At 41.2% G+C, this 121,896-nt stretch overlaps 1 protein-coding gene across 2 annotated transcripts; it reads left to right on the forward strand.

Annotated features, from left to right (window-relative positions):
* Nucleotides 1-8,731: 8,731 nt before the first annotated feature.
* Nucleotides 8,732-119,203, forward strand: LOC121442250 (serine/threonine-protein kinase 32A). 2 transcript variants are annotated; one of them, XM_041643723.1, is made up of 13 exons: nt 8,732-8,854; nt 12,705-12,851; nt 44,315-44,370; nt 45,127-45,278; nt 66,582-66,755; nt 91,850-91,887; nt 99,845-99,934; nt 109,434-109,531; nt 112,821-112,937; nt 114,335-114,460; nt 115,871-115,999; nt 116,845-116,909; nt 117,633-119,203. In XM_041643723.1, exons 2-13 carry the CDS (start codon nt 12,800-12,802, stop codon nt 117,727-117,729), a joined length of 1,194 nt encoding a protein of 397 aa, XP_041499657.1. In that variant the 5' UTR covers nt 8,732-8,854; nt 12,705-12,799; the 3' UTR covers nt 117,730-119,203. The 2 variants fall into 2 exon arrangements, with proteins under 2 accessions (XP_041499657.1, XP_041499658.1); XM_041643724.1 differs by lacking the exon at nt 112,821-112,937.
* Nucleotides 119,204-121,896: the final 2,693 nt, after the last annotated feature.

A 121,896-nucleotide genomic window follows, 5' to 3' on the forward strand; every position in this document is an offset into this window, starting at 1 on the left:
CCTGAAATTTTCTTGACATATGTCATAGAGAACTTGTGTCATGGTGATCTGAACAGGGAAAGACTCTTCCTTGAAAAGCTACCTTTTGGAGTATGACAAATGCATGGAAATTGCTTTGGTAATTCAGTTTCTGGGCACTCTATTAAGGTTCTTCAAAGACGCTCTTTGTAAAATGCTCAATCTCCACTACTATCCCTTGGCTATTATAGCCACTATTGCATAAAAACCTCCAACCTCTATAAAAAGCAAACTGTGAAGAGCGCTTGTCATCCTAAAATAAAGACGAAATATGTCTGAAGTGATTTCACGAACGTGCAACACAGAAATAGGTCTCACCGAACAGTTGAGAACAAATGCCTCAAGACTAGACCTAATATTCAGAAGATCCTACTCTGGGATGCAAAAAATAAATTCTCCTTTCTCCATTCTTCCACAGCTCAGTATTGTGGTTTGTTAAAATATGAGTCCCTCTCATGCCCATGAATATACAAACTGACAGATTACAAAGAAGTTTTAGGGACTGGTGAGACTGCTTAGATTGTTCCAAAAGTCTGGGAAAGAGGAAGGAGAGATCTAACCCCACAAGGTTATGCTCTGACTTCCAGATGTGTATATGCACACACACACTTTTCAGAACTTAAGCTTAGCAAAAAATCAAGCAAGCAAACAAATAAATAAACAAAAAAAAACTAGTTCTCTTAGGACCACAGCATTCTTTCTTGAATGTATATTCTTAATTCATTGACACTAAGATATTTCACAATTTTTTTGCCTGCCTGGTGTTCTCAATTATTCTATTCTTGCTGTCCATAAACTTTTTATAAACCTTTGAATGTAGAAATCCTTACAACTCTTGGTGAAAATTTCTCTAATTATAACTTAGGTAGGACAGACTAAGAAATGATTTTTGTCTAGGAAGGGAAAATTATTATTAGGGGAAGAATGTCCTTATAATTTCATTAACATAGAAACAAGTTTCCAGAGGGGAGAGACATATACATTAACACAATATAACTTAATATTTAACCTAAGGACACAAAATATACATTAATATATTCTCCTACTTTGATCTTTGCTGCTGAGATAAATACTGTAGCCAAAGGCTAGTTTGGGGAGGAAAGGATTTATTTAATCTTAGATTTCTGGGTCACACTTTGTCACTGAAGGAACTCGGGACAGGAACTCATGAGATCAAGGCGTGCCTGGCCTTATCTCAAAGTGTCCCATGACAAAAAAAAAAAAAATAGAAACAAACAAACAAACAAAATCCCCCAAATTAAACCGTTGCATGTTATTGGAAGGATATTTGACAGACACATCAATGAGCAGTAGAGGCAACAGAGACTGGGTCACAGAAGAAGGGCATCTAGTATGTACCTGAAAGTCAGTAAAAGCTAGTTTTGCAGAGGTGAGAGGTAATGATTTCTATCTCCTACCTTTGAAAGACATCACAAGGATGTCATATTGGAGTTTGTATTTTTTGTTACTAAAGGGTATTTGTAGGATTAAACTGTACCACACATATGTATGCATGTGCTATGCAGAGAAGAGGCCTACAATATAATGTGAATATCATTGGCTTTGCCACAAACCAGACCTCAGAGTTTGGGAAACTTCCCTTAGTCATTTTTTTTTTTCGATTTTTTATTATGAGAGCAGTTGAAGCCACCACAGTGCTCACAGGCCTCAAGTGCAGGTTCCTGAAAACTTTTTACGAACCAATAAGACCCTCTGCCTACGCAATAATCCAAATCAGACCAAATCAAACTGAATTAGAGAAAGCCCAGGTTTAATGGATGCCAGCACTCCCAGGTGGCCTTCCAGCCCCTCAGGGATGGAGACAGGAAGGAAGACTGGAAAACACCAGAGAGAGGAAAGGAAGACTGGGAAGATCACGTGTTCGTTCTGGGGGGGGGGTAGCCTATGGGAGTGGTCTTGAGCCTCTCTGGGGAGGAGGATCACCATTTGGCGGGCTTTCTTGGAGGTGGAGTCTGGATTGTGGCAACTCCCAAGGGAGGGGACTTGGGGTGTAATTTTCTACTCAAACATTCCAGACTCTTTGACTATGTGGATTCCAGGGGCTGGGGTGGAGCCTTAACCCAAACAGTCACATTGGCTCTTTCACATTGCCTTTGAGGTTCATTCTGTGTGGCGAGCCAGTATCTTCCTTAACCAGCATTCTCTGAACGCACAGGTTTGCTCCAGCCCACAGCTGTGTCCACACTGTTCCCTCTGGCTGGCCCCCTTGTTCTTTATTCCCTTTGTATAACTAGCTAGTACTTACTTTAGGAGCACACATGGAAAGTCTGTAACCACTTTGCTGACACCTCCAGACTACCCTGGATATTTCAGCGGTGTACTCTCAGAGCTCCCCAAATTCTAGGAAGGCCTGGTCACCCTGTATTGTGACAGTCTGTTTCAGTGCCCAGCAAATTCCTTTCCTAGGACAAGATTCTGTAGCATTCAATGTGGTCTCCTGGCACGGACCTTTGAAAGCAGAGAAGCCAGCTGAGTAGGTGGTGAGATGAACCCTCTTCCATTGGTCACACAGAAGAGGCATTAGCTGTATAATGATCCACTTCCTGGATACCTGGGTGGCACAAGGCATATCTTTAAATGCTTTTTGTACGCTGTCATATTTAATCATCTCGACACCGCTCAGTTAAAGAGCTTCACTGTATGCACATAGTTCAGTTCCAGAAGCAAAAGCCCTCAGAGTCTAAATCAGAGAGTCTCAATGTGGTTCATGACCCCTCGGGGTCCAGCGACCCTTTCACAGGGGTCGCCTAAGACCACCCTGTATGTCGGATATTTACATTATGACTCATAACAGTGGCGACATTCCAGCTATGAAGTTGCAGTGAGAATCAATTTTACGGTTGGGGGTCACCAAGGCATGAAGAACTGTATTAACGGGTCACAGCTTTAGGAAGGTTGAGAACCGCTAGTCTAAATATCTGCACCCCACATGCAGCTTTTCAATACTACATTTATACATATATAAAAAATGATCCACAGACCTCCATTAACTGCACAAACTTTCCTTTACTATTTTCAGGCAGCTGTCAGGAAGTATTCCCATACTATGTTTACCTTTTGTTTAAGGCACCAGAATAAAACGCCCCCTTTTCTTCCTAAGTGTGTTTCCCTCAGTCTCTTTCAGGGAAGTGTTGTGTCTGACTCCCAGCTGAGCAGTAACAGACAGCCTGCCGTGAGTTATGGGCTCAGTAGAGCCCGTCCCGAAGAACAGAAGTTGCTTTATCTGTCTTCCTTTCTACAGCTCCCAGTGAGGAGCCCTCCTAACTGTGCAGGAATGATCAGTATAGACTCCTGGGCAACTAAACAGATATTGAGGGAGTTGCAGGATCTGTAAAAGGTATTTGAAAACTGTAAAGTTCAGTCGGTCGGTGAAATTGGAAAACAAATGGGAGAATCTCTTCCAGGGCAATGAATGAAACAAAAGAAAGGTATAGGAGACCTTTACGTGCCGTATCTCAGGGTGGCCAGATCGTGGGAGTGGGCAAAGCCGGTGATAGTCAATAAACACAGGGGTGCAGTCAGCAAATATCGGAGAACTGAGTAAATCAAAGCATAGACTGTGCTAAAACCTGCTGATTACTGGGGAGAGCTGGAATGTTGTTATGAGAACACACCATTGAAACAGCTGGGTATGATTTACATATCAAAATAAGAAAAACAAAGCTTTGTCTTAAACAAAGAGGACAGAGTGGCCTCCCTGACACTGAATTGCCAGTTTCTGCTAACACATCTAGAAGCCTCTAGTGATATCTGTTTAAAAATTCAGTGTTTTCACACCATCTTTCTTTCCTCAAGGTGTTCCTCTCATCCCTCTTGCACACCACACGCTGTGCCTCCAATCGCACTAAATTTTTTTATTATTTTTTCCCCAATATTACACCCTTGTCTCCATTCTCCAGACTTGGAGGCAACTTCTACCTAAACCACAAAACCCTCCAGGTGAGCTGCAGTGTTTGCTAGTCTTTGCTTCCTTCATACCTTTCCCTATAGAGGGCTGTTTCCTTCCTGTGGTTACTGCTTTGAGGTACAGTATGGCTTTATTGTCTTTCCTTCCAGGACAAACACGTATTTTACGCTACATCTCCTGTAGGCTAACTGCCAGATTCAATGCTGCATACACAGGAGAGACAGGCAAGGCAGGGGTTGTTCTTGCCCCCACTCCATTACACCCAATCAGGGAATGAAGCAAAGTAGTCACGAAACAAAATCATCGTTACAGCAGCTCCTGGTGAGCAATGGCCAGAGAAATCCGGGAGGGTGGTGGAAAATGAAGGCAGGACCAAGAGAGAACTGTAAAGAAGGAGTTGAAGGATAGCATCTCCAGGCGGAAAAAAATGTGAGCTGAGAACCCGATGTGACAGCTAAGTGGAAAGAAATCCAGAAGCATGTCTATAAAGAACTATCCCAAGTCCTGTGGGAAAGCCAGACTCAGAACAGCCTGCAGAGAGGCGATTTGGCCTGACTCGAGTTAGTTGAACAGAGTGGCAGGGGCACGTGGTTTATGACAATGACTCCTAGGGTAATGGAGTGATTTGAATGAGATTGGCCCCCAGAGACTCACATATCTGCATGCATTATCCCTAGCTGGTAACCTGTTTGGGAAAGATTAGGAGGTGTGGCCTTGTTGGAGGCAGTGTCACTGGGAGTGGGCTTGGAGGTTTTAAAAGTCCACACCAAGCCCAGTCTTCTCTCTCTCTCTCTCTCTCTCTCTCTCTCTCTCTCTCTCTCTCTCCCCATGTGTCTGCAGACTGATGTAGCTCTCAGCTACTTCCCCACCACATCATGTGTGCTGCTGTGCTCCCCACCATGATCATAACAGGCTAATCTGAAACTATAAGCAAGTCTCCAATTAAATGCTTTCTTTTATAAGACTTGCCTTGGTCATGGTGCCTCTTCACAGCAATAGAACAGTAACTAAGACGGGCAAAGAATGCCATTTTGTTTTACCTGCAGTGGTGCCAGACTATTTCAAGACAAGAGGTACATGGTTTAAGTCCAAGCTGTTAAAACATGTATAAACCACGACTTCCTTTGGCTGTCTGTGCCTCAAGGCTTCCCTGGCTACTTCATTCTGCTCTCCACTGGGGGGCTCCAGAGATCGACATATGCATATAACCCAGCTAGGCAAGTACCCGGGCTATGGCAGGCTGCCCTTTCCTCACAGAGATGTGTGCAGCAAACAGGCAAGAAGTACGAACGGTAGATAATATGAACAACTAAATAAAAAAGAGAATAAAATGCAATTATATTGTTGTAACAACTCTGTTCCTGATAGACAGGATACGGTCTTAAATTATTTGTTATCTTTGAAACTTCCATACATGTTTACAATGAAATATGATCATATCACTCCCCCCTCCCCAGCACACCTCTTCCAAACTGATAGTCAACTAAGTCCAGTTAGTGCTGATCATATGTATAAAGGTGTGGGCCATCTGCTGAGCACGAGAACCCTACCATTCATACTCTCAAGAAGAACAGTTCTCCTTCTTCCTGCAACTACCCTCATCCTCGGCATGGGGTGAGGCCTAGAGATCGGCTATCCCATTAATTCTGGTCTGGAGGCTGGTTTGGTGTTGCGTAGGCCTTGTGCAGGGAACCACAGTTGCTGTGAATTCATGAGTTCAATACCATGTCACGCACAGAAGAAAGCATTTCACAGCTCTCCTTCCCATCTTCCAGCTCTTCCAGTCTTTGTACTTCCTCTTCCTTTATGATCGCCGAGTCTTGGCAGCATGGGGAGAGCACTGAGATGTTCCATTTAGTGCTTCCGGTCTCCCGTCCTCAGAAGCGTGGATAGTTATGCATTAGACATTGACTGCTATTTACTGCAAAACAAAACAAAACACAACAAAACAAAACAAAAAATGCTTCTCAGACCAAGGCTGAGAGAAGTCCCAGCCTATTCGTATAAGCATGAATATTTGAAAGCAATTTCACAACATGACTACTGAGCAAAGTAACAATAGCAAGTTCTCCTACACCATGGACTTTTGACAAGGATTGCAGGAGCAGCTATGGAATTCCCTCTGTGGAGCAGACCTCAGATCCAATCAGAAAATCATTATCCTTTAACACTTGCACCACTATTGCATGGCAGGGCAGGTGGATATTGCAGCGTGTAGTCTTATACTGGGTAAGATCACTGATGTCTTCCATCCCCAGCAACCTGCATAGCATTTACCAGCATGATAAAAGCTAGCCAACAGGGAAGAAACTCTTGCCTGGCAGTTTGAGATTGATTTCTCTATGTCTTCGATGATAGGCTCTTATCAAGGAGCTAGGTGAATAACCAAGGGCAATGACAAGAACGTGGGTTGTTTTGGAGACTTCTAGGGCCTCCCTGAGCAGTAACTTAGATGAAGGTATCCCGTGCCTTGCATTAACATCTTCATTTAATGACTCATGTGTCATGAACAATATACCTTTTAAAAAATAAAACTTCTTGTACGCCAAGCTTATAAGGGGCAGGTGTACTTGACTGGATTGTAGCTTTGTTTTAAGCAAAAGTGACTGACGCTGTAGGGGGATGGCAGGGCTGAGAAGGATGGGGATGGCCTACTAGCTTGTTAATTGAAACGGTAATCTTTTACCATTTTTATTAGATTTTTAAATTTTTATTTATGTGGTTTTCCTCCTGCATGTATTTATGTGTATTCACGTGCATGCTTGGTATCCATGGAAGTCAGAAGAGGGCATCAGATCCCCAGAGACTACAGGAACAGATGGTTCCGAGCTACCATGTGGGTGCTGGGAATTAAATCTGGGTCATCTGCAAGAGACAAGAGTGCTCTCAACCACCGAGCAGCCTCCCTAGCCCTGAGATGGAAAGTTTAGCAGCTGCTAATCTGAGTGTGTGCTCTGCTGGCCAGGGTAAAATAGGCACTTTATTCAGTCCTCCCCTGACTAGAGATGTCATTACTGATACTGAAACACTGAAGCTTGGGGGCTTTAAGTGAAACAGCCAGTAAGTACCACAGGGATGGCAGTCTGGTCTTTTGGCTGGAAGGCTGCCTGATTCTACATCTCTCCAATTCAACCAGAGAGGTTTCTGGGGATTTTGATCTTGTCTCAGTCCACTTTCTTGCTGTATTAACTTCTTGAATGATAAAACAGAACTCATTATGTCTTGGAAGATTAGGAAGGCAAGGTAAATTTTTATTGCTTGTCCAATTCCTTGATAATCAGTTTTAGAAACATGGTTAAAACTGATTTTAAAAACTTAGTAAAACAGACTGTGTCTGTGACTGAAATGTCTGCAGAATTCTACTCATGGATCTATCTAGCTGTGTTTCCACGAGAGTGAAAACGCAACCACACCGGGCTTCTCAGGGTGGTCTGTGGTGTCTGAAATTGTTGAAGTACAGAACGGAATATTTCCGGATGAAACTTGCAGCTCTTGAACCACTTCCTTAGCCTTTCTCAGGTAAACATGAATTGTTCTTCCCGAGTCTTTTAAAACTTAGAGGCGCCTTTGTCTTACCCGCGTTTTCCTTTTGCCTTGGGTATCCAAAAGGAAACCCCTTAAAGCCTTTGGAGGACTTTGCAGCCAAACTGGGGTGCACAAGGGAGGGATCGGGGTGGGGAGAGCTTGATTCTCTGCTACTTTTGTTTCTACATCTTTGTGTTTCTCTCTTCTTATGAAATACCTTTTTGGACAGGCATTGGTCGCTACAAATTAAATATTTAACGTGGAGTTGGACATACATAGCGGAAGTTTTAATCCCAATATGTGTTTTTTTTTTCCAGTTTCTCTTTACGGATCTGACCATTCGACAGCATTTATCTGTCATATCCTATATGACAGGAATACCTGAAGATAGCTAGAATTTGTAGCCACTCCCAAACTAGATCCCCCCACTGTTCATTTGTCCCTGCCCGGCAGCTGTCCCGCTGTCACATCGGTCATTTCTGAAGCAGCTACTGTATCAGGAAGGAATAGTGTGACCCTGGTCGTGGAGGGAAATGGTAAGTTACTTCCACTGTGATTATGACTGCCAAGGGAAGTAGAAGGAACTGCCATGGAAGACGACCTGATGGCTCTCTCTTGATCACCTACCTCTCAACTTTTGGGAGTCCCCATTCTTACTTCCACCGGCAGGTGAGTGTGCAGAAATGGAGGAAAAGTTGGGGGACAGGAGAGTTTGCCCACCGACAGTTCTGCTACAGTGGACAATCATTCTCTGTCTTGTGCCTTAATTACCGCAGCAATAAAATGGGGCAATTCATGGACAATCCAAATCTAGTACTTGTCACCCTCACACCCACCACCCCATAGTGCTGCCCGGAGGAGGATGGGGAGACGGGAGTGCTGTTCACGGACCACGTTAGGGAGAGTCCCTGCCCGGGTCTGAGTAGTAGAGGAGTGCTCAGCAAGCGGCAGCTACGGAGCCAGCAACCCGGACTCCAGCCACGCCCTCCTGCTTTCCAACTCTCCCTCCCGGGGCGCTCGTCCGGCCCCCTGCAGACGACGCACAGTCCCCAGGCGACTGGCGCTGGTCCAGGCGACTGGCAGTCCGCTCCAGGGGAGGGCGCCGTCTGTGGACGCCCCTGGCGGGCTGCTTGGCATTTTCTCTTCTCCCGGGACCCGCCCCTTGCTGGGGAGCTCCGCGGCTGCGCTGGGTCCCCTTGGCAGCCGCAGGTGCCTGGAGCCCAGCACGCAGCCTTGCCTGGCTGCTCCCGCAGCCGCGTCCTGTTAGGCAGGTGTCTTCCGTCCCCACTGCTCTTGACCTGCGGAGTGTGGTCTGCCCCAGCTCCTCGAATGGAAGCATCATCCTGAAGTGAGTGGAAGGGCTGGAGGAAGGACGCGGAGTGGGTGAGTAGAGACTGCACGTACAGAATCGCCCTGAGTGAAGAAGGGCACTGGTGGGAAGCTGGGAAGTTCAAGGGGATGGGGAAGAGAAAGAACACAAAGGCAATCAGTTGGTCAGCGTGGTTGGCACAACCAGATGGAGGATAGCACCCACCCTAACTATTGCCCTCATCTGCTCCTCCAGCTTTGCACCACCTCTGCCCCCAAAGACTTCAAGAAATAGTCTCTGGGTTGAAATGAGTTTCAGAAAAAGCTAGCATTGCTTTCCGTGCTAGTAGGTCCCTTGCCCCATCCAAAGCTGACGCAGAGTTTGAACATCTTCACAGAGAAAGTAAACTGTGCTGTATTCACGCTGTGAATTGCTAGGCGGCACTTAAAAAGCCTAAGTCAGAGTTGTAAAGATGTATGTCCTCGTGCTTAGATCTCAGAAATAGGACGGCTAATGAGCCCAGCAAGGTGCAAGGTGAGCCCTCTTTCCTGGTGAGGATCAGGGGGCTTCTCTGAAAACACTTCTCCCTGTTAAAGGTGCGGAGGTGTGTGCAGACCACTGAGCTGCTTTGGGGAGGTGGAAAAGGCACTCTACTTACCTGCAACTTTCAATACCTAAAAATTATGACATGAGGTTGAAAATGCAAATGGTTATTAATAGAGAATATTGCTAACTTGAACGTCCCTGTTTCTTGTGTTTCTAAATATTTTCATGTTTTTCAAATGCAAATAAAAATAATTATGACTGTGCACACATTGTGATAATGAAATCTACACGGTGCCGTCGGATGTTGCAACATTCTTGCATCACACCTGGTGGTCTCCAGTTCTAAGAGTCTCTAGGGAGACAGAACTGCTCAGAGAAGCCTCCTGACTCCTTTAGGTCTGCAAGCCGCACTTGAAAGGCTGGTATTGAACATGAGGCTACATTTAATAATGTGGTAATTATGGGCTCTGTAGAGTGTGAAGTCTCATCCATTCCTGCAAGACAAATCCGCCTTCTTGCCTGTCTGCTTAGGGTTCCCTTTCCTCACATGGCTGCGGCTCTCCACGCTTAGCTGACTCTGGGGACTCAGAACAGGAGGTCAGGGAGGGTAGAGGTTTTATGGGAAAGAGTCTTAACATTTCTCCTGTTCTCTATTCAACAGAGTGGAAACAATGAGTCACCATTTTCCTGCCAGAGAAAGGCCCGTTTCTTTCTAGTTATGAGAGAAACTTATCTAATTTGGTTATCCGCTTGGGGGAGAAAAAGTTAAAGACAATTTTCAGGCAATTCTGTGTGGTAGCTACTATGGGGGAAGATGCTAGACCATCATCGAGGACTGCTTAGCTGGCCCCTTGTAAGCATCCACTGCCATGCCTCCCTTCACATGGCCCTTTCTCCCAGTGAAACGGATGTCTGTACGGCAGATTAAATTGCACCCCGGAGTGGAAGTCTGAGATGTGGGAAAACATGGTAATGTTTCCACCTCTGCCTCCCTGTGATTTGTCAAAGTGCAAGGTCAATGCTTGGTGCATCTTACGCAGCAGAGAGAAGGGTTACTTGAGAGAAACATAGGTGTGAAGAATACACGCATGGTAGGGCAGTTATGTGCCGTGAAAGCGTGCATTCAGACTTTTACCAGATACAAAATGAATGAAGTCTGACTCTGCAGGGTTAACAATCACTGTTCCTTAAAATGCATAGGATCCATTCTCTTTTTCTAATGTTGTTGGTAGTAGAGTCATTGCTATTCACCCCCCCCCCCCCGCCCCGAACTCTATGCAATATTAAAGGACAAAAAGTGCTCCATTCTGCTTCTTAACTTTCTATCAAAGGCAATGGGCATCCTACTTTTTCTTCGTTCACTATTCTCATGTTTAAAAGCCTTGTTTCTGGACTGACAGCAGTTCTTTCTATCTTCCTGGATCTCAGTTATCCCACTGAGCCTGCTGCAGCCACCAGCCACCTGCCCCAAGCCTCTCCCCAGTCCTAGCTCATTTAATTGGTCACTTCCTAATTGCTGACTCTTTCTTTGCTCTACAGTTAATGATTCTTTTTAAAGACCATAAGGCATTTTGCCAGCAGTTGGCATTTAGTTGGAAAAGGAGCAATTCCTTAATGGGTCTTCCTTCCAAACGAAGTCCTGACTTACATATTCCTAATGAGAAAATGAGCTTTTCTTATATACTTGGGAACTCCCCAAGTTCTCTTAAAAAATAACTTATTCATAAACCAGTCTATCTTGGATACTCTCTCTAATTCTGCATCTAACCTGCATTTACTTCGTGCATAAAAATATTCCAAGGGGGAAAAGTAACAAAACAAAACAAAAGGTCAACAAGTGTCAACACCTGAAAAAAATGATAAATGCTAAGGAAATAATGTGCCTGTCAAAATAATAGAGACAGCCATTTCTTCTTTTTGTATTTTATGTGCCAGGTACTTTGTTAATTACTGCACTTCTATTGCTTTTCTATCTATATCTATAAATCATATTTGTCCCGAGCATGATTTTTTTTTTTTGAGCTGTAGAGCTGAGCTGAATTTTAAAATCTTCTTTTATAAATTCTGGCACTTCACCCTGTTTCAGAAGTTCTAAAGGTCCGTGGCTAGTGTTTCCATACACAAAAATGTCTTCGTCTGACCTCAAGTACATTTTTAAGATTAAGCCAGTACCACCATTGTCCTCATAATGCCTGAATGTCCTGTACCTGGTCTGGTTTGGTCTTTTGTGTGAGCTTCCTGGCACTTAAAGGCACTTGAGCTTGTGACTCCTGGAGGAGGCACTGTTATGCCCCCATTTTTGTGGCCAGAGGCTAAGTAACTGTTTCAAGGCCATGATCATGCAATTCTTAGAACTGGAACCCAGACAATGCCTCTGTTTAATAGGTTCCAGGATAGTAAGAGTCTTTACATTTGTATTTTTAAAGGAATCAATGTACAGTTTAAAGGAAATTTTATCTTAGCTATATAATTTAATCTGTATTTTAGAATGATCAATAATTGCTGAATATGCTATTATAAAAGTACTTTGTTTACTGTGTTAAATATGTATCTATATTTATGTACTTAGTACATAAAAATATGTAGAAGAGCCAGGGCTAGTGATGAACATCTGTGCTCTCTTAACTATTGAGGGCTGAATGGAAGCTGAAGGCCAGCCTAAGCTACGTAAGAGAATATGCCCCCAAGCAAGCAAAATTTATAAATGTCACATAATGTGTTTATTCATATGATACAACATAGGAGTCATATAATATGAATACACAACATATATATATATATATATGCCATATATTTACAAGGAGTTAAATGTAAGTGGATCACATTTAACTCTCCTTTTGGGTAAAGACCATTATCATCTCCAAGTTCAGAAGGAAAAATGTTTGGAGGATACCATCTACTAGCTAGTAACATCCAATCCATTGTGGTGCCTTCCAGGGCAAGGGGAAACATAAGACAACTTCATGTTTAAGGGGAAGATTTTAGGGTTGTTCTTGGTCACAAAGCAAAACTGAAAATGTGAAGTTAGCCTATTTTCTTTAAAATACAGAAGGTCACTAAGATTAATTTTATTTTATAGTCACTTAACTGGCCTTACATTAATTTTTTTCTTAATATCTGGGAAATATTTTGCTTTTTCCCTATGTTGTAAGCACAGATTGACTTTTGATGGCACTGTGCAGTGTGACCTCTCCTGTTGTCCCATGCATTGTCATTTCTATTGTAATTTTTAAGGACAAAAAAAATTTCTGCTACAGTAATACAAGTTAATGTTTTTGTTACAATATATCACAAACTATAATATAAAGGATACTATTTCTTTTCCTTCCTTCCTTTCTTTCTTTCTTTCTTTCTTTCTTTCTTTCTTTCTTTTTGTAGAAACAAGCTAACTTTCCAGGACCTGCACTGTACAAGAATGAGTATTTCTTCCAGCATTCTATAACTAGAGTATCCAGGTCAGTGCAGACTTGATCATGGGAGCCAACACTTCAAGCAAAGCACCAGTGTTTGATGAAAATGAGGACGGTAAGAAGTATGTCATACTGGCATGTAGAAATGGAATTTTATGAAATTCAAATATAAGCATATAGTTTCACAATTAAGTATAAGCAGGGTATCTAAGGACAGAGGGAGAATGGATAGAAGGTTGATGCTCAAGGATCTTGCTAATATCTAGAATACATTGTTTACTTTCTATGAAGCCTTTGGCAACTGCCTTAGTCACTGCTATATAGTGTCTTCCCTGCTAAAAAGAGAGCTGTGACCCATGGTAGATATTTAGATGATTTGCATGTTTCCTTTACTGTTCCTTTGGCAATTGGAGTTTTTATCGCTGTTGCAAGTTTGTTGTGGAATATTAGTTGAAGATGTGTTACATTTGCTTATGCTGTGGAAAATTTGTTTGATGGTCCAAAGATGTGTTGCATTCTTTTATGTTGCATTTGTTTAACTCTGTGAAGCTGTGCTGTTTTGCGTGCCTAAAATACTAGATTGGTCTAATAAAGATCTGAACAGCCAATAGCTAGGAAGGAGAGGGATTTGTGGGGTTGCCAGGCAAAGAGAATAATTAGAAGGAGAAAGAAAGAAAGAAAAAGGGAGAATGAGAAAAGGAGAAGAGGATGCCAGGGGCTACCACCCAGTCAAACAGTCAGAAATGGAATAAGAAGGAAAGAAAAGATATATAGAAATAGAAAAGGGTAAAACCCTAGAGGAAAAATTTAAATTAATTAATTTAAATTTATTAAATCTATTAAATTTATTAAAAAAAATTTAAATTAATTAAATCCTAGAGGATAATTTAAATTAAGAAAAGCTGGCTAGAAATAAGACAAGCTAAGTCTGGGCATTTATAAGAAAGAATAAGTCTCCATGTATTTATTTTGGAGTGGGATGGTGGTTCCCCAAAGAGCAAAGAGAAAAATAAAAACCAACTGCACTAGTTTTCTATAAAATTTCATGTGCATGATGATTGTTCCCCATAACATTATAGAACCAAGTTTGAAAATGTAAATCCCTTTTGACTTTCTGACTTCAAGCGTCTGTTTCCCAGACATTTTGTGGTGAGTTTTCACAGTGAGAACAACCAGTTTCATTGAGGAAGAGGGGAACTTTAAAGGAAAGGGTTAACTAGTCAAGAAGTACAAGCGTCAGTCCTTCTCCATCCGTTGCCAGCAGCAGCCACTGAGATGGGGCCTGGGTCTTGCTGTGTCTTATTTCCTTCCCATGACGGAAGGTTGAGTAGCCTTATTGGAATGTACCTGTTTGTTGCGTTCTTAGACAAAGGAGGTGTTTGGTCCCAAGTAATAAGTTGTTCAGGCTTCCAAGAGGGAGAGTCTAGTATCACTTCTATGGAATTTTGCTAATTGCACCAGAAAGGGTAAGAATGAACTAGAATTCAGGATGTCTGCAACCTGGTCTACTATCAGCTAGCTGTGGCGATCAAGAGATGTGTCTACTCTTCCAGCTCCAGTCATCACTTCGTAGAGTGAAGGGGTAGAACAGAATCTCAATAGTCCTTTCCAGCTCGGAACCTATGCTTTGCTGGATCACACTGCTACCTCTGGATCATCCAGGAAGTTCATTGTGTTAGACTGTGAGTTTGATCTTTCAAACAGAAGGTAGCAGTGGGTCATGCACAATGGACATGCATTTCCTTCTTTCGCTGCCCTCGACACACAAGGCTAGAGCACTGGTTCTGAGTGCCTGGCTTTTCCTGTGTGTCCCATCACAAGACTAGTACCCATCCCCTCATGCCTCTTGATGGTCCATCTATATCCAATCTCCAGCTGTTGAGAAAGAGAACAATCAGAAGATGTATTCATTCCTCTGTGGATTTGATATGGTCTATCACTTTGATTCACAGGCACATACTTACTTCTAAGATAAGTTCAAAAGGCAGTTTATTGTTCTTGCTCCAAAATGTTTGCTATGGCTGAGGGGCATGTTCTGGTATTAATTGTTGGATGCAAACACTTAAATACAAAATATTCGATGGGTCTACATACCTTGTTTCAATATCAAGCTTTTCACTATCAACATAGGAATAGCATCTGTCTCTAGAAAACATTCTCCAGAAACAAAAAGAATTGCTTAACTGTAAAGACCTTAAGGTCTTCATTGCTATTTTTGGCATCTTCCTTTGTTTCATCAAGTAGTTTAAGGAAGGTTCTAGAGACAAGCAATGTTACATGACTTTCCCATCTCTGAAATGCAAAGCCAGATAGACTTGTTCTTAATGTGATTCACTATGCTTCCCATGGACTGAGACCAATGTTTGCAAGAGGAAGGTCTTCATAGTAAGCAAAGTGAGTAAATGGGCATCAGCTTCATACTTAGGTTGCTGAGGCTGGTACATCATCTGAAGGTAGGGTATTGTGATGCTGCAAAAGCACTGTCCTTCTTTCTCATTGGGTGCCAGAGACAGCTATATATCCAATGGTTTGGAACACGTTATAACTCTTTAAACTATTCTTAAACCAAAATAATGAAGTTAGAGAGAGTTACTCTTAAAAACCAGGTAGGTCTTGACATCCCTAGTTTGCTCCCTTTTTGCTATCTTGTTCAGAACCCAATGGGAGAATCTACAACAACCTCCTTAAGGGGAAAATCTGAAATAAACAGAGCATTCGCCTATGTTTCCCAGAGGGGTTAGGCTCCCAGTTCGTTTATGTAAGCTGCTACCAGTAAAAGGCAAGGTCATTTATTTCAGTCATTCTCAACTTGGGGGTCGCAACTCCTTTGGAGTGGAACAGCTCTTTCACAGGGGTTGCCCTAAGACCATCCTGCATATCAGCTATTTACAATATGATTCATAACAGTAGCAAAATTATAGTTATGAAATAGCAATGAAAATAATTTTATGGCTGGCAATCACCACAACATGAAGAACTGTATTAAAGGGTTGCAGCAATAAGAAGGTTGGGAACCACTGCTCTACTGTGAGCTTGTCACATTGTTAGATGCAGAGACTTGAGAAGGAAAGGAGCCTGGCCTTTGTTCTTTCTCTTGAAACCTGTAATATAAAGACAGAAGGCAAACATTTATCAAGGACACAAACCTGAAAAGTTCTGCAAGGAAAAAACTCCCTCTGTGTGATCTTGGGAAAAGTATGGCAGTGGTAGCTGGTGCTAGAAGCAGCTAGCTAGACAAAGGCCCCAGAAAAATAGTTCAGGCACAGGAAAAAGCAACTCCAAAGCTTAGATAACAGCAATGTTGGAAACGCACACTTACCTGCTGTAGTGATATTTCATTTGTATGTTAATAAATAAAGCTTGCCCGAAGATCAGAGGGTAAAACAGTCCCACTGGTCACCCTTACAGACCAGGCAGTGGTAACACAGACTTTTAGTCCCAGTAGCCACACTAGTTTGCCTTTGATCCCAATAATGCACACAATTCATCCCAGAACTAGAGAGGATTATAATACAGGAGGAGACAGCTCACAGACACAGTCTCATTCTGAGATTCCTGGAGGCAGGATCACCATTTTAGACTGAAGAAGAGGTAAGAGCCAGTGGCTGGCTGTTTTGCTTTTCTGACCTTCAGGTTGAACCCCAACATCTGTCTTTTTGGCTTTTATTATTCATGCCACATCTGCATCATAACAGTCTTTACTGTGTATGAGTTTGTCCAAGAGATCTCACTTGTTTTCCATATCAATTTATCTCTTGATGTGATAGTTTAAATGTAATTGCCCCCATAAGCTCATAGAGAGTGGTACTGTTAAGAGGTGTGGCCTTCTTGGAGGACGTGCGTGCGTCACTATGGAGGTGGGCTTTGAGGTATATATGCTAAAGCCACACCCAGTGAGACAGACCACTTCCTGCTGCCTGTGCAAGGTGCAGAACTCTCAGCTTCCTTTCCAGGACCATGTCTGCCTGCACATTGCTAAGTTCCACCATGATGATGATGGACTAGACTGAACCTCTGAACTGTAAGCCACCCCAGTTAAATGTTTTCTTTTGTAAGAGTTGCCGTGGTCATGGTCATGGTGTCTCTTCACAGCAGTGGGAGACTATGGGAGACTAAGATACTTTATAAGAACATTAATTGTGAGGAAGAAAGGTGTGCCATTGTGATGACGTTACTTTGTATGTGTGATATTCACGTGTGTGCAGGTATTCGTGTGTAAAGGGCAAAAGTTGGCACTGGTTGAGTGTCTCAATCTCATCTCTACTTTATGTATTTGAGACAGGGTCTCTTGCTGAACTTGAAGCTTCTGCTAGCCTGGCCAGCCAGCAAGCCTGCATTTTCCCATCCCCAAACCCATTCCAGGAGTATAGCCTTGTTAGACTTTTACTTGGTCCTGGGGATCTGAACTTCAGCGTTTAACTTTTGTATCAAGCATTTTACCCACTGAGCTACCTCTGTGGCCTCTTTCTGCTTTTTAACTCAATAACTCCTATGAGGTTCATTTGGTCCTATGTGCAGTTGTGGACTGAGCACAAACTAAAGTTGCATTGGATTGCTGTCAATCTTCTGTACTTCTGGAAAGTAGCAACAATTTCCAATCAAAGAACATTAATATCTATGTCATTTTTATATCTGTATATTTGTATAGATAATCAAAGCGGGCCAGAATTTAGAGCTCTAAAATGAGCCAATTTAATTACTTTAAAAAATACTGCAGAGAAGAATTCTTTAATGTGATGAAAAAAGTATTTAATATTCCCTTTAAGTGATTTCATAGTCCCAGCATATAGAGTTGAGAAGAACATTTTAATAGTTTCTCAGACAATGTTTTAAGGGTTATTTATCATAGAAAATGGTTTTGTTCCCTTTGAAGATAATTAAATAAGATGGACGGTTACTAGAAGTCCCTTAAGGTGAGCTCTCCTCGTTAGAATTCAGTCTGCCACTAGCATTTTGTGGTGGTTCACCTGATGTCTAATCCTGAAGGTGTCATTCTGCTCTTTACTCAGGTTGACATTTGATGAAGGAGGTGGGAGGTTTGCTAGTGAAAAGAATGATCTTAAATGCTTGATATACATCCTTGGGTAACTGTGCAGATTAAGTAAAATAATGCAAGTAAAACAGTAAGATGTTTTGCATAAACTAACCACCCAATTAATGATAATTATTAGTAGTATTCACTAGAGCCAGAGTTTCTTAGCGTGAGTTCTTAGAAGTACTTCAGCTTCTTGAAACAAATAGATTAAATGTGACTCAGCAGATGCGACAGTCAATATGGCCTACTGGTGACAGTATTAATTTAACTTGGTTGACAGAATGCAGGATTTTATAGATTCTGAGCAGATCTAAATAAGACAAGTTACTGGAGGCACAAAATTATGATCTCTCATTTGGCTTGTTTTTTTTATCTTCCTGAGATATTTTCTTTTTTCCTTTCCTTTTCTCTCTTTTTTTAAACCAAAGTGACTATTAAAGTAACTTAATTTGATCAGCAGACACTTGTCCCCCACACCTCGTGACTATATACATATGCTGAGAAAAAATTATTAATGTAGAAAAATATGGTATTTACAAAGAAAATTAATGCGAATGATCTTTGTTTTTATGTTCATTTTGCTGTTTTTAAATTTACCTTCATTCTTCTGAGTGCAAGGCTTTAGTTTGGTTCTCTTGGTTGTGGTGGAATTGTTTGATTTTTTTTCTTCAATCAATATTTAAAGTTGTATATGATTCAACAAGAGGGGTGTGTCCTGCCATGGTCATGGGTAGTGATGTGTCCCCAGCATACACAGAGAACACAGAGGTGAAAAGTTGCTTTAGTTAAGCCAAGAGACTGCCGCCATCTGCAGCTAAGCTAAGAAAATTGGCCTTAGGTTAAAAAGTTTCTCCAAAGAGCTCATCAGTGCCCGGAGTTTGCAGAGAGAGCTCAATTATTGCATTCTTCTTTGGCCTTGGTGAAAACCCAATGTTCTTTCATTTGGCAACCCTCGTCTCCTAGGATATGTGGCCCTTTCCAGTTTCCAACATCTTCTGCAGTGACAGGGGCAATGGGGGTTCTTCAAAATGTTGGGCCAAGAGAACTGGCCACAGATTTGCAATCCAAAAGGAATGGGAGGGTTACTGAACAGATTCCAGCTAGGAAGGACTTGAGAAAGAGCTGGTATTTAAACACCCAAGTACTGCATATTTTTGTCCAAGACCGCAGGTCAACGAATTCCTGATTTTCTCCCATAGCCTGGAGTAGAGCACGATTACGTATGTTACACTTTTTGCTTTAGATTGGCGTGACCACAAGAGTGAAAGGAAATGCCCACCCCGGAGCATGGGCTTACTTAAATACTTAGGTCTAAGATTCATTCGGTCAATTGCTTTGTCATAAATACCTCAGGTCCAACTGCTCATGAAAGCATGTTTCATTTGGAAGTGCTTTATTTCTCCACAAAAAAAAAAAGGTGTTGGGACATTAAAGGGGCAACAAACTAGAAAGCCAGGAAAACAGACCTCCAGGTTTGAGCTAGCACTCCATGGAGTATGGCAGACAATCAATTAGAAAGACATTCAAGAGAATTTATTCCTGTTCGGGAAGGTTGCACCTTGTCTATATTGATCTACAATCTTACTAGTATGAAAAAGGTTCAGAAATGACTTACAACATTAAAATCTCAGTCTTCTTGACATTGTTGATATATTTCAAAAATTGAATCATTACTTTTATGTAAACTTTTAAATATTCTGTTGTCCAAAATATTTGTGGGTTACAGTTTAGTAAACAGATGTGTGGGTGTCTTGAAAACATCCTTTCTTGCTATTTCCCTTTCTGGCTGAATAGGAGCGGATTTTATGTGAAATATTCCTAATACAATTTGTAGAAGCATAATAGGATTTTTATATTACATATGAAGAGTGATTATTATTTCCCAAATTCTCTTCGTAAGTTCTTTATTGCAGTGTGATTCATGTTTATTGAGGTTAATGAGGAAAACACAGGATAGCTTAGTTTAATTCTAGGATGTTGGATGTATCTGTTTGAAGTAACAGCTGGATTTATTTAATTCTAATGTGCTTTTTTATGACTATATTATTATAAAAAATATTTTATGAACAAATGGAAGTGAAGTAGCTGCTGCTGATAGCCCTTTTGATCCTATTCTAAACTAGATTTTTTAGAAAAATATTTTCATCTTATTACTTTAATTAAAGATTTAGGACAAAAGCTTTTGCTCCAGGAATTCTAAAATACTATCCCAGACATGGTCCTAAGATATTAACCAAAGAGATGACTGCCTATGCAAACTAGAGAGAGATGTAACCATGGTGAGTCAAGAAAAGGAACATATAACCAGGTCCAGTGACTCCAAGTTTGTCTTTGGAGTCCTGATATAAGCTCTAGATGTAAGAAGGAAAAGGATTGGGTTGAGGGTACTGGAGGTATGCATAATTTAATAGTGTTAGTTAATAAGCCTGCTTGATCTTGAGAAGGGTGGTCAGAGAAGTTGCTAAATGTATTACTACTTGAGAGGAGCAGTCTGGTCCCCATGAAGTGATTAATGTAGCACAATTAATAAAAACCCAGAGAGAGATATTGGAGTTCAACTTGAAGGTCAGAAAAGCAAAATAGTCAGCAAAACAGACTCTACCTTAGTCCAAAATGGCGATCCTGGCTTCAGGAATCTCAGAAGGAGGCTGTGTCTGAGAGTTGTCTCTTCCCATTTTATATTCCTCTCTAGGGCTGGGGTTAAAGGTGTGTAAGGCTGGGATTGAAGGTATGCACTGCCAGGTTTCTATAGAAAACTAGTGTGGCTACTGGGGTTAAGGGTGTGTGTCACCACTGCCTGGTCTGTAAGGCTGACCAGTGGGGCTGTTTTACTCTCTGATCTTCAGGCAAGCTTTATTTATTAAAATACAAATAAAATGGCACTACAGCATCTGCTCCAGGTTGCAACCTGTCCGTCATAGTTACTTCCCCTGTCTTGTCAGGCTTACCATTGCTTGAGGGTGCATACAGTCCCCAATTACAATGCTGTTTATCAATCATTTATCAATATTTGGAAGCAGTTTCACAACATGACTACTGAGAAAAATAATAATAGCAAGTTCTAGCCTAGGGCTTAGGATCTCCCACACCACGGACTTTTGACAAGGATTGCAGTACCAGGCATGGAATCCCCTCCTGTGGAGCAGAACTCAAATCCATATGTGGTTTCTGGAATCAACACCAAACCAGAGAGAGGCAGGGTGTGTTGGTTAGGCTTAGTGACCACTTCCCTCCATCAGAGCTCTGTTGGTGAGAACACAACCTGTAAGCCTGCGCCTGTATGTAGATGTGTTCATGAGAACGTCTGTGAAGGCCTTCCCGAAAAGCCAAGTCTTGCTGTTTGGCTTACACATGTACTGTTAACTATAATGACAAATATTTGCCTTCAACTCACAGATTACGTAGTGATCTCAACTGTGTGGAGCCACACAACCATCTGTGAAAGTTACATGTGGAAACATAAGCAGTAAGAAGCTCAGATGAAATACTGTACTTATGAGCAGTGATAGTGAATGCAACATAGGTAGCACATAAAGACTGGCAAGCCCAGGATTATGGATTTGGAATTTAACTGCCCCACTCAGGCTTTCTTTTTCCTTCTCAACCTCTTTTTGTCTCCTTCTTGGAGGCATATGTACAGTAAACTAAATAAAATTAAGCTTATTTCATATTTGAAGAGCCCTTATCTTTGTGATTTTACAGACGGTAGAATTTGATTTTCCAAATAGTTTCAGTTTTTTATCAGATAATGTTCTTTGATTTTTTTCCAGTCATTTTAAATGCAAAATGCAAGATGGTTAGTTCATGAATGTATGAAAATAGATGGCAGGCTAAATTTTGTCCAGTGACTATACTGTGTAAGTTTTTGCTCTCCAGTAACTTGTAGATATTTGGTATATATCCTGGGGACCTTTCTGCTATCAACAACTAAATCCTCTGGATTTAAGAGATGGGGCAAAGCAGCCAGAATTTGTTCTTTCATGACAATTGGTCAGCCTTTACTAATGCTCATATACTTCACCCCTGAGAACTAGTGTATTACTTTGAACAATAATCTAGTGTTTGTAAAGATAATATGTACAAATTGGGAAAATGATTAGATACAGGCATAGATAGATAGATAGATAGATAGATAGATAGATAGATAGATGATACACACATACACAGAGTTTGGTAAATCTACTATCTGGATTCAAGTAAATAATTACAACCTGTCTTGCATTTGAAACATGACTAAGGCAGAATTTGCTTCCCAGCAGTGATATGGATTCAGCTGAATATCATCCATCAGTGGAGATATTAATCTTTCATTTTGCTTCACTGACCTACTTTGTGGTTTCCTCCAGAGTGTCAACGTACTTACTTCTTCTGATTTCCAAATAAATTTATGAATTTGGGCCTGGGCATCAAGATGTGAAAAAGTGTCCTTTGCTTTGTCTTGGCACCAGCGATTGGTCACAGCAAATCCCGGACTTCCTGGGGCCCCATGTCTCATAAAGGAAGTGCTGACAGCGCACAGAGTGGCCATCATTCCCCCTGGAGGCCGTGTCTCTGGAGAAATTCCACCATGTTTTTAAAGGTCTTGCCAGACTCTTACTGCCTTAACCATTTGTTGCCACTTTAGTCTGGGATGGTGCTGGATTGATGGTGATGTACTAAAGTCAGTTTTCTCTAGTGGATCAAAGGAATAGCCTTGGGAACCTCCCTTTTCCTATAACCAGTATCAAGCTGTCAGAGAGCCATGGTTCCCAAACACTTTCATGGATGAATGCCAAACTGATTAGACTTTTGTTTGTCTGTGATAAAATGAGGAAATTAGGATAAGGTAATACATTTCTCACCAAGCTAAACTGTTGTTTGATGTTTTACTCTTTTGGCTTTTTGAGGGGCTCATCATCCAGCTCTCAAATAAATCATACACAGAAGCTTATATTCTCAGTTATGAATGCCCAGCCTTAGCTTGGCTTGTTTATTGCCTGCTTTTCTTAATTTAAACTATCCCAACTACCTTATGCCTCTGGGCTTTTTCCTTCTCTTTCTTCTTTATGTCTTATTTTCACTCTTGCTCTGTGGCTGGTTGGGTGGCATTCTTTTCTTCTAGTTCCTTTGCTCCTTCCTTTTTCTTGTTTCTTCCTTTGTTTATGCTCTCTGCCTGCCAGCCCCGCCTGTCCTTGCTCCTGCCTCACTATTGGCCATTCAGCTCTTTATTAGGACCATCAGATGTTTTAGACAGGCAAAGTAACACAGCTTCACAGAGTTAACCAAATGCAACACAAACAAAAGTAACACACCTTAAACCATATCCCCCAATACTAAACCTATTAGAATTTTAACCCTGTTTAGGTCTGTGTTGTTGTGTTTGTAGTATTTGAAGATTGTAAAAATTGAAATTATTTTTCATTGTGAAAACTTAGGTAAGCAATTTGCTTCAGGCTTGTTTTCTCAATTGTAAAAGGAAACAGATAATAAATAGTATCTTCCTCATTTAGGTTTTTTTTTTATATAGTGTAAAGTGTTTGACTAGTGTCAGGTACATAATAATAAATGTTACTCATTTTCACTGTACATTTTAGCATTATAGTTTTCAGTGTCTTTACTTGGTAAATAAAAAATAAGTCACTCATTGTTGGATTTCCTTTTGTCCCTTAGGCTTTTGGGAAAGAGAAGGAAGAGAAAAGGATGTTTTCTCTGATATATGAAATTCAAAGTTACATCAGAAATTTTATGTTTAACTGTTATGGATTCACTTAAGGAACTGAGTTGGAGATAATATAAAACGATCTATCTTTATTAGGACAATTAACATTTCCTAAGTGTATCACAAGAGTGCCTAGACAGATATGATGACTGGAGATGGAGTTTAGAGAATTTTGGAAAGCTTAAAAAACCCTGATTGCATAAAAGAATTAGAAATTAATAGTGTTTCGAATGTGGAGTAAGAGGTAAAGGACAAAAAGAAGGAACCCTGGGTCTTTGCTTAAGACAAGTGGGTATTAGGAGACCGGGATATATACAGGCAGACACAAGAGTTGCTTCAAACCTGGTATTGTCAATTGTACTGGTTACTTTTTAATCAACCTGACACAAACTAGAGTCACCTGTGAAGAGGGAACTTCCATGAAGGTATTGCTTCCATCCATTTGGTTTTATAAGCCAGCCTGTAGGGCCATTTTCCTGGTTAGTGATTGACACTGAAAAGCATAATCACTGTAGGTGGTGCCTCCTTGGGCAAGTGGTCCTGGGTTGTATAAGAAAGCAGTCTGGAAAAGCTGTGGAAAGCAAGCTGGGGAACAGAGCCCCTACAGTTCTCTTTCTATTTCTGCCTTGACTCCTGTCCTGACTTCCCTTTATTATTGACAACTACCAGGAAATCTAAGATGAAATAAACCCTTTCCTCCCAAGCTGGTTTTAGTCCTTGTCTTTCCACAGTGATCCGAAGCAATCTAGAAGATTAGAAATGAGTGCCTAGTGGTGAGTGCAAAGTCTTGGCCAGAAAGAGAGGTGCAGGGTTTTATCCTTCCAGACTGATGAGTCTTCCTTTCAGGAAGGGAGGGATAGAAAGAAGGAAGTTAGCATTCACCCCAAATTGAGGAGTCAGGTGGAGGAGAACAATCCACCTAAGGAAAGAGATGTAGCAGGCAGATCAGAATGAACAAGGCTTGTCTTAAAATTTAAGAATGAAAATCTTCAGAGAAAGAGGGAGAAGTCGTCTATGAGGTATGCTCCTGTGTGGAGGAACAGGTGGACATATCTATAGGCAAGGAAACAAGGAGAAATCTGGTGCTATTGACAAGAGCATGCCAGTAGGATTGTTCAAACATGAGACGACAGATGGTTAGGGGTGAGTAGGAGGAAGGAAATGGATACAACAAATATGCATGACTTCTTGAAGAGGTCTGACCTATAAGTAAGCAGAGGATGAGACAACAGTCAAAGCTGAGTATAGTGATGGATAGAGAAATCTTTCTAGAGGAATACTAGAGTGTACGAATGCTGATGGGAGTGAACCTATACAAAGGGAAGGAAGACCTAAGTCAGACTGGGTACCAAGGCTGGTTTCAGCAGTGTGGGATCTTGGCAGTCAGTCATGCATGGTGTGGTCAGGCACTCAAGAGAGACAGAGAGAGAGAGAGAGAGAGAGAGAGAGAGAGAGAGAGAGAGAATAAGAGAGAGAGAGAATAAGAGAAGTTGAATGGACTGATGGATGATGGATCTTTCCTGGGAATGGATGTGCACGGACTCAAACTCAATTGTGTGTGAGAGCCACCATGACATCCCTAGATAGGATACAGCAATGGCTCACCACTCCAAGATAGCCATTTTGGAGTGGTGATACAGGATAGGTTCCTGTATCCTGTATTCTCTGCCAGCCCTGGTTTTAACATCCAGATACCAAGGAGAATTTAGAGGAGAAACAAAAAAATCTGTTAGAAATAAGGAGCATTCTTACTGGTAACAACAGTCAATGATAATAATGTATTTCATCATCAGACCAGCCTGCAATTTCAACATGCAGGGTCTGGACTGAGGCAGAGAAAGATTAAACTAGAAATCAGATGGCTACAGCCTATCCTGAGCCCTCATATAAGACGAACCCAGTTATTTCAGCTCCAGATACATCAGCCCAGGATGCATAGTCAGAGAGCGGTGACAAAATCAGATGGACTGACTTGGGGGATCCTCTTGAACTCACTGATGCCTGCTCACAATGAACGGTGGGTAGTCTCATTTCTGAGTGGCATTCATCTTTGGTTCCGCAGTAAGTCACAGTCATGCTTCATAAACTGGACTGTTGCAGGTTGGAGGTTCTTCCCTCAAATCAATCATAGAGCTACTCTTTGGATTTGCCCACCTTTCTTTACCCACTTTGATTTTAAGCATTACATCAGTGGCTTTCATCATGTATACCTCTTTATGCTCATTATTCTCTTTAGACTGCGTTCGGCCAACTTAATGCGTATGACGCCTGTGAGATAACGTGTATTTATCTATATAAAATATGGATGCTGCTTTGATATCTTCATTTTCTGTCCAGAGTATAAAAATAGATGGATGACTGTTCAAAAATTCACTCCTGATTGCAGTATTATAAGGAATTTCTGTTTAAGTCTTAGGTTCCTGTTTACATCAATCAGTAGGCCTGCCTGCTCTCCCCTGGACCTCACTGAAAACGGTTGACACCATAGTCTCTACATGCCACTATTGGGGGAGACTTCAATATACAAGTATGAATGGGCTTCCTAGAGGAAGTTCTTAGGACGGGTATAACTAGGGACTTAAGAGGAATTCTGAGAATTATGAAAGCAATGTACATGAATTATAGAATGCTCAGAAAACAAAATCCACAATGTTTTGATCTATAAACCATCATAGCTAATATTTTGAGGTGTTTGCTTTCAGAAATTCACTCTCTAGTCTAGCTTCCTTCATCCTGAGTATCCTAGTTTTTTTTTTAAATTTTATTATTCAATTTACATTTTTTTATTTGTGTTCTCTTCTTACTGGAGTGTGAAGTTCATGACACCCTGGGAATTTTGCCTATTTTGTTCATCTTTGAATCCTCAGTCTCTGAATTATTTACTGAATGGATTCATTTAAGTCTTTGTAAAGACTGGATACATATATAAGAGGTAGGTGATATATTTGGGATGATGTTCTCTATATTTCTAAAACTCCACTTTCACAAATAGTGTATGTAGCTTATTCCGATTGCCTAAAATTTGTTGATTTGTTAAAACTATAATTTAGCGACTGTGGAATTCTACAACATAAACACATTGCAATTCACCTAAAATATACATGGTTTTAACTGTAAGTACTAAAATAAAATGAGATCTTTTACATTGCAATGCTGTAACTTAATAGATCTTTAAGCTTGAATAAAACCTTGTTTTAGAAGAAAAGAAATGAGTATCCTTTATAGTTGAGAATTCAAATCATTTACGTAGATGCAACAGCATTTAAAAAAATGTGGTTTGTTTATTTATATGGGATTAATTATAAATATAAATAAGATTTTAGAAATAAGTATAGTCTGTATTTTAGTAAATACAATTAACAAGCTCTTAAGAAATTTATGGATGCTTTCATACCGTTCCTTAAAAAGTGAGGTATTTTAGCATTTAAGAGTGGAAAAAATACACGTAATGTAAAATTTAGCATTTTGAATAGTTTAAGTGTACATTTCTGCAACATTAAGATAATCACAATGTTGTACAACTACCACCATCAACCATCTCTAGAACCTTCATTCTTTAATATGTGAAACAGGATGCCTATTTACAACGCAGGTCCTTTGGCCTTCTGCCCCTAGTATCTCTCCCTACTTCTGTCCCTATGAACATGGGTATTCTAATTCCTCCATAGCAAGAAAATCATTTAAGATAGTCCCTTTTTGTCTAGATTATTTAACTCAGATTCTTACCACAGTGTGCATCAAAATCTCATTATGGTTTTGGTTGTCAAATAATATTTCACATTACATAGATATTATTCATCTTTACAATTTTTTGTGCTGTAGATTCTTGGGCAGTTGATGTGTTTGAACTAGCAGAATCACGCTGCCATGCATATTAGCATACATATATATGTATTAGTATATATATGGCATATATATCATTTGTTTGAGTTTCTGTTTTTTAGTCTTTGGTGTTTATTTCTAGGAGCAATGTTGCTCAAAAAAAACTCTTCCAATTCATCCATTCAAGGCATTTTTCAAGGAGGACTTGCATGTATTCTTACATGAGGGTGAAGAATGATGCTTCTTTTCCCTTCAAAATATTTTCCATGAAAGAATCTTGCAGTGAGCTAATAGCTGGAGTAAGGACCATCCCTGACCTGGCAGCCTGAACATCACAACATTTGCTTCTTCATATGCTCTGAAGACCAGGGCATACCTTGTTAATATCCTTCAGAATGTGTTGTGCATGGAAAATTTCAGTTGATTCTGACAGAAATGGTACACAGCAGAAACACATCCTTTTCTCAAGGTTAGAATTGGCGCCAGTGACATCCCATGGAGTTCTATGATGTGCTCACCCAGGATCTTAGCATAGCTACGTTGTGCTGTCATAACACATTCTGACAATAAATGCTCACTTCCAGATGTTTTAGGAATTTGCTATTGGAATTATTGTTAGCTACTATTTTTCTACCATTTAACATTTTGTCACATTTGAAATGTGAAAACTAGACAGGCTCTTCTCCCTGCATTTTTGATACAGATTGAGAAAGTACATACTTTTATCTAAAGTAAGGAGCTTGTATTTTGGATTACTCATCACGTAATTTTCCCAGCACTGCAGTTTCAAGTATCACAAAGCAGATGGTTTATAAAAGGAGAAATCCATTTTCTCAGGACCATGGAGGCTTGAGGTGGGAAATCAAGGTGTTGACAGGGACACACTCCCTGTCCATTCTCTGGTGGTGCATCTCCCAGACTCAACAAAGGGCTGGTAGTCCAGTGTTCTGTGTCTTATGGCAGGGTAGTTCCAAATATGTCTGTGTCTTCACAAAACTATCTTCACTCTGTGTATTCATATGAGTTTTTTTCTCTACAGGGAAGAATGCTAATATTGGATTAGGGCCCTCTCTATTCCATTATGACATCATCTAAATTGAACTAAGCTATATAATCATTGCCAAATAAGTTAATATTATTATTGTGTCAGGGGTTAGAACATATCTCTTTGGGAGACACTCAACTTAAAATAGCCATTCTTGGTTTGATTATAAATTTCAACTCTCACATGCTCTAAGACCTTGTATGTTAACCACTGTCTTCACAACTCACTGTTTTATCTTTTTCTGAATAAATTAAGATTAGCTGAATAATGTAAGATGGCTAGCTCATTGTTCCATAGTGCTAGCAGATTAGACTATCATCAGCTTCCAAAACAGCCCTCATGTTGAGTGTTTACTCTGGGGTTCTGGCTTAGAGAAGACCACAGTCCATTTAGAGGAGACTGATTGTTAGCAGGGGATCCATACAGAATCCCATAGAATCCAGGAAATTACACAAAACTGAGGGTTTTTTTTTGTGTGTGTAGTTCATTGTTTACTTTCTGAAGAAATGATCTATGGACTGCCCAACGACGTCTATGCTGTATTGCCAAATTTAAGAATGAGTTTGCGCTCATTTGAGAATCCCATGATTCTCTTGGGAGAGAACTTGTATAAGGGAATTATCTAAATCTAGACGATTTGGAGATAGCTTAGAGAGAAAAATTGAGAGGTACCTGTCAGCAGAATGGGGGAGTGACGAATGCTTATGAAAGCAGGGTTTATACTGTAGGTTCCTCCTCACTTCTGTCATCGTAATCTCATTAGACATTGTGAGCAATCAATCAAACCGAAGTGCAGAGCCGAGAACCGACACTCTGAGAGAAAAGCGTGTACAAGCTCACACAACTAGAAAGAGGTAGGAATGAGATGCCCACCCTCTCATGCTTGCCTCCAAGGCCAAGGAGAACACTTCGCCTCTCACATTTGCTCATCCTTTTTACTAATTCGGCTCTTGAAACAATCTGGAGATATAAATAAGAAAACCATTATCCTTTGCTAGCTTGATGGTATGAGATGAGTCTAAAATGATTCTCAAAGACCCACTAACCAAGGTCACAAAGCCAGTGAATGGTAAATAAATGGTTAATTCTTACCCTTAGATGTAATTCTTTCAAAAATAGCTCTTGTTTACTAAATACTTACTATACTGTTGCCATATTTAATATGCATTATTTCATTTAATTCCTACTGTCTCCTTGTAAGGTTGATAGCATAATCCTATTGAATAGGAGAGGGGAAAACAGCCTCTGAAGAAAGAGGCTGAACAGCGTATATTCTTGTACTTTTCCTTCCTCCTTTTTTTCAATGGGGTGGGAGACTTTGTCTCCTGTGTAGCTCACACTAGCTTTAAAAACACAATCTCCTTGCTCAACCTCCTGAATTTTGGGATTACAGGTGTTCACTACTACCACATTCATCTTGAAAAATCTGTCTAACAACATTTGGTTTTAGATCTTGTTCCAGAAACCCCCAAAACAGGACAGAGGAGATTTCACTATTAATAGGGCAAAAAATAGAGAGCAGACAGACTATAGTCACGAGAATCAAGATTTAAGTACTATGGAGAGATCTTGGTCGTGAGTTGATTCACCACTTAAAGCCCCCACTGATTAGGAAGTGCAGTGTCAGTAGCCACTAGAGCAGAGGTCAATGGGGAGATCTAAAACCGGGAGTATTTGCCTCTCTGTCCAGAAATTTATTCCTTCTAATACCCTGTCAGGCAGGGGGAAAGGAACAACACAAACAAACCAATAAAAAACAACTGACTGTTCATGCTGTTGTGTGGCTTTTCCTCTGAAAAAGAAGTGTGCTTAGTGAGGACATTGGGGTTGGCTAAAGAAAACAGAGGGACTGGGCAGATAGATGCTGCCTACTGCTGCCATGGTCTTCTCTTTCCACTCCCCCACATCTCAAAGTGGTAGCTTTTAGTAAGTCTATATCCCAGCCATGGCTATATAAAGGCTCTACAGAGGTATTTACTGCTCCCAAGATCCATGTGCTTAGAGTGTCCCAATGGGGCATTAGGGCTGCACTAATTAAATATGAGGATTTCAGGCACCTGTGAAAGGTTCTAACATGGCCTGTAAAAGCTAAAGCAGATTTACATGGATAAATGGAAACAACTTCGGGCAAATCTTATTGGTGAGAGAGAAAAAGATCCAGAACAATGAATGCAAAGGAATGATGGTGGAGTAATAGCCAGAAAGCAAATATTAGTTTTGCAAAAGCATCTTTTAGGGTAAGTGAAAAAATTCAAAGATGATTAAGAAAATACATTTAGGGAAGTTTGTTAAAACAAGAAAACAGAGATCAGAGGTAAAAAGCCAAGTCTGAGACCATTAAAGGGCAGTGGAAGAAGAGTTGTCATTCCTAAACTGTACAAGGTGAGGAAATAGTAGGTGTGGTGGGACAGGTGTGCAATCATAGAGCGTGAAGTGCTAGGGCAGGAGATTCTGAGTTCAGAGTCAACCTTGGCTACACAGTGAGACCATGGTTCAAAATTATAGGCAACAACAGCAGCCACAAAGTACAGAGAGGGAGAAAGCAAGCATAGAGGGAAGAAGGGACCAACACTATAATTTACAAAAATGACCTTGGAATTGATATTACATGTTCATGCTGTCATGAAATTTGAAAATAGTCAATATATGTATATGGTTAGGTTCTGGAGTAGAAAATTCTGGCCCAGGGAAACCATCATGAAAATAGTCATTGGCAACATTAAAAGTTGGCCATGAAGGAAAGTAGCGCCTTTGAGTTCTGAAAGAAAATGCAGTTTCTGATACTGATATTCAACACAGAACCAAAATACCAGTCAGCATATAAAAAGAATTTTCACTATTTTTTTTCTTTTTTCTTTTTATTGAGAAAAGGAGAAAAAAAAAACAAGTTTCCACCTCCTTCCAGCCTACCATTTCCCGCCCCCTCCTCCCACCCTTCTCCCCCTCCTCCCACCATTCTCCCCCTCTCCCCGCTCCTCTCCCCCTCCCTCTCCAGTCCAAAGAGCAGTCAGGGTTCCCTGCCCTGTGGTAAGTCCTAGGTCCTCCCCCTCCGTCCATTTCTAGGAAGGTGAACATCCAAACTGACTAGGCTCCCACAAAGCCAGCACATTACGTAGGTTCAAAATCCCGTGCCATTGTCCTTGGCTTCTCATCAGCCCTCATTGTTCGCCATGTTCAGAGAGTCCAGTTAATCCAATGCTTTTTCAGTCCCAGTCCAGCTGGCCTTGGTGAGCTCCCAATAGATCAGCTCCACTGTTTCAGTGGGTGGGTGCACCCCTCGTGGTCCCGACTTCTTTGCTCATGTTCTCCCTCCTTCTGCTCCTCATTGGGACCTTGGGAGCTCAGTCTAATGCTCCAGTGTGGGTCGCTGTCTTAGCCCAGCAGTGGTGGAGCATGCCTTTAATACCAGCACTTTGGGAGGCAAAGACAGGTGGATCTCTGTGAGTTTGAGGCCAGCCTGGTCTACAGAGTAAGTTCCAGGACAGGCTCCAAAGCTACAGAAAAACCCTGTCTTGAATTCCCTCCCCCCCCCCCCCCCATTTGTATCTGTATAAAATTTCATATAAAGCTGCTGTAGCATATGGTTGCTAAAGATGCTGAACAGTCCTAGGGTAAGGATGAAGGACAGTTCGGGAGGACCTGCCCAGCAAAGGCGTTGAGCTGACTGGTACAGGTCAGAGGACTCCTGGGGACATCCAAACAAAGGGATTAGACTACTGAGTTTAGAAATTAAAAGAAAAAAGACAAGTAAGGACACATGTGAGCAAGACAATCACCCTGGAGAAAATAAAAACTGGGCAAGAGTAGCACACAGAACCAATCACAACAAGGGAATCCTGGTTCACTACATGACACTGCAATGGCTTGCAATTATTCAGTCAGAAGAACTGAAATAAGGATTGTTGAAATGAGTGTGGCAGATACAATCGTATTGGAAAGATGGGATCATGCTAGCTTTAAAACCAAGAGACTGAGCAAATAAGACAATCTTCAGCCATCTTTGAAATTCAGTAACTAAGGACTAACACTGAGAAGAAAAATGGACAATAAAGGTACACGGTTTCAAGATGTGATTAGTTGAAAGAGGACAGAATGACTTCTCAGTGGGAATGGGAGAGAGAACAAAGAGTAGCACAACTCTCATTTCTGCATAAAAATCCTTTACAAATAGTTGATTATTTATAAGCATAGATTTTGTTAGTAAAAAAAAACAAATTAAAATAAAATAATTGGAAATAAATCAGAGTAATGGTTATCTTTAGGTAGTTTTATTTTTCTTATTTCTACTGCACTGTATTTTTATACCTAAAACATTTTTAAATTAAAAAAAAAACAATCTTTATTGTGAGCAAGATTTTGGAAGCTGAGACAGGCCACCTACATTTTCCAGTCTCTTATAACTGGAGGCTCTAGAAGTCTAATGCAACCCTTGCTGAATCAAACCATTTTTATCTTTTATCAAAACATTCAGTCCTCATTAAAGCCTAAGAAATAAAGCCATTCGCTCACATTTCTTAAGGTCCACAACACTACTAAAGCTGAACTAACATAAAACTGCTCATATATGCTTTCTTGTCTGTCTGTCCATCTGTCCATCAATCTATCCATCTATCCATCCGTCTTTCTACCTATCTATCTGTTTTAGTTTCATTTTGTCGATAGGACAAATACCATGACAAAAAGCAATTTAGGACAGAAAAAAGCTTCTTTTAGCTTATAGTTTATAATCCACCACTGAAGGAAGTCAAGGCAGGAGTTGAAGAGAAGGTATGCAGGAATGCTGCTTGTGGCCTTGCTTACAGACTCATACTTTGTTAACTTGTGTATACGGTCCAGAACCTCCTGTGCAGGGAATAGTACCTCCCACAGTGGACTGTGCCCTTCTACATCAATTAACCCTCAAAATAATCCCTAACAGACATGCTCTGACAAAGACAATTTCTCAGCTGAGGCTGTCTTTTCAGGTGATTCTAGGCTATGTCAACTTGATAGTTATTGCTAACTAGGAATCTATCATCTTTCATCATATATATTCTCTCTGTCAATCTATCATGTTAATCATATTGCTCTATCACATCTATCTATCTATCATCTATCTATCTATCTATCTATCTATCTATCTATCTATCTATTATCTATTCATCTATCATCTATCTATCTATCATCTATCTATCTATCTATCTATCTATCTATCTATCTATCTATCTATTATCTATTCATCTATCGTCTATCTATCTATCTATCTATCTATCTATCTATCTATCTATCATCTATTATCTATTCATCTATCGTCTATCTATCTATCTATCTATCTATGATCTATTCATCTATCATCTATCTATATCTATCATCTATCTATCTATTTCTATCATCTGTCTATCTATTCATCTATCTACTATCTATCTATCTATCTATCTATCTATCTATCTATCCATCCATCCATTGTCCATCTTTATTTTTTCCCAGAAAAATGAGTGAATTTGATTGACACACATGCTACAGGGAAATAAAATCATGAAAATGGACAAGGTATTCTAATCCGGGTTTGATGCTCTCAGACTGCCCAATCTTCTCTACTGTGTTTCAGCCTCCTACCCCTTGGAGAGCACAGGTTTCCTGAGGACATGACTGAGTCCAACTCTCCTTAGCTTTTCCTATCAGTGCTTACAGAGTCCCAGGCACCCAGATGCTCACTGAAGTCTTGCTGATTTGACTCTCCAGCACAGCTGTGCCTTCTGGGGGCGTGATTTGAGCTTCTTTCCTGTCTTACTGTGACTGTCCTAAAAGGCTATAAGCAAGCACTTCTTGCTAAGTGATTCCATGTGAGATGCAACAAAGCAGATGAGACACTCATCGGATTCATGCAGAACTGTACAACAGACCTGATGAATTATCTTCTTAAGTGGTACCTCAAATTTGCTAGGCCCTTTTCTTCTTTCCCCGGCCAATCATGCCGTGTCCATTCTTATAAGCACTCGGGGTTAGAAAAGGGGCCACGAGTCTATCACTGTCAGGCTGTGATTTAATTTTGGTGCCTTTCTGTTGCCATAGTGAAATACACTTACTTCTGTTCAAAGATCGTGCAGCTCTGACAAAGCAAATATCCCCTGGCTCTCATGTTAATTACCCTCAGATGCTGTAGAGCTTCTACCTATGCCCTTACCGAGGAGGCTTGGTGTGTGTAAAGTGGATGGACTGCAAAAATGGCAGCTCTCAACACTTTCAACTCATTCTGAAAGTAACTGAAGCCTTGAGGCTTTAAGAAATCCAGTATCTGTTAAGAAACCTGAACTTGTAATCGTATCAGAAAAACATCTGAATATTAGACTTACTATCTACCCCACTAAGAAGCCTTAATAAGCTTCATTTTATTTATTTGTTTGTTTGTTTATGCATGTGCATGTGTGTCACAGAAAGCCAGAGGGCAACTTGCAAGAGTGGGCTCTCTCTTTCCATTATCTGGGTCCCAGAGACAGAATTCAGGTTGTTAGACTTGGTGGTACTTGCCTTTACTTGCTGAGCCATCTTGCTGGTCCAAGAGGTCTTTTAACAATATGTTGTTGGTGTGACCTCTTAGGACACACACAATATTAATAATGATATGCTAGGGAATAATAAGCAAAAGATGTTTCATATTTTTCTTCCAAAGTCATCTAAGCACTTTATTCCGGCTCTCTTAGTTACCAAGTGTTTATTAAACATGCTATTTGAATGGCTTTAGGTAATGGAAAAAAGACATACCTGATGTCTTTTTTCATTTAGCATATGCTCTTGATACCTAAAATCCTCTATCAACTTCTCTATCATTTTGCTTAATATTTTGTTAATAAAAGAGCAATTCTGGGCTAATGTTAAGATAACTTATCTGGTACGAATAGCAAAAGCAGTAATAATATCAATTCATTCATTGGCTTTTACTCTGCTGAAAACATGTAATCCACTCCGTTGCTATAGCTTGTGTTTTCTAGATTCAATAATAATTTTAAAAACTGGACTCTATGTGATTAGAATCTTACAGAGGAAGAAGTTGAATTGAAGAGACATTAAATACTGTGCTTCATATTGCTAACTCCTAAGTAGTAGCATAGCCAAAATCTAAACTCAAGAGTTTCATAGTTTTGCTAATATATTCTGGATCTCAGGCTCATCATACTGAAACATAGAACTTGGGGCCATACAAAGTTGGAGTGAAGTCTAACCCCCATATTGGGGGATTTCATTTTCTGAGTGTATATAACTCAAAAACAAAACACTAATAGTACTGCTACTTCATGCTGTTCGGGCAAGATTATATAAAATAATTTATATTAACATGTCTGGATGATACACATGATTGCAGGTATAAATATAATGAACATAACTCTAGATGTGCAATGCTGGAGGCAGTGTAGATGTATTATTATCAATCCTTTATGTGAAAAACCATAAATCTGCTTGAGACTTAAGGAAGGGTGGGATGAGGGTGGAAATGGAGATTTCAGGTAGTAATTTCAATCACTTGTCCCTTAATAACCCCTTCTCCTAGGGACTTGTCCCTTAATAACCCCTTCTCCTAGGGACGTGGGTCACTTTGTCAGTGCACCCTTGCTGCCCCTCTTTACTGGGCTAGCTGTTAAACTGCCCCATGTTTTGGAAGGTCCGATGAGTGTTGTCTTTCTTTGGAACTTTTTAATCTTCTCAAGTAAGAAGAAAAAGTAAGTAACATTTTCCAGCCTTAGAAATATTGTGTGTTTTACTGTAAAGAACAGTTTTCCTAAATAAACCCTTGCAGACTTGTGCTAGGCACGTTCTAGCTGACACTCTGCACTCATGTGCCCCTCCCCAAAGTGATAGAAGCAATTATAATTGCTCGAGAAAGAGATTCTCACACCAGATCCTGCCCACACTCTGTGCAGGGAGCTCCAGGGATGGAGCTTTCCCAGGTTCCCTTTTCAGTGGTGTAGCTGTTTTTGAGTGACAGATACTTCTTTAAGTAAACCCAATCAACTCATTTGGGTCACCAAACTAGACTTGCCTAGGATTGTTTGTTTGGTTATCATCTGTGTCCCATTGAGATTCAACAAACGTCTGTTCATGTCTATAGAAAAAGCAAATTTTCATTGCTTTTCATTGGATTCTTTCTGATACTTCAGTTGCTATGGTTTCAATGAGTCCCAGATTTTCTTGTGTTGGGAACTCAATACCAAGAGCAACACATTGATAGTATTTGGAATGAAGCTATGGGGATTTAATTGAATCAGATAATATCATTAAGATGACAATGTGACAGGACTTGTGGCTTCACAAGATTGTGAAGAGAAGACATACTTACCTGGCAGGAGGAAAACAGCATGTTCCAGAAAAAGAGGTACTGTGTGCTCCCCTGTACCATGTTATAATGCAAGGGAACCCTAAACACATGCCCATGTAGCTTGTTCTTGGCATTCCCACTCTCTAAACCATGAGTTGAATAAAACTCTTTTTTTTTTTTTTTTTTTTTTTTTTTTTTTTTTAGTAAATTTCCAGTCTCAGAAACTGTGGTATAGTAGCAGAAAACAAATCAAGATACTAATGCAGCAGTCAAAAGACGAGCAAAAGTTGTAAGAAGAAGATGGACTGGACACTTGGAGTAGCTGCTTCAGGGGGTTCTCCTGGAGGGGCCGAGCTTGTCTTCTTTACAGGACTCCGATCTTCCTAGAGCAATAATCACATCACCATTACTTTGAATTTGAATTAGTTATAATTTAAAAAGTTAACATTTGACCAGTTTTGGTAAATTCCTGTAATCCCAGTACTTGGGAGGATCGGGATGAATCAAATAATGAGTTTGATGTCCCCATTCAAAATAAATCAAATAAATGGATAAAATTAGAATTAATGAAAGAATATTGGAGATACTTGAATGGGAAATCAAAATCAGACCTTTCTAAACATGAAGCCATGGGGTGTGCCCCTCTTTTATGATTCTAATAAATGCCATATATTGGCTTTGTTCTGTTTAACTGAGGACCCCTTTCCTTGGTATATAGCCAGTTGGTTTCATTTTCTGGATATCAATGACATAAAGAGAAAGACATACATTTCTATGTCAGGAAATTTTCATCCCTGTACAGGTATAGAACAGAATGGCTTGAGTTACAATCTAACATCTAGACCAGAGTTTCTGGCTAGGGATATATGTGGGATGGGATGATTGACAGTCATGGACTGACTGCAAATAGTTTGTGGGGCTTGGCTTTCAAGGTAGCACCCATCAAAACTACAAGTATTACTTAAGAAAAGTGGAAACAGATATAAGTGCTATGGGGGAAGTCAGGCCTTGCATATGCAAAAGAAAGGGAATTACAGGTGATTGCATTTAATGGAAGGCAGCAGAGTTCAGGGCTGGAGGGTGGCAGCAGAGTCCATTTGAATTCTCACTCTACAACTCTGCCACTCCGGCCTTGGGCAAATTGCTTAATTTCTCTGCTGCAGTTGGCCCATCTTTAAAAAAGAATAGCAATTATAGTAGCGCTGCTTTGTAGACATGGTGGAATGTTGGGATAATTATGGCGGCACATGCTTAGAATAACGATGGGTACTCTTTACACAGGGCTGGATGTTGACTAGGATGAATTATTTTCTTGTCCCACTAGACTGAAAGTTCCAGCAGGCAGACAGACTTCTCAGGGCCTAGGACCGAGCTCCCAGCTGCTGGCTGAGTCATCAATGACTGTATTTTCATTGAGCATAAGCCAAGTTCAATGAGCATTGTCTTTGCTGACTTTTACCACACGATGGTCTTCTGCTTTCCCAGGAAGGAAAATAAAGGAGTTTGCAGCCTGGAGGATAAAGTGGGGTGTGTGGACAGCTGAGCAATTGTGACTCCATGTTGAATTGACTTTATCCTTAGAGAGCACAGAACTAAATGGCACCACATTTAAGTAGAAAGACTGTAGACAAAAGGATCAGAAAAAAAGCAGGTAGGACTTTGCTTCGTTTTTTCTTTCTGTTTTCTGAGAAATTTGTCTTATTTTGGTGCTCTTAACCCAAGTCAGACTGTCCTGACTTAATATCCTATCAACTGGGACCGTGAGCCATCAGAAATTAGCATTGTATTTTATCAGCATAAGCAAGATTCAGAAGACTTACTTAAAGCCAAAAGTCATCCAAAGAATGCCAGAGTGTCCGCCTTTGAAATGGGATTGACATCCATCCATGCATATGGATTTGTTTAGATTCTTGGAATTTAGAAGCTGTCTGGTTTTGTGTATGAGGGTAGACAAAGCAAGTTACACTTTATATTCAAACCATAGAAAAAGATTTAAAAAAACAAAGTGTTTATATTACAGAGCCATGCCAAAAGCTTTAAAAGGCCAGCGAGATGCCTCAGCAGGTAAAGAAGCCTGACCTCAAGGCAACAACTTGAGTTCAATGACCTGGAGGGAGAGAGCTGATCCTGGCACATTGTCCTGTGACCTCCAGTTGTACGTGGTGACATTCTCACACCCTTCCAACCAGAGTAAATGCATTTTTTAAATGATTAATTAATAGGCACATCTTTCTATAAAAAATATTTTAACTTAAGATATAAGGGCATATTTTTAAAAGCAATTTTGAAATAAAAAGATAAACATAGAAAGGTCAAAAAGATTAATACATTTTACTATAAAATCTCAATTATTTAAATATGTTCAAAGGGATAGCCAAGAAAATTTTCCCTGATATTTTATAATGAATTAATTTACTTAAGTTTAAGTGCACATGCAAGTCAAAATGACTAACAAGTAATTCAAATAGGCAAATATGTGAATAGACAGTTTGCTAAAAAATATATATCTATTCACTTTGACTCATTAAAGAAATAAAGTAAGTCAATATATCCATCTCTTTGTCTTGCAAAATCAGGGCAATTGTGTGTAGTAAGGCTGGCAAGATAAAAATTACTCCTTGCACTGATTAGTCTACTAGTCAACTTGACACGGGATAGTGTCAATGGAAAGAAGGGAGCCTAAGTGAGAAAATACCTATAAGATTGATCAGAAGGCAAGCCTGTAGAGTAGTGCCTCAATTCGTAATGGATGTGGGAGGGCCCAGCCTTTTGTAGGTGGGACCATCCCAGGGATGGTGGTCCTGAGATCTGTAAGAAAGCAGGCTGAGCAAGACAGGAAGAGCAAGTCAGTAAGCAGCACCCCTCCATGGCCTCTGGATCAGCTCTTGCCTCCAGGATCCTGCCCTATTTGTGATCCTGTTGTAATGTCCTTCAATGGTGAACAGTGATGTGGAAGTATAAGTCAAATAAACCCTTTCATCTCCAATTTACTTTTGGTCATGGTGCTCCATTGCAGCAACAGTAACCCTACCTAGGACAGTCTCGTATGCCACTGATATGAAGGGAGATTGGTACAGTATCTTTGCAGGACTGCTGGCATCCCCACAGCTTTCGTGTTAGAAAGCTGGCATACATTTGGCCAACAGTTCTCTTCCCAAGAATTAAGCCTGCAAACATAAGCAAAAAGCCCATCGAAGATATCTAGGGTTCTGCTTTTGGTAGTAGATAATTTAAATTACCTTTCAATACTTGGGCAGTATTTTTGAGACAATGAAAGACAAATGAACAACTTAAAATAATTAGACCTCTGTATGTTGTATGAATGGACAGACATGATGGAGTCACCAGAAAACCCGCTCCTGTCCCAATGATACTGTGTTGTCCTGCTGCCAGAAAGGAACAAGCACAAGCTGAGAAAACCCCTTAAAGGACACCCTAGCATCTGTTAACAGTGGTGGCATTGTAGGAACAGAATTGAAACTTTGGAAATAAGGCCCAATTTCCATTGAATAATTGCACATTTAAAAGTGACTGTCATTTTTTTCAGATTTCAGCAGGCCAGACACTACCCTTCTGCCTTACAGTGTCTCATCTTGGAAGCATCGTGCCTATTGGGTTTAATTAGCTTTATGCTACAGATGGGACATTGTGATTTGGAAAGACTGAGTAACTTGTCCAGGGTCACACAGCTGGTGTCCTTGTTCCATCATCAATAGGAAGATTTACATAAGCAGTTTGTGGGACTTGGTTCTCAATAGACTCACATATGTTCACGATTTGCTACTTCCGAAGGCTGGACTCAAGGTTTTCAAATATTGTTATCTCAAAATAGAATAAAGATGCACTGCTTCACTTTCTAAAATGTCCTTCTTCCAAAGCCTTAGTGTCAGGGTATTATTTCAAATTCGGAAAAGGTTGGTGGTCCCCTTTACTTCCTTCAATAACATTAGTTTCACAAAATGCTGAGGTGGGGGGGGGCGAGGGAGATAAAGAAACTGATGACACCATCAGCCATGTGTCGTAGAGCCAGCAAGGTTCTGTCTCTTTAGGGAAAGACTTAGGGAGCATCATTTGATTCATACGATTCTAAATGAAAGGAAAAGGTCCATGTTGCTCTCCCTAGTTCTCCAGTTGGAGTGGGTAGATGTGTAAAAACAACATTATGATGCCTGGGAAGACAGTGGAAGAGCCTGGGTCCAGAATCAGAAAGGCAAACCCTATATATACATGTATAAAACACTGTGGGGCTTCAGCCAGAAATCTACATTTCTGAATTTGTCTCTCTCGTTATGGTACTGTCTCAATGCATAAAGTTTGGTTGTACTTTCAAATTAGCTTTCTTAGTAACTGGTTATTGTGTTGTTAGGCATTTGGGGGGATTGTTGTAGTTGATTTCGAGCTTTCTTAGTAACTGGCTATTGTGTTGTTAGGCATTTGGGGGGACTGTTGTAGTTGATTTAGAGCTTGTCTTGCAGTCAGTTAAAAAGAAAAATATATCATTAAAAATGGGTGTATGTGTTTTGCTTCCGTGGACATCTGTGTACCACAAGCATGCCTGATGCTCATAGAGGCCAGGTGAAGGCATCAGATTTTTTGCAACTGGAGTTACAGAAGGTTGTGAACTCTCATGGGGGTGCTGGAAACTGACCTGGGTCAACTGGAAGGGCAGTCAGTGCTCTTAACCACTGAGCCATCTCTCCAGCCCTTTGTCACTTCTAATCAGCCACTCACTGCTTTTCTCCCTAGGCTGTATTCCAGGGAGAAGGGACTTTGGGTGGCCGGGTCTGTTCTCTCTTTAACTTATGAGACATGAGATGTATTTTCTATCTTGATTTTTTTCCCTCAGACTTTTCTGAGAACTGGCTTTTGGGAAGCTCATTCAATTAGAAAGGGACACTCGCTAACTAGAGCAAGTGGCTCTGACAGGCCTTGCCCTTCTCCCCAGTTCCCTCTGCCTTTCTAAAAACCATTAGATTACATTCCTGATGTTAACCCCCAAGGTCTCTTCCTTTACTGGGCCAGTCCCTCTTCCTGAGGCTGACTACCAAGGTCCAGCTATCCAAGTATTGAAACCCAGCAATTAAAAGCCTTTTTTGGCTTACCTAGTTAGCAGGCCCAATTAAAATGAATACCCATCCTTACATGGGGTTTCCATTTTGTACCTTTATAGCTGACGTTTTTCCTATATGCCACATCTGCCTCCTCTCTATCCACAGACAGTCCTTTGTGCCCCTTTGGAACAAATATCTCTGCACCCTTTCATTTGTTCCCTTCCCCTTCTACCCAGTCCTCTATCTCCTGTCTTTTTTTCTTATTCACTGTCCTCTGTGGCAAATAAATCTCCTTTTTTCTGAGAACTTGGTCTTGAAGTTCCTAAGTTAGTACTTTTCCTTTCAAAAGTTACCAGGTACTTTGACATGAAATCACTTATTATTTTTGGTTAATGCTTAAAATGATTTAGAAAAAGACGTGGCTCATGAGATAGATTGATGTCACAATGAGACTTGAAGCTAGGTACTTGCTGTGTGCTTGGAGAATAGGGATATTGCTGTGAGCTAGCCTGCTAGTGCAAAAAAATCCAAATGAATTACTGGATTTGCTCAAGATAAAATCTTGGGTTCGCAAATAAATTCTGGTCAATTTTTCTTAATGTTACCATGGTAAATAATGTATTCCTAAGATTCATGTACTAAATGTAAAAAGTCATTGATTTGGTCATGTCAATATGTAATTTGAGAGAAAATGTATAAAAGCATTTAGCTAATTATTTCTATGACATCTCAGAGTAAGGAATGCACCAAAAATTGCATTTCTACCCACATGTATAAAAAAAATGTCTCAGAGGTGACATTCTTCTTGTATCTCATTTGAGTAGTTTCTGGTTCTTTCTATTCTATTCCATTTAAAATTTTAATGTTTCTTATGAATGCCAAACCTGTTTCTTAACTTATTGATGGGATTTCACTCACAGTAAAATGTTCCCCGAGGTGGCCCAAATGCTCACATTATTCATATTTATAAGGTTCAATTGTTTGGTGGTTCTTGAATATCCTTATGGCTTAGTTTGATAAATTTGCTGGGAGCCAAACTTACATAAATCATGGTACTAGACTCCCTAAGGGTTCACCTGTTTCCATGGGCAATCTTCTGAGACTGCAGAGAAACCAGAGTGAGCAAAACGACCTACAGTCTGTCTCTGCAACATATGCTGTGGTGGTCATTCACATGCATAGCACTTCAGGAGGGAAACAGCTTTATCTGCACCTTCTAGGTAAAGAGGTTTCCTCATCTAGGAGATTTTTACTGGGGATCATATGGAGAAACTGATTTTATTTCCTATCAAATCACATTGCTATCTGGGGTTCAAGTCTGAGCTGGACCATTTGTAAAACCTAAGTCCACAATAGACCTATGATCTCACACGACTAAATGGATTTTGTGTTAGGAAGAGAAGAATGAAAGCTCAGAGAGGAAGTAGTAATGATGTCATTATAAAAAATGTGTGAGCTTCAGAAAACCCAGAGACCTTCAGGAGGCCTGACCATCTCTTTTCCCCTTTATGGGAAGATAAGCTAGTTGTCGACGAAAAAGACAGAAAACAGCTCTTCATGGGTTGAGAGAGAAGTAGGCAGAGAGCTCAGTCAGTAAGGGTGCTTGCTTCCAGACTGACCAACTGAGCTGTTTAGAGAGCGCACATTCTAGAAAGAGAATTGGCTCGCCAATCTGTCCCCTTGCCTGCATACATGCCCCATGAATAACTGAATGCAAATTTCCCAAGAGATAAGAGATCCTTTCTAGTGTTTCACAGTATTTTTTTTTTTTTAGGAAGTTCTTTAAACCTCTCGCTTGGAATTTGTGTGTCAAAATCCTGATTCCAAAACCAAGAAATACACTTTCTTAAGGTCATCAGGGCAAGAAAACAAAGATGGCCACCTGCCAGAGAGAGTCTGAATTTTGTTCTCATCAGGAATTATTTTATGAGCTTAAGCCTGAAAGATCATGTGTGCTTATAGTGGGTGTCTCTTCTCATCATGAGACACTGTGGATGCAAGGGAGCATGCGTGGTTCATCTCATCTTCAAAGCTTGCTTCGGTGGACCTCTTTACACATTCTTATCTGTAAGCTGGAGATGAGCTCATTTTGTGAACTTATGGGTGCATCATTTTACTCCTTGGGAAAACTGAAAACATTTAGGTACAAAAGAGTGAGGTAGTGGTAAAACAAGCAAGCAGGAAAAAAAGTTAGAAGCATAGCTGTTTTACATGAAGCCATATGCCCTCTGTACCTAGTGCCAATAGTCACTTTGGCTTCAGTATCTACAGGCAAATCAGTGTTCTGTGTTCTTAGAGACAGCAAGCTCCACTGCTTCTGTCCTTCCTAGGATTCAATGTATTTTTAAGTTTCCTTTATTTTTATGAGTATTTCTTCTCAGAGCACTCTATATAATATCATTAGACTACAGGCTTCACAAACGTAGACTTCCTGTTTTCCCTGTCTTAACACAACCTAGGCTACATGTGGCTAGTGGCTAATAAATCATTTTCAGTGAATGAGCTGATACTTTAACATAGTTTGCTGTGCCATTTTAGACCAGGCCCTTCGATTTAGCCCAATGCTTGTTTCTTTGATTAGCTGTTCAAAAGTCATTTACAGTCACTCCTAACACCCTGCATTCTCTTGCTTTCCAGTCAGCTTCGATCACTTTGAAATTCTGCGGGCCATCGGGAAGGGCAGCTTTGGCAAGGTAAGAGCTGATTTGTCCAACTCCCTGCAGAGCTGTGGGTCCTGGATGATCAGAGAATGCTGTGATTGTCGAGGTCCTGGCATGATAAAGACAGATAACCAGGGAATCTTTAGGACTTTCCCAAACTTGTCACCACCACGTGATGAAAGTCAACTTCACGACGAACCATGTGCTGGCTCAGGACTGCCTTGCTCAAGTGAGCTCTGCCTAGTCCAGCTTCCTGTAAGAAACTCTTAGATTCTCCATGGAGACATCCTTTAAGATAAAATAATAATTTTCTATTAAGTTTGCATGTTATTTTGAGAAGGTTGCAGAATGTGGACAATTGTGTGGCAGGTTCCTCCTGCTCACTCTTTCCCATTAGAACACTTATGCTGGGAAACACTCTGCCTGGTGAGATTTTTGACTTTAGCTCTCCAGTCACATCCGTTCCAGCCACTTAAAGGGGGATCAAGGATGCTATCTGTTATCAGAAGATTCTTAACATGGAAGCAGATTTAAATGTTGTCTCGAAGATCCCAGGAGCAAAAGCAGGCAAACTAACATGAGGATGCAGAGATTCAATTATTGATGTACTAAATGCATCAATAAATCCATGGGGGAAGAAATTGAAATCTTTACTCTGAGTGAAATAAAAGCTTTGATCCCAGAAAATGACAAGGGCTCTATGTCATGCTAAAGGATAAACCCTTCTGTGTCCCTCAGCCACCTTTTCTTTCTCCCTAATCATTGGCTGACCTGGACTTCCATCACCAGGTCTGCATCGTGCAGAAGAATGATACCAAGAAGATGTATGCCATGAAATACATGAATAAGCAGAAGTGTGTGGAGCGCAATGAAGTGAGGAATGTCTTCAAGGAACTCCAGATCATGCAGGGCCTGGAGCACCCTTTCCTGGTGAATCTGTGGTAAGTGTGCTGACTGTGTTTCTGAATAGACACTCCTGCGTCCATCTGCAAACATGTTTAGACCATCATGACATGACTGCTTAATGTGCGATGGCCAATTCTCATTATGGTTTTCCTTAATGTGTTGCGCAAAACTTTGCTGTTAAAATGAGGGGAAAAAAAGTTGGTTTATTTGTTGCCGTGCTGGGGGGACCTTGCACACGAACTAAGTGCTCTACCAAAATGGTTTTTCTTTTAATGTGTGTGTATGATGTATGTGTGTAGTGTGTATGTGCGGGTGGGGGTTAAGTTCATATGTGCCTGTGAGTGTGAGTGGAGCTGTGTGTGCACTTGTACGCCTTTGCAGGTCAGAGGACAACCTTGGGTGTTGATCTTCCACGTCCACCTTATTTGAAATAGTAGTTTCCTGTTGTTGACTGCTGTGCACACCAGGCTGCGGGGGGGGCAGCTTGCAAGCTTCTAGAGATTCTTCTGTCTCTATCTTCTATCTGACAGGCGAGAATTACAGATGTGTGCAGCTGCATCCAGCTTTACATGGGTGATGGGGATCTGAATTCTCATTCTCATGTTTGTATAACAAACACTTTATCCACTGATCCATCTCCACACCCCAAAGTTGCTGCCCCCCATTTTGTCAGGGATAAATATTCCCCCTTGCCTTTAGGCTTAGTGTTTTTTTAAAGAATTTTAATTACATGGACCAATAATGATTGCGCTCAGATGTGTTATCTCTAATTAGATAGATTTTTCTGATGAACTGTGGGGCATGAACTTTCGGTGCCTAGTAAGGCCTCCCTCATGAACATGAAGTTTGCCTTGAGATCTTGTAGAAGACAGTTTCTCCTTAAGGTAACTGGTAACAGGCTGTGTTTTTGGTTTTTTTTTTGTTTGTTTGTTTTTGTTTTTGTTTTGTTTTTTGAGGCATACTTTGGAAACAGCTATAGATGCCTGTGATTTGCTACGGTCGGGTGCTGCCTTCCTCAATCAATAGGTTTAGACACTTGCTACACATTAGCTATCTGAGATCAGGTCTTTTCCATAACCCAATGCTTTTTCCATAACCCAACGCTTAGAAGACTTTGAGATACTCGTAATGTTTATTATTACCCCTAGTGCTTTTCTTGTGCATTGAGATCTTTGTTTCTCTCTCATTTTCCAGTACATTTGAATACATATATTATGTTAAGAGCTGGATCTTAAAGTTAATTCAGTATGTCTGTTATTTAAATATGCATGCCAAGCAGTTCTTACTCGCCAGCGGGAGCAAAGAATATGAAAGTCTTTATCCAGAGAATACTAATGGAAGAATAATTGAGATTTTGCTATGTGTTTGAGAACATCCTTTTGGAGGCATCAGGGCATGAAGCCTGCCTCCATCCATCTTTACCTAGCACAGTCCACTTAATCTGCAATGTGTTAGATGCTTCTCAGTTAAAAAGGGGATGGCTCTGTGTGACTTAGAAATAGATCTATTGTAATTTGTGCACTACTCAGACCTGCTAAGTCTAATTTTGGTACAGCATCAGTGTACTTGTTAATCAGAATTTTAGAGTGGCCTATTCAGAATGCTACCATGTAAGATGCTAAAATGGATGCAGGCTTTCTCTTGCTTAGCAATCATCATATCCTCTCTTCTCTCTCCTCCCTAAAAATGACAAGGTGCTGTCACTTCACAGCCTCCCTTTGTTCGAAGTCATATTTTTCCTCCTTAAAAAGTTCAGCCAACTCATTTTCCCTTTTTAGCGCCAAGAACTCTTCATAAGGACACACCTAGAGCGTTCCTCTTTTGTGCTGTCTCTTCTGGCTGTGTGGGCAGAGGCAATGAAACCTGGGGGCCGGGAGGCAAGAAGCAGAGACAGTTTAAAAACTCTGTGTTTCTGATCCTACTGCACGCACTGGCTTTGTGGGAGCCTAGGCAGTTTGGATGCTCAACTTACTAGACCTGGATGGAGGTGGGGGTTCCTTGGACTTCCCACAGGACAGGGAACCCTGATTGCTTTTCGGGCTGAGGAGGGGGGGGACTTAATTGGGGGAGGAGGAGGGAAATGGGAGGCGGTGGCGGGGAAGAGACAGAAATCTTTAATAAATAAATAAATTTAAAAAAAAGGAAAAAAAATTCTGTCAATCCAGACCACATTCTGTTCACTGTGCAGAGCTGGCCATACATAGTGTGACAGACTTGCTATCACAGTGGCTCTCAACCTTCCTGATGTTGTGACCCTTAATACAGCTCCTCCGGCTGTGGCGACCCCCAACCACAAAATGATTTCCATTGCTACTTCATAACTTTAATCTGTACTATGACAAAGCATAGCATAACCCTGTAAAAGGGCTATTCTACCCTCAGAGGGGTAACGACCCACAGGTTGAGGAGCTTTGTGCTAGAACATATATCCCCTGTTCTTTTTCTGTTCTCATTGAAGTTCACAGTGAAATTGTGGGCACATTCTATTGATAGACACAGTGCAGAACGCACAATTATTTTTTTATTTGTTGACAATGTACGTGTCGGTGTGTGTGTGTGTGTGTGTGTGTGTGTGTGTGTGTGTGAATTTTCATCCTCCATTCTTTCCTCTCAATCCTCCTCCTTCCCTCCCTTTGGGACTTTCCTTTTCCCATAAGTGTCCCTCCTTCTTTTTTGAATGTTCCTGGCTCACTGAGTTTCATTAGGACTGCTTGTTTGAGTATAGGTGGGAGGTTATTTAATGGGGCCAAGGCAACTAACTTAACAGTGCCTCCATCAGGAAAGAAAGGGGCGTCACTTTTCCAAGCTGCCATTAACTGTCTGTAATCCCTTTGGGAGAAGTGGGGACTCAGGATGGAATATTGACAAGCTCTATCTTGGGCAGGGCTTTTCCAGGTAAACACAGCTGAAATAAATTCAGCACGACAACAGTTGCGTCATCTCTAGAGAAGTGGTTTTGTAACGCACCTTCCCATCTTCGAGCTCTTCCATTCATTTCACCCCCTCGCCTACACTGTCCTCTGAGCGTGGAGTGTGTGTATATAGATATATAGGTATCTCCTTTCCTTTAGGGCTGAGCACACTGGAGGCCCTGACACTTGGCATTTTCACCAGTTGCAGTCTGCACACTGTAGTAAGAGCCTTCTCTGATAAGGTCTGAGAGAAGCACTATCTGAGGATAAAAACACGAGTGTTTAGAAGGCATTCGGACCACATGTCCCTTAGCAAAACACTACAGTGTGTTCCCTAGGGCCATTGATTCCCCTAGTCATCAGCTCCTGATCAGGGTTTTTGTACCGGGCATAAAGTCTCTCTGTTAGCGTCGGCACAGAATCCAGTCAGAAAGCTCTTGGTTATCCCATCACAGCTATGCTGCTATTGCACCAACGGGTGCTCCCTGTCAGGGGGATTGTTATTATAGTTCAAAGTGTCTACAGCTGGATAAGACTGTATACATGAACTCTCTTCCTCAGCAGCCTTCGCAGTACCTTCCAGCACTATGGAAGCCAACCAGGAGAGAGAGGGAGCTGCCAGAGAAGTTTCGGCTTGATTTCCCCACATCCAGTGACCAAAGTGTGTGGTATCTTCAGCAATGGAGTCTTACCATCTAGCGCTAGTGGGCACCCAGGATGATGGCAATAAACTCTATTGTTTTGGGTACCTATGGCAACTCCCTGATCAGCAACAAATAAGGGGGAATCCCACACCTGGAACTCAGAGTTATATTTAGTAACCTCTGGCTTCTGGGAAGGGCTTTATTACCGTGTAGGGAACCTTCATTTAAACTTGTTTTTTGAAACTGTGTTTTTAATGTTTACGAACTAGGTACCCATATGGCTTTTTGCACATTCCCCTAGTCTTGGTTTGTCTTCTACACACCTCCCCTGCCATGCCTACCTAGTTTCTTCCCCACTCAACACCTCTCCATTCCTAGTCCTGACCTTTCTACCTTCATGCCATCCTGTCTCTCCCATTCCCCTTTAATCCTTTAAGACAAAAATCTTCACAGAGGGCATGTATTCCTTCTCATTGTAGGGCTTTCTGTCCTAGCGAGTTACTGTATTTTTTTTTAAGGGAGTCTTTTCAGGAGAAATAAGCATGTTACAAACCTTCTGAGTTTTAATAATGAATGATCTGTCACTTTCAAGTTTCATCATCAGAAGACATGGTTACAATGAATGGCGGCTTGTTCTGGTGGATGAAAAGGGTCACCCGTCATATAGGCTCTTGCAACTATTTATTTGCATTTTTTTTCTTGCTCCATGTTGTTATAATATTCTAAACAACTGGCCAATGTGGGTGCCCAAAAGTCTACCTTGAACAATGCTTAATTCCAAAGCATCATGGGAAGCATCACTGAAGTGTCTTTAGTACATTCTTTATTAGAGTTGATTTTGATTTCCTGCTTTCATTCTGAAAATCAAACATAAGCTAATTAAATGTTCCCCAAAATATTATATATAACTCAGATTTATGTTCTGGACCAACAATTAGATTTATTTGGCTATCTCCAAAACTTTGGAGGGTAGTACCTTAAGAAACATCATATAATATATAAAACTACAGCAATCCTTTCAAAAACCCCTGCCTATTTCACATACTCTGTTTTCCTAATAGGCTCCCCACATCCTACCACGTATTGCCTTGAATAACCTCATCCATTCTCAAGATACATCCAGCCTTTAGGGCTGTACTCCGACCTCAGTTTTCAAGCTGAGAAAAATAACCAAATTTCTCTTAAACACCATTTGCTTTAATGTTAAGAGACATGAATGTATAGGTATACATATAGGTGTGCACACCTATCTCTCTCTGTGTGTGCATGTATATATGCTTGAAATTTTTCTGCTTATTGCAACCAATTTGAAAAACAGAAAATGAATTATATAGACAAACAAGAAATTCTTAGAAGTTTTAACCCCTTCAAACAATCATATTTAATGTTTTAATGTGCATTCTAGCATAATATTTGCATATAGTTTTCTGGTTTTGTCCCACATTGGCCCCGTTATTTCCTTCATTGGTGTGTATATTTACTGAGCATCAGAACCAAGTTGCATCTCAGGCTGCCATAAAATCTGGGAGGCACAGTTTTTTGAATCTCAGATAAACACCCAATAATTTTAACCGCTGCCCCAAGCGCCGCACAGACATGTTTTTAAATTATTCATTTATTGAATGTATCTGAATTTCAAATTTAACTGGCTATAGAGTACTCTTATTTACTCCATCTGGCAATCCTAATTGCAACACACACCCACAGGGAGAGGACAGAGCGATGAGCAAGAATAGATGAAACTCTTATCTGCCTACCACTACTGATAGGAAAACACTAATGTCAATCAAATGGCTCTTGAGATATAAACTGTGAGGAAGGCGTGGAAGGATTTAGGGGATGCCCCCCCCCCCCCCCATTCTGTGTTCCAGGGACATAAGTTCACCCCTGTAGGACAAGGTGTCAGGGAGGAACAACATTTGAATTAACGTTGAACCTTGCCAGCCGCTTGGCCCTGGATCCAATCAGGAAGAATCTTCAGATGTAGGGCACGTTATCAAGTGAAAGCTGCCAGACAGGGCTGGCATCCAGGAAAAGTAAATACAGTCTTGCTGTGAGTCGCTCCCTGAGGGCTGTTAACAAAGCCCTGGCAACCCACGGTCAGAAAACAAATAGACTTGCAGCCGCTTCCCCAGGTGGCTTTTGTTAATTGAGATTAAGCCTGCAGCTGCAAGGCACGCTGGGGCCTCTCTCCTAGCTCGCTCGGGCCCCTGGGCCCCGGGAACAGAAAGGGCTCACAAGTGGTTTTAATAAATTAAAAAACAGAGTCATCTATTTTAAGTGGAAAAGACCACCTAAACCTGGAGCGTGACAAGAGGTCCTTTCTGACAGCTGAACACACAGCCGTGCCGAGTCCCGCCGATGGCGGCCTGGAAGCTTCTCCAGTGTTCGCCGCTCGATTTCCTGGAGTGACAACTGAGACCTCTTGGTAACTGACAAGGTGCTTCTCAATGGCGTCCTATCTCTCTTGGTTTGACGTATATTAGAGTCTTTGTTTATCCTAACAAACTCAGTTGAGAGGGATGGGTGGTTCTATTCTACATTTGGAGAAAACTGAGGCTTCCCCAGGCGTTATGAGGAGTAAGGGCCTGGGCTCCCATCTGATAACCTGCCCTTAAATCTGCCTTCTTTCTATTGTGTACCATCCCCAGAAGACATCTCATGAGACTCCCTTACAAAATATGCAAGGCAGCAGAATTGATTTTGTTTATTATCTTTCATATCTACCACAGGGATATCACAAAGCAAGCAGGTATGTTCGCACGCTTTTCTCTGTCTCAACTCTTGCAACAGTGCCTAGCACACAGCAAGTGATCAATAAATGCCTGTTCAGTGAGAGAATGAACCAAGTAAGTCAGCGATAAGACCAGGTTATTGGCTCCTGGTTGCTTGATCTTGTCCCCAAGATGTCAGTACCACATTGGCTCCTCACAATGTCCCCACCATGTCTCCACCACATTGGCACCCTCACAAATATACTGTTTTATAATCACACACACTTCAGTTCCTAGCTGATTTTAGGGTCTCAGGAACTGGAGTTTTAATACCTGTTCTGCCATTCGGTAACTATGAATTAGACCAGTTACCCCATGTACTTTGCTTGATTTCCCTAGACGTAATTGAGGATAATGTAAATATTCATCTAGAGAGCTACAAATGAACAACATACATATATAAAGTACTACACATGGTAGTTGCTTAGTAAGCCGTGTCTTTAAACAACTGAGTGACGATCATCTGGAAAAGGAGTGACTGCCCCTACCACCAGGTATTTATTTCTCATGACCCTATGTACTGACCAGGCATTTTTTTCTGGTTCGGGAGGCCTTGTCTGAAGCTGTCTGAGACTGGGGAGTTAGTCATCCAAAATAATCTACCTGGTTCTTGATAACTGAGGTTCATCATCTCTGCTGCTGTCTTCACGGCAGTGAAGATATGGGGAACTCTCAAACAACAGTGGAAGGATTCCACAGGCAAGAAAGGACATGGTTCATGAGAAACACGTTTCCAGCTTTTGCCTACGTCTTGTCTTCTACTGTCTCATCAGCCAAAGTGAATCCTTAGGTCATGACCAGATCTAAGGGCTAGAGGACCATGGCAAAGCCTGGGTCTCAAAAGGGCAGGCAAAGGAACCACTGTAGTTAATTTAGAAACCAGCTGTCACAATACATGAAATAGTCTTAAGATATGATCAAACAATCAAGTAACTGATAAAAACTCTTAGTTGTGCTAGAATTGGGATCCATAGGAAGTAACCAAGTGCTCTTAGTTGTGAAAGTCTTCAAGGAAGAATTTGTTGTTGAAGTAGCTCTCCTTTGAGGAGTCTGTACTCACACTTAGATATATCTTACTGTATGTGATTCTAAGAAGCACACATGCATGCTCTCAAGTGTGCCTGACTTTCATTGAAATGATTATTCTTGGAGATGATCCTGGTATACATGGATAAGACAGAAGGACAGTCCCTGAAGGACACAGCAGAGACACAGTATTATTGGGTGGCCTGTGTGCAGTAATTATACTATATGTACTTGATGACTGGATGTCCCATGGACTAATGGGTTAGTCTTGTGGACTATCTGCATCTTCGTAATATACGCAATAACTCTTTCTTTTCTCATTGTCCTGATACAAAAGTTCCTTCATAGAAAATAACACAAAGATATTAAAAATACTCAACTCAAGGAAACTCATTGGGTCCATTAGGGATAATGTAGATAAAGAAATCAAGGTGAAGAGCAGGAATAAAGGCAATTCCGGGAATCCAGGTACAGGGACTAATGGGCAAACCCTTGAGACTGTCTGGCCCAGATGAGTCAGCTCCAATGATTTTCTAACCTTGTGTCAACCACTCAAGATTCAAAGTCCTAGGCAGATGTCTAATTGGCTCTGCTCAGAAAAGCATGCCTGCCCCTTAGCTTTTGAGAGAGAGGAAAGAATGACTCCCGGCTTGTTGACCTGAGCATCCTGGAGACTGCGTCAATCACTGAGATGGGGGAGATCTCATGAGAAGCAGACTCAATTTAGGACTTCTGTTCAGTGATCTCCATACAGTTGTTGGGTAGGGAGTAAATCCTGTGTTTCTGTAGAAACCCAAACTCCAGAGAATAGTCAGGCAAAACAGGAGTGTGCAGAGCATTGGCTAGAGACTGCATTTCAGGGACTGGAAGGGAGCCCTTTTGGAGTGTGCAGGTGAGACATTGAAGGTTCTGAGTGTTCCCCAGTTCACATAGAAGAAGGGGGGAGTGGACCATACCACAGCACAGCCGCATTTATCATCTTCCTAGTTACTACATTCTTGTGGATGTCTGCACTGAGCTCCATGGATTAAATGGTGACCCTGTCACATACACACCCTGTGGCTTTGTATTTCATTTGCAGCATTGTAATTTTGGTATTATGTTGGCCATAATTGGATCTTTTCAATTTTATATAAATGTTACCATAGCCTTTCAATTTGTATTTTTTATCTACTGGTATTTATTTTGGGTACTATTGAATTTATGGATTAATTCAAGGAAAAATTTTATCATATTATCATACTAAAATAGTACATCTTTTAATTCATATATTTTTCTTTTTAATGTATAGAAACCTTGATTTTTCTCCTCTTGTCTCTGTTTTTAATGTGATCCTGGTGTGGAAGATGATTTTACCCATTTTTAAGATTTATTCTTAAGTATTTGACATTTTTCATAATATTATTTTTTATTAAATTTATGTTTTCTAGTAGTCTGTTGCTTGTATGCTACAATAGAATTGATATTGGCATTATTTCCCAAACTCTGCTGAACTTCCTCAGTAACTTTCCTATAGGTGTTGGCAGAGGTTTCTGTCCCACCCTTTCCCAGAGCCATTCAGTTCCAAAGAAACACACAGAGGTCTACATTAATTATAAACTGGTAGGCCTATTATCTCAGGCTTCATATTTACTCTTATATCATAAATTAGCCCATCATTCTTGTCTATATTAGCCACATGGCTTGGTATCTTTTATCAGAAAGGCATTCTCATCTTGCCTCCTCTGCATCTGGGTAACGACTGTAGACTGACTCTTTTCCTCTTCCCAGAATTCTTCTGTTTTCATCGCCCCGCCTCTACTTCCTGCCTGGTCACCTTGCCTATACTTTCTGTCTGGCTACTGGCCAATCAGTATTTTATTAAAACAATACAAAAGACCATTGTCCCACAGCACACAGGTTTTCAAAATTTACAACCATGTCATGAACAGATAATAGTGGTTTCATTTCTCCCTCTCTGGTCTCATCCCTTTGTTCCCATGCAAAGGGAGCAAAGTTGAACACAAATAGTGACCTGGGCAAGTTGGTCTTTGTTGAGTTCCTAGAAGTGGGTTTAAATATTTTCAGATGTCATGTGATATTTTCTGTAGGGTATCTGTTCACAGAGTCATGATAGGGAAGTTCCATTTTGGTTCTAGAGTCTATGAATTTTAATTTATCAAGTAACTTCTTTTTAAATTAAGATCTCAATTTCTACCACATAAAAAGTAAATTGATTTGGGACTCACAAAACAACTCCCCAAATGAACTGTATTTGGTCACATTCTATTCTCCTTCCACATTTATATAAAATCCTAGGTCACTATGAGATTCATTAACTTGCTAGACTTCATATTTTCACCTTATCTGTATATTACTTTTATTTAAAAATTAATGTTTTACCTGGTATACATTTTGAGATATGTAGAAATAAGGGTGACTGCCAAAGATGATATAGCAGTTAAAGAAAAGAATTGACAATAAAGGGCAAAAGTGGAATGACAGACAAGTAGAATCTGACAGGGTATAGATGGGCTATACCCTAAGAGGAAGATGAAGGTGAATAGGCTAGCCTTAAGTCAAAAGTGCAGGTGGAAATGTGGATGCTTCTTTCACTGCACTAGGAGAGAACACAGAGCAGGAAGCATATGTGGGGGAGGCAGCAGGTTTGTTGGTAGGCATGTGAGGAAGTAATGTTCAGGTTATTGTCTCTGCTTACCCCATGAAATCACAAACTGAGAAAGAAGAGCAGGAGATTTTTAAGGAGAGAAGCTGAGAAATAACTGAAAAAAGCAAAATTTAAAAATTAGAATAGTATTTTCTGAGTATCCGTTTAAAATCTGTGTCTGTAAATTCAAAGTGAACCGAATCATCAAATCTGTGTTTTTCTACATAGACTGCACATAGAAGATGTTGGTTTTGTAGTTTCTAAAATGTTTTAAGACCTATCAGACTGGGATTTAATCATAAAAGATTCTCATAGGCCCAAGAAGATTCTTGCTGAAAATGGCAATGCAGATCTATCGCCTCAGCACGTGGAAGGCTCAGGCAAGGGGATGGAGAGTTTGAAGAAAACTTGAGCTACCTAGTAAGACTTTGTCTCAAAAAATGAAAATACGAATGTAGATTCTTAGGATAAATTTAAGAATATCTATATGGAAAGTAATACAGTCTCATGTGTTCTATGGAAAGTTACAGTCTCATACCATCTTCAGGTCAGTTCCTGCATGGTATGTATTAGCTTTGTCCCTTTAGAAAAATAGACACACTGGGTCAAAGCCACAAAACCAGTGGCAAGGTCTGTCGGGATTCCATCAATATTAACATACATTCCATCTTAACATTATGTCTGTAAGGTATTCAGTTATCATTCCTTCAACAAAACATTTAAAAATAAGCACAATCAAAGGACTAAGTAAGAATATAGACATCATTTAGCATGATAAATAATAAATTTTAATGGAACAAAACCGCTACTTGTTTTTTTAAAATACTCAAGTTGGGGATAGGTCTCTGGTTGCTTGCCTGGAGGAGTTTTGACTGTCAGGTATCAGAAACATTGCTAGCTAGTACATCCCTGCTAACACAGGACACAGTGCTGCTCCCAACTCTGCAGAAGATGTATTGGTCTAGTTTGGATGTAGGCACTACTTGGTTGAAAGAAAGTCAGGCACATTGTATAAAGAGAAGTAGGGACAAGGATAGGAAGGATGAAGTGTCTGTCCTTGGGAGACCTTCCTTTGCCCCAGAATTCATGGAGTTTTACAACTTGTTCAGTAAGGAATGAATTGTCTTTTTGGCCAGAGAGATGGGGGATGGAAAAATCTAACTGTGCCAGATGAATGTTCTATCTCTTTACTGAGGAATGACAGGTCAGCACTTCTGATTCAACGCTTCCTGAACCCTGCTAATATCAGCCAAGACATTTCCATCTATTTCCAAACACAAGTTACCGTTTCCCTTCCTGTCAAAAACCCAGAATCACCAAGTTTCATCATTTTCTCTGCAGTGGTCGCAGATTGTCACAGATCTCCAAATCAATTTCTAACGCTTGTTTTTTTTTTTTCTAATCCTTCGTGTAATGTTCTGATTTAATTGTTCCTCATTAACATGTAAGCATGTGTCTTGGCTTTTCCACGTATATGGGGAACAAGACATGTTATTCCCCTTTGCCTGTTTACTGGATATCTTATTCTCTAAGGGAACCTCTCAGGAGATTCTGTACAAATAATAGTAGCCAAATTTCCTCTGGAGAGATTTCATAAACAAGACCTCCAGAGCCAGTATGAGCTGACGGATCACAAAATCTGCAGAGTTCTGTCCAGATAAAGGTCAATGCTTTGAACAATCAGGTATGACATAAGGACATGGGGACATAATATGCAGCCTATTCTGTGAATTTAAAAGAAAATAACTACACACCATGTTTTTCACTGTGAAATGCACAAATCTCTATGTGTTTTAATGAAGACTTCAGTTTATGGCTCATGTAACATTTTTTTGAGGTTTTTATGATCCCTACAGTTAATTTTAGGGCTTTCTGTTAATTTCTATCATAGTAATTTGTATTTTTCTTTAACATTTCTTATCAAGTTTTCTATCAATTTATTTGTGTAAATATTTATTTTTTAAGATGGTTGATTTCAAGAGAGAAAAAACCATATTCTTTGCATCACTTTAACTGCAATGCATTATACAGGGGTATAAATATGTAATAAATATTTGTAGAATATCACTAAACAAACAAGTACACATCATAGACCAGGCTACATGCCAGGGCTTTCTGGTAGATACAGAGATGAAGAAGGCATAGGATCTTCAAAATTTTCCCTCAAGTGAGGACTTGGAGCTAAATGAATAAATCGTGAAAATGCAGCCTGATTCAGAAGAGAATCCACTGCTAAGTCTCCGAAATGTTCTATTACAGGCAAGTGTCTGAGTGCTTTGGAATTGCACAGGAGGGAAGTAGAAATAACCCCAAGACCCATGGGAGACTCAAGTAGAGCTGAGATAAACTCACGCAGGACAAGCTTTTATGTCTCTGAGATGTACACCAAAATTGTTCTTGCAGACTAGGAAGTCTGACTATATAGTGATTTTCTCAGTTCCATTCTGTCTAAAAGATCCGCCTGCACTGTGAGCCACCAACTTTATGACTTTCAATTATGTAGTTCTTTAGTCTGGGAAAATACACAAGAGCGGGTAATGTCATTTGGCCACTGGTTTAATGAGGGTGTTTAAGCTGCATGTTTTTCCTCAGTAAACTCTGTAAGGCACTAGTAGGGCAGAGAAATAAGAACTCTGTACGTTTCAAGGCTTGGTGCATGGATGAATTTTTCTGAAGTAGAACCCCCTCCCCTGGAAATTTGACAGTATTCCCTACAGAGTGCATGTGACAAAGTCTATACTGTTATATATTACTGGAGGGATTCAAAATTGGCACAGACACTCAAAGACAGATTTGGTAGTATCTAACACACTTGTGTGTGCTTTTGCCCTCTGTTGCGATGAATCCTCATACTAGCAAACCCGCTCCTAGAAATATCTGATAATGCTAAGTAGAATATAAAAAGACACATGCACTACACATATACTAGAGTATTACTGGAATCTCCAATAGGAAAAGCTTGAAAACAGCCTTTTGGTCTCCCACAGAGGATAACTTAATTAAATATGTAACATGGCTGAGGAAAGGAATGACAGGTAACTCTTTCTGGTGCTTTCTCCAGCATGTACTACTAAGTGAATAAAAAGCCAACAAGCTTGAACTCATCTATAGACGTTACCCTGACCCTATGAAAGTCCTGGATGGTTCAAGAAAACAGGAAATGAAGTCGGGTATGGTGGTGCACATCTTTAATTCTAGCACTTAGGGAGGCAGAGACAGTGGGATCTCTGTGAGTTTGAGGCTAGCCAAAGAGTTCCTGGGCAGCCTGGACTACACATAGAAACCCTATCTAGAAAAAAACAAAGCAAGCAAGCAAACAAACAAAATCCATAAACTTCTCTTGAATTTTACAAAGAGTTGGGTGTTATAGCATACTCTTTAAAAGGTATATTTTTTAATTTTTAACTCTTTTATTGAGATTATGTTACACCATTTCTCCCTTCTTTTTCATCCTTCCAAGCCATCCCTTGCTCTCTTCCAAATCTGTGGTGTCCTTTTTTCTTTAATTGTTGCTGTGTGTGTGTGTCTGTGTGTGTGTGTGGTTTCTAGATGCAAAAATACACCCTGCTCAGTCCGTATTATGAAACTTTTCATTGGAACAGAGACAACTGCAGAAAAACACAGCCAATCAAAACATAGTCTCAAATGATCCATCTACAACATCACTTCTCCATCTAAGACTCAGGGATCACTGAGACAGAGCAGAGAGATGAAAAGAGCCAGAGAAACCTGGAGTTTGCTGTGAGATAATGACTCCTAGAGATGTCAGAAGTTACATCCATGAATTCTCACCTACATGGCAGCATAAGCATGATCTGAATAAGGGGGACACTAATAGACATGATAATGTGGAAGGAAGAAAACTTTTAATCCCAGCTTTCAGCAAGTTAAGCAAATAGGTCTGTATGAGTTTGAAGCTAGCCTGCTGTACATCATGAGCTCCAGGCCAGCCAAGACTATACAGTGAGAGAGACCTCGACTCAAACAACAAGAATGAAGAAGAAAAAAGAAAGAAAGGAAGGAATTCACATAGAGACTCAAGGGATGCGAGATTTAAAAAAAAAATTGAAAGACTAACTGAAACAATCTTGAACAGAAAGGGCAATATTGGAGGGTTCATATCCCCATCTGCAATTTGCTACAGAGCTACAGAATCAAGACAGGGTTTCAGGCATTAAAAACAGACATAGCATAGTACTGGGAATCTAAAAGCAAATCCTCACTAATTATTGATTGATTTTGAACCAAGGTGTCAAGGTAATTTAGCAGTGAAAAACTATAGATAATTCAGAAAATCATGAGACAACTGGGCATTTACCAAATTAAAATAAAAATTCTTCAAAGCTATGCTCAAGAAGTGAAATGACAGCACATAAAATGAGAGAAAATAGAGACAGCTTATAAATTATATGCCTGGCAAGAGTCTTCAATAGATAGCATACAGAAGAAACAATTATTTCAAAAGCTATAAAAGGAAAAAAATCCCATTTTGAAAACCAATAAAGAATATAGATAGAGGGTTTTCTCCAAAATTGTAGCTAACCAATAGGTACTCAAGAAGGTGTACAACATGCATAAACATTGGGAAACTGCAGATGACAATCATCGTGGGACTGCTTCCTATGCATTGGGATGACTATTGTTTTAAAAGCAAAAAGTAATGAATGATGGAAAGGATGTGGAAAAACTGGAGTATCCTAGGATATTATTTTAAGATTTGTTACATTTGTTTATGCTGTGGAACACTTGTTTAATGATGCAAAGATATGTTGTATTTGTTCGGCTCTCTGAAGCTGTGTTCTTTGCCTGCCTAAAACACCTGATTGGCCTAATAATGAACTTAACAGTCAATAGTAAGGCAGAAAAAAAAAGAATAGGTGAGGCGGTAGGCAGAAAGAATAGATAGAAAGAGGAATCTGGGAAAAGAAATATCAAGGAGTGAGCAAAAAAAAGGCCAGTTAACCAGCCATGAGGTCAGGCATGGGATAAGAAGGAAAGAAAAGTTATAAAGAAATAGAAAATGATAAATGTTGCAGGAGGCCACTTATTGATTCCCAAGTGCTCAGTCCCAAAATAATCACACAGAAACTGTATTATTTAAATCATTGCTTGACCCATTAGCTCTAGATTCTTATTGGCTAACTCTTACATCTTAATTTAACCCATCTCCATTAATCTATATATCACCACAGGACAGTGACTTTTACCAGGTAAAGTTCTATCTGGCTTCCCGGGGGACTACATGATTTTTCTCTGACTCCGCCTCCTTTCTCCCAGCATTCAGTTTAGTTTTCCCCACCTAGCTCTGTTCCTGCTTTGCTATAGGCCCAAAGCAGTTCCTTTATTAACCAATGATATTCATAGCACATAGAGGGGAATCCAACATCAGGTAAAATTCCAGAGGTAAAAGGTAGATGGGATAATTTAAGTGAAGAAAACCTGGCTAGAAACAAGCCAAGCAAAGGCTCGGCATTTATAAGTTGGAAAAAATGTCTGTGCAATTTATTTGGGAGCTGGGTGGTGGGCCCCCCAAGAAAGTAAAGAGCAAAGAGCAAAAGAGCCAAAGGGTGAAAAATAAACAACACTGGAGCCCTTGTCCTTGTGGGTGAAGATGTAAAATGCTGCAGTCGCTGCAGAAAATGACATGAGAATTCATCCAAAATGTTAAGGTCTTCTCATATTATGCTCACTGTGTCCAGTTTGTGGCAAAAGTAACTAATAGCAACTTTACTATGCTTAATCAGTTGGAAATACTATAACAAACAGTAGGAATAGACGTAGCATACACAGTTTTCAATGATGCCTAGTGAGTAGCAGTGCTGCCATTCTGACAGTGGTGTGTGTGTTGATGGGAAAGAGCTAACACATATTTTATCTGTCTGTCATTATCGACCAGCACCTTTGGTGATGGAAAAAGGACTTACTTTCATTACGAAAATTAATGTGTTTATCATGGAGTACACTTGAGTCTGCAAATATCCATTATATCTGCATGTGTGCATGTGCGTGTGTGTTTGTATGTGTGTGTGTGTGTGTGTGTGTGTGTGTGTGTGTGTTTGAGAGAGAGAGAGAGAATATTTCCAACAACCACATTTGCCTGGAATATGAATTATACAAGACAGCTAGTAATATGTTTGTATGACATAAAAGTATCGAATCCTACTTGATCATATCAATGTTTGTGTTGCTGCTTGATTATGTCTCCCCAGTTCAAGAATGAACATTGTAAACAAAATAAGAACAGAAATGATAACACCAAACCCACAAACTCATTGCAACACTTTTAAAAATTGTGTTGGTTGCTTTTGGGAGATATTAGAAAACAAATCATTTTGAAAATCATTGCTAAAGGGGAGATCACTGTTAAACATGTTTCAATCTTTCCTTTCTGAATCACACCTCACCATAACTAAATAGTTTATTAAATCATTTTTCCTTATTAAAGTACTCCATTTAAAACATAAAGGAGAAATGACAGACTTTAATTTTACCACTCTGAAAGAACTTTAGGTTCTAGACAGTGATGCATAATGGCAATTGTTTATTAAAGTGCATAGACTCAGCTGTAAAGTGGCTTTGCATTTCCCCCAAATAAACATTAATTTCAGTAAGTCTTTGGATCAGTCTACCAGTTTCTACAAAATACATACCTGTGATGAATATCAGATGTGAGACATACATGTCATTTGCAGAACTCCAGCCTTCTGAAGTACTGTGACAAAAAAAAAAAAATTGGTCTTTTAACAAAACTTTTGCTAGAATATAAAAGATGTTGGTCAGAGAAGCAATGGAATACAAGATCCAAAGGATCTATAAAAGTTTCTTATAAAAACAGTTCGAGTAGTTCATACATGAATATTATGTGTTTTGATCAAATTCACCCTTCTTTCCCTCCCCTCTAACTCCTTGGATACCTTCCCATTCCTTTCCCCAGACTCACTGAGCCACTTAGTGCTGACAGCGTGCACATGGGTGTGGGACCACTACGGAAGCAAGGGGAGATTCTCAATGGCTGCATACAAACTAAGTTGCCCTGCCTCAGTAGCTATCAGTTGCCAATGGCTCCTCAGATACAGGTGGGCCATCCTGAACTCCTCCTTCCATGACTGGATCTTAGCTGACTTGATCTTCTACAGATCTTATGCACACAGTCAGTGCGATAGTGATTCACGTGTGAATGGTCTTGTCATGTCTAAAAAACATTGTTGTTATGCAGTTATTCACTACCCCCAACTCTCACTTTTTTTTTTTTGAGACAGGGTTTCTCTGTAGCTTTTGGAGCTTGTCTCACCATTTTTATGCCCCCTCTTTCGTGATGTCCTTGAGACTTGTAGAATGTGTGTGATATAGATGTTCCATTTGGAGCTGAGCGCACCACACTTTCTTATTCTATCTATGCATGCTGACCAGTTGTGAGTTCTTGCTTTAATCACTATCTACTAACAAGGAAGTTAATTGATGAATGAGTCCCTATTGGTAAAGACACCAATGAAAAGAAAGTTCATTAATGAGGGTTGAACCATGCACTAATATATATTAAAATAAGAACTTATGGGACAATTTAATACTGTGTTCATTTAGCAGAATAAAGTATTGGATTCTCTCATAGGCCTAGGGACTAGCCAGACAGGTGGTTTGTCCCAAATTAATATTATTAAGCATGCATTCTGTCTTATGGAGTTGGCCTTAAATACAGTTATAGAGAGGTTGGCTACTCCCATAACATTCACGCCGTCTCTGCACTGTTGGGCTTACCATGTCAGAATATTCGCTATGGTAGCTTGCAGGTTCCACAATCAGGCAATACTGGGGATTAACTTTTTTCTAATCCTAGAACTCTTAGACCATTGCAGAACTGTGCAGGCTATCCAGTAATGGTGAAGCTTCCAGGTTAGTACCAGTTTGTTTTCTCCATGCCCTATGACTCAAATTCCTGGTGTGGCTTTACCAATAGGCATTTACCATCTAGTTTTGGAGGTAATGGCAATAGCTTTTTTTTTTTTTTTTTTTTGTACTTTCACTCTTTTATTTTGGCAATAGCTTGTAATAGACCAAAGGTGGGACGGTCTATGGAACCACATTTACAAATGACTTGAAAGTAGGTAACCCCATATGTGTCTCTGGGATTTTATTTTGATAGGCTATGTTGTCTGTAAGAAAAAAAAAAGAAGAGGAAAAAATCCCCTCTTATAGAATGATTAAACACCTTTTATATATGACACACACGTCTAAGTCTATGACTGTTTTAGGAAGTGTCTACTGTGGTGGTTTCCATTTGAGTTTTCAAAGGTCTTTCATGTTAGTTATGTGTCTTCACACTCTTTCCACTACCCTGACCTCCAGGGTCATACAGTAAGTAGTTCAATTTAAAGAAAGGAATATTTGTGTAGTATGGAACTATGGACACTGAGTCTGTATTTGGCGAATATTGCTAGTGTGAGTTATACAGATCAGAAGCTGACATTGTTAGCTCCTTTTTCCAGTGAGGCAACTCATATTGGATACAAATAGAAGAAAGTATTCTTCTCATGTATATTTACACTTCAGTATCAAGTAAAATAGAAAATAAAAACTATAAAATAAAAATGATGTATAAATCTCATCATTTAGACAAAGTAACTTTTTGGCAGAGAATTTTATGCATGAACCATCAGTTTATTTTCTTTTTATTTTGTATATATTATGTCTTTTAAAATATATCCATTATATGTACTCTGTGCATACACATACATGCACATGTACACATGTTTTTGTGTGTTGTGCGTGTGTGTGTGTGTGTGTGTGTGTGTGTGAGAGAGAGAGAGAGAGAGAGAGAGAGAGAGAGAGGGATTACCACTCTGCCGGTTAGTTTTTTGTAAACGACACAAACTGGAGCCACCTGGGAAGCGGGGGGGGGGGGGACTTCAGTTTATAAACTGCTTCCATCAGATTGACCTGTGGGAGTATCTGATGATGTAATGAACATGCAACCTAGTGAATTTCACATGCGTCACGGCTAGACTTGTTAAGGTGAGCATAGCCAGCTCAGAACTATGCCATGCTATGACACAGGAAACAATAGCCACAGAAACCCAGCTGTGAGTCTCTGTGACATGTGGCTGAGTTACCAGGAAGGTTTTTGTATTTTAAACAATCAGATAATGCTAAGAATCCAAGCATTCTGTGTATCACTAAATAATATTATGCCTGCATATTTTTAATTAAATATTTTCAAAAAATTAAACACTCATCTTTTCCCTTTGAGAGTTAAGAATCCCAAGTAGGCTTCAGATGTGATGAGCTAAAGAAGGAAGATGGTTCTTAGCAATCAGACTTGACTGCTGGCCAGCTGAGCATGTCGCTTCTTGCCATGGCCTCTTTTCCCTTTGCTTATTAATCCCCTGCATGTTGGGACACTCTTGTTAGCTTGTCACCGCTGACACTCGCATCTGTCTGTTCTGTGGATAAAAATCGCCTAACTCAAGCCTTAGTAAAAAGGTTTGCTGTCGAGACTGAATTTAGTAAAAGAAATATTTACACTTAGAGCTTAGTGTGGCAATAGGAGAGGAGAGGGAGCCCCTGGGTGTGTCAGCAGGTGAGCGTGCAACCAACAGTAGAGTGTAGCATAAGTCTGTTCCACGGGCTATTTTTCCCCTGACTTGTAGTTATACGTATGATTGGATTTTCCCTTCTTTGGGTATCCCATTCTCACCGTCCTTAGTGGGTCAGCAGCAGCTCAGCCCATGAGCAAGGACGTTTTCTGCTCCACTGCTGGGAGCAGCGTGAGGTGTGAGAGACCTTGGGTGTGATTACATACTAACTACCCAGGGAGGCTCACTGAAAGATCTCCAGAACACAGGGGATAAAATTTGCTTTTGGTGCAGTTGGAAGGATTTCAAATGGAAGTGTCTCTACCCAGCAGCTTTCCTGGTGCCCTTTAAACCTGAAGCAGCGATAGCCAGCCAGACATCCCGTCAAGGTATAGAGGATACATAATTCCTAAAGATAATACCAAACATTCACATCTCAAAGTTTGAAAAATCACTTCCTGCATTTGTCATAATTTCCCAAGAGCTTAAGTTCTGATATCTTCACTGTGACTATGAAATTTGTTTATTGAACCAGCGAAGATCAGGGACCATCAGTCTTCATTAGACCATCACCTCCTTAGACTAATGCTTTGTTGATATTCTTATTCCTTATTGTTTATAAATCCCCCCTCAACCTGTAGGATCTGTCCTGTCATTGGTGATCAACAGTTACTCCTGAGCAGAGAATTCATCACCGTGAATTTATATGCTTCCTCGGGTACTGCTTGCAGGCACTTAGTTCTTTAATGCAAATGAAACTTCAAAATATGATTTCAGTGATGTTAGGAGAACAGAAACACATCAAAGCAGTATTGCTTTAGATAGCTTTGTCGTGACAGTACATCATGCCTGAGCCACAAGCACAACAAAACAAATCCCCACTGGAGAAGAGAGTCTTTACCAAGGTGCTGTGCATCTAAGCAGGTCCCCATATCTCTGCTGGAGGCTCTGCTTATGCTAAGCAGCCAGGAACCATGTGCCTGTGTCTCATTCCGTCTCCCAGTCCCCAGCTCCATTCTCCTTCAAATGGAGAGCTGGGATCTGCTCATACAGAGGGCATCACAATGCCAGTGACCTCCAATGTCTGTAGATTTGTGAATGAGTTCCTGCCATAGAACTAGTCCATGCATTCTCCCCCAGACTCAGGCTTCCCCATCATACCTGGTGTCCTAACAGGCTGAACTGTTCCCCATCCACAGAGATTAATCATTTGTTTCTGCTTGATGATGTGATCTTGTTCTCTTTCCTATTTCATTTTGTCCCTGGAGAATTCTTTGTAGAGGTCACCTAAGCATCACTGTTCCCTACTTTCTTCCTAAGGAATGGAAGCATAATGGCAACCTAGTAGGGTTTGCCTCCTACTCTATCCTGTATGTGTAGTTGGTGTTTAACTTTAAATTTATGTGTGCTTTGCATGTGTGCTCGTGTGTGCACACAGGTGCACTCTCTCATGTAGGCATACATGGAAGCCAAGGTTGACATTGTCTTTCCTCAATTGCTTGTCTACCTTACTTTTGAGACAGGTTGTCTAAACAAACCTGAAGCTCGTCACCTTGGTAAGACAGGCTGGCCAGAGAGGCCTTCCCATAACCTCAGATTGGCCTATGTCTGGCTCCCAGTGCAGGGCGTTCTCACACTAGCCACCATGCCATGGTTCTATTTGGGTGCTGGGGATTCGAACTCAGGTCCTCCTTCTTACATGCAAGCATGTTGCCCACTGAGCCATTTCGCCAGCCCTGATACTTACTTTTCTAATGCTGTTCCAGGTATTCCTTCCAAGATGAAGAGGACATGTTCATGGTGGTGGATCTGCTACTTGGTGGGGACCTGCGTTATCACCTGCAGCAAAATGTCCACTTTCAGGAAGACACAGTGAAGCTCTTCATTTGTGAGCTGGCCATGGCCCTGGACTACCTGCAGAGCCAGCGCATCATCCACAGGTCAGCCAAGTCCAAGGAGACAGTCTGCGGCTTAGACAAGATGCTGCGCTGAGCAAAGTTTTGCTCATCACAGTATTTAATGCTCATTTAGCTGTTGTAGCAGTCCTTCGGGGTCGGTTGGCTGCCCCTGTGGGTGGTTGGCATATAGAGGTTCATTTGCCCAAGGTCACAGTAAAGGACAAGACTGAAAATCACTCTCAGTGTGTATTGGTACTTGGTTATAAAAATGGATCTATAAATAGAATGTATGGTGACAGGTGAGATCTTAAATAGTAAATTACTTGATTCAAATACAAGTAGAAACATGCAGAGGGCAAGATAAGAAAGAAAATTCTTATAGGAAAAAACTTGGTTTAACATCTTCCTTCCTGTCATGACAACTGTATTGAGTCCCCCATGTGTCCATTGCTAACAGGAGCAACAAAAACACCGAGTCTCCTGCACTTCAAAAATTTGCTTAAGAAAACAAATAAGGGGTTCTAAGGGGATATGTCCATTAGACAGGAAGGGGTACATTACAATTGTAAAAGAACCAGTAGCTTTAATGATGATCTCGTATACTATATTTATCTCAAAAACAACATGGATAAAGAGTCAGAGTAGCTATTATTAGACCTGTATTAACTTAAGAAAACCATGATTTATAAATATGAAATTATAACCTAGGTTTACTAATAATCAAATCACCATCATATCTGTTACTTTTACTGAGACTTACTTTGCGCTGTGCACTGGGAGACATTATTTTATTACTGTTTTAAATGCTTGGGAATCAACAAGGACTTCCCATTTGATCGTAGCATCCCCCATTGTATCGAAGAAGAAAGTGGTTCAAAGATTTGCTGATGGTTGGCAGTGTCAGGATCTAAAACTGAATTTCTCCAACCCCAAGTGTGTGAGAGAGAAAGACGTGTTATATAAGAGCACTAAAAATGCATGTGAAATTCATACAGCAATTACACATCATTAGATAAAAGCCAATACAGATAATCTCGCTGCTGTCCTCTCTTCTCTTTGAAGAATTGACGGAAGGTTTTAGTACAGTTGTGGCTCAGTTAGTATAGCCTGAATTGGATGCCTTTAACTTTTCTGGATCCACTCTGAGCCTGTGGATGAATGGGTACCACCAAAATTTGCAGGCACATGAACTAATCCCTTTTCTTTCCTGGCTTTTAGTGGGTAGACTTAAGTAACTGTTTAACTATCCTTCTTTGGTGAGGCTATTTGTATTGGAAATGTGCTCTTTATGTAATAGTTAAATGGAAAACTAGCCAGTTAATCACACAGGACTTCAGACGACAATTTACACACCTGGTGTTGTGTGGGTAATTGGAGATCTTGTTTTGAAGGCCAGGCTTGCTGGCTCTTGGCAGCTCTTTCTGGGAAGAGCTTTATTCCAAGAGGAATCAGGCAGGAAGTTCACCTAGAACCAGGAAAAAGCTCATTCCTAGGCTTTGACTGTTGCTCTGTCTCTTCCTCCTTCACACCTCACTATTCTCATCAGATTGGGGTTACTCAAATCATGTCGCACATGAGAGATGAACCCCTATTTCCAAATTTTTACACTCCCACAGTCTTTACTTCCTGTCCACTTTCAGAGGACCTGTTTGTGCTAGAACATCTTCTCACATTGAGATGTATTAAAAAAAATGTGGGCATTCTGGATGCATGGAAACAAATGGAAATGCTGTCCTTCTGGGGTCACAGAACAATTCAAGTGTGTTTTTGCTGCCTGTGGGCCCCACTCACCTCTCCTGCACTGCATTTTGTGAGCCATCTGCCATTTTGTACTTCTGAGAATCTCTGACACTTTTTGATATTTGAGTCCTTCTATTCCAGGAGTGAAGCCATGTCTGTTTAGCTTCCCATTGCCTTGCTATTACTTGGCAAAACTATGGAGGGATAGATTCTAGCTAAGCCACGCAAATGGCTAACCAGAAGCAAATAATAACTACACATTTAGCATCTGGAGCATTCGAGCTCGAGGGGTACCTCAGAAGGTAAGGGCACTTAGCAGAGACCCTGAGCTGAATTCCCAGCATGGAAGTCAGTAATGTTATAACTACTTTAAGCTCTAGCTCTAGGAATGTCTGATGTCTTTGGCCTTCAAAAACACAGCATCCATACACACTTGTACATCTACACAGACATACACCTACACATGATCAAGGAAATATATCTTTAAAAAAATATATGGTGGGGGCTGGAGAGATGGCTCAGAGGTTAAGAACACTGACTGCTCTTCCAGAAGTCCTGAGTTCAATTCCCAGCAACCACATGGTGGCTCACAGCCATCTATAATGGGATCTGGTGCCCTCTTCTGGCATGTAAGCATACATGGAGGAATGTTGTATACATAATAAATAAATAAATCTTTAAAAAAATATATATGGCACATTAAAGGCAAAGATTTCAACCTTTCATTATCTTTATGTGGGGCTATACAATTTGTCATTAGAACAGTGTACTTCTGAGAGCTAAATAGGGTGTTAATAACAATAATATTGGATGTGATTGTCTTCACAATACTTGAACAGATGACACCAATTGACATGCTAGCATGGAAGGAGGGAATCTCATGGGTCCTCAAAGAACTAATAAGGAATGCTGAAAGCAGGAGAAATAGTGTTCCCCAGAGAAGAGCCCCCAAGTTGGTTATTCAATACCAAGTGGTCAGCCTAAAATCATATACATAGACATAACATCATACAGACTGAGTAGGCTGTATCTCTATATTTAGAACTATACACACACATAAATAGATATATAAGTAACGACAATTAAAGGAACTGAGGCCATGAATTTGAGAACTAGTTGGGGTACATAAGGAAGGTTGGGGGTATGAAAGGGAAGGAGAAATGATATATTTAACCTCAAAAAATTAATAATAATGATAAGATGATAGTCCAAGCTCTCATGTGTTCCAATAAATTAAAGACATATTATCAGTGTTAAAGTTTATGACCCCATACATGGCTAATTAAGGAATCTTCTTGTGTCTAAGGAATGTAAATGATAGATAGCAATAGTGTTGTTCTGAGAATATGGCTCATGTGGGGTATGAAGCTGAGAGATGAACTCAGAACAATTTGGGCTTCTGAGTTCTAGGAATCCCATTATAAAATCTCCTTTTATTCTTCATTTATTACAACAAATATTTATCCATTCTGATGGTTCAGCTCTTTCCCAGGGTGTTTAGTGATATGGGTTTTTTTTTCATGGAATAAATTGAAATTAAAACCATAACTCTTTAAAAAAATATAACTTCCTTCAGAAGGATCAATAAAATAAATACTCCATTTGATTGATGCTAAGATGACAGAATAAACCATAATTTTTACTACTGAGAACGTTGTGAAATATAAAACTGACATCCTGAATTCTGAGACGTGAAATGTGTAAATGAAAAAGAACGGATGAAATATGATAGATTTGCCCAAGTGAGCAGTAACCAGTTGCACGGAATGGTAGCTAAAAAATACAGAACTTCTACGTTTAGAGTGAACGCCTGTTTTCCCTTCACGTATAGCAGATGATTCGAAATGATCCTAAGTAGTCAGGGAATATGCATGGAGCAAGGGTAGTGCCAGCCCACCATTTACCAGTGGCTTCCAGTCCAGGGACTCTTCTAGAACTTGTAAATGACTGCGCTCAGTCTTCCTCTAGTTATGGAAGTTTCATGGTATTACTATCCCCATTTGACAGTCCAAACTCCAGTTTAAAAAATTAAGGCTCTCGTAGGTGAAGCATCAGATTGAGGAAATGCAGAGCTCTTGACCACACTGTGTTCCATGAGGTTGAGAGTTCCTGGGGCCTGAGCAGAGTGTGGAGTGAGGTGAGCATGGCCACCTACCTGCAAGCACCCGTATTCCAGCCACACAGGCAGAGATGGCACCCTGAAGCCACCAGGTCAGGGAATGACCTAAAACCAGAAGCTAAACTTATGAGAAAAGCTGGAATACATCACAGAAGGTGTTAGGTAAGGAAACAGCTTCAGAAGAATTCAGAGGATTCAAGAGGTTTAAATGACCAAAGCAACAATCAGACCTAGAGCATGTAGCAGGGACTGAGTAAGACTGCGGGGATGGCTCAGTCAGTAGAACACTTACTATAGAAGGATGAGGACATACGTTTGGATCGCCAACACTCACATAAAAAATTCACACATTTAGAATCTCAGTCAGTGGGGACAAGTGATCCCTGGAGATCACTGACAAGTTTTCTGAACTGGATTATTCCAGGTTCAGTGAGATACCTACCTTGTCTCAATACATCAGGTGAAGAGTAATCAAAGAAAATGTCTAATTTCAACCTGTTACCTCAACAAGTACATGTATCCATAGAATACAGAAACTCTTCCCCCACATGAATACACTGTCTTAGTTAGGGTTACTATTGCTGGGATGAATTATGACCAAAAGCAAGTTGGAGAGGAAAGGGTTTATTTGGCTTGTACTTACACATCACAGTTTGTCATCAAAAGAAGTCAGGGGAAGAACTCAAGCAGGAAAGAAAGCTGGAAGCCGAAGCTGATGCAGAGGCCATGGAGAGGTACTGCTTACTGGCTTGCTGTTCTTGACTTGCTCAGCCTATTTTCTCATAGGAATCAGGACCACCAGTCTACGGTGGCCCAACCATAATGAATTGCGCCCCCCCTCTTCAGACCCTAATTAAGAAAATGTACTACAGGCTTGCCAGCAGCCCATACTTAGGAAGACATTTTCTCAGTTGAGGGTCCCTCCTGTTTGATGACTCTAACTTGTGTCAAGTTGACATAAAACTGACTAGTACACACACACACACACACACACATTGGCATCCCTGCCAATGATCGTGCCTTATTTTTCTAAAACACTGCATCTCCTTTCTTTTCCATAAACTCCACGTGGGATATAAAAGGGTCCTTGTCTTATTTTATTGAAAGAAATTTTCAGCTCATAGACTTGAATTTTTAAAGTTCCCTTAATATGCAGAATATTGAGCTAATTTTCATCAATTTCCAGAGCTTTCTTAGCCATGGTTGATAAAGACAGTTGCATAATAGCTTTAACTTTTTATGTAACTAGACAAGTTTCCTGTTAGTGAAGAAATTCAAACGTTTCCCGTGCTCCAGATTAAAAATTGGCTTTAGTTTTCAAAGTGTGGCAGATCCTGTTTTAATACCCCCTTATTTTCATTAAGACAGTAAGTGAAGGTTTTAAAGTTTAGACAGAGTGATTATTTGTTTCTGTTAAAAATAAGAGAACTCAAATTCATTATAATTCCGGTGAGGACAGTGTTGGATTAGAATGCCACACTCCCCCCAAAGAATAATCTGATGAAAACTAATTATTGTAGGCCAAGAAGGGAATGGTAGTCATTCTCCTGTCTGATGTTGAAGACTCAATTATGAACCGAGGCTATGAAGATGAGCTATACGAGGCAGTTAACAGTAAGTCATCTCAGCTTAGAGAAAACGGTTGATTGGGCTTTCCTCCCAGTTAAAATAGCCCCACTTAATGAAGTTATCACTCTCCATTTTCCAAATTCCTATAGGAATGACTTAAAAATCCTATTAGGCAATTCCTATAAATAATCACAGCATAACAGAGAAAATTGCGAAGCTTTATCTCCCATCGATAATGGAAATATTGAACAGGGAATAATAGAAAAGTTTTGATTATGAAGGAGAACACGGGATTGTATTTTCATTTATTACCTTTGTCTTCTCTGTGATGGTGAGGGGCGGAGGGACCAATAAAGGCAGCTGGCGTCATTCTGAAGCAAGATGCAGATAAGAGCAAATGTCCACTTGTCGCCCTTCAGACTGATGTAGCAATTTTAAAGGAGCTCCTAGCATCCTTCTCAGAAGCTGCACCTTGACGATGAAATCAAAAGCCTGGGCACAATGACTCTAGCCTAGATAGTCAAAAATGCCTTCAAAGCGTGTGGTTACCAGACAACGCTGCAGAGCCAAGGCTCCAGTGGTGAGTGAGGTGAACTCTGTTGTAACATAGGTAACAGTTGGTCATGAAAAACGGTTTACAAATAAGAAAGACTTAAATTCGGGAGCATGCATTATAAACATTATAAGCTGTTGTGACTCTGTCATGGGCTACGTCATCATCACTCATACCAGTTACATTGTCCCAGTGGTCATGGTTGTGCTTCTAATTGCAGCTTCTGAGCCATGATGCTACTCACACAATGCTTATGTAAATCCTTATGGGTAGAGAAAGTTTTACCCATGTCCAATAACCAGCGTTCATCACAGTGATCAAAGTAGAGGGCTACCGGATAATTGAGCATAAGCATCTGAATGAGGACAGTGTGCACACATGACTTTTGGATGAGTGAACAAGGCCAATTTGCCATGGATGATGTTTTCCGAAGCAAATCTTAATTTGCTCTACAAATTGCTATTGTTGGGCTATAGAAGACAAGATTCTGTGACACCTTTGTTATTCTTGTAATGGGAAGGACTCATTGATTTAATCCACATTTATTAACTCCCATGTTCCTTGGCTTGGGGTGTGGACATAGTGTAACTGAGGTTTCTACAAAGATGTCATCTTATTGGCCAAAACTGGATTCTCTTTCAAGATTAGGCCGGATAAATTCAGACAGGAGGTTAATAGAATGCATTCCTGTTGAAGCTATAGAATTCATAGCACCCTGCTTTGTCAGATTTAGCAAAGAACACCAGACTCTAGAGTGAACTGACTAGCAGGACAGCATTTACAATTTCAAATAACAATATAATATTTTATAACATAACCCCAATAGTGCCAGTAACCCCAAAACAATGTTGGTTAGAAGTCATAGAGATAGAACTTGTTTACTGAAAACCATACACAAGAGGTGAAAATCCAGAAGTACAGCAGTCCCCACAATGCCTGTTTGCCACTTTTCTCCTGTACCACAGACCCATGCCAGCCTCCTCTACAGCTTCGGGCAGTGCCCTGAACTTCTCTATTAAGAAAGAGTTGGGGGTTGGCAAGGTTCAGAAGTGATTCCTTCATGCATAGGTCTCTGGGATGGCTTCCTCTTCACCTCGGCGGGATGGTCTTTATGTGTGACCTTGTCCTTTCTCTATTCTCTACTGCACACACACTCTCCTCCAAGAAGGCTGTGTGACTGAAATGAACTGCCTGATGATCATGTGACCCTGAAGTGTGACAAACAGCTCTTAGCACATTTACCAGACAAGTTCTTGTTTGCAATTCAATCATGAACCAAGTCATACTTGTTTTTAGTGAAGGTCTTTAGTTTATTGCAGGGAGAGATCTAGGCCGGAGGTCACCTTGGCATCTCATTTACACACACTCTCATATCTTAGCAGTCATATTTTATTTTCTTGAGGTGATAATTCATAGGTAAAAATGAGATCGTTTTGGTGCTAATCATCCAAGTGACAGTTCAGTTCTTAATGAATGAATATGCTAACCCAGAGACAGCTTAGCTTTGAAATGAATCACCTGGTGAGATATTTCTCTCATTCCTGAATGTGTTTACTTCTTTTAGCTTACCAGCCTTTTAACCCAATTAATTTGTAGTGCAAAGTACATACGTCATTGCTTTAATGCCTTAGCAAGTTATTTATTATACATATACCAAGACCTTGTCCTATGGTACTCAGCATGCTGTACACAGTGCCCTGTTTGGCTGTCAGCTTTGGCAGAGTTAAGTAACTTGGCCATGTACAGTTAGTGTATGGAGTCAAAACTCAAATGTAAGATAACGTAGCCATGTGTAGTTAGTTTATGAAGACCAAATACAAATACAAGGTTTTCCAACTAAAGGTCCTGACTGGTTCATGCTCTAAATACAGGCTTCCTTAGCTTCATCCTTATGAAAATAACTGTTAAATACCTTCCAGGTTATATGAGCTATATAGTGCTACTTAGCCAATTGAGAGATGTTTTGGCTGGTTTGTATTGTGTGTGTTATTCCTATTGTGATAAACTCCATGACCAAAACCATCTCAGAGGGGATGAGGTTTATTTCATCTTATAACACTCAAGTCAGCAATTCTTCACTAAGGAAAATCAGGACAGGAACCCAAGGCAGGGACCTAGAGACAGGAACTGAAGCAGAGACCATGGAGGAGTGTTGCTTACGGGTCTGCTTGTTCTGGCCTGCTCATCCTGCTTTCTCATACAGCATAGGACCACATGCCTCAGGATGGCATTGCTCACAGTAGCCCGGGCTCTCCCCCACTTCACTCAGCAATCAAGAAAATGCTCATAGACTTGCCTACAAGCCAAGTAGATGGCAATAATTTCTGCTTTCCTCTTCCCAGTTGATTAGAGTTTGTGTTAAGTTGACAAAAAAGTAAGCAGCATGCTTTCAGTAAAAGATACATTCAAGTCTTAACTCCCATTGCCTTAAAATGTGACCTTTTGGGAAACCGGATCTTTATTGAAATAATCAAATTAAAATAAGGCCAGTCTGATGGGCCCTGTTTAGATATGACTGGTGGCTTTATAAAAAGAGGCTATCTGGGTGTGGACACGTGTGTGTGTGTGTGTGTGTGTGTGTGTGTGTGTGCGCGCACGCACAAATGATTGCCATAGGAAGAGGAAGGACTGGAGAAATATGCATATAAACCAAAGAACAGTAGATTGCCTGTAAACCAGAAGATGCTAGAAGAGGCAAGAGAGGATGGTCTCTGTGGAAGCAGGATCTATGGACCCTTTGACTTCAGACTTGCAGTCTGTAGAACTGTGAGACAGAAACTTCCAGCAGAAACCAAGCTCATGATAGAGCAAAAGCATGAAGTTCTCTCCTGCTGCTCAGAACAACTTCTTGCTTTTATCTTTCATGTTTGGTGAGATATTTCAGGTATCTAAAACATCTGATTTCTCTGGCTGAAAGTGTCTTGTTTGACTTTTATATATCTGTGAAGAAGGATTTATTATTTTTTTTCTCATTTACCATAGCAGTATGTTCAGTCTGAGAAACTACAAGCCTAAAAGTAGTTGTAGATGATTTATTACTCTCACTATGTGTGTTCTGCTTGAGGTTTGTCTTTCCTTCTTTCTGTGTATTGACAACATTTGTTGCTTATTGCATTGGAATATTACATTTAGGTTTCAGGCTGACATCTTCTGGGGAGTGCCTAAGAAAAGGCCTCTCCTCTTTGTCTTGTTAAATCGTATCTTTAGTAGATCACCAACCCTTGCAAATGCTCTCTTTTCTTACCTGCTACTGGAGCCCTAGAAACAGAGCGCAGTGCAGTAATAAGGGTATTATGTTGCTGTGTTCTGTTCAGCACCTGCTCCCAGGCTATCAAATAATGAACGAGCATGAATTACACACTGTGAAAACAGGAGAATCTGCCCCCTTGGTGTTATGCATCAGACAGTTGCAAAGGGCCTTTAAAATGTACCACCTGCTGACTCACCATGGAAAAGGAAGGGAATACTTGTTTACAGGTTAACATTTAACCAGGCTAGGCTGAACTTTTAGTAATTTCAATAAGGTTAAGAGTTTCATTAATATGTAACCTGTGTTAAATACAATTTCATTTAGTCTAGCATACATTGAAATACGAAGTACAAATTTTACTCTTTAAGTTTAATCATTTAATACTAAACAGAATTGTCTACTTATGTATATGTCAGGCCCATAGCTGGGAGTAGAATTTTTGGGGTGGAGGAAACTACTACGAGTTCTTTTTCTTTCTTTCTTTCTTTCTTCCTTCCTTCCTTCCTTCCTTCCTTCCTTCCTTCCTTCTTTCTCTTTCATTCTTCCTCTTCTTTCTCTTTCTTCCTCTTTTCCTCTTAATTCTCTTCTTCCTCTTCTTTCTCTCCTCCTCTTCTTCCTCCTCCTCCTCCTCCTCCTCCTCCTCCTCCTCCTCCTCCTCCTCCTCCTCTTTTGTCATCTTCTAGATTACAGATAATGAGATGACACCAGCAACAAGGACCTACCTACTGAGGGAGCTGTGTTAGTTAGAGATTGTGTTTAATACTTTATAATAAATAGCAATTTGAGCAGGCACGTTTCTGGGAAGTGTGGGCTGCTTTAACACTGTGCTCACAGGGGATCTGGAATATTGACAGCATTGGTGGCAGGCTAGCCAGATAAACAGCTCTAGGGGTCAGAGCAGAGGGCATGTGAGGGTAGGAATGGGTGACAAGTGTCAGTAGAGGCTAGATAATTACCACATTTAAACGAGTGTGCTAACATAGCCCTGCTTTGTATTTGTGATTAGTGAAGAGGCCGAGCAAGCAGGGAAGGCATGGACTTGAGTTTGATTTACACTCTAGAGTGTGTGGTCAGGAAGTTAGGATGGGAGGGATTAGAGAGGTCCTGTTAGCTAATCTCACACAGTCAGAAAGAACCCATGAGCTGAGGTGCTCCCTTCCTATCCTGAAGATACAAGACAGACACATTTTCTACAAAGCCCAACTAGCAAATGCATTCTTCTTTAAGGACCTCAGTATTTCCACCTCAATGCATCATCTCTGCCATATTGAGTGGCAGTGGTCATAGGCAGCTTGGAAACAAATGCAAATGATTGTGCAGCACTAGACTTTGTCACGGATGCTGTATAAAAGTTTTGAAGAATAATGTTAACTTAGGTATATTTTATTTTTTTATTTTTCTCAAGGCAGGGTTTCTCTGTGTACCCCTGGCTGTCCTGGAACTAGCTCTGTAGACCATGCTGACCTCGAACTCAGAGACTTGCCTGCCTCTGCCTCAGGAGTGCTGGGATTAAAAGCATGGGGTACTTTGCCCGGCTTATACTTAAGTATAATGGAGCTTAGCCTGTGCTGCCGTGTGTAACAAGTGAAACCTGTCACCCTTATGACATCACAATGGACATTGAAAACACCTGTTTATCTCTCGACAGTCTGAGCTTATCGTCAGTGTCTCATGGCCTAGTTCTCCCTGCTCTGGACACTTGCTAACTATTTGTTCAGTGCGTTATGAAATCTAGCTGAACAGTCACTTTGTGCCAGATTCTATAGTAAGAGATTTACATGCGTCACTTAATGCAATCAGCACATCATTATGAAGGAGAGTTCACTGTCCTTCATTCTATCAGGCAATGAGTTTAGAGCTCAAATGATGGTAAACCTAAACTCGCATGGCTTCAAATAACAAAATAAATATTATCTTATAGAACTCGAAAATCCAGATGAACTTTATCAGAAGATTACTTATTTGACAATCCAGCAGCAGCATTGGCCAAGGTGCTGCTTTCTCTTGCCTGTTCCTTCTGTGGACCCTCCATCCTCAGCCTGCTCCTCCATGTACTGCTAAGAAGGCTCTGGTAGTCCATGCTAAGTCTTCTGAATCCAGTGACTAACAGTCCTTCTTAAAATTTCCCTCGGGATGCTAAAGGGGCTTCTTTTCAGCCTTTCATTACTCCCCCTCTCACTCAGTGGCTCTAATTGCGTCATCCTTCCATTCCTGGTCTGGTAACTGCAGTCACGTGACAGGAAATTTCTTAGCTTATGTCTAGAGTTAGCATAGTGTAGGTGCCCTCAAAGCAAAGGTAACGGTGCCTGGTTAAATATCCAAGGGAAAACTGCAGTAACCACTGAGAGAGTGAAGAATGCATCTTAGGAAGGTGATCACATTTACCCATGGTCCTGGAACCAGGAAGCTGCAGGTTTGGGATTTCAACCTGGGGGTCATCTAACTATAAAGCCCACATTCCTAATTTCTACCTCTAGTGAAGCTGGGACAATCTGGTACTGGATTGAAACGTTTGTTACTGAGTCTATTGCCATCGTGTGACTCTATGAATTAGTAAATCTATGTATTTAATTTTAAGTCGCATGTATGTATTAGTTATATACATTTATGTATGTAAAGCCTGTTAATTGTTACATAGCTTTATATTTTTTATAAAACATCTGTATACATTTATAGTCAAACACAGTGCAACCTGTGTGGTGCGTATGTGTAGTCTGCACTAACTGCTTCCTCGTCCATCCTGCCACAAATACATGCGTGTTCTTTCACTCCAGTCAGATAGAAATGATATGAGCAGGCACAGGGCAGCTTCCTGTAGAGTTGAAAGCCTAACGCTTTTCAGAACCCAAGACTTACAGAGTGGTTTTTAATTCCGGAAGCTCTGAAGCTCCAAACCTTGAGGAGCACAGGCCTATAGCTACAGGTTCCAATGCCAGACACTCATAGATCTAGGCACACAAGTCAAAAGTATATTGTGCTTTCAAAAGCAGAAGCTTGTGGCTTTGTGCTTTCAGAAATCAAGGCTTAGGGCTCCCTCCTTTCAAAGCCAGCAAGCGGCTGCAGGTACCCAAGGAAAGGCTTATTGCTTTGCGAATTGACTTACAGTGGCCCAGTAACAGCCAATAATACCATTCTTTCAAGCTCTCTGTGTCAGGCCCTAAGCTCTTAGCCTTGGCGTCTCTGGAACTTTTCTAGGGCTGGGATCTGCAGGTCGTCTGCTGAGCTCTTCATGGCCTCTTACGGCGATAGGCTCCACAGTCAGTCGCCTTCATAGTCTCTATGTAAAGTCTTTGCTTTTTCGTCTCTGGGATTCCTCGCTGTCCCTGAGCTGCTGAGTGTTCTGAAAGTTTATGGCCCCAGCAGTTTCCAGGACTTATAGTTTCATAAGTCGTTCACAGGCTGCTTTACACTGTTGCTCTTCAGGGCCTGGGCCCCGAAACCTGACGATTTCATCTTAGAGTGACCGGCTCAGCCCAATAAAGATCATAACAAGTAAAAAACAAAACAAAACAAAAACGTGGTTATCAGTGCATAGGCAAATGTTCCTGACAGACCAACAGAAGCTGACATAGAATGCTTCTGTTGTCAGAACAGGGCAGGGGCAGATGACAGACCCTAGCTCTGCAGCAGAGTTAACAGGTCATCAATCAGGGGCTTTGCTCTGAGTCAGGCTGGGAAGTGCTCCTTACCTGGCCTGAGTGGAGACAGCAGCTAGACAGGAAGGACCACTGGGAATGACTGCAGGCAGGTTCACCTAAAGGTCACTGATGTTTCTCGTAACTTGAGTGACATCTCCCAAAGGTACTGCCAACTGTCCAGGGCAGTTGTAACTGGAGAAAGACTAGAATGGAAGTCGGTGCCCCCACTGCGGTTGTCGCTCTGGAACCTGTGCAGTCCCACGGCCAGTGATCTCTTTTCTGTGAGCTAACCTTAAAACTAGCTGCCGTCTGAATGGCTCGGGAGGTGTGCAAGGCTCAGTGGCCTTGGGGCTTCAATCCTCCCACTGCAATGCGGGGAGGGGGAACAGTTTCAGAGACAAGACCCACCTGGGCAGATGTGATTTTGAATTGATTTGATGCCTTTGTTCAGGTTCTGTATGAAAATGCTAATGAGAGAGAGATTGGGGGAAGGCAGATTTCATTCTGACTTCCCAGATTGCGGCTCTCTGAATAAAGCACAGATTCAGTTCGTGTGTGTGTGTGTGTGTGTGTGTGTGTGTGTGTGTGTGTGTGATGGGCAGCATGGATGCTGACAGTTGCTGTGGTCCTTACAGCTGGAGTGGAATTTCCTTAGGTCCAGGAAGGATGCAAAGAAGCCAAGCTGCCACCATCACAAGCCAGCTGATTGTCATACAAGGGAGATCATGATTGACAGTTCCTCACTCAAGGCAACTGGGCACAGGAGAAGAGTCTGGCAGTTGCCCACTAAGCAGTGTGTCACCAGCAACTTCGATTACTTGAAGGGGAGACGTTGTGGGGGTTTACAGCAAAGATGTGACGTCCTTTTCATGGAACTTTGTCTAGCATCACCTACTTCCATCAGTCAAGTACATTTTGGGAGGGTCGTTCTGCGTCTCAATACCAATTATAAAAATGCTGGTGTGTGCTTGCCTGATACAACTAGGTGCATTAACCCAGTGATACCTCCTGGCCCAGAGGAGACCCATGAGAGGACTCCACCCATGTCCACCCCAGTAGTCTCCACTCTTTGAGCTTCATGGGCGTATGATCCTAGTCATTACATATTTGCAAATTTATTTACTTGCATAGAACATACATTTCTACTTTACTTAAATCCATTACACTGTCCTTATGTGCAAACTAATCTTTCTAGACCATTTTATCTCGCATTCAGTGATTACTGAATACCAGGCTTGTTTAAAGGAAACAGACAAGGGGAGATTTATTAACTTTCTAGAGTCAAACATAACCAGGATGTGGTTCACTCTCAGGCTATTTGGCATGGGCAGCATTCCAAACTGCCTGGGTAAATAGAACTCTTTCTTCTTTCTTGGTAAGATAACCTGAATTTGGTCGCAAAGACCCAGGTTAGTGTTCAATACTTGGGCTGGATCACTCACAGTGATTATGTTCCCAGCATCTCCATTTCAATATGGATATGAGTTAGTATGGCTAGTGACTTCTTCAGAAAAAAAAAAAAGCTACTGGCTTCCCTAATAAAAGAGGAGAAACCCATTTATTAGTGCTGGGTTCAGCTCCTCTCTGCCCTAGAGCTATAAGTGATGTCTAAAGCTGTAGCGAATGTTCTGAGATCAGGAACCAGCAAATCAAATTGCTAATGGGACAGAATGGCAATATAGCATTCAAAGCTGGGGTTTTGGTAGCAGTGTGGAATCAGCACAGGAGCCTGGATGCATCATTCCTCCTGAAATGTTTCTCATGGATTCCCCACCTGCTCCGATCACCAGGAACACACCAAGCACATCTATGGCCTAAAACCCAGGAGTTTGTTGGTATTTGATCCAAAAGAAAAAGCTGCAGATGCTGGGGACTCTGGGGATCACAGAAAGTGTGAGGAAGGACTTGGGGGGGGGGGCTCTGCTGGGTTGGAGAGCACTGAGTAAGCCCTGTATTTCCTTAGAAATGGATCCTGCCAGAAAACAGAGCAGTGGCCGACTACCCATCTTGAGAGTTTACCCAGGAACTGGGGGAAGAGAGTGGTCCAGGTCTTAACTACTAAAGACACATCCATCATTCCATGGTCAGCTTTGTAGTTTGCCTGGTGCATTTCCATCATGCTCAGAGAAGATTACATGGTTGCAGGGCTATCTTCCTCTCTCTGCTATGGTCATAGAACAGACTTCCAGCTCAGTGATCAAAAGCAGAGCACATATCCCAGCTCATCGCATGAGAACACAACCCAGCTGGCAGCAGTCAAAGCTGCCATATGCACTCCCTGCATAAGCTAGATGTAAGCTTATTGTCACTAGCATCAAAACACTTACAAAAAATTACATAAATACGAAAAAAATTCAAGGCAGCATTTAATACGGGACCTGACTAGTCAGTCTGAACTGCAATTTTGCTCATTTAAGCAATTTGCAAGGGTGTACTCCTCCTTGTTGGAGCGTCTGCCCAAGCAGCTGTCCTCTGCCTTTAAAACTTTTCACTCTCCTGCAGGCACTTCTACCTGCCACCCCATTGCTCTGATGTCTGGTTCCCTCCTCCTGTGGCCACATCCCTCATTTGTCTGCAGTTTTAACACTGCATATTTTCATCCACTCAAAATGGGGATCTGGGTTTACATAGCCAATGTTCTAATCCTGGCTCCACTCCACCCTTCAGTAACTATGGGACTTCGAAAACTTCCCAGTCTCTCCTGAATTCAAAATCACTATTTTTCAAGTCAAATTGATAATACTATTTTCATCAGGTATTCGGTGGAGCAGTGGAAGAAGTAATCGAAATAATATGAGTAAAACACTTTGCATGGTTTTCTGGCAAATGATACATAATTGATACAGACATTTCATTAAAACCTTGTATGCTTTATAGGACAGTAAAACAAAACAGCATAGGGCATGGACCAGCTGGTTTTATTCTGTGACTTGTTTCCTAAACAACGCATGTGCTTGACATACAAATCCTGCCATCCCCAGACTTTTCGGAGTCGTGGTCTGCTCTGCAAAGATACAGATGTTCTTCTAGCTTTGTCTTATTTTTAATTCTCTTGGCATCTGGAGAGTTAATTTGCTTCATTTTCAAATGACAAGTTTATTTTTCCTCTTGCTGGAGAGGGTACATTTGGTTCTGGAGTTGAAATATAGGAGACTACTTTTTTTTTTCTAATTGAATACTCCTCTTCACCACCTAATTTTTAAAAGATATTTTCTACTGGTTTCTCTATTATTAATAGACCTGGTTCCCTTTGGTTCCCCATTACTTCTAGATGCAGTACCTTCCCCAGGCTGGAGCATATTTACAGTCCACTGTGTTTTCAGCGGCTGTGGGAGTTGGCCCGGGTTCCTGTTGTTCTATTAACTGATGCATGTGGGTTTCCACCAGAGAGGATCTGAATCAAAGGGGCTAGTGGTTGACTTAAGCTAAGCTCTAAAGGAGAATCTTCCTTGGGCAAACATCATTTCCAGAGACTGTAATTTTTTAAACTCTCATTACTAGGATTATTGTATATGGACATACTTTCTCAAGCTGGGGTGTCTGTACTTCCCACTTTTGGGAACCTGTGTCTTCAAGATGAATGCATCTCATCTTCCCAAAGAAAAGATTTTTCTCTATAATAAATAGAAAACTTTTGAAAAAATGAAATAAGACTTGGGTGTATATATTGGTCTGTTTTTCATTGCTAAACCAAAATATTTGTTGCTGGGTACTTATAAAAGAAATGGGATTCATTTATCTTGTACTTGTGGTGACTGAACGTCCAAACACCATAGCACCGTGAGGCCCCTGCAGCTGCGCAGATATCTTGTGGCAGGCGGCACCACCAAGGCAGGAATACATGGAGTGGGAGAGATCCATGGTGACACAGGAAGCTACAGTAACAGCTCAGCAGAGCCAGCTTTCCACTGGGCTCTGCCTTTTCAATATCAGCATATCTTAAACTGCATTCACACATCTGATCTTTAGCAATGCGTCATAAAGTAGAATATGTGTATGACTTATGAATGTACAGTAGGAAAATATGAGCAAAAATACACTTGCTGTAGGCCAACCTGAGCTGAACTGATCAGCCTCTGAGGGTATAAAACTCCCCCTCTCTTTTCTTAGGAGAAGCAAGAAATGAAGATCTTGATGTAAATCAGATTTACTACTTTGTGGTGGTGGTTCAAGTTCTGTCAGGTCTTGTCTGGTCATCTTGGATGAGCAATGCCACTCTCTCAGCTACCCCCTTTTCTCCTGTCTATGCAGGACTTCTAGAGCACAGAGCTCTTCTGAGACACTAAAGATACTGTTATCAGATGTTTGTTACTATACCATGACATAGGCAGTAATGACCTCAACCAGATGCAGTGTCGTTGCTTAGAAGGTAGGACAGGTCCAGAAAGTGTTGGGGATTGTCTCCAAGCATCCCTTCTGTGTTCCTATCAGGAACTGATAATCAATCATGACCCTCATTCCCTTTGTCCATGGAAGCCTTCCTCATCAACATAGACAGAAACTCCCAATTCACTTGGTCTTTAGGGAACGTAGCTATCATCTTAAAATAGCTAAGCTACTCATTGAGGAAAAGGCATGCCATTTACAAACAGGGTGATTGTGAAAATATTAGTAGATTATTGATTGACGATCAACTTTGCTTTGCTGATTTATTTTGGAAATAGATTGGGAATACAAACCAACTGTCAGGGGTTCTTTCAGAACAAGACGTGGGTGAATCACAAAAGATCGGGCCTCAAAGACATTGGAGGTCAGGCCGGCCTCTCCACTGTATTCTGCACTGAAACATAGCTTTTAGCCAGGCTCTTTCAAGTCTTAGTGACAGCTGGGTCTCAGCCTAAGGTTTCATCATGGTTCATGCCAACATTGAAAATGTGGGATTGTGAAGAGGTTCTTGTCCGTTTCTTGATTTAACGTTTCTGTTAATTCCCCGAACAGTCACCACTGAAGTTTAATCTGTTTTCTACTGAGTGTGCTTCAGCATCTGCTCCCTCCAGCTCTTCTCCCACTCTACCGAAGAAACATATCTTTCTTAGGTGAAGATAGCTCAGGTGGTGGGGAGCTGGAGACGCAGAGGTCCTGGAATAGGTGTCTAACGATGTCACTTTTGTGTGCTAAGAGGGTATATAAGCTCAATTGTCAGAAACAATTGGTCAGAAATCCACAGGCTATAGAAGCCCTGTGAGAGGGGGAAGTTGTTGAGCAGAGGAGATGAGTGACACAATGGGAAAAGAGACACTAAAGGTTAAAGGCATGCGAGATGACATTTTCATAGACACCTAAAACTCCTACCCTCATAGTCTTATCATGATAATGAATAGTGCCTGCTTTCTTACTATATAATGGATGTGTTTGCTGGAATGAAAATTAGAAAGCATTTTTAACTTAAAAGTCATTTGTACCTAAGAGGAATATCAAAAAATGTACACCACATTTACTAAACATTGGAAATATTCTCTGTGGTACTGAGAGCTCACAGTCCCTTTATCTGATCTTCTGCTAGTGGTTTCTGTACTTAATCCTCCTCGGAGCCAACAGCAAGAGATGCTGGAGGTGAGCAGATGCAGCAGACAGCTGTTAAGATGAAGTTTAAGTACAGGCACTTGCCAGGCAGTGGCTCTACCTTTATTCCTTACCGAAGCTCCATTATGGAGATTAGACCATGTGCACAGATGATAAAGCAGCAGATACTGAGATAGCTTAAATTACAGGATCAAGACTACATGAGAAGCAAGGAAGAGAGCTGGGATTGTAAGCAAAGCTTATGAGGTGTAATCTTAGAGCACAGTGCCTGGACTGAGACACAATCTGATCTAGAAAACTCTACTCTGCTTCCTGTTTCAAATTAGGTTTTGTTTATAATTTCTTCTCCCATCCTCCCACCCCATTCTTTTAATATACGTCTAGTTGGGGACCAGTAGTCCTTGTGTGATACTCTAAATCTTATGTATTGTACACACACAAAGAGAGAGAGAGAGAGAGAGAGAGAGAGAGAGAGAGAGAGAGAGAGAATTTTCTCCTCTCAGGAACTTGGGGATGAAGAAAAGAATTTGGGGATGACCCAGTTTGAGAGTGTGCGATACAACAACAAAACCAAAACCAAACAAACCCGTTGCTTAGTCAGAAATTGTGGGGTGCTAGGGGAACGTTGATTTGGGTTTGGATACAATGAGTTCCTTGTTCCCGACTGTCACACACCCCATGTGGGATTGCAGAGTGAGCAACTTGACTCCCGAGTAGGTGCAGCGAAGGGATGTAATTAGTCTATTAAACTCCACTAAATGTCTTGTAAATTCACTCAAGTGACAATGGTAGATATATCAGTTGCACTTGGACCCCGCCACAGGGAGCATTGGGTTTCTTCCCCGGCTATTTATAGTCCTTGAAGGTAGAAACAACAGACTTAGTGAGACGCAGCTTTGTTGGTCTGTCATCAGACCAAAATGCAGCAGAAAAGTACCATAGACCATGTGTGTTCCTAGACTTGTACTTGGCAACTCTCCAAATTCAAAGCCCCCATCTAAAGTCATATGCTCTCACTGCATGGAGCTCAGCCTGTCATTCCTCATTCTGATGCACGCTCACTTACTAAAAGGGTCAGGTTTGCAGCTGACGGACAGCGAATGCGGTGTAACCAGCATCAAAGACCTATCAGGAGGCTTCTGTGTTTCTGTTTTGTGTTACAAAGTTTAGTACCAGGACTCAAGCATAATTTTTATGATGAACATTTACTAAGACACTTTACTCTCTTCTGGGCACTTTTATGAGTCCCAGTCACTACAGCATTAAACAAGAAGTTCTTTTCTCATAGAACTTTAATCTTTATGGAAGAGAAAGAATTAATGAGCAGATTAACAATGAAACAACTGGTGGTGATGGTATTTTACTAATAATAGGACAGGTCTTTTTAAAATTTTTATTGTGCTCTACATTTTTCTCTGCTCTCCTCCCTGCCTCTCCCCTCCCCTTCAGCCCTCTCCCAAGGTCCCCATGTTCCCAATTTACTCAGGAGATCTTGAATAGGACAAGTCTTAACTTTAGGATGGAGTGGGAGGAAGCACCATGCTCTCCAGCCATGGAAGTAGGCAGGGATCATGACTGTGAGCATAAGGGACTATCTGGGAAATGGGGATAAGGAGGCTAGGAAGCTGGAGAAAGCAAGGTGTGCGATAGAGTCTGACCTGTGCCAGCATACTACTGGGTATACATGGCAGCAGAAATGGTGTCACTCTTGTTCCCTATGGGGTGGAACCCAGTGAGAGCTCAAGCAGGGAAGGCACATGGAGTGCAGTACTCCTTGCCAGATGCTAGGAAGATAATGGATGCTCAGGAGAAGATGGGGAAGCAAGAGAAAGGTACCACTGCAGTAGCTTTTGCAGCAGCAGATATGAATTCTGTTACTAATTCATCTATTGATGTTTAAGTTGTATAAGATATGAAACTGGATCATTTTAAGTGACAAAATATAGTGAATACTTGAGCATGGTTGAAACCATAGCCACCCCACATCCTCAGAGCTTTCCTGTTGACCTGCATTGGAGCTCTGTACCTTTAAATGATAAGCCACCGTTCTATGTCTACCCTAGTTCACAGGAACCTCTTTCATGACCTCTATTTATGGCTGTTCTACGTACCACTCATAACCCGAGTCATACAATAATGGCTCCTTCGGGTCTGACTTGTTTCACTCAACACTGTCTTCCAGACATTAATATGTTCATTAAGGCTGTAGCATTTATATGAATTCTATTCTTTTCAAGGGAACAGTACTCCATTGTAAGTATAATTGTATATATATTTTGTCCTTTTCATATGTCAATGGACACCCAGGTTGCTTTTGCCTTTTAGCTGCTGTGAATAACACTGCTTTGGGCATAGGCCTATATATCTCTATGCAAATTCCCATTCAAACCTCTGGGCTAATAACACCTAAGAAATGAAGTTGCTGTATCATGTGGTATTTTCATACTTCATATTCTGGGAGGTCTCCATGCTATTTCCAGTAATTTTATTTTAAAGGTAGATTTATCAAGAGTTGCCAAGAAATTGATGTTAGGACTTCAAAAAGGAAACTCTAGAGTTCAAGATTTTCACTTTTAAAATGGGAGCACTATGGGGCCAGATCCTGGGCCAAGGAATTCTGGGATCATTTTGGTGCTGTGTTAATGAGGGTTATGGATAGACGGAAAGGCTCTGTTCAAAGAACTTTGTAGTTTTCGTGTTTCTTGAACAGATGACACCATCAGACAAGCAATTTTATGTACTTTCTATAATTCCAGGGTGAGGACCAGAAATGTGCTACATATGCATTATCATTTGGCATGTAAATACTATTTAAAATCATAAGCCTAAATGCAGTCATTTAGTGGAATGCAGTCCTGCATAGGCTTAGATCTTGATAGAGCCCAACATCTAGAGATTTGACCAAGTAGGTGCTAGCAAAGGAGACTGAGTAGGGATTTCTGTGGTGGAAGAAACCCAGTAAATGAGTTTTGTCTAAGCCATGAAAACAAAGTGTGTCATGAGAGAAGGGGTTATCTGTCCCTGCTACAGGACCAGGATATGAGTAGCTGTGCAATTGGATTTGGCACAGTGAGGGGAATAGAAGTGTCTGGCAAAAGTAATCTCAAGGACCCAAGGAAGAGATGGGAGTTAATTAGTGACCTGAGATAAAAGTAGAAGATGCCACTCCCAATTCCACCTGTCAGCATTCAACTCAGGAGTGTCGTCATTAAGGAACAAGTAAGATGTAGCAATGGGCGGAAGTGGCTTCTTCGAGATTCGGTGGTAACATAGTCTCATAGAGGAGGAGGAGTTGGGGTGGAGCGCAAGGACATTTACCAAGGGAATATATGAAAGGAGAGAGGACCGGACTCCAAATCCCACAGAAGAGATGGTGTACCATAGCCAACAAGAAATCAAAAGGTAGGTAGGTACACAAGGTTCTCTGATCTCTGCAAAGTGACGACATACGGTCATCTATTGAGAGGAAGCAAGAGGTGAGGGTGTGTGGGGTTTAGGGAATGATCAAAATGTGAAGAAGTGACCTCAGAGTAGGCAAGTGCCACAGCATTGCCTGGCACACTGACACTTAGTTGAATATGAACCCTTAATATTATTTCCAACCTGTTGTGTGGAGAGCATAGCTGCCCCCCCCTCTGTCTCTCTGTCTCTGTCTCTGTCTCTCTCTCTGTCTCTCTCTCTCTCTCTCTCTCTCAGAAGAACATTAATGCTGATTCTGCAGTGGCCAGACTCTCATATGTCCTCCAACAGCATTCAAGGGTCCTTTGCATCCTCAGCAGCATCCATTGCTGCTTGTTCTTGCATTCTTGATTTGCCTTCTGAATGTGGCTGGTCCTCAGAATGTCTGAGAGGTTCCTAAAAGCTCTGGATAGACACAGAGTCTGATAGCTTAGGTCTGAACTGTAGCAGAAAGTCTCCACTGCTCCAAGCTTCTGAGCGGAGTCTCGAACATACCCAGTACTGTTGACTACTATCTTAAACTACCTATAAGTGAAACAATCATCTTAGGAAAGTAGTTTCGCATTTTGATTTACATTAGGGACTGAAGTGTTTTTGAAGAAAGGAAATGGAGATTCAGAACTAGAAAACTCAACTGTTCTAACAGGAATTTTAATATAATTCTCCAAGTTTCTTTTCAGTTTCTTTCTTCTGGTACACGAATAAATGATTTTTATCATACTGCAATTTTCCTTGTACTGACTTAGAAGTTACCTCATTATAGTGTGAAAAAAACCCTGTGTAGTTAGATTATAAGCTTATGTAACTTATTACAATGCTTAAAACTTCACAGTTTTATTAGATTTCCTCATATTCTTTCGTTGATTTTGTGGCAAGCACCTCTACAATTTCATACTTTTCTGGTTTGGTTGCCTGTGTATCTTTCTCATCCTCCCCACCCCTGAGGGAACAAGGTCTCATTTATCTCCTCATTATCTGACTTACCTAAGTGGATAAATACTGCGAGGGGAAATAGAAGATTGAAGGAAGAAAGCATAATCAAACAACTATTCATCTCTCTGATTTCTCTGTATTACTCTCTGAATTTCAAGATAGATTCTGGGAAACCTAGTGGAGAAAAAAGATGAGAAAGTAAAAAAAAAATCAACCAAGATACTCAAGTATCTCATAGTAAATTCACAAAATGTGAAATCTGTGCTGATTCATCTCTGTCATGAGGCCCCATAAATACAGGCGAAGAGATATTGATATTGGCCTTGACATACTCAACTTTTTCCTGCCTGAACCTTTTGCTTTCCTGGAAAGCAGTGATGTCAACTAGATACAATTTGAAAATGACAGAAAGAGCCCTATGTCTGCTTTACCTACAGCTTCCTGGTACAGCGAGTTTCGGTGGTGTATAATAGCACTTGGACTGTACTGTTGTGTTGAAGGGAGGGCACTGGGTAATGTCCCATCGTCTGTCTCATGTGGCGGATCCATGGCTTCTCCCTAACTCTGCCCTTCTTTCTCCCAGCTTACAGCCTAGCTTTCCCCACCTCGTTCTGTTTTTCCCTGCCATATGCTCAAAGAAGTTCTTTATTTATTAATCAATAAAAGCAACACACAGAAGGACCTCCCACACCACTGTTGGAGCCATCTTCTCGTGTGCTAGATTTTCTCTGTGTCTCCTTTAGTGACCACCATGGACTCTGGCTCTATGTGCTGTCCACAAAATCATCCCGGCAACAAGCAGGTCAGGAGTCTAAGCATGAAGAAGAGTTGCACATAAGTGTACCACATATTACAGGGGCGTCAAAACCACATCAAAGCATTTGGTCCAGCACTGGAAAGTCATGGAAGGTTTTCTGCAGGAAGTGAAGGCTCTGATGTTCAGGTTGCATCCGCTGTGTCTCCGAGTGGTGGTGAGAGGGTCTGATTCAGGCCAAGGAGCAACAAGTGAGCAGGCAAGGGTTTGCAAGGACTATGTTAGAGGATCCTACGGGTGCACGTGGCTGGAACACAGAAGCAGATAATGCAATCGCTTCTACAGCATGTGTGAGTTTGGGCTTATTAATTCTTTAAACAAAGGGTTTGGAGACAGGTCTGTAATATTACAAGAGTGCTTCTCCACAGAATCCTGCAATTTGAAGTCCTGTTACATTACCTTTTTCGACAGTTGTGCCCTCTGGCATAGAAAGAATCCTGCCCCAGAGAAAGGTGATCCCTCTGTGGCTCCAAAATGAACTTACCAGCCTAAGGCAGGATTCACAAGTTCATGCCACCTGAATGCTGGATGTAGCATGTACTCGCTTCTGTTTATGAGTGATATTTTTTGTAAAGCTTATTAATTTGTTAAGGAAAGATAATGTCCAGTCTTTGTCTGTCAGAAGCTAAGGTCATTTTTTTTTTATTCTGAAAACATAAAAGCTACTTGACCATCCTGATAATGTGTTCCCAAACCTATTTTAGAATTTCTTTCCTAATGGCTTTTGTGACTCGAGGAAGAAGCGTTTTAGTGGTGCATTAGGGAAAGGTAGTTAAAATCTGAACATAGAGAGTTTGGGGTTGTTGTTAACTATAGTGCCAGTGTCTGACTGAGGAGAACTGTCCAGGGTAATCATTTCCTGAGGACATTGAAATCACCGTGGCCCTCAGTCTTCTCATGTGCCCTCACAGATCTCCTTTCCGTGGCAGACAGTGGGCCTTTTCTTCCCCTGACCATCTTTTCGATTTTGTTTTCATGTCTAATAACAAAGGTATACTTTAAAGGTATACAATATGGTGCAATGACAAATATATACATAATAAAATGAATGTTGCTGTCAAGCAATTGCCATTACCTTCTCATGCAATTACCTTTTCAGCTTTGGGTTGAGCGTGTCAGAAATTGACCAACTTAGCAAATATCTACACGATGTAATGTATAGTATTTATAATTATTATGCTATACACTAACTCATAGATGATTTGTCTCCTTGACTACTCTGAGCACAGTAATTAAGCCATTAAGGGCATTAAAGCCGTGTGTAACTGAGGTTTCACAGGAAGATACTGGCTAATGTCCCATAGATTCCTGTTGACTAATATTTTCATGCTATAGCAATTAAGACTCTTGGTGAATGAGACAAGCCCAGGTTCCTAATCAACACAGGTAATGTTAACTGTCTCAGATTCTGTGATAATGGGATGAAATGCTAGTACGGTGCTTTAACCTCAAGTAGGATCTATTGAGCATTTTTGCTTTCACCATAGGACTCTGTTTTATTATGAACAACTTTATCTTTTCCTTCTTTCCTCCCCTAGGGATATGAAACCTGACAATATTTTACTGGATGAACATGGTAAGTAAATGATTTGCTTGTAATCATCTTATATGACAGGTATCCACAACACATTGATCACCTTAGCTTGATTCATTGGACATTTGTGTGTGTGTGTGTGTATATATATATGTATATATATATACACATGTATAATATATCAATTTCATCTGTGTGTAGGAGAGACAAGATAGGGAAATTTATAGGTATGTAAAAATCCAATAATAGATTCTTAAATAACATTGAGATATAATAGAATGAGAAAGTCATTCTTTACTTCGTTTTCTTCCAGTACTATATCTCTTCGAGAAAACTCTCTGGTTGTTCTGGTACTAGCTTTTCTTAATATCCTTTGGTGTAAGACAGAGCTAATCTGAATGTTGAGCACTTGCCAGGTAACAGTACCCACCAAGTAACTGAGATGATTTTGTTAGTGTCTCCTTTCACAGTTTGCATCTCGTGAGAGCAAATTCCATCTGAACATAAGAGATAGCAAGTCTTGTGCTCAATTTTTTCAGTAAAGAAAAATAAATGATCTTAAAGAAAACTAAAGTAGTTAAAAAAGGTATTATTGGGCCCAGATATAAAACTGGTAATGGAAGATGGCGGTGGTCCTGATGGTGACAGTGGAGATCTAAAGTCTATGCATGCTGGCTAAATACAATATTTTGCCAACAGAATGAAATAAGCGTGTTTTTTCTGAACATGTTTTAAAATTTTTACTTTATGTGTATAAGTGTTTTTCCTGCATGTATGTCTGTGCACCATGTGTGTGCACTGACAACAGAAGCCAGAAGAAGGCATAGGACCCCCCAGAACTCTAGCTGATTGCCGTGAACCACCACGTGAGTGCTGCTAATCTAACCTGGCTCCTCTGGAAGAGCAGCCAGTGTTCTTAGCCACCGAGACAGCTCCTCAGCCCCCTTCTCAACAGTTTAAAAGACTTTCTGAAATCACGGATACTACATCAGGGAGTACTGTAGGGCACACAGCTTGCCTGGTGTACATGGGAGAGTGCTGCAGGTGGGCACTGTCAGTGATAAGCGTTCCCAGGTCCTTGGCATCTCATTAAGATAATTGAAAAAGTGCACACACAAATGGCAAAGCAGTTTCAGTTAAAGACATCAGAGGATACACTGCAGATAAGCAGTGGCCTGCAGCAGCCAGAGTGTCCAAGAGCCCCAGTTATGGTTTGAGGCTTGTTTGTTTTTGCTTGTTTGTTTTGGTTTTTTGAGACAGGGTTTTTCTGTAGCTGTGGAGCCTGTCATTGCACACTAGCTCTTGTAGACCAGGCTGGCCTTGAACTCACAGAGATCCGCCTGTCTCTGACCTGAGTGCTGGGAGAGGCTTCCTCTTTATGCAGTCCAAGAAAAAATGGTTGTTGCTAGGAAGAGAGTCTTTCTGTTTTGATTGATAGGACCAAGTGATAAAAGCTCCTGTATACTATGTATTTTCCCAAAATGCACCTGATTTTAATCATATGCATGCCCAAATTTGCACAAGTATAAGATAGTAAATAAAAGATTTTACCTCAAAGCTCACTCAGAGGACACAGTTAACTTAATGCACACGAGTCCAAAACCAGTTTGAAATAGAAAACACCCTGACCAAAAGCAACTTAGGGAAGAAAGAGTTTATTCAACTCACACTTCCACATTGCTGTTCACCACTGAAGGAAGTCAGGACAGTAACTCAAACAGGGTAGGGACCTGGAGGCAGAACCCAGGACTACCAGCCCAGAAATGTCACCACTTACAATGAACTAGACCTTCCTCCCCCACTGATCACTAACTGAGAAAATGCCTTACAGCTGGGTCTCATGGCAGTATTTCCTCAACTGAGGCTCCTTCCTCCCAGATGACTCTAGCTTGCATCAAGTGGGCTCACAAAACCATTCAGTACGATGGCTTATTTCTCTTTCTCCTTCATTCCTTACTATATCTTAAAACACGTTCAAATGGAGATGGGTATTGACCATCATACAGGAGCTATAAGAGCAGCTCACATTGTTTAAAGCAGGAGGTACATGCAGATAGATTCAGGTTAGGCGTCCTGTATTACCGGGTGTGTTAACAGGAAAGTGTGTGACTCAAGCCTTATAGAGTCCCAGGTCACTCCACTGCCCTTGCTTGATTTCACAGTGGCAGTTTCACCCTGGTTTCATATTGGAAATCTTCTACAAAGTGAACCTGAATCTGTGGAGGTCCTTAGTTATTCAACTTTGATAAGCAGGATTGGCAATTAGAACTGAAACTTCAAGTCCCATCCATTCCTTATTATTTATTTACCTACTTGAATTTAAACTTGATTTCCCCAGCCCCACCTAGGCCCTGAGAGCTAAGAAACACCTTTAAGCATAGCCCCTAATCTCAAAGCGCAGTTATTATTTATTTATGGGCTGTCTGAAGGGATTTTTCCCCCCACTTCCTTCCAATGTCTTATTTCTTTACCGTTTCAGCTTTTGACATTTTGGAACATATTTCTGAATCTCAGAGATGTGAGCAAATGCTGAGACAGCATGAAGGTGACCTTCATGAAAACACCAGCTCTCCCAGTCTTGTATGAGAGGCCTGGGCCTTCCGCGCCTGCTGTAAACACACTCTGAATCTTCAGCCCTAGAGAGAAGGGCAGTCTGCACAAACCACACTTTTGTTATTTAGAAAAAAAGCAACTCCGTACCACCAAGCTTTCTGGAAAATATAGTTGGTTAAGCAGAATAAGGTTTTGGTCTGCACCTTACGTTTTATGACAGACAGCTCCCCTTAGACAAGAATACCTGTCACCTCCTCATTTGTACGACTCCGAGGAGACATGTCAACCTTACCAATGGGAACATTTTTCACTCCGGTTTCAATCTCGGTTCTTAGAAGATGCTTGATCATGCTTTTAGAACACACGCACCCATCGTTCTTCATTTTACTTCCTCTTCATTGTCTTCCTCCTTTTCTCATTAATTTTTCTTGGAAATGTGATGATTATTGATTAGGAAGGAAATGAGTAAATCAATTAATTTTGAAGTGTAGCCCCATAGAGAACCTACTCTTGTGAAGGACTAATTTTAGTGTTGTTTATAGTACGAGTGACAGAGCTAGGTTGCTTTAAAACCCAGTTCACTACTCACTAGCTCTCAGAATTTGGTCAAGTTGCCCAAATGTTTCTGTGCCTTTGTTTCTCAGACAACAAGGACACTTACATCTTGGGATCATGATAAATATTGACACAACAGTGACAACATATGGTACAATGTCGACCATAAAAACAAGCAAACAGAAACTGCTTAAAACCAAAGGGGAGTGTGACTTCCATGATTCTGTAGAGGCTTTCACAGCTGGATGAAGACTATGTTGATGTTCTGTGTGGCTTTGTGTAGAGCAGTATGTATATAGATCTATCTATCGGTAGAGTCTATGAAAGTCAGGCGATTACTAGTCTTCCCCGAGAATTACTGTGTTTTTCCAGATGGGATGGTACTACAGATCCTTTTTCTTGTTGAATCCTGAGCTTAAACAAGGTCATTCAAGCTTAATCTTCAAGTAACTCTGCTTGTAATGGTCTATCCTGCCTTCTTTGATTTACACAGCTGTCTGAGGTCACTGTTTTTGGCATTTTCATTCTGTTTAAAGCTTTGTGGCTTGGGATGTGGGAGCAGTCTTCCCAGCCTTCCTGAGGGACAGGTACAGTGTCTCAGGTGATGGGAAACCTCTCATGCCCCTTTCACTCTCCAGACATTGATTTAAACAAGGAACAAAAACAACAGCCACAGTCACCATATTGTATTCCCATTCCGAACTCACCTTCAGAATTGTTGCTATTAATAAAGGAAGACTTCATGAGTGAAATAGAAGCAGACAAAGTGAAAAGTCTGGGATCTATTCTGGAAATCATATCCCAGGGCTCCCTTTCTAGAGAAGATAATTGTTTGATGTCATTTTCAGTTAGATTACAAAAAAAAATCTAGGACTTAAACACTATTCTGGAACTAAAATTAGTTGCTTTTAAGTGACTACATTCCCTCGCCTGTCTCCCCAAGCTTCTAATGTTCTTCTTATGAGAACCAGCCGAACCATAAACCAATGCTTGCCCTTTGGAGCAGCAGCTGCTCTGCTTTCCCATGTTCCTCTGGGAGCTGAAGGCTCACTGGTCTCTGCCACCTCATTTTCAGTATTTCACCCCTGGCATGGAGACGTTAGCAACTGTGAAGGGCAGCTGTGTGATTTCTTTTACATGCCTCCTGCTCTACCCAGCCTCCCAAATGAGTATTGTATCCATCCTATGACTTCTGTCTTCATTCACCTGTGCGCAGTAACAGAATGAAGCTTTGTTTTGTTCTAAGGATTCATATTGTTCATATTCCCCAGCGTGTATCAGTGTTCATGTGAGATCATATAAGATGGAGATTCTTTCCACAATTTGAATAAAGATCTCTCATGACTCAGCATTTGATGTAAAAAAATGGCTTTCATTTTGAGCACTCAAGTTTCTGCTCTCCCCAGATATCTCACTTATACTAATTCAGAGCCAATATGGCATCAGGTCTTAGATGAATCATAGCAAACCGTCCTGAAATGTATTTTCACATCCTGCCAGTTGAAGTGGCCAATCCAATTTTATCACTTTCATAGGGTCTAAAAAATTTGTGGTTTTCTTAAGTTAGTCAGAAAACAAATGTTGCATCCAGAGGAACAATAATGCCTGCCTGGCATCTCAAAGACTTTGGCAATTATAACATTATTTGTAGTTTAGCTTTTAATATCTGTAGTCACGAGAGAGGGAGGTAAAAGTTCATTCTTGAGAATGGGAAAGAACAGAGATTTCTATCTTATCATCTTCCTCCATGAAGAGCCCCAACACATGCTGAAAAACAATCAATGAAGCGTCCTATTGAAAATGTAAGACAATACCTGAGGCCCCAGGTAATGATGTCTTATCTACAGCTGGCAATAGTTGATATTACAGGAAACGGGTATCTTTTGCACATACTGTAAACACTTGCAAAATTTTAGCAGTTGTGGCTATTGCCAGCTGATGGGATATGGTACCCTAGAGAGAGGTGCTGATGAAAGGGGCCCCAGCCTGAGCGCAGTCACAGTGAGGAAGAGTATAGACAATGACGACAGTGGAAGCTGAACTCAACAGCCCTGTAGGATGAGTTGAGGTTATTAGCTATCCAAGGTGCAAACTTCCCCAGGAATCTAGATCAGGAAGCCCTTAGTCTTGTACAGGAGAATTTTACACCCAGCATTTTACAATGCCCAAGTCAGGGTCAGAGCAAAGACAATGCATCTAGTAGCTCTAAAGTCCCAAGGCTGAGAATGTTATTCCAGGAGTTGCTTGGAGCCCTGAGTTATGGAAGAAAGTATAAAATTGCCCCGTTCTTAAGAAAAGTCCTGATTTCTCCCATCTGCATCACAGAGAATCCCAACCCCCAACTCAGCCTTGGAAGTCACTCCCACATCACAGGAGAGAGCCTGACAGGGTAAACTCAGCATGGAAGCACCCGTGGGAACTGAGGCATAGCATTGCCTATGGTGCTGGGAGTTGTTATAACGCCGCTGGAGCTCCCATGAGTCCTCAAAATATTTCCTCTGCATCCTGGCAGAGGAAGATGTCTGAGTGAATCAAAAAACTACGTGTTTCAAGTTGCTTAGTCCTTTGGTTTTGTGACAGAACACATAGCATAGTGGGAGATTTGGAATCTGAACCAAAGTGTCAGAAGAGCAATGTCTAGATCCTAAACCAGTCTCTAGATCTTAACCTCAATTCCGCCATTTCTGGATCCTATGAACTTAGCTAAAACCAGTCACCTATACAACAGGGGGCACTTCCCTGGGACAGGCTGAGACAGCATTGTAAAAAGTGAAGGAATCATGCACAGATGTTAATAGATATTCGTCATTCATTCAGTCAAACTGAGCAGAGAGACAGTCAGTGCTGCCTGGGTTTGCCTTCTTTGGCCAGTATCCCCCATTCTTACTTTGTAGTCTTGTGAAACAGTCTCAGTATTCCACTGAGCCAGGTCTTCTTTCAAAACAATAATATCAAACTCTCTGTGACTTCAGTGTTACCTGAAGAGTTTGTTTAAATGCTAAGACATGGACCTTAGTGTTTCTGATCCAGAAAGTATAGAAAGGCTCAGAGTTCTGCAATTCCTACAAGTTCTTGAGTGACACTCATGCTTCTGGCCCAGAGAACAGGCTTCAGGAATTGGGTGTATTCAAAGCATTCTTTACACTCTACTTCAACATACGTGTAGGCAACCTTGTACTGATTATAGAAAACCTCAAGTTTTAGGGAAGGGTTTCATGCCTGACCACTCATGACCATTTTCTGGAGTTTCTCGTTTTCAATGCAGACGTCAGACTTTCCTGGCAGTCTAGCTGTAGTTGGAGGGAAGTGAGACACAGGCCCATGTGCTTTGCCAGTCTGTGCCTTAACTTCTGCTAATGATTGACAATAATTCTGGTGCCCTGACGGGTGCGGGGCTGGGTCTCCCATAGTCCCTGCTGTCTTTCATTTTCCCTTAACCTTACCTAGTAAGAAGACAGCAGTTAGAGAGCCCAGGTGACTTTTTCCAGGTGACATCTGGTTAGTGGTGGGGACTAGACTTAAAGTCACGCATCCCTGTTCTAGAGAACAGGCTTGTAATGGGAGATTTCAGGCCCACTTAATTTGTATCAATTTCCAAAGTTGTCCAATATTTGGAGCACGAACTATGGATTAAATAGAAGAAAAAAGAAACCGAGACCCAGAACTATGGTAGAGAGCTATTGACCTCATTCATTGATGTGATTTGGTAAAGAAAACTCACTTCCATTTGGATGAATGCTGCTGCTTCGACCTTATGAAAATGCCATGCAAACAAAAAGCAAGTACTTTCTGCACAAAACAGAACCATGTTGATGGAGAGAGTGAGGGTCTTCCTTGGTGATGGGCTAGACGTGGCCAGAAGCAGACTGTGGAGTTTGATGTGGGGAGTTTGAACTGAGGATCCTGGAAGGAGAATAAATTGGTACTCCCTCTGTAATCCCATCTCCATCAAAGCAGCAGGCACATGTAAATGGGAAGGCCAACACTTCCAGCTCCTAGGAAGGCAGATAACTGTTGTGCCAACAGATAACATACAAGTTTGGCTTAAGTTTACTGCCCTGCCCATTTCTTCCTTCTAGCTGTAAATGCCAGAACCCTGGAACATTATGTAGGGTATATTTCCTACCAAACTCAAGTGCTCCACACACATTTTATTGCTGTGTGTTACAGCCCAAAGAGACCTGTTTATTGCTGTGCTTCACAAATCAAAGGGTTCCAATGCATCATATAATCTACCACTATATTTTTAAGTGGAGAAATTTAGGCTCAATGTAGGAAAAGAAAAGGTCTGTTAGGGACAGAGATCTGGACACAGACTATGTCTCCTGGCCCCCCAATTTCTTTAAATAAAATTCTGAATTTTGCCTGTTGTCCTTTGATAGAATTTACTTTGTTAGAGTTCACTGGAGGCAACCTGCCCTGTCTGCTTCCCCCATACAAATGGGGTCTTAGAAAAACAAGGAGAACAGCAACAACAAAATGTGTATCCATATCTGTGCCAGGAAATAGTAATTTCCCCATAAGAGATTATGGGGATTGTGATGCTTTCAGAGGCCCTGGCTGTCGCCTATATGGTATATACAGGATAAGCAATCTAGACTGCTGCCAGCAGACAATAATGCCCAGAAGAGTTTCTGGAGCATGAACTCACCTACCAAAGCTCAAATAGTCTGAGGTTGAACTACACGTTTATAGTCAGATACTAATGGCTGTGTATCATATTCCGGCTGCTGCAGTGGTTTAAAGCCTCATTGGTCTTGAGGATAGAATAAGGGGACTTTTATAGCCTGCACTCATTGCTAAGCATCCAGATCTTCCCACTTATTAGATGAGGGACTATTTGTCTAGGTTGAAGGGGTTTAACATTCTCCTGGTCTTCCTCTCCCCACAGGGCATGTGCACATCACAGACTTCAACATTGCTGCTCTGCTGCCCAAGGAGACTCGGATTACCACCGTAGCTGGCACCAAGCCTTACATGGGTGGGTATGAGCAGCTTCACAAGTGGTTTTCATTTGTAAGAACAGATTTGGTGTTTCCAATTCTTCTAGATACCATTTGCTGAAGGTCATATTCTTAAGGACTTGCACTTGGAGCAGACAAATTCCTTTCTGGTTGGCTTTACCTAGGGGACTACCGATGTATGGGTCTGAAGTAAGGCAGAGCCATCTGCATTAGCAAGTTACATGGTTGGATTTTGATTCAATAGGGACATCGATCACATTCTACAAATTCTATTTTATGACCTAATCAGTTGTCTATCGACTTCCGAACAAAAGTATGAATTTAGTCAGTGGCTAATTACCTATGTCTGTGAAAGGATTTTAACATGATAGTGACCCATTTAAAAGCAATACGTACAATACGTACCTCATGCCAGTAGGAGAGATACAAAACAAATCACACAAAGGAACCAGAAATAAGTCAAATCATAACATATAGCAAGAGTAATTTTAGCACTGTATAAATAATATTGTATGCATGCACAATGTGGTAAAGTTTTCAAGGTACTTCCACAGTTCTAGGATTAGCTTCAATTTTGTTTTCACAGCAATCTCATGAGTTAAGTTTTTCTTAAAATAATTTATGCCTAAGAACTGTTCCATTATGTGCATGCCTCCATTTACAGTGATATATGGAACTGATTTTTGTCTTGACAATTAAGAATTTAACAATGTAGGGCTAGGAGTCAAATAGCCCATAAAATCTACATTTAATTGTAGCAACAAATCAGCTCCAAATTCCATCTTCAATTGTCAGTGCTTTCCTCTGCAGAGAAATGCTGTTTTCATAGAACTTGCTGCACCCCTATCTGCTCTGGAAAATCTAGAGATTTTCTGTTTATCAGCAGACATGTTATTCTCACAGTAGTGAAATACATGCCTTTTCCATATCACTCCTAAAGACTTGAGTTGATTCTCATCTGTAAAAGGAGACTGCAGGTTCATTTCCAGGCCGCCCAAACCCAAATAAACACATAAAAAACATATTAATTACAACACTGTTTGGCCAATGGCTCAGGCATATTACTAGCTAGCTCTTACAACTTATATTAATCCATTTCTATTCATAGGTGTATTGCCATGAGGTTGTGGTTTACTGGCAAGGTTCTGGTGTTCCTTCAGCAGCTACATGGTGTCTCCTTTTGACTTCACCTCCTCTCTTTCTATTTCTCTTCTAGCCTGGCTATATATGGTCCTACCATAGGCCAAATAATAATAAAACATATCACAGTATACAGAGGGGAATTTCACATCACTCATCATCTGTTAATTCTTGATTTGATTATAATAACAGGATCTTAGCAATCAGATTGGGGTTAGGTATCTGTCTGCTGAACTTGCTGTTTCCTGAGTTCACTGATCCTAGTTGTTCATGAGGGTTTGTTGACTGTAGAGACAAGTATTAGCAGTAGAAGACAGAACTTGACTGTTTTTGGTGGGGAGGGGATAGGTGAAACTCGTGGTCCAGCTTCACAGGGGTAACAATGCTGGGTTACAGCTTACAAAGGAGACTCACGTCTGCATGGCTCACTGGAGATGCCAACAGTTGCAGTACAGGCTAACTGCTCCAGGGTAGATCCTCTGTCATCATTAGGCTTAGAAAGTCATTGGGTCCCTGCTGTGCAAGCTAAATTGACAAGCTCTGCCAGCCCTGTCACGGACTCATCATTGCTGCAGTAGGATGTCATGGTCCCTTTTACATGTTTAAACACAAGCAGTGCTTGCTAGGAAACAAGAGATGAAGATGTTGTTAGAGCCAGCCCAGTCCTCTATCCCTACTCTGAGGTGGGGAAATCCAGCCTGATGAGGTGGGTGACTGAGCTCTGAGAGACTGCTGTCAGAATTCAGCACACTGGATTTTAAGACGTTTGAAGCCTTATAATAAGCAAAGGGATTAAACTTGATTAGGTCTTGATGATTGATAAGCTATCCATGGGGTGGGGGTGGGGTACCAACTTGTTAAAGCATGGCGTTAAACAATGCAGGGTTACTGGCAGACACAGGAGAAGGAAACCCACTCTCTTCTAGGCCAGCTCTCTTAATTAGTTAGGATATTAAAGCTGTTGATGCTGAAGGGATTCAGAAAGGGGCAGAGTGAATGTCACCAGCTAGATGTGGCCAGAGAATGTCATAGGAAAAGGTCTGAACTTGGAAAAAAAATCAAGGAAATGAACAATACCACTTTCAATTTTTTCTTGCCAGTTTTTCATTCTCTTTCCTCCACATGATTAGGGGGCGGGGGTCCCTCTTACATGAAAGGCCATCACAAGATCTTCTCTCTAAAGAAAAAAGAAGCCTTATTTTATGTAACATTTGAACAACTGCAGATTTCATGGCTTTCAATGGCCAGTGGGGGAATAAATTTCTTTTGTCGCTTCTAATATAATGGACACACAATTCAGCCCATTTTTCTGCCTAAAACCCACGGCACTCTAGTTATAAAAGGGACTATCCAAGCCTGCTGGTCTGTCCAGTTTATTTTCTGGGTTTCCTGGGTTTCCATATTATAGGCTATTTTCTTGGCGCCAAATCATAAAGTGTGCATCTGGGGTTTCTAGGGATGGTTTCCATGGTGACAGAGTACTGGGAACACAACTTTCCTCTCCCCAGTCCTTTTAAGTATAATATCTGTATAATTTAATTTTTTTCACAGTTGTCATTTCTGGCATCTTCATGGAATAGAACTAGGAAATTGGAGTCCAGACACGAGGCCAGGCACTGTCAGCTTTCATGTTTCCAGCGGGCAATTGCTAGTGTTTATTTATCCAACTCTTCCTGTGGACCAGACAATGTGTCCGATACTTTACATCCATTTAGTCATTCATGTTTCCCAAAGTGCCCTATGATGCTGGCTATACTTATCGTGGTTAAGCAAAGACACTCAGCAATTTGATGTGATCTTCACGGTAACAATTAGTCATCTTGGGATGAAAATCTTAGACTTATGTCAAGCTTTGTCTGGCTTCAGATATTGAGAGGCACAAGGGGTGAAGTGTGTGCTGGGTCATTTCCACTCCTGGCCCTTCAGGAGCTGAACTAGTTCTGTTTGTCCATCATGTTGGGAATGTTTCCCACTGTATTCCAAAAGAATGTGTGAACGACATAGCCTATGGCTTTATCTTCATCTACTTTTGTCTTTTTTAAAAATATCTCTTTTCATGAAGGATTCTGACTAGAAGCCTGCCTTCTCTTTTACTCTATCTACTGGTAATTTACTAGCACTTACTTTATAGTGCTGGTGTAGAATGCTAGCAATTAACTAGAGAGAAAGGAAGGTAGGAAGAAAGGAAGGAAAGAAGGAATGATGGAAAGAAAGAAGAAGAAAGACCTGAGAAGACAGAGTCCAGGATGAAACAACAAGATGAGGGGCGTGTCCTTCATAAGCTCTTACCTTCTGCCCTCCTGTTCCAGCTCACTGCTCTAGCTCCTCCTTCATCCCCATCTTAGAACTGAGTATAATCCAGATCACTTAGAAGGTCACCAGTTAAAGCTTTCTCCTTTATACTGAGGAGGTGTGTGTGTGTGTGTGTGTGTGTGTGTGTGTGTGTACGTGAATGTGAGGAGGGGTGTGTGTGTGTGTGTGTACATACGTGAATGTGCGTGCCCGTGCGTGTGTGTGTGTGTGTGTGAGAGAGAGCACGAAAGTCCACTAAGAAAAAAGTGCAGAATGCTGACAAGCGAAGAAGAAAATAATTCCTGCACCAATTGATGTTTATAGATTCCTTTTGAATGTTTTTCTGTGTACAAACACATTTACCTTTTCACTTTTAGAAGGTGGATTAGACCAAATTTCTTTGATGAACAATTGCTGTCATGTAGTGAGCATCCATAATGTCCCAGGTGTTTTGTTAAGTCTTTAATATTCATTATATCATTAAAACAGCTCCATGAGACAGATCTTACTGTGATTTTTATTCATACATTAGGAAGTCCAACCCAGAGAGAAAATAGCATGATCATATCCCCGAACAAGTGATTGGCAGAGCATGAAATGAAATCCAAATCTAGAAGCATCGAGCCTGGAACATTTGGGGAGATGGCGCTGATAACGATGTAATGACTGACATTCACTAGCACGCTGGGTACATTCTGAGAACATGCTTTAGATCGCTCGCTCTAAAAACAATTCAGTAAGGCAATAACTGTGGCTGCTTCCACTTTAGAGGTGAGCAATCTCAACAGTCAGGACACAGGTCCAAGGAAGGATTAAAAGCATGGTCTTAGTGAACAGTTCTCAGCCTGTGGGTTACAACCTCTTTAGGGAGAGGGATCTAATGACCCTTTGATGGGAGTCATTTATCAGACATTCTGCATATCAGATATTTACATTATGATTCACAACAGTAGCAAAATGACAGGAAGTAGCAATTAGAATAATCTTATGTGTGTGTGGGGGGGGGTCACCACAACATGGGAAATTGTATTAGAGGGTTGTATAATGTGAATTCTAATTGGTCTTAATAATAAAAACCCAGAGTTAGATATCAGGGTAAATGCTGAAAGATCAGAGAAACAGAGGGGGCAAGATCCTGTCTCCAGAAATCCCCAGACTGAATGCCTTAAGCTCCCGCCATATATTCCTCTCTCCACCCAGCCATATCCCTTCCTGTCTTTACCTCCCTAGTATTAGGATTAAAGGCTTGTGACTCCCAAGTACTGGGATTAAAGGTGTGAGCCACCACCATCCCTGGCCTTCTTTCTCTTTGAGACTAAATCAATCTAGTGTAGCCCACAGTGGCCTTGACCTTGTAGAGATCCCTCTGCCTCTGCCTCCCCAGTGCTGGGATTAAAGATGTGTGCCCCTCCTGTCTGGCCTCTATGGCTGACTAGTGGCCAGCTCCACACTCTGATCCTCAGGCAAGTTTAGCATGTTAGAGCACAAACAAAATATCACCACAGGGTTACAGCATTGGGAAAGTCGAGAAGCACTGCTCTAAGCTGTCTGATAGCCATGGGTCCAAGCAGTCCACACACCTCTCCTGGAAACGGTACCCTCTTCCCCCTGCCCACTTAGCCTGAGCCTTGTCCGACAACGAACTCTGCTCATTTTCCTGTGTCAGGACATAAAGCCCACGTTCTGCACCATGTGCTGCAGACGAGAGGGCCCCGCTGTGGTGTGTGTAGTTTCCTCTGCTGTTGAATACTTGGTTGCTTCTCACTGTGAACTGTCCTTTTGTCATAGATATCTTGGTTCTTGGTAGTAGAATCATTTCCATCAACTTGATTATTTCTTGTCATGAATATTGTCATAAAATAATGTCTTCTACCCTTGAGTATCATCGAGCGTAACTTGGGTTTTTATCAATCTAAACAAGAGTAAGGGCCATCAAGATGGCTCATCAGGGAAAGTGGCCCACTGCCAAGCTGATGACCTGAGTCAGATCCTTGGAACCCACAGAGTTGAAAGAAAGAAGTGACTTCTACAAGCTGTCCTCTGACCATGACATTCACATCATGGAATGGAATGTGCCCATGCCTGTACACACACACACACACACACACACACACACACACAAAGGCAAATGTGTGTTGTAATTCATAGTTGCTTCAATTGATTCATTCACACTATATATTTAAATATACTGTACTCAATAAACATACAAGTTTTACCTATTAGCTAAAATTACCACTGCAAAAAAGAATTCCTGCTTACAAAGCACACATGCCAATGTCTCTCCCTGAAGGCTGGTTTCTACTCATGCTGGAAGAGCGTAACACACATACTTCCCTGCATCCTCACCCGTGCCCAGTTATCAAGACCCCAACCTCCCAAATACCAGGAGAAGCAGACCTCACTGTCACGTCGGAACCCATCTCTGTGACTATATATATTGCCTGTCCATAGACTCTGCTTATTTTCTTATTGATCCCGTTTTTCTTCCCTTTTGTGCTTCTTAGTGATTACTTAAATAATACCTGCCTGTATGTATCGGGGACATGATTTCTAGCTCCTAGTGTGCGGTATTTGTGGTGTGCACGAGTTCTTTGTCTCCTTAATTCGTTGGTTGTGAGATTCAGGTTTGGGGGCCGAGTCTTGCCGTGTTGCTCTGGCTGGTCCAGAACTTTCAATGTAGCTCAGACTTTAAACAAGCAGGAGTCTCCTTGTTTGTCTCCTGAATGCTGGGATTGCACGCATACACAATGAGCTCCTCGTTTATAAGCTCTAACTACTCACGTTTGTGTGGAGGGCTGGGATTCACGCCCAGGGCCTGGCTCATGTGAAGCATGTGTTCAGTCTCTCAAGTTTGCATGTGGACCTGCTTTAGGGTTTCTGTCCTGGATGCAATTCTTAGCTAGATCTTCTTATTCCAGATCTTAGATTTGTCTACTTAGTACTTTATTATTTTATTCATTTTTACTTATTACCAATTCTATACTACATTCACTGGACGTATATCTAATAAGTCTTATGCCATTTTTGTTAGGTTATTAATTATTTGGAAATTCTGTGTAAAATCACAACCCTCCAATGCTTATTTGAAAATCATTCCTCATCATCTAAATAACTTCAGATACTAATATCTGTACTCTGGGGTTTTCAGTATTAATTGCCATAGCTTTATAATATACGGGATATACGGTGTTTTTCTGTTCTTTTTCCAAAGCGCATCATTTGCACACTTTTTGAGGTCATATCTGAATTTTTTTATTATATTATAGAACTATTTGGGGGGGGACCCTTTCTGACAAAAACCTGATGCCTAGGCTTTAAACTCTAAATCTGACCATCATCAAATACCCAATTAAGCATATGAATTGTAGCAAGCCTACAATGAATTTCAATGGAAATTCATTTGAAATTGCAATGAGATAAAATGGCACGTGCGACAAGTCAGTAATAACCCCAAGTGTGGAAAAGAGTGTTGAGCAAAGGGGGCTTTGGCTGCGGGTCTCGGTGTGAGCAGCACAGCCCTTTGATGGGTATGTGAAATGCACAGCCCTATCTCCAGCCCATCTGCTCCTGACAACACCACCAGTGATACAGGAATACAGCAGCACAGGAGTGGTCCAGGCAACATTGTTTGCAATACTCCCAAATGTAAAATAGCTCCAACAGCTATCCACAAGAGGGCAGGTACGTAAATCACCATGTATCCATGTAGTGCTAAGTTCAACAAACTAAATTGCCTAGCAGTTTGGATCAATCACAAACAACTATATTTGGTCTGAAAAGGTGTCATGCAAATGACTTGGTAGGATGTGTTCCTTCACTTTCTCTCTCTCTTTTACTTTGTTGGCTTTATTGTAATTGCTTGAAACAAATTAAGTAAATGGTTTTGCAGTCCCTCATTTCATTAATTCGTAGCCCCAGGGAAATATATATCATATAGACAAAATTAATCTGTTGCTTAGAAATTCATATGCCATTATAAAAATCAACATTATTCAATGAAAATTCAGGGTGGTGAGTTCTAAGCAGAGTGGGAAGGTTAGTTGTAGTGGTGGGAGCAAGACTGTGCTTCTTGATGGGGACGATGGTTACAGGGGCACTGGCCTCTAAATAGTCCTTTGTTTCTTTTCTGTTTCAGATGCTTTCTGAATGTGTATATTGAAAAACTCTTTAAAAAGGAAAAAAGTTCCAAACAAAAGACCTCTTGTCTATTCGGAGGGAAAGCAATGCTTTCCCAGTTCTGTTGGGCTTCTCTCAGGAGCAAAGGGAGTCAGGAAATCAGAGCAAGGAATCAGAGAAAGGCCCTCAGCATCTCCCATTGCCACCTGCCTGCTTGAAGGCCTAAAATGTCCCAGCACTTTTGTGTGTTGTCATGGTTTCTCTTCTTAAATGTCCATCGCGCTACCTCAGGGCTTAGCACAACATGAATGCTGGTTTAGTGAAGGAGCACATATACAGATGCCTTCATGTTTGAAAGCAGAGCAAATGGCAGACATGTGCTCATACACTTGAATATAAAAAAGAACAGTCATGCCTCCTCCAAGGATGGTTTGATATGAGAGAGTCCAGGGCTTTGGTAGTGTAATATTTACTTTGTTTGGTGTTTCCTAACAACATGGTCTCTGCCATGCTTCTGAATGCCCGGATGTCCTCTTAAGTGCAGTGTTTGACACCTGTCTCCTGAGAGATGATTTGTGGTACGATCCTGAAGAAGGAACACAAACCTACAGTTCATTCTATCCAGGAATAGGAACACTGAGGGGTCAGGGCCGTTGTCTCCCCAGTTCCACTGGGACTTTGAACTTGAAGAAAGGACACTGTGATCCGTGAAACATGAATTCACCAGGGCATGAGACCCACTTAGTTCTCCAGCATAGAGCCCTTAGAGCCAGTCCTGAGCATCAGGATGTCTATATGCTACCCTTGGAATGGGAAGCTGTCCACAAAAATCTAGCTAGAATTCAAGCTCACAGTTAAACAGGTTTGTATAAACAGGCCATGTCCTCAGGATTTCCTTTGCCCAGTCAGTACCTTACTGCAGGAGGTGTGGCATCAACTCTTTGTAGCTTTGAACTAGGTAAATTCCTCGACTGTTATGGTCATTTGCTTCTGATTCTTTGTTTTGATTGTTTTGCAAATGCCAGACACTGTGTTGACCTTTGGACAGGCATGAACTCATTTAATTTCTAAACTGATAAAAAGAATTATTTTTAGTGTTCTGATCTTGCTGGGGCAGGAATTACGCTGTGCCCACTGATTTGCTCATGAACACCGTAAATAGTAGGGGCAGCCTTTGAACCCAGCACAGGCACAGAGATAATGGTCACAAGTCTGGTGGCTTCCGTGTTCACTCATCTGTTTGATAAGTTTCTATCTACTGACTCTGAGTGCTAGGTTCTTGACTAGACAGTGTGTAACTTAGTGAGCAGCAGCCCCATAGCTGTCCTTGCTTGGTCCTTCATGTCCCCTGACCTAAACATTAGGAATCAAGTATAGTCTTAGAAATGTATAACTAAGTGCATAGAGACGGCCTGAGGGCTCACCTCTAAGGTTCAATTGATGCTGACTCTGCTTTCCAGTACAGTCAATTCAGAGAACTAGAGTTATAAAGTAGAAACCTCCCATGGTTATTGCAAAGTGTTATACTTCATTGAGTGCCCTCTCTCCTTTCCCCCCTGATCTCATGCATAGAAGAAAGCTGCATTCACCCCCTTGATGCTGCCAGGTGTCCCCAAGTCAATGCATATCTTCCTCCAACTCTAAGCATTGTTTGAGATTGCTAAATAAATTCAGCTCCTTTAGTGTAGACTTTGCAGATGAAGACAGTGTAAAGGTTCTAAAGAAGAAAAGAGTTTGTCCACTAAGGTCTGCGCATGTCTGCTTGTGTTAGCTGATGAACGGGACTGCTGGGCGAGCTAAGAAATTAGAAAGTGCTGCCTGCTGCGAGCAATCCACCACTGAATAATAAACAACTGTGGGAGTGTTTACACCTTCCAGGCTTGCTGATTCTTCTTGGGAGGAATGTGTTGGGGAAATAGATTGATTGGCATCTCAGGGAGCAAAACTAACCTTTTCCGTGTTTTGCAGCTCCTGAGATGTTCGGCTCCAGGAAGGAAACAGGCTACTCCTTCGCTGTTGACTGGTGGTCCCTGGGGGTGACAGCTTACGAGCTGCTAAGAGGCCGGGTACAGTTGAACCACATGTTCTCGTTTCGTATTATTCTAGAAAAACAATGTTTTCAAGATCTGCTACTGTATGTCTATGTATGTGTGCCCGAGTGTGTGTTATGTACCCCACGTGTGTGCAGTGCCTACAGAGGCCAGGAAAGGGCATTGGATGCTTCGAAATTGGAGTTACATGTGCCTGTGAGCCACCTTGATGTGGGTGCTGGAATCTAAACCCAGGTCCTTTGCAAGCAATCAGGCTCTTAATCACTAAGCTACCTCCCCAGCCCCTTCAGGTTCTGTTTCAGAATGCAAGAATGCATTATTTGCTAAGAACCAAGCAGTTTATTTGAAATCAGAAAACACCTATGCTGTCTGGTGTTAACAATACCCCTTGAGACCTCTGCACAGATGAATTCAGTGTTCTCTATGTGCTGCCGAATCTGTCAGTTAATATTAATTCTACAGTTAAGTTAATAATATGGATATCAAAAACTTCTGATAAAATGAAATCAATAGGCCTCACTCTCTTGGGTAAATCTACGTGTGTGTTTAAAGAAAATCATTTTTAGTCACTGGACAGGGCTCTCATTCAAACACACCTCTCCATCAACGTGAGAGTTGTTGGCACCAGACAACCTGCGCCCTGTCTTTTCGGTCCCATGTCTGACGTGGCTGCTGGGTATGAGTTCCCTAGCAAGCTGGAGTAGTGGCCTTTTCAGTGAAAATATTTCTCAAGCGAGAAACTCTTCCCTAGAAAAAGGTTCAGAGAAAAATAGTAAAAATTATATTTTACGCAATTACTACAAATTAATACGGAATTCAGATACCCCGCAAAGTTTTATCGTAGTTAGCCCAGCCTACCAAAATAGTGTACTGTGAACCTGGTAGCGTAGAGTATTTATTTTCTTACAGCTCATAGAGGCTGGAAGTCCAAGTCAGAGAGTCAGAAACGCAGGGCTCTGGTGTCCTAACAACACAGAGAATGGAAGGGGTGGAGGGATGGGGGGGGGGGGGCGAGTAAAGATGTGGAGAGCACAAGAAGGCAAAGGGGAGAGAGAAAGGTCATTTAATCTTAAAATGTCAGTCTCTGCCTTTAGGACACATTCTGTCTCAAACTGTGCCACAGTTCCTGTCTTTAAATACCATCTTGTTGAGGGTTAGCACTCCAACATAAGACTGTATAAGGAACACACCCAGACCATGGCCTTTCTCTCTGGGTTCTCCGAAACCCACGTCCTCCTCATATGGAGCGTACACTCAATAAATTCCACTAGCAATAACATTTTCTCCCCCCGGCATCATCTCTAGAGTCCCAAGACTCATCTGAATACCATCCAGATCCATTGTGGATGGGACCCAGGACATGTTTCCTCCCGGAGCAGAATTCCCATGCACCTGGGAACCTAGAAAGCTGGACAAATCACATGCTTTCAAGCTATGATGAAGGGCAGAGACATAAATTAGACAGTCCCACCCAAGAAGAGACGAAAAAGAAAACCAGAAGGGGTCCCAAGTTCAAAGCAGCAGTCCAACCAGTTCTCTTTGACCGTAAAGACGGAACAGAAGATGTTCAGTTGTCTGTCACCTTCCCTTCCATCTAGCCCATTGTCTGTCCCCTTTACCTCCAAGAGATTGTCTCTGCCGGCATAATCGCCTCTGCCTTTGGAAGCCCGTGACTCACAAGCAGCATTTCCTTATCAATTAGTTGTTCAGCCTTATCCTTTATGTTCTCTTCAAAATAAGCAACATCCCCATGAGCTTGTATTTTGTCCTTTTTTAATTTTTTTTCTTTTCTTGGCTTTGTTTTGTTTTGTTTGCAGTGTTTTATACTGTGAATAGAGTCCAAACTTGCAAGTTTTCAGTTTCTGCTTCTTTATTGCTAAACAATTTTCATCTCTAATTCCCCTCTTTTTTGTGGTTCTTCGTGTGTCAGCTGGTCACATGACACAAGTCATGCCACAGAGAACTTTCCCTGTATTCCTGCCCCCATTTTCCCCAGCAGCCTCTCCCAGTGGTTCATTTTACTTGTGAAGTAGCTCCATCTTATACATGAAGGAACTGAGGGACAGAAAATGAATGACCTGGTTTGGCATTCAAAGCCTCTGACCTCCAACTCTAACCCGTGATTACATTGTAAAACCTTTTAATTGACTACTGGAAAAAACAAACATTTCTTCTTTCTCCAAATTGGTTGGTCCATCAGCGATTACTTAAACATCTGGGAAAGACCAATCATGTGATAAATGTGTGCACACACATTAACTGTCCTGTGATTAATCTAATGTGGAAGTCCTGTCCCTGTGCACATAATATCGACTCTGGTTTTAAGTTGCTTACAGTTTTCCTAGAAGACAGAAAAACCCAGTATAGAAGTTAACGATCGTAACGTCTGCCCTCTAGTGGACAGATGTAAAATAATCAGCAGCTTGTCTTTTAGTTAAGAAAATTTTTTTTAATTTTAGAGTAGATTATAGTAACATGTTTCCAAATGAGATTTTCATACAAACTTCATTTTGATTTTAATTTCTTTTATTCAAGCCAAAACAATAGATGACAATGATTGTTCTGGAAAAGGTTTTGTTTGTTTGTTTAACCTTTTATCCCAGCATAAAGTTCCCCACAACAAACTTCATGGAAGCAGAGTATTAGACAATGGAACTGATATTTCTAAGCAATTTTCTGTCCTTAACCTTATCGTTATGTTTAATTTTTTACATTTTTGTTGTTGTTTATTTGTTTAAAAGCATCTCTCTCAGGTAGCATGGGCTTGGTTTAAACTCACTATGTAGCTGAAACCTGTCTTAAATTCCTGATCTTTCTGCCTCTATCTCCCAAGTCCTGGGATTACAATACATGCCACACCACCTAGTTTTTGTCATATTTCAGATAAGGCTATGGGAAAATTCTGATCTGTTTGTAATCAACCTTATGTAATAATTTGAAGTTTTTCTCTTCATTATTCACTTTTTATATAAATATGCCTAAAAGCTATGAACAAAACACTTTGAAATCAGTACCTCAGAGACTGGTTCAATCCACTGAAATATTTTGTTTCGATCTGTAAAATAACAAGTTCTTAAAACTTAGGATATTTTGATGAAAAACTAAAGTCCGTGACATTTCTTTAAAAATCCGTAGAAATTCTGACAGCACTTGACCATGTACCCAATATGGCTACCTGTCAATCAACTCAAAGGGGTTCTTGTTGAGGTTTTATTATTTCAAAGTTTACCTTGTAAACACTTTCACGCGTTTTCCCACCTTTGACCTGTAAAAATGAAGGCTCTTTCTCTTTTTCTCCCTTAAGAGACCATACCATATCCGCTCCAGTACTTCCAGCAAGGAAATTGTGAACATGTTTGAGACGGCAATTGTAACTTACCCTTCTGCTTGGTCACAAGAGATGGTATCCCTTCTGAAAAAGGTGAGACAGGAAAAAGGACATTGGAAGGAAGTCAAGAAAGGAAGTGTACAGCCTGGTATAAGGTTAGAAGTCTAGATGTGGTCAGCAAAACACACATTTGTAGAATGGGTCTTGTGACTAATCATTTTCATGTATATGGCTTTCTTAGTTCAACCAATGGGTGCCTCTGGATATTTCAAGGCCTTGTCAAACTCAATGTGTCCCAAGTGTAATTCTTAATCTCCCTGGATTCCGTGGGTCTCTTTCAGTGTTCTCTTTCCCAGTGGCTGGTCCCTTCATGAGGGCTCAGTCATCATCTCCATATCTGGTCCATCATCTGATCCTAATTTACACTTTCAATCACCACTGTCACTTTAATGGCCCATCATCTCCGAGGCTTTGCTCTAGTTCAGCTGCTATCAAATCCTTGCAGATTCGTTGCCTGCTTCTGCCACTCCACTCTCTTTTCTTCTCTTCCCCATATTTCAGCGACTTCTTATTGGTCTTCAAATAAAGATCAAACGAAATTGTGTATTATACCAGTTACAAATAGCCTCTCAAACTTTGTGAATCTGGCCGCCCTTTGGTTGGTTTGGTTGTTTTGCCTTCTCCTCCAATTCCTTAGATAATATCACCACGAGGTTTTACACGTGATAGTCTCTCCTGGATCACTGCTTCACACCTTAGCTCTTCTAGCACCTTCTCATAGTTTTATGAGATCAATACAACTTCACGTGATTTTCTGACTGACAATGGCCCATACATTGCTTTCTACAACTCCATTGTAAGTACAGAAACCAAGAGAAGCATTTTGACACTGCTCTGTCAATACTACATTGCCACATTGTCAATGGATGTGTCTCCTTGAGCAGTGAATGAGCTTGTTTAGCTAATGTTGAGTTGAAGTCCTATGTTGTACGTGGTCTGGAGTTGCATGTGAGCCCAGTACAGTCAAATCACATATTGGCTTCAATGGGTCATAAACTGGAGCAACAATACAAAGAAAAAAAGGTTGCTACCCATTTTACATCATTTGTAGACACAGCTTCAGGTCTCAGCTCTGTAAAGCCATGTTTACTTCATACTGTTTTTCATGATTTGAGCTTGGTAAGCTAAGGTTTAGAAAGCAGTCTTGCCTAGCAGGAGAGTCAGGAAGGGAAGTTCTATTGGATTCCAGGGACAATCCATTTGACTCATCATGTAACAGGCACTACTTCTAGTGTCATTCCAAAGCATGCACTCTCCACAGGATTTGCATGTGGGTAGGAGAAGGAGGTCACTGTCTTGTCAAACCGCTTGCTTGATCTCTGCTGCAAGGAACTCCCTTTGGATGCTTCGTGCAGAACACTTAGGGGGAAATTTTGGGGTTCACCTATCTGGTCTTCCTTGTGACAATGATGTTTGTATTTCATTGGCAGCTACTTGAACCTAATCCAGACCAACGATTTTCCCACTTGACTGACATTCAGAGTTTCCCTTACATGAGTGACATGAACTGGGATGCAGTGCTTCAGAAGAGGCTCATTCCAGGCTTCGTTCCAACTGTAAGTCCAGTCTAACAAGCCCTAATAGCTCCCACCCTCTGTCCACATTACTCTGTGTACAAGTTCATGCAGGGCCTTATTTGATGATCCCACCAGGAATGGAAAAATGCCCCAGGACTAGTTTTACAGTGGAGAAAACAGAGAGATACATGGAGTAAATTGACACCCCCCCCCCCCAAATCACACAACTGGCCAGAAGCTAAACTGGGGTTCCAATCTAGGGAGTTGATGTCTGGGCTTCTAGGTTGTAGCCATGATTTGTGCTGTAAGAGGTTCTAGTCTCCCAAATAGTTATTTCCAGAAATATGCTGGTTGAAAAGAGCAATCTCTTTTCTTCTTGCAAGGAAGTAATCTTTGCTGTCCTTGGAAATCTGTGAGTTGCTTAGTGGGAAACTTCACCCCCAGGATCGTTCCTCTTCTTTTCTAAGATTTACTGTATTGACCATAGTTTTAAGAGCTAGTAATTGCAGAGAGATAACTCCCATGGGGTGAGTACCAAACAAGTGTCTCTGTGTCCCACTGCACACGGCTGGATTAAGCTTAGGCAGGGCTACTCCTAATGCTTCTCTCTCCTCTCTGTCTTGGATGTGAGTTGTACCACTGGGCAGAGAAACATTGGCAAGAATGAGGTGCTCCCACAGGCTCTTGAATTTTCTGTTCAAGTCCAAGTGAGGCACTTGTTATAGGGACACAAACACATGTTCAGTGCACATGTGTTGCACTGAACGGCTGGATAAGATGTCCAGTGAGTTTGTCAAGTAAAAGCCCTGTAGAAGAAAGGAGGGAGCGGGGAGGCAACATTCAAGAGTATAAGTGTCTACCTTCGTGAGCAACAGGAAAGCGGGGAGACATTTGTACTTGGGTGCATACTGAGGTAAGTATGTGGGACCTTGGATAGCACCTGATGCAAACACAAACTCCCTTCTGTTAGCCACTCCTGATTCTTGTGAGAGGCTCCACCTTATAGATCGTGGGTCTTTCTGATAACCTAACTCACTTGAAGAACCTGGCAAGTGGCAAATTCTTGGCCTCATGTTCAGAAATTCTGATGTTGAAAGTTGGTTGGTGACCTTGGCAGCTGAACAAGCAATGGCCATGGTTCTGATCTATGCGGTCATTGGAACAAACTAAGGAACCCAAGAGCTCAAACCTTAGAAATATTATTTTAATATGGTCTCCTCCATTACTCACTGAGGGATAGTTAGAAGCATATGAAAATAAATAAACTATACAATCAAAGACTATAAATGACAAGGCTGGCAGTCAGTGCTATAAAACCTCAGCGGCCATTCAAGTTTTTATGCTTGAACTGTTCCCCTTAGGACTAAGTACTGTTTTCTGTATTAGGTTTATACAGTCTTAGGAATGATGCAAGCCTCTAAGGACTGAGCCATGCTTTCCTCTTTACAGAAAGGCAGGCTCAATTGTGACCCTACTTTTGAACTGGAAGAAATGATTTTGGAATCCAAACCTCTTCATAAGAAAAAGAAGCGCCTGGCCAAAAAAGAGAAGGAGATGAGGAAATGCGACTCGTCTCAGGTAGGTGGGTTCCCCCTCAAGCCAGGGAAGGGCAGTTCATTCCAGAGCTGCTGTGGGGAGGTCATCTGGAAGCCTGCTTTTCCCTGGTGTTAGGGGTTTATGGTAATGAGATAGGCACAGCTGCCATGGCCCCTAGACTGTCTGTACCTTCTTGTTGACAAGCACCAAGCAGCACCAGAACATGGGTCCCCAGGCTTTGAAGGACATCATCTTAATTTCCCATCATGTCTCCGGAAAGGTGTGGTACAGGCTGCTGAAGGGGCATGTACAGGACTCCCTGACAGGGGCACGGACGGTGGGTTAACCACTACTGTGTTAGCAGTTGTTGACAGAGGTTTCTCTCCTGCCCTGTTCCCACAGTCACTAAGTCCCAAAGAAACATACAGGGGTTTACATTAATTACAAACTGATTGGCCCAGTAGCTCAGACTTCTTATTAACGCTTATCACTTCTATTAGCCCATTATTCTTGTCTATGTTAGCCACATGGCTCATTACCTCATTCAGAGAGGCAGTCACACCTTGCTTCCTCTGCATCTGGGTCACGACTGCAGACCAAGCTTTCCTCTTTCCAGAATTCTCCTGTTCTCATTGCCCCACCTCTACTTCCTGCCTGGTTGTCACACCTATACTTCCTACTTAACTACTGGCCAATCAGCATTTGATTAAAAATAATACAAGTGACAGGAAAAAAGACCATTGCCCCACAGCAAGCAGTAAAACTATGACCAATCTGCACTTGTGGATTCGATCCAGGTTGTTCACCAAATAGAGGTCATTGGCTATTTGTGGTCCCTGTGTGTCATCTAAGCATCCTTCTGTTTCTTTGTTGTGCTCACCTTGAAGACCTGTCTTCTTCAAGAGCACCTTGATGCCGTTCAGAAGGAATTTATAATTTTCAACAGAGAAAAGTGAGTAATGGGGTGAAGTCCAGCAGCTTGAAATGATGCTATTTAGGCAGATTTCATTTGCAGAGATTTGATCGATTTTAAGCTCTAATTTTTCTGATTCTAAAATTATGCAAATATAGGATAAAAATTTTGAAATTTCTAAAGCCTTTTTTCTGCCAGTGTTTTTTTTTTTTCTGATAAATAACCCTAGTGTCATAGTTTTACTTAGGGAAACTGGATTGTAATCACAGTGACAGTTTAAAAATGTTTCATTTTAATGTTTGGGGGGACAGGGGGGCAGTCATTGGACAAGTTGCAAGAGCCATTGCTCTCTTTCCACTTGTGGGTCCCAGGGATTAAACTCAGGGTGTCAGGCCTGTTGGTAAGCGCCTCTACCCCCTGAGCCATTTTGACAACCCAACACATGATTTTTAAGATTTTTTTTCAGCTCTTACCTCTTTATAAATTGAGGCAACCCTGAATGGACTCAGCAGGTTGTATTTATGTATTTATTCATTTTTACTTCCAGCTTCAGTTGTTAAAGAGGAGGAGGGAGTGAACTTGGGAGGGGCCTGGGTCAGACAAACAAGGGGTGGGACGGAGGAAAGGGAGTGAGAAATGACGTGATTATATTTTAATTAAGTTTTAAAATAGTAAAACATTATTCAATTATATGCTATTGTTTCAAAAGTTTAAGTTCATTTTTCCTTTGAATGAACAATCTCTCTCTCTCTCTTCTTTAAGAGTAAAAAGAGACTTTAATCAAAGACAAGCAAATCTAGCCTTGGAACAAGCCAAAAACAACCCAGAAGAAGAAAATGGCCAGAATAACAATCTGTGAAGCTTCGTCATCTTCGGGGGACAGTTCTCGGCACCTGGCCAGAAACTTCTCCTTATTGCATCCAGAAGAGCTAACAGCAGTCCTTACCTCTCCACACCTCATGACTTAGAGAATGTGAATGAATATCCTTCCAAGGTGGCAACACTCTACAGTGAAGGGAGCCCTGGTTCTGAGCTCCTCAGATCTGACTGCTCCACATTGAGCCTGTGACCTTAAGCCAGTCATTGAACAGTCATTGAACTTCCTCCTCTGTTTTAGGTCACTGCTTGGAAGGTAGAGAGTTCTGTCAGCCTTTAGTCTGTTAATGCCACAGTTACTGTTCTAAACAACCTTTATTTTCATTTTCAGATGAATATTTCAGTGTAGATTTATTTTTTCATTCTTTTTGATGACATTGTGAAAATGGACACTGTATGCAGTGAGCCTCTTCAGGGCTAGAGAATATCACACAGAGGCCCGAATTCCATGGCCTGGTTAGACAGGAATAGAATATTCCATCAATAATAAATATGGAGGTCAGATTCGGAGTAGACTCTTAGGACCTTGCAGGGGGGACCTTTGTTGACACAGCATCTGTTAGCAAGGACCTATTGTGCACATGGCCTCTCAACTTCTCTTCAGGGATATGGCCTTGCTCAGTTGAACTTGGTACTGATAGAAGGAGTACCAAGCAGAAGTTTAATAAGCACTAAGCAGAAGTTTAGTAAATGCTGCAAGCTGTGATATTTTCAGCATGGCAGTTGTACAATATTCGAATCTATTTGCCAATCTCTGGTATGCCTGTCCCTTGAGCACCGATTTTCCTCAGGATTGTCAGAGACCTGCTTCTGGAGAGGGTCAGAGAGTGCTGCCCCAATGATGGCAAGTTTGCTTCTAACAGTTCAGTGACGTCATACCTCACAGGAGAGTCACCTTGCATGTTAAAATTGGAAGCTGGTGAAACTTCCCCTTGAGAAACTCCTAACTCCACATGGCGCAAGGAAAGGAAAACTTAGCCAGCCCGTTGCTTTTCTGTCATGAAACGTGTCACTTTTTGTTTTGTTTTGCTTTGTTTTGTCTGGTCCCTTACTTTTCATATTGGCCAGCTAAAATATGGAACAATTCACACATGACCACAGACTAGAATTACATTTAAAGCAACAGGATGCTTACAGATCCCAGAGGTCAAGTTCAGGTACCCTAATGTCCCCACATTATACTCACTGTGACATGGCCAGCAGGAGTTGCCTAGCTACTTAAAACATTACTGATGTCTCACTCTTTCCCGTCTTCATATTTCAATTGTATGCAAAGTGTAATTCATGTAAATGTGCGTGTCACGTAACTACACTGTACTGATGCAAATGAAATCTGGAAGGATCTCTTTGGATGTCTTACTGGTGCCATTGGGTAGAATCAAGAAGGATGTGGGCTTTAGAAAGCATTGTTTTCAACTCCTGAAACCGGAGGCCATCTAGTGGTCATCATGATGATAGCAAGCTGGTTCAAAGGACCTGACGTCTTGGGAAAGACAGACAGATGGAAATAGGTGATAGAGACTGAAGCAACAACTAAGTTTGTGCAGAGAAGCAGGAGCTGAACCCAAAACCAGCATTTATGGTTCTCCAGAATTTTCGACATGGCTGTTACAGTGCCTATATACTAAGAGCAACCATATTTTTTTTTAAAGAATCAAAACCTACTTCTTTTATCCAACTCTTATCTCTGAAGTTCTCACTTGTTATTTGTGGTAGTCTGCTCATGTTTAGTTACTGTTTAATTCAAAGCACTTGCCCTGACTTTCAGGGCGTTGAATGGGTCAGACATAGCAAAAATGAGGTGACTGGACTCTGTTCCAGACTGTCACCTCAGCCAGGGTCAGGGACCGCACACACCCCCCAGCTTCAGCCTTTTATCTGTCTGTATTGAGGACCTGATGTGCGATGGATTCTCTTCCTTCACCTGGCTCCTTCTTCTGGATCTTGCCGGCACCCTCCAAAAGAGCAGCTTTCGGAAATGGTTTCCAAAGGCCAGCAGGGCCAGCAGGTGTGCTCCGGGGTGATGTGGACTGTTTAGCATCTTTAAACACTAAGGTGGGGATAGGAACGCTTCGGATCTCAGAAGTACCAATTCCTCATTTTTATTCTCGTTGAGCCTCTTCCCGAGTCCTGCTGGCTTTCGGAACTGGGATGTGCTAGTTCTGGTGCAATGTGAGGTTAGGTAGATTTCCAGTGCCAGTCAGATAAGTGGCACACAATGTGTTTCAAGTTAAAGAAGAAATGAAGCGTTGGCCTGGGTCTGTCCCTCCGCAGTAGAAGGTGTTCCGAGCATGCACGAAGGCCTGGGTTAGGACCATGGCACCAGGAGAAACAATCACTGCATCTGGCTGTAGAGAATAACATCCTGATCACAGCCCACTGCTGAGCATTGTAAAGAAGTGATTTCTAAAGTAAAACCCAACGTTCCCTAATGCTCCTGCTGATTGCTTCTTGGTTTTGTTCCCTAACTTGAGCTAAATGTTAGCACCTCCCAGATGAAACAACCCTCAGTTGTACTTCTAAGAAGAATTGAATTAGGACTGAGAACATGAGAAACAGTGTGACTATTCCATCGCTTTTTTTTTTTTTTTTTTTGCTACTCCAAGAATCGCTCCTAGGAGTTTCCTCCCGTACCAGACAGAGCCCCTGAAAGGCCTGAGCAGGGTCTGAAAGCCAGGGTGTCCTGCCTGTGACCCCACTCCCTATACGGCAGTGAACTGCTACCTCCAGGAATTCCCAATGACCCAGAGTGGAGGGGTGGGGCAGCCTTACCCATGGAGCAACCCGAGCCATGATCCCCACTCCCTGGATGAATGGAAGGAACCTGCTAAGGGCCAGTGACCCCACAGCAGCCCTGGTGTTAGCTGGGATGATCTTTAGGACAGGAATGAATCTCAAACAGCACAGAATATTACTAAATTAATCATGTTAATCTAATTAATTAGTGGAGATCCAGAAACGACTGGATTTCCTCTCACTATGGCTTTCCAAGTGGACATGTGGAAAAGGAACGAGGAAAAGGAGTGCTGATGCGGTTGAGACCTGTGTTGCTTTTCGAGGTTGCCAGGGATGCTGAGCTTCCATGCTTCAGTCACTCAGTGGACAGGCATGGCAAGCGCTTTGCTGAGCTTCTCCGTGTCCCTGTGTTCCGTCCACACAACATCTGCCTCCTCCTCCTATCCACCTGTGACTGTTCTTCACTGTGGGCTGTGCGTCTGCCCAATGTTAGACACTGAGACTCTGACTTTCATTTTTCTGTGCTGTTCTGAACTGGTGGCTGATTTAGAAGCCCCCAACTTAAAAAACAAAAACAAAGTACGCTTCTGTTGAGCCATAGCCTATGTGATGTAAATGTGCCTGCACAGATTAAAATGTCATCTTTAACAATCTGCCCTCGGCCTTCCTTTGTCAGCTGTGCGTGTGTCTGGCCATCCCGGGTCACCTGTTCTTATTCTGCGTACACTGGGGAGGATGTGCCTTCAGCAGGGACAGTGTTGGAGAGCTGTATCTGCACATTTTAGTGCATTCACGGAGGGAGTGCCACCAGAATTTCGCCTTCTGCCTTTTACTACATCCTCAAGTTTACAAACAACCCTTATGTGTCTTTTGAGATCTTTTGTGCCCCAAGGGTACAGAAGGTTTCTTTCCTTTTGCCATAACCACAGGTAAATATTCCAAGGGCCATTATCTGAGATAGAAGAACAACAGGCACCATGGGACCTCTCAGCTAACTCACAGGCTCGCAGCAGCTCCATAGTCAGCAAGCCTGGAGTTCGTGGCCTCTGAGTTCCATACACCCACTGCCTGTTTTGTAGGCCATGCTTAGTGTCCTGTATGCTGTTCCCAGCAGCCAGCCGAGCAAAGACCAGCATCCAGCCTGCTAGATTCTGAAGAGTGCCAGCTTTAGTTATGTGATCTCACTTTGCAGGTTGCTCTGGTCCCTTTATTTTCCTGGGTTTTTTGTTCCCTGTTTTTGTTGTGTTTGGAGAGCTGGTTCTTGAATGTTCTTTGGAACCAGAATGCCTTTGCTATTCTTAGCCCTGTTCAGTGTTCCTATTCCTGACCTGGTCAAGTGTGACTCAGCTGCTGAACGTTTCCAGACTCCATAGGTATGAAGGTTAGCCAATGTGTCTCTGTCATCAATGTTTTA

Source organism: Microtus oregoni, unplaced genomic scaffold, assembly GCF_018167655.1.
Source record: "Microtus oregoni isolate MIOR12 unplaced genomic scaffold, Mior012 000088F_ref0000325, whole genome shotgun sequence".
In the NCBI taxonomy this organism is placed as follows: domain Eukaryota; kingdom Metazoa; phylum Chordata; class Mammalia; order Rodentia; family Cricetidae; genus Microtus; species Microtus oregoni.

Excerpts from the sequence above, each read along its gene's own strand:
- LOC121442250 (XM_041643723.1), top strand. The coding sequence starts at position 12,800 with ATGGGAGCCAACACTTCAAGCAAAGCACCAGTGTTTGATGAAAATGAG. Across the intron at positions 91,888-99,844 it reads TATTTTACTGGATGAACATG|GGCATGTGCACATCACAGAC; the intron begins GTAAGTAAATGA and ends CTCTCCCCACAG. Across the intron at positions 116,910-117,632 it reads ATAATTTTCAACAGAGAAAA|AGTAAAAAGAGACTTTAATC; the intron begins GTGAGTAATGGG and ends CTCTTCTTTAAG.